Source organism: Malaclemys terrapin, chromosome 9, assembly GCF_027887155.1.
Source record: "Malaclemys terrapin pileata isolate rMalTer1 chromosome 9, rMalTer1.hap1, whole genome shotgun sequence".
Lineage (NCBI taxonomy): Eukaryota > Metazoa > Chordata > Testudines > Emydidae > Malaclemys > Malaclemys terrapin.
Window position 1 is genome coordinate 68975221 of NC_071513.1, and position 144179 is coordinate 69119399.

The following is a 144179-nucleotide window of genomic DNA, read 5'->3' on the forward strand; positions in this document are numbered from 1 at the left end:
TATTGAAGTGAAATTTAAAAGACCAGAAGTTCAAACCAGAGAGTTCATCACAACTCTGAATTCTCCCCTTTGTATTCACATCCTATCTATTGTCTTTAATTTGGCCCTTAGCGGAATGTCACTTCAGCTCCCTCCTTCTGAAGTGATTAAAAAATTTTCCTTCCTTTGAACAAGTGGGTGACTGGTTCTTCCATTTCCAGGTACACAGTTTTTTATTGTTCCTTTTTCTTAGCCCCATGAATATAGAACTCTTGACTTTTTAATCTAATATTGTGATATTACCTATATTGCTGCTATCACCTGTATTGGCCTGTGATCCTTCATGCTGCTTATAGCTCAGAAATCTTCCATATACTATTTCCATCTTGCAATATTTTCCTTCCTTTCTGAAGGAGATTCATGTAATTACAAGGACACCTCCACAAATCACATATGTCAGAAGAAGGAAACCATTGAAGCAGGCAGACCAGGCCAAGTTATGAGTCTTTCTGGTGCCTATAAGTCACAGGAGAGAACAGGAACATTCCCCTCAGATCATCTAAGATTAAAAAGAGTCCTTGTACTCTGAGAAGATAGGAGTACTAGATCAGGGTACCAGGATCATTTCAGCTGTTTGCTGTGGACTGTGTCCTGCTAAAAATTAATAGGCACAACCAAAAAAAAAAAAAAAATAAAAAAAATGGAGAAAGAGTGTCCTAAGGTGAAGCGATTATCTCTCTACCACTTCACACTCACCGCTTTTAAATAAGTATTTTGAAATAAGATGTTCATATTATAGTGTGTGTATGCCATAGAAGTTAAAAAAAAAAAATTCTGCTTCATTTTGTGTTCTTCTGATTGCAACCTTGTTGCATTGATATTTATTTTCAAATAGCACAGCATCTGTAAACACAAAATGAATCTCCCTAATTTAAAATGTTGCTCCTTCCTTAAATTAGCTAAAATGACACAGTTTAACTGCTTGTATATCTTGGAGGTTTCTACAGCAGTTAGCATATGGGTTTACAAACTGATTTGGGATTATACTCGTATGTAAGCTCATAAACTGGAAAAGTACGCTCCCCTGGCCGACACCCTGAGAGCGAAGGGCTACGAGGTGCAGATGGACACTCTGATTGTAGGAGCCCTGGGCACCTGGGACCCCTGCAATGAGCGTGTGCTGAGGACCTGTGGGATCGGTTGAAGCTATGCACGGCTCATGCGGCGCCTCATGGTCTCAGACACCATCCGATGGTCCAGGGACATCTACACTGAACACATCACCGGCCGACGACGATACCAGGAGGCGTGAGCTGGAACAACATCGTGCATCGACCACAAGAAAGGGACCAAGAGACTTTATCCATTGGACCATATGAACTGGAAATATAAACTCACTGAACGTTAAATCTCACCAAATGAGGGTCAATCCATCCTCATCATCGTATCTACTCATTATACTCCATACTTGAACATAGCCATTATATGAACAACATACCCCCATATTTCAATGTCTGTACTTTGACCTTTTAACCTTTTACCCCCAATTGGGGATATTGCAGATTATGTATTCCTTACGCCATCTGATCTTAAACCAAACTTCAGACCTCCTGATCATCTGTACGTTATTCCCTGATAACCAGAAACTTTTAGGCTTAAACTCTGAACCGTTCACTTTTTTTTTAAAACATCATCTTAATAAAATAAAACCTTTTATTTCAGAAAGTTGAAAAAGCTACTGGGGGGAAGCTGTTCTAGACTTGATTTTAACAAATAGGGAGGAACTCGTTGAGAATTTGAAAGTAGAAGGCAGCCTGGGTGAAAGTGATCATAAAACATAGAGTTTGCAATTCTAAGGAAGGGTAGAAGGGAGAACAGCAAAATAGAGACAATGGATTTCAGGAAGGCAGATTTTGGTAAGCTCAGAGAGCTGATAGGTAAGGTCCCATGGGAATCAAGACTGAGGGGAAAAATAACTGAGGAGAGTTGGCAGTTTTTCAAAGGGACACTATTAAGGGCCCAAAAGCAAGCTATTCCGCTGGTTAGGAAAGATAGAAAATGTGGCAAAAGACCACCTTGGTTTAACCATGAGATCTTGCATGATCTAAAAAATAAAAAGGAGTCATATAAAAAATGGAAACTAGGACAGATTACAAAGGATGAATATAGGCAAACAACACAGGAATGCAGGAGCAAGATCAGAAAGGCAAAGGCACAAAATGAGCTCAAACTAGCTACAGGAATAAAGGGAAAAAAGAAGACTTTTTATCAATACATTAGACGCAAGAGGAAGACCAAAGACAGGGTAGGCCCACTGCTTATTGAAGAGGGAGAAACAGTATCAGGAAACTTGGAAATGGCAGAGATGTTTAATGACTTCTTTGTTTCGGTCTTCACCGAGAAGTCTGAAGGAATGCCTAACATAGTGAATGCTAATGGGAAGGGGGTAGGTTTAGCAGATAAAATAAAAAAAGAACAAGTTAAAAATCACTTAGAAAAGTTAGATGCCTGCAAGGCACCAGGGCCTGATGAAATGCATCCTAGAATACTCAAGGAGCTAATAGAGGAGGTATCTGAGCCTCTAGCTATTATCTTTGGAAAATCATGGGAGACGGGAGAGATTCCAGAAGACTGGAAGAGAGCAAATATACTGCCCATCTATAAAAAGGGAAATAAAAACAACCCAGGAAACTACAGACCAGTTAGTTTAACTTCTGTGCCAGGGAAGATAATGGAGCAAGTAATTAAGGAAATCATCTGCAAACACTTGGAAGGTGGTAAGGTGATAGGGAACAGCCAGCATGGATTTGTGAAGAACAAATCATGTCAAACCAATCTGATAGCTTTCTTTGATAGGATAACGAGCCTTGTGGATAAGGGTGAAGCTGTGGATGTGGTATACCTAGACTTTAGTAAGGCATTTGATACGGTCTCGCATGATATTCTTATAGATAAACTAGGCAAATACAATTTAGATGGGGCTCCTATAAGGTGGGTGCCTAACTGGCTGGATAACGGTACTCAGAGAGTTGTTATTAATGGTTCCCAATCCTGCTGGAAAGGCATAACAAGTGGGGTACCGCAGGGGTCTGTTTTGGGACGGGCTCTGTTCAATATCTTCATCAATGACTTAGATATTGGCATAGAAAGTACGCTTATTAAGTTTGCGGATGATACCAAACAGGGAGGGATTGCAACTGCTTTGGAGGACAGGGTCATAATTCAAAATGATCTGGACAAATTGGAGAAATGGTCTGAGTTAAACAGGATGAAGTTTAACAAAGACAAATGCAAAGTGCTCCACTTAGGAAAAAAAAATCAGTTTCACACATACAGAATGGGAAAAGACTGTCTAGGAAGGAGTACGGCAGAAAGGGATCTAGGGGTTATAGTGGACCACAAACTAAATAAGCTAAATAAACAGGTGTGTTGTGAGCAAGACACGAGAAGTCATTCTTCCGCTCTACTCTGCTCTGGTTAGGCCTCAGCTGGAGTATTGTGTCCAGTTCTGGGCACCGCATTTCAAAAAAGACGTGGAGAAATTGGAAAGGGTACAGAGAAGAGCAACAAGAATGATTAAAGGTCTTGAGAACATGACCTATGAAGGAAGTCTGAAAGAATTGGGTTTGTTTAGTTTGGAAAAGAGAAGACTGAGAGGGGACATGATAGCAGTTTTCAAGTATTTAAAAGGGTGTCATAAGGAGGAGGGAGAAAACTTGTTCACCTTAGCCTCTAAGGATAGAACAAGAAGCATGGGTTTAAACTGCAGCAAGGGAGGTCTAGGTTAGACATTAGGAAAAAGTTCCTAACTGTCAGGGTGGTTAAACACTGGAATAAATTGCCTAGGGAGGTTGTGGAATCTCCATCTCTGGAGATATTTAAGAGTAGGTTAGATAAATGTCTATCGGGGATGGTCTAGACAGTATTTGGTCCTGCCATGCGGGCAGGGGACTGGACTCGATGACCTCTCGAGGTCCCTTCCAGTCCTAGAATCTATGAAAATGTTTAAATCTGGAAATAAATAAATAATGTTTATATAGCAGCATTAAATGAGGGGGGCTGACTGCAAGGCAATAGTTGTTTACATATTAATTATTTACACAATGTGCAGTAATATATTTGCAAAAAGAAGAACAGGAGTACTTGTGGCACCTTAGAGACTAACAAATTTATTAGAGCATAAGCTTTCGTGGACTACAGCCCACTTCTTCGGATGCATCTTGTTGCTCTAATAAATTTGTTAGTCTCTAAGGTGCCACAAGTACTCCTGTTCTTCTTTTTGCGGATACAGACTAACACGGCTGCTACTCTGAAACCTGTAATATATTTGCCTAATACATAACAAAATTAACAGCATTTGCATAATAAATTACTCCATGGACACTAGTGCATTTGAATAGCGACTGTTACTTGTAGCACGTTGCCAGTGAAAATCAGTTACTCGCACTCTCAGCCCCCCCACATCCTATTCCCCCGTCCCAGCCCCCTCGACCCTGGAACGTCTCCGCTCCTGCTGCCCTGCGCGCTACAGCGCCTGATCCCGGTAGCGAATGCCCTGCAATAACCCCTGTGCAGCTCGCGCGCTCCCCTCCTCTGCGTGGCAGCCGTTTACAACGTTACAGAGCCGGCCCCTCGCGCGCCACCCTGCTCCGGCCAATCACTGAGCGCCGCTCATGCATATGGAATGAGGATGCACCGCAACTGCGTTGGCTTGTGCGAGGTGCGTGTGGTAAAGGGGGACTGAGCGGGGCCTCGTTTGGCTCCGCGGTGCCGGCGTACGGGGCTGCGGGTGGGTGGTTACTGAAGGCAGCCGGCTGGCATTGTGGGCACAGAGCCCAGGCTGGGCCCTATGCGTTGCGGCCTGGACACCGGATCCGGCAAGGCGTGGTGAGAGCGGCCGGGAGCTGTTGTTTTGCTTGGATGCATTTTCGAGGGGCGGGAGAGAGACAGGGATGAGTTGGTGGAAGGGGACTTGGGGTGTGGGGGGCGGCGACGATGCTGGGTGTGGGTGCGTGGGGGCTCCAGGCGGTGTGGGGGGGAGACACAGGGGTGAGTTGGCCGGGGGGGGGGGGGGGTCTTGTGGTGGCGACGATGCTGTGGGGGGGGGGAGGATCTAGGAGCTGGAGAGGTCAGTGGGGTGGGGAGTTGAGTGAGGTTGGTGCAGGTGATGAGGGTGGATGGGGGGCTGGTTGAGGGTTTAGGTTAGCTGGGGCTCAAGGAAGTGGGGAATGAGGTTGGTGGGGGTAGGAGAGGGCTGGTGGGGCCGAGGGTGGGTGAGTGTGGGAGGGCTCGAGGGGGAGGAGTGAGGATGGGCCCGGAGGAGAAGCCTGTGTGGCTAGGGTGACCAGACACCAAGTGTGAAAAATTGGGACAAGAGATGGGGGGTAATAGGAGCCTATATAAGAAAAAGACCACACAAATATCGGGACTGTCCCTATAAAATCGGGATATCTGGTCACCCTATGTGTGGCCCATGTGGTGGGTAGGGTGTGGGGTTGATGGAAGGAAAGGGAAATGGCTGGATGGCGATGTTGAGGCTGGTTGAATGTGGGAAGCTGTTAAAATTGGGCTACAGCTTCAGTGAAGGGCAAGTAAATAGGAATTTGGGATTGAGTTAGGGAACTGGGATCATGAATGGCTTCCTTTTGCCTTAGGACAGTGTTTCTCAAACTGGGGTTGTTGCTTGGGTAGGGAAAGCTCCTGGCGGGCTGGGCCGGTTTGTTTTACCTGCCCCGTCCGCAGGTCCGGCTGATTGCGGCTCCCACTGGCCGCGGTTCGCTGCTGCAGGCCAATGGGAGCTGCTGGAAGCGGCGGCTAATATGTCCCTCGGCCTGCACTGCTTTTAACAGCCCCCATTGGCCTGCAGCAGCGAACTGTGGCCAGTGGGAGCCGCGATCGGCAGGACCTGCGGACGGGACAGGTAAACAAACTGGACCGGCCCACCAGGGGTTTTCCCTACACAAGCGGCAACCCCAGTTTGAGAAATACTGCCTTAGGAGCTGCTTGCTGTAAGTTCCAAGTTATCCCTTCAGTTACCTTCCCTGATCCTCCAATGAAAAATAACAGTCCCAGCAAATGAAGCTACAGATACTTCTTCCCAGGTTCAATTGGTTTAATGACATGTGTGACTCTTTAAAGGGACAATAACTTAGGCCTTGTTTACACCTAAAAATTGGTTTGACAGTTGCAGCACTCAGGGCTGTGAAAAACTTGATCCCCTGTGCAACATAGTTAAATTGACCTAACCATGGCTGTAGATGCAGCTAGGTCAACAGGGGAATTCTTCTGTTGGCCTAGTTACTGCCTCCTAGAGAGGTGGATTATATACATGGACAAAAATACCCCTTCTGTTGGTGTAGGAAGTATCTGTGCTACAGCGGCACAGGTGCAGCGCTGTAGCGTAGAAATACCCTTAGCCTCAGAGGAAGTCTCAGTCCCAGCTACATTAGGTCTCCCAACATGGTCAACACCAGTGGCGCTGAAATGGTATTGCAAGAGTGAGACTTGGGCTATGTCTACTCTTGCAGAGTTTTTCTGCTATCAGTTTCATTGATGACAGGGAATCGGTAAAAGAAAAGCGCTAGTTTGTGTTCTCACTTTTTTTTTGGTCTGATTTTTTTTTTTTTTAAGCAAGTGTTTTTTAAGTGAGGTGAAACTTGTGGGTACTCAAGACAAATCAGACTCCTGAAATGGGTACAATAGTCGGGAAAGGTTGAGAGCCACTGGTGAAGACTAAGGGCGTGTCTACACTTGCAAAAACTGAGGGAGCGTCTACACTTGCCAATGACTTTTTGCAGTGAAACTCAAAAGTTTCACTGCAAACAGAAAACTACCTACACTGTTACTGAAAAATTGCTTACTTTCTCACTTTTACCATATAATAAAATTAATTGGAATATAAATATTGTATTTATTTTGATATATAGTATATAGAGCAATATAAACAAGCCCTTGTCTGTATGAAATTTTAGTTTGTACTGATTTCGCTAGTGCTTTTTATGTAGCCTGTTGTAAAACTAGGCAAATATCTAGACGAGTTGATGTACCCCCGGAAGACCTCTGTGTACCCCCAGGGGTACACATACCTGTGGTTGAGAACTACTGGTCTAAACTGCTAGTTTCTGTAGGCATATCTGCTTCACTCAGGGATGTGGAAATCCACACCCCGAGCAACGCAGTTATACTGACCTAACCCCCAGTGTAGACAGCACTGTGTTAGTGGGAGGGCTTCTCCTGTTGACATAGCTACTGCTTCTCAGGGAGGTGGAGTACTTATGAGCTCTCCTCTCAGTGTAGGTAGTGTCTTCTGTAAGTTTTACAGCTGCACCATAAGTGTAGACAATTCCTGAGATTTTTTTTTAATACTTCTTATTACATACAGAAGCCTTGAAGTAGAAGTAGTGAGAAGGGATGGGGATGCTCAGTCATGTCTATTGTGGTGCTCTAGTTCTTTGGAAACTTGTATTTGAGGTGAGTAGACTTATTTTGTCTAGGCTGAGAGGATTTCAGGGGTGATTGTACTGGTGCTGTGTCTCCCTAAACAGTGGGAGTGGTAAATATAATGTAGCTTATTTCAAGGAAAGTGTTTGGCATTAATGACACATAAAAAGACGGACATGAAGCAGAAGGTTTTGTTCTGTCCTGAATATGCTCTGTCTGATGGTATATCTTGTTTTTTTGTGGGGTAGGAGAAGGAGAGCAATTGACTGGAGAAGAGAGATTCAGGGACTTGAAAGAGACAGGCCAAATTTGGTCCAGAATTTAGATTGTGTATTTAAAACAACAATGCTAAAAACAAAACAAACCCCAAACACCCAACTATATGATCTCGCATTCCATTGTAACTTTTTAATAAATAAATATTCTCAACCAGTGGCTAATGTAAACATTGCAGCATTGTACTAGAGCATGAGAACCAGGAAGTTTTGAAACTCACTTGACAGTGTCTAAAAAGAGAAACCAGATAGTCTATTTACATTGTCCAAATTGAAAAAATATAGAAAACAAAAAGTTTAAGTAAATTAGATGTGTAAAATTTTCAATTTTGCTAGTTCTTTAAATTTAGGTAAGGGAAAAGAAATTTGTAGATATTCTCCAGTCTTATTGTGCCTTTCTATGTACAAGTACAACTATGTGACACCCATAAAATGTACTAAAAATGATTTTTTCATCAGCACTTTAAAATTACATATTACTGTATTTCTAGTGGTCATCTGTTACTTAATTTAACACTAATTAAATTCTGTGAGGTAGCTCTTTTATAAAGTTGAAAAATGTATAGATGATGGGGAATATACCAGATAGAAATAGCTAAAATACCCTTTCAGATAATTCCATAAAGGTGGTGCTACACTTTCAGACTTAGAAAACAGGGAGCTTTTGGTTTGCTTTTGATTTATTGGTCTGTTTTTTCACTCTTCGATCATGCACTGAGAGACTTCAGTGAGAGTCAAAAGGGGCTTTGCATGAGCACAGGGTTCACTCACACAGTTATTAGTACAGGACTGGGGCCTTAAAATCAGTCTCTGCAGTTGTGGACAACACTACAAAAATCTGAAAGTTGTGACAAAGTTTGAGTTTCTGCATGCTCTGACATCTTCTTTAGCTTGACAGGCATGGTAGCTGCGGAAACTATAGATCTGTTTTAGTTTAATATAGGCTTTTCCCTCAATTAGTTTTTTTTTAATTGGCAGTGTTACATCCTCATTAAAGAGTGTTAGGTTCTAGAATGTGTGTTCTGGCCATGGTGCATAGACCCCTAAAACAGTACGGAAGCTGATAATCTAAACATCGGTTTAAAACTTTTTGGATGGTGGTTTCCACTGGAGCTACATGCACACCCTGCATTTATCCTCACATCCAGTACCTGGGGGTTTATAAGGAGCCACAGCACCAACTGCCACATAATTCCCTCTTATTGTTGCTGGTGATGTAAGCAAGTACTCACTATTGTCTGTTGCTACTCCTGTAAGTCCCTTTTCTTGGGAGGGCGGGGGTGGGTGGGTAGTAAACTGCTCTTTTATTTTCCAGTTCATTTTAGGGCAATTAGTGCAGTTTAGATGCTTGGCCCAGAGGTTACTTTTTTTTTTTTTTTTTTTTTTTGGTAGCTCCACTGAGCATTGATTGTTCTGCTATGATTTTGTGCCTGTAGGAATGATTGAAGTTAAGCTCCAGGGCCTCAAGCCTTGCCCCATACATGAAGGTACTATATGCTTAATGGATCAGTGTATGAGTACTTGCTCTGACTTAGAGGGGTAATATTTAGGATCTGTGCGGATCTCTTCTAGCCTCACACAGAGCCATAGAATGCCAACTTGAGCTTAATCTTAATGACTCCATTACTAGACTGTACTATTCACCCTATTACTTTTGGCTGTCTTTGGCTCCATCACACATGCTCAAGCTCAAGAGCGCTGAAAAATGTCTAGAGCCACAACCTGTGAAATGGATCTGCATCCTTCCTGGTTGGTTAAAAGCAAGCAAAACCACAACTGTGCGAAATGGTCAGTGCCTCCTTCAAAGATGCATACATACCAAATTCCTTGAAAAATACAAGGTCTCTTAGAGAGACTTGGCAGCTTTGAACCTGAAATTGTTGGGGTTTGAAAAATCTCACTGACTTTTCAACATCGTCCAGTTCAAGCAATTGAGAAAGGAAAAGCCACTCTCTCAACAAATATATTTTAAAACTAGCCTTCAGTCCACCTTCCAAAAGTGCTGACCATGTCTACCCAATGCTCTAAAAAAAGGATTAAAGTACTTTTATACAGATCCTGTTCCTGGTTTTTGTACTGAATCTGCAGCCCATAGTCGGTCAAGTTAGGCTGATTTCCCTTGCTTAGTCCCACAGAAGGAAGAGACAAAGTGCAAGAAATGTAGAGGACGAAGTCATGCTCCTCAGCTATCCTCCATATGAGTATAGTTAATTACCAAGCTGTAATAGTTGAGTAAAATTTCTTGTTGTGGGACAAACTCCTTTGCATGAAGAGGCACAGGAGGCCATCATAATGAATTGATGAATTCTGAATTTACAATTTATACAGCTTCAAACAGGGTCTAGCAAATGATTGTAGTTAATTGCTGCTTGTTTCACTTAAATTTGACCATGTTTTTGTGTAGTTGTATTGCAGTAGTGCTTAGAGACCACAACTGAGATCAGTGCATTGTTGGGCTAAGCACTACCAAAAAAAAAAAAGGCAAGACAATCCCTGCCCCAAAGAGCTTACCATCTAAATAGACATGGTACACAACAAGTATGGAGGGGTAAAGTTGTGGGCAGTCCTTGGTGTGGTGCTGCAGGTGTCAGGGTGGATTTGATTTAAATCAAATGGATTTAAATCATGATTTAAGTCACTAGTCAAGAAAACTCAATTTAATCATGGATTTCTACATAAACGTGCATTCTTGTTGGTTGTTATAACCTTAATACATATTCTTCACAACTCAGAGATAGATGTAGGTTTCATTTTTAGAGGGTACACACTATTCATTTTTAAAGTGATTTATTTTGAAAACTTTTCAGATTAGTTTTTCAGCTATATCAGAAAATGAATGATTGATTATTTCATTTACCGAAGGTAATTGAAGCAGATATTTATGAAGTCATTGGGAGGTGAACTATCTCCAATTCAACAGGTTAATCAGTAATATTTGGAGGATTTTCTTGCCATGCTGTATTAGGAGGAGAACATTACTAGACAGACATTTAAATTGTTTTATTTAACTAAAACAACAATGTTATGTATTCTGGATTTTTTTTCTTCAACAGCAAACATAATATTTTAACAAAACAAGCATATGAATTTTTGAATTTAGTTAAACATTCAAGTTTTTTAAAGTCAGGTTTGTTTTTGTTAAAATTGTTTTTAAGTAAAATAGTTAAATGAAATATTTTTAAAAAAACAAAACAAAAATTAAATCGACTTATGTCAGCCAGGTCAATATGAGAAACTTAAAATATTGGCTTCTGCAGCTAACTCAGTCATCTTCACCTTCATTTTCCTGTTTGTTCATAATCTGGAAAAGAAAAACAAGCTTTCCTGCTTTTTCAGGTCCCAAATGATTTCTCAATTTGGAATGAATTAGTCCAAAGGAAGAAAATATTCTTTCTACACTGGCAGAAGAAGCTACTGCTGGTAAAAGTGAGATTATCACTTCAACAGTCTCTGAATCCAAATGCTTAAGTGGCTACCACCAGTTCACTGGGGTGACTTTCTTTAAAACATCATTAGCAAATATATATTTCTTGAATGGTTCACTCTTAGCTCTGAAGTTTATTATAGTTGGCATTATGGAGGGATGATTGCTGGCTGTCCATGTCATAGCCAGCTCCTCTTCTTCAGCAGTTAAGGTTTGACCCTGGTACTGAGTATTGAGAATATTTGCAAGAAAATGAGCTGACGATAGTGCTTGTCCCATTCATTTTTTTAATGCTTGTAATTTAACTCTGTCATTGCATATTTCTCTTTTTAAGATCTCACTCAGTTCATTCCAAATTTCAACAGCGTCTGTGATAAAACAGCTATTTCCCTGCGTTTTGTTCAAGGCTACAGAAATAGGCTTCAGGGTACTCAGCATGTGTTCAACATTTCTCTTAAGCCCAATGTTGAGAACTTTGGCTGTGACCGTGCCATCTATTTTTTCACGATTTTGTTCACGAACTGTCATCAGATTAGGCTAGTTCTTGATATAGTGTTCAAAACAGTCCACTACTGAGTTCCATCACATGTCTTGTGGAAGAGTTAGCTTGGTTCCTCCCACTTTTTTTTTTGGAGCAGCTGCTGCAAAGTGGTTGTTACAAAAGTATTTTGCAATTTCAACAACATTGGCTTTTATTTCTGGAATGAGCAATGCAACTGTATGTTATTAGCTTGGGACTCTTCTAAATAATATCTTCTCATCTTGGATACATTTGCAGCATTGTCTGTGACCAAGCTGCATACTAGATCAGGAGTCGGCAACCTTTCAGAAGTGGTGTGCCAAGTCTTCATTTATTCTCTCTGATTTAAGGTTTTACGTGCCAGTAATACATTTTAACGTTTTTAAAAGGTCTCTTTCTATAAGTCTATAATATATAACTAAACTACTGTTGTATGTAAAGTAAATAAGGTTTTTAAAATGTTTAAGAAGCTTTATTTAAAATTAAATTAAAATGCAGAGCCCCCCGGACTGGTGGCCAGGACCCGGGCAGTGTGAGTGCCACTGAAAATCAGCTTGTGTGCCGCCTTTGGCACACATGCCTGTACTAGACATTTGAATTTTTTTTCAGTTTGTTTTAGCTTTTACTGCTACTTCTCGTAAGTATTCTGCAGTGTGTGCATTTCCTGATGTATCAATTGTTTCTGTAAGGAAGACATTCCCTTCTTCTGTTGTCACACAAGCATATACAACAGGATCATTGTGGACATTGCTCCACCCATCAAGACTCAGGTTAACAATTTCACCCTGTAGAGTCTAGACCTTTTGCACAGTGCTCAATTTCTCTTTCAAACACTTTATCCAGCAGTTTGCCTGTGACATCTGCTCTGTTGGGTGGACCGTATCCTGGTCTTAATGACTGAACAATGTTAATGAAGTGTGGGTTCTCAATCATACAGAAAGGAGAGTTGGTTGCATAAACAACCCGGTCAAGTTTTTCATCAATTACCTCTTTTTGTAATCTGCTGGTTCTTATCACAAACTTATCTATGGTTGTTTCTGGATGATGGAGTTTTTTTTTCTTTTTGCTACAGGTGATATACTGTGGCTATGTGACATAGATGATGTGACAGAAACACTATTGTTGGCAGATAACTCTGAAACTATAGAAAGTGATGGTGATCTTGAAGGTGGATAGTCTTCAGAATCCTTTATGTTGAGGATGGATTCTCCTAAACAAAATAAGTCAATGCAGTTACCGTATATACTCGTTCATTATCCTGTTCATTTTATAAGCCGACCCCCCCAAGATGGTTAGGTAAAAATAGCAAAAACTGTATGACCCTTTCATAAGCTGACCCTGTATTTCAGGGGTTGGCAAACTTTGGCTCCTGGCTCGTTAAGGTAAATCGCTAGCGGGCCTGGACGTTTTGTTTACCTGGAGCATTTACAGGCATGGAGCCCCTCAGCTCCCAGTGTCCGTGGTTTGCTGTTCCCAGCCAATGGAAGCCACGGGAAGTGCCTGGTTGGGAGCTCCATTCCCAGAGTCTGGTTGGCTGTTCCGTTCCCAGTGGGGAGCCAAAGTGTGTGTGGGGAGCAAGTAAGGCTCCTGGCGGGGAGCTGCGTGCGGAGCTGAAAGTCCCGGCTCTCAACACCCCACACTGCCCCTCTTAAATTGATGGAAGTGCTCCTGGTGAGGATGTGCAACACTGACAGAAAAAAGGCAGTGTGGACATGAACCACTGTAGTAAGTTGACCTAACATAGGTCCACTTAAGTTTATAGTGTAGACATACCTCGAGGGTATGTCTACACAGGGATAAAAAACCCATGACCAGTCCTCTGAGAATTGAGTCCCAGAGCTCAGGCTTCAGCCTGAGCCCAAATGGTCTACACAGCAATTTTTAGCCCTACAGCCCGAGTCCCATGAGCCCAAGTCAGCTGATCTAGGCCAGCCGCAGCTGGCCGTGGGATCGTTTATCCCTGAGTAGATATACTCTGAGTCTGTTAGGCTTGTCTAGAGATGGAGAGAATACACTGCAGCTTGCATGGCCTTTCCTTCCCTCTTCCTGTTTATGTAACCCAGCCCTAGGTTGGGACAGGGCCTCCTTGATTACACCCCAGGCTCTACTTAGCTGTAGGCTCCACCCTGTCCCTTAAAGGAGTAGTGCATATCCTCAGAAGAGGAAATAGATGAGGAGCAGCCAAGTGACTTGCCCAAGATAACACTACAGGATAGCATCAGAGCTGGATATAGAATCCATTTCTCTTGACTCCTGGATCAGTGCCCTATCCATTAGACCACACTGCCTTCTTGCTATTCTGAGGGAGAAAATATTTGGAAAATTGGGTTGGAGTATGTGTGTGTTGCAGAGAGAAGCTTTGTTTTGAAGGCAGTGCTATCTTGTGCTCAGTCTGTGTTCTGGAAGTCTGTGTTCTGGAAGTGGGCCAGCTACCTTGAAAGTTCTGTCTTCAGCCCTTACTAGTTTCACTCTTGTGAGTTAATGTTTCATTGTTCTAGTACAGTGGTTCTCAAATTGTTGTACTGGTGACCTCTTTCACATAGCGAGCCTTTGAGTGCGACCTCCCCTTATAAATTAAAAACACTTGTTTATATATTTAACACCATTATAAATGCTGGCGGCAAAGTGGGGTTTGGGGTGGAGGCTGACAGCTTGCACCCCCCATGTAATAACCTCATGACCCCCTGAGGGGTCCCGACCCCCAGTTTGAGAACCCCTGTTCTAGTAAGTGTAACTGCTGAAGCTTCCTCACCCCCTTTCCCTTCATGGAATAACAGCTTAATAGTGATTAGGGCAATCAAGTGGGATGTGGGAGACCCAGGTTCAAGTCCTTGCCCTGACTGATTCAGAGGGACTTGAATCTGGGTTTCCTATATCCAATGTAAGTGCCCTAACCACTGGGCTATTGGCTATTCTGGAGGCCAGGGTGGGGGTTTGCGCGGCTCTTGTTTTGACCAGAAATTCGATCCTGGACCTAAGAAAACTTATTGACTGAAGTTTTTTCAAAACTGATCAGTTCCTGTGAAAAGTTTTGGTTTTGGTGAATCTGCATTTTTGACAAAATGATTTGTCAAAAAATTCAAAACCAGCTTTCATTATAGATCACCATGGTCAGATCTGAGTGTGACAGGATGGAGCAGTATACTAGTGAGGAGCAGATGAGACCTTTTTTTTTTTGTTTTGCATCCGTAGCTATTCGTGTATCCAATAATACTGAGGACTCTAAGAGGGCTATGGACAGACTTGAAGTAGACATTTTATTTATAACCTTACATATTGGTCCTGAATGAAGTTAGATTGGGGTTTTCTTTCTTATGAAAGCCTTATAAAAATTAAACAATATTACATGTTGCACATTATTTAATTAATTAATTAATTTATTTATTTATTTAGTTATATATATAATATAATATAATTTGAAATTCTAGCTTAATAGATTCATAGTTGTGTGTTTTTTTTTTTTTTTTTTAAAGCCCTGACGGGGCCATTATGATGATCTAATCTAATCTCCTGCTTATTGCAGGCCAAAGAACTATGCCCAATAATGTTTGCATCTGGCCCATAACTTCTGTTTGAACAATAGCATATCTTTTAAAAAGATTTCCAGTCTTGATTTAAAGATGTCAAGGGACAGAGTATTCACAACATCAGTGGTTAATTATTCTCACTGTTAAAGATGTGTGCCATATTTCTAATCTGAATTTGTCTATTTCAGTTTCCAGACATTGGATCTCATTGTGCTTTTTTAAATGTTAACTATATTGCATAAAGTAAATAGGAAGTGTTAACACAGCCAAAGTAATGCTTCTTTAAGAACCTTACATTTTGTTTCCTGACTTTAATGTTTTACTCTTAATGTTACATTAACAGACGCTTTGTTCTAAGGTGAATATTTTTACTTTATAGAAAAACTGGGTTCCTTCATTCTGCTAGAAACCTCACCTTCCTGTTAGCTTGTTAGTGAACAACATTGTATTCTATTTATATGATCTTTTAAAAATAGTTTGAGATTTCTCATCCTTTCTTTCTCCCACCACCAGCAGTTATAGACAATAAGCATTATCCTCTTTGGTCCATTCCAGACTTGCATGTGTAGCCATTAGTCCTAAGGGGTCTACAAAGGGATAGTGGGGACAAATTGTGGTGTGTGGGTTTTTTTTTATTTTTATTTATTTTTTTGCTTTTTCATGAAGTGTAAGAAAGTCTAAAACTATTTTAAAAGGTTTGTTCCTGTTTCCCCCTGCCCCCTTCGGTCATCCGTAGAATTCCAGAGCAGACAAGAGGACGATTTTAACATTACCATGTAAACTGCCTTTCTGTGAAAGAGCCCACCAGACTAGAATCTGAGCTGCTGCTCCTTTTTGCACTGTTTCAGAATAAAGAATGAGCACAGTCGCTAGGGCTTAGTGTATTGGGGCAGCTGAAACCAGTTATTGTGACAGTCTTGAGGGGACCTTCCAGAGAGTCCAGTTTGGGAACTGGGTGGGGCCTTTTGGGCCAGCCTGATGGAAATGCTGACACTGCCAGTGTTGAGAACAGGGTTGAGAACATGGTTGTAGATCTACAATTATGCTAGAGAAGTCCCCAGCCTTGCCTTAGGAGCTCTTGCGAAATTCCTAATTAATAGTTTAGTATGTGGAGTTCGAGATGTGTTGTTTGCATGTATTCTACTTCTAGTGTGCGTGCGCCCCATGTGCTGGAGATTGGCCCTGAGTGTAGGGGGTTGTAAGTAACAGTTATGATTCCACAGTTAAGTCTGTTAGAAAATATTCTGGTCTAAACCCTACTTGTAACACTTTACTATGCACACGGTATATTAAGGTTATTATAAAAATACATATTTTAGCATACAAATTCAAATGCTTTGCATCATTCCACAAATGCATTTTTTTAAGATTTAAGCAAATCAGCCCAGTAACTTCAGAGGTATAATGGTATAAGGCTCTGAAAAATTACCAAATTTTCTATTTTCCGGGGGACAGGGAGGTCATTTTTGTAGCATTGTGATACAACTAATTTATATGTTCTTAGTGCTAAATGAGAGCTAGTATACAGGACAGATTTGAAAAATATTTTCCTAAAAATAAGTTACTCAGAAGTTAATTGTGGAGGACTGATATTGGTTACTGTAGAGGTTAGTCTTCATAAATGACTGTAGTGTAATACAGAGACTGATGTAAATTAGAGAAAACAGACTTTGTGAGCAGATTGTAATTTGTAGCACCACATAACACAGATTATCACAAGTGCACAAGAATGTTGCATTTTCATATGTCTGAGTAAGACTCAGCTGCCCAGTCTTGCTAGGGTCATGACTCCACAAATTTATTTCTGTTTACCTTCTAGGAGAAAAACTACCTGAATACTTCTCTAGTTCTTGTAAAGGGGTGAAAAGTGCCCTCTTGGCTACCTGACTCAATGGGAAGGAAGAATTTTTTCATTCCACCCAGCTGGACCACTAGGTGGGTTGAGGAGTGCCTTGTGGCAATCTTCCATGTTTCTCATGAGAGAACTCCCAGCTCACACCTTCGATTCCTTCAGATGAGATTTTCAACAAAATGGGGATGATAGTGCTATGGATGTCCTAATTCCTTTCAAAGCTGGTTGTGAAATTCCTCCTCAGTTGGTCATTCATCCTGTCATTGTTTTTCCTATATGCATCCTGGTGAGGCCGTTCTCTGCAAACCTTATGGAAAATATCCTTGATGTCTTATATGAAGCACATTAAAGCACTTTATCCATCCAGCTTGGTTTCTTTGCAGTCACTGCTGCTCATTCTTACAAGGTTCTTAGGTAAAGTATAATTAAGGCTACGTTTTAGTCACAGGTATTTTTAGTAAAAGTCATGGACAGGTCACAGGCCGTAAACAAAAATTCATGGGCCCGTGATCTGTCCATGACCTTTACTAAAAATACCTCCCCGGACTAAAACTTGGGCAGGGGGCCGTGGGTGCTCTGCAGGAGGGTGGGAGAGCAATCTGGAGGTGCTGGAGGAGGTGGCTTGGGACCACCGCTGGTATTGGGGGAGATAGGGCGGCTGGGCTGTGGCCCGGGACTCCCGCTGGCACTGGGGAAGGGGGGCCGCAGTGCATGGCCTGGGACCCCCACTGGTGCTGGGGGAGCGGAGGGCTGGGCTGCGGTGCATGGCCCGGGACCCCTGCTGTTGCTGGGGGAGACGGGGTTGGTGGGGCTGGCAGGGGCTTCCTACATGGCCCTGTGTCCCTGCAGCTCTTAGGTGGTGGAGGCAGGAGCCAGGGCAGGGGCTGCCGCAGCTCCCATTGGCCAGGAACCACAGCCAATGGGAACTGTGGGGGTGGGCAGTGCGCAGTGCGGAGACCCCCTCTGCCGCCTAGGAGCTGCTCGGGGGCCATGCCAGTGGGAGCTGGGGAGTCCCCTACTCCGAGGTAAGTGCCCCCCCTGCGCTCCCCAATCCCCTGCCCCTAGCCCTGAGCTCCCTCCCACACACCCAAACTGCTGCTGCTGGCACAGGGGCTACCTGAGCCAGCACCAGCCATTATGAAAATCACAGAATCCGTAACCTCCGTGACAGACTTGCAGCCTTATGTATGAATAAACCTGCCAGAGCAAATTTTGAAAATTAGTTGTTGTTCGTTTTTGTTTTTAAAATTTGCACAATGAAAATACCTGAAACTTCTACTTTTTGCTGTGTTAAAAAATGTTACAAAGTGAATGGCAAGATCTACAGATCTCCCAAACTCACTGGCACGCTGGGGAGTGCCAAGATTTTTGAAGTAGGTAAGTGGGCTATTTTTAAAAATACATAATTTAAAGAAGACTGTAATTAAATGGTTTTTATTCTTAAAAATGAGTCATAATTTGTCTAAAATAAGTGGAAACTCTCTTTAAATGCATTTAAAGAAAGTTTGTAACATTTAATTAAATATGTGCACTGAAAAAAGAACAGACCCTTCAAAACTTCATCCAAGATTTTAATAAAGTTGTGTACCCATCCTTTCAGATCCTTCAGGACTAATATATGTTGCTGAATTTGTTTCAATCTTCTAGTCTTTGCTTTTCAAGACTTAAAATATATCAGCAAAACATCTACTTAAATCAATTTCTGTATTGACCCATTCCTTTCACCCACATGTTTTTGTTCCCATCGCACTATCTTGACCATATGCTTTCAAATCTCCCTGAAAGACTGCTTCCTTTATCCTGGGGCTTCTAGAAAAAATGGGAGAGAAAGTTTGGAGAGCTGATCAAATAATAAGTTGTATAACAGAAAAGTTCTTTAAACAATTGTAGTTTCCCCCACCTCCGTTCATGTGAAGGCAGAGTCTGCCACCCAGTGGAAGTACTTGGAAGGAGACTCTTAGAATATGATGATAATAAAATCTCCATAATTCTTATCTTCATAGTTTTCAGAGAGGATGTATTCATTCTTTAGCTGTCTTTCCCTCCTCAGTGTGGCTCAAAGTCTTGGGGTGGTTTTTTCCCAGAACTCTTTCCTATAATAGTTTATTTTTTTTTATTTTTGGGGGGAGGGAAGTGTCTTCTAGTTTTAATTTGCTTCCATATGTTTGTTTAATTACAATGATTCATAATCTCCTAATACTTTACACATCCATATTCTGATATTATATCATAAAATAATTTCCTGCCACCTCACTTTATTTATGCACTAGTAGAGTCTTTGTGCATTGTATTATTTGTGTTACTATTTCAGTACCACAATGTACCTTGACCTTCTGTATGTCAAGGACATTAGGAGTTAGAATTCTGAGATATTACCAGAAAAAAAGAAAAGAGAAATAACATACAATGTAACTAATAATTTCTCAAATAGCGAGGTTCCCTCTGACTCAAAATGGTGTTTCATGTTGACCATGAATCTGTTTTTCAGGATTTAAATTTGTATATCAATATTGAGATGCTAAATTTGATATGCAACTTTAACTCAAGTAATAGAACATGTCCCCCATGCCTTCAAAGTATAGATCAGGGGTCGGCAATATTTGGCACACAGCTCGCCAGGGTAAGCACTCTGGCGGGCCAGGCCAGTTTATTTACCAGCTGACGCGGCAGGTTTGGCCAATCGCGGCAACCACTGGCCGTGGTTCGCTGTCCCGGGCCAATGGGGGCGGCGGGAAGCCGCGGCCAGCACATCCCTCGCCCGTGCCGCTTCCTGCCGCCCCCATTGGCCCGGGACGGGAAACCGCGGCCAGTGGGGGCCACGATCAGCCGATCCTGCCGCGTCAGCAGGTAAATAAACTGGCCCGGTCCGCCAGGGTGCTTATCCTGGCGAGTCGCGTGCCAAACGTTGCCAACCCCTGGTATAGATCATTAAACATGCTAGAATTGTGTGACTTTCATGAGTCTGTTACCCTGTTGAATTTTGTTTTACTTTTTTGTACTTTTCAGAGTTACCTGTAAATACCATTTTCTATTTTGTTCAAAGTGTTTTAATAACTATGTTTAATAGGAAGTGTGGGGGGCATGAATTAGTAAGGCTTGATAAATCCACTTACCTAATAACAGTGAATAATACGTTTTCCCTATCTAGGAGGTAGTATGGCCTACTTTGGCATAGGACTTGGGAGACCTGGGTTCTGTTCCTGGCTTTGCCATTGCCCTGCTGGGTGACCTTGGGCAGGTCACATCCCCTGTTTGTAAAATGGGGGTAATGATACTTACCTCCTTAGTAAAACACTTGGAAATCTACTGTTGAAAATCACTATATAAGAGCTTGGTATTAGGGAGCTTGTTTACCAATTTCTGCGAAATTGAACTTTTTTTTTTAATGATCAAAGGTTTCTAGTGTTTTTAGTTCAGAGGAAAACCTTCCAAATGTAGCATTGCAGTATGGTCTACACTGCAACCAGTGTATAATTTTCAGACTGTGTATACTTATCTATGGTATCTTTAATCTAGTTAGCTCAGTAAAGAAAAGCACTGAGACTGTGGTGGCATGGGTTTCAATGTGATCTAGCAATGTAAGTATGCATCTACAGGGCTGCCTCCTATGCTGTCGCGTCCTTACTGCTATTTTGAGCAAGCTAGCTAGATTGAAGCTAGTGCGGATATGTCCACGTGAGCTACATATTACATCCCAAGTTGCAGTGTAGATGTAGCCTTAGTTGACTGATAGAATCTTTGCCTACTTTAGGATATTTACCTATTGCAGTCAGTGGGTGTCAGTAACAGGTGTCGGTCTAACTATCATTTCTGAAATGTTGCTGAACACCGTTTGATCTGATCTACGCGTCCACTTGATTAGTGAGTGAGTGAGCACTGTTTAAGTGCACAGTCTAAGTAACTGTACTCTGCACTGGGGAGTTACTGTAGTGGGATGGGGACATTTTGTGCTGGTTGTTTCAGGCTTCCAGATAAAGTAACCTCCACCACTTTTGTTCCGTGTGTGTGTGTGTGAGAGAGAGAGAGAGAGAGAGAAATAAGACTTGTCTGCATGGGAAAGCTTTTGCAAAAGAAACTAGGGTGTGAATTTAAAATGCAATAATTATTCCACACTAACTCAAAGGCCATGCGTAAACTACAAAATTAAATTTCTGCTGCAGTAAATTACTGCCGTTTGTGCGTGTCTACACTTTGCTCCTTGTGTTCGCGGTGCTCGTCCTCACCAGGAGCACTTGTATGAATTGTACTGTCAATGTGGGGCATTGTTGGATGGCTCCGGAAAGCCAGTAACAGTAGATGTAAGCAATGTAGTATCTCTGCTGACTATACTATGTCAACCTAACTACGTGGACTTTGACTCTATGCTGCTCTTGGAGGTGGAGCATTAAGTCGGCATAGCGGGGCAGTTTTGTGGGCGGGAGCAAAATTTAAGTATAGATCAGGTGTCTGCAACCTTTCAGAAATGGTATGCCGAGTCTTCATTTAATCACTCTAATTTAAGGTTTCGCGTGCCAGTAATGCATTTTTATGTTTTTAGAAGGTCTCTTTCTATAAGTCTATAATATATAACTAAACTATTGTTAAAAGGCGACAGAGTCCTATGGGACCTTATAGACTAACAAACGTATTGGAGCATAAGCTTTCGTGGGTGAATACCCATAAACTATTCTTGTATGTAAAGTGAATAAGGTTTTTAAAATGTTTAAGAAGCTTCATTTAAAATTAAATTAAAATGCAGAGCCCCCTGGACTGGTGGCCAGGACCTGGGCAGTGTGAGTGCCACTGAAAATCAGCTTGTGCCCTGCCTTCGGCACGCGTGCCATAGGTTGCCTACCCCTGGTATAGACACTTCCATAGTTAGGTCGACGTAAGTTGCCTTGCTTCGACCTGTCTGTAGTGTAGACCAGATCTTACGCTGCACCAAGAGTGCTGTTGTGTGGTTGAGTTTAATCCCACTTCCCAACAAGGTGGATTGATATAAATCAAAGTGATTTAAATCACCAAGCAGGAAACTTTTTACTTTAAATCATCAAATTGAATTATGTTTTGAATTTGTACTTTTAACATAACGGCCATACTGGGTCAGACCAAAGGTCCATCTAGCCCAGTATACTGTCTTCCGACACTGGCCAATGCCAGGTGCCCCAGAAGGAATGAACAGAACAGATAATCAAGTGATCCATTCCCTGTCGCTCATTCCCAACTTCTGGCAAACAGAGGCTAGGGACACTATCCCTGTCCATCCTGGCTAATAGCCATTGATGGACCTATCCTCCATGAATTTATCTAGTTCTTTTTTGAATCCTGTTATACTCTTGGCCTTCACAACATCCGCTGGCAAAGAGTTCCACAGGTTGACTGTGTGTTGTGCGAAGAAATACTTTTTGTTTGTTTTAAACCTGCTGCCTGTTAATTTCATTTGATGACCCCTAGTTCTTATGTTATGAGAAGGAGTAATTAGCAATTCCTTATTTACTTTCTCTACACCAGTCATGAGTTTATAGACCTTGGTCATATCCCCCCCCTAGTTGTCTCTTTTCCATGCTGAAAAGTCCCAGTCTTATTAATCTCTCCTCATACGTAAGCTGTTCCATACCCCTAGTAATTTTTGTTGCCCTTTTCTGAACCCGTTCCAATTCCAATATATCATTTTTTTGAGATTGGGCAACCACATCTGCATGCAATAGTCAAGAGGTGGGTGTACCATGGATTTATATAGAGGCAACATGATATTTTCTGTCCTACTATCTATCCCTTTCTTAATGATTCCCAACATTCTGTTCGCTTTTTTGACTGCCGCTGCATATTGAGTTGATGTTTTCAGAGAACTATCCACAATGACTCCAAGATCTCTTCTTGAGTGGTAACAGCTAATTTAGACCCCATCATTTTATATGTATAATTGGGATTATGTTTTCCAATGTACATTTATAACATTAAATTTCATCTGCCATTTTGTTGCCCAGTCACCCAGTGTTGCGTGATCCTTTTGTAGCTCTTTGCAGTGTGCCTGGGACTTAACTATGTTGAGTAGTTTTGCATCATCTGCAAAATTTGCCACCTAACTGTTTACTCCTTTTCGCAGATCATTTATGAATATGTTGACTAGCACTGGTTCCAGTACAGACCCTGGGGGACCCCACTATTTACCTTTCTCCATTCTGAAAACTGACCATTTATACCTGCCTTTTTTCTTCTATCTTTTAACCAGTTACCAATCCATAAGAGGACCTTCTCTCTTATACCATCACAGCTTACTTTGCTTAAGAGCCTTTGGTGAGGGACCTTGTCAACGGCTTTCTAAAAATCGAAGTACACTACATCCACTGGATCCTCCTTGTCCACGTGCTTGTTGAGTCCCTCAAAGAATTCTAGTAGATTGGTGAGGCATGATTTGCCTTTGCAAAAACCATGTTGACTCTTTCCCAACAAATTATGTTCAACTGTATGTCTGACAGTATTGTTCTTTACTATAGTTTCAACCAGTTTGTCTGGTACTGAAGTCAGGCTTACCGTCCTGTAATTGCCGGGATCACCTCTGGAGCCCTTTTTAAAAATTGGTGTCATGTTAACTATCTTCCAGTCATTTGGTACAGAAGCTGATTTAAATGATAGGTTACAGACTACAGTTAGTAGTTCAGTACAGTTTGAGTTCCTTCAGAACTCTTGGGTGAATACCATCTAGCCCTGGTAACTTATTACTGGTTAATTTGTCAATTTGTTCCAAAACCACCTCTAATGACACCCCAATCTGGACCCACTGGTTGTTTAGCAGGCTTTCTGCTTCTGATGTACTTACTTTTTTTTGCTATTACTTTTTGAGTCTTTGGCTAGTTCTTCAAATTCTTTTTTGGCCTTCCTAATTATATTTTTACACATCATTTGCCAGAATTTATGCTCCTTTCTGTTTCCCTCACTAGGATTTAACTTCCACTTTTTAAACGATGCCTTTTTGCCTCTCACTGCTTCTTTTACTTTTGTTTAGCCATGGTGGCACTTTTTTGTTCTCTTATTATGTTTTTTAATTTGTGGTATACATTTAAGTTGAGCCTCTATTATGGTGTCTTTACAAAGTTTCCATGCATCTTGCATGAGATTTCACTTTTGGCACTTTTAATTTCTTTTTAACCACCCTCCTCATTTTTGCGTAGTTCCCCTTTCTGAAATTAAGTGCTACAGTGTTGGGCTGCTGTGGTGTTTTCCCTGCCACAGGGATGTTAACTGTAATTATATTATGGTCGCTATTACCAAGCAGTCCAGCTATATTCACTTCTTGGATCAGATCCTGTGCTCCACTTAGGACTAAATCAAGAATTGCCTCTCCTCTTGTTGGTTCCAGGACCAGCTGCTCCAAGAAGCAGTCATTTAAGGTGTCAAGAAACTTTATCTCTGCATCCCATCCTGAGGTGATATGTACCCAGTCAATATGGGGATAGTTGAAATCTCCCATTATTATTGAGGTTTTTTATTTTAGTAGCCTCTCTAATCTCCCTGCACATTTCACAGTCACTATCACCATCCTGGTCAGATGGTCAGTAATATATCCCTACTTCTATATTCTTATTATTAGAGCATGAAATTACTATCCATAGAGATTCGGTGGTACAGTTTGGTTCATTTAAGATTTTTACTTCATTTGATTCTATGCTTTTCCTTCACATATAATGCCACTCCCCCACCAGCACGACCTGTTCTGTCCTTCCGATATATTTTGTTCCCTGGTATTACTGTGCCCCATTGATTATCCTCATTCCATCAAGTTTCTGTGATGCCTATTATATCAATATACTCATTTAATATGCGGCACTCTAGTTCACCCATCTTATTATTTAGACTTCTAGCATTGGTATATAAGCACTTTAAAAACTTGTCCATTTTTAGCTGTCTGCCATTACATGATGTAATCCGATGAGACTCTTTCATTTGACTGTTTCAGATCAGATTCTACCTGTATTTTATCGTTTTCCATCCTCTCCTCCTTACTAGGACATAAAGAATCTCCATTAATAGATCCTCCCCTTAGGGATGCTTCTGTCCGAACCACGTTCTCTTCCGCACCTGTCAGCCTTCCTCCAGCCCTTAGTTTAAAAACTGCTCTATGACCTTTTTAATTTTAAGTGTCAGCAATCTGGTTTCCTTTTTAGCTATTTTCCTGAAGAAAGATTGATTCTTGTTGATTGGTAACCATTAAAACATACTGTAAAGGCTATATTTACAACTAAATTTGCTGTTTCTTTTTGGTAAGCAGGAGGATACGCTATATCTCTCTCCATTTATTTAAGTAGTTATGTAGCTTAACTTGGATTTATTTAAATTCTTAACTTCTACATTTTTTATTATGTTAGAAAATGGTGAATGATGCATTTCTTGTTTACTAGATTAATTTTTTTGCTTATTGTTTTCATGAAACTTTATCTGGGTGGAAATTCAAATTCAATTAAGAATGCACAAAACCAGGCTTTTACTTGATTTTTTTAAATTAACTAAATGTGCTGGATGCATAAGAAAAAAAACATAAAAAATTTATCAAAACATGTTTTGCATTTAAAACTAACTGAACTATTAAACAAAAGAAGTATGATTTGTAGTTAGTGAATTGAGATGATTGCTTCTGGTCATTATATCCTTCAAGGATTTAGAACTAGTACTGTACATCATATTGTCTCTCACTAGTGGAAGAGGAAAACAAGCACTCCTGCTTTTTCTGCTCCCAATTGGTTTCTTAAATTTCAATGAACCAATCATTGAACTGAGCTAGTTGAATAAACTGAAATGAAGAAAATTATATTCTCTCTGTACCTGGAGAAAACATTACTATTGTCAAAAGCTGATTTAGTGTAATGCCGACAGACCCCAGTTGGTGGGTGGGATTGAACCTGGGACCTCTGGAGCTTAGTGCATGAGCCTCTACCGTGAGCTAAAAGCCAACGGGCTGTTAGCTAAGGCTGTAGAGCAGACTCGTTAATTGCTCGTGCTCGCGCTCTCTCTCTCTCTCTCTTTAAATGGTCTCAGTGCCACTAGAAGGGACAGTACACCACACCCAGAACATGTGTGGGTTACGTACTTCCCCTAGCTGAGGAACCATGTCCCCAGCTTCAGAGACTTCCCAGTTGAAATCCCAGAAGAGCCCCCACTTGTAACGCCAACAGACTCTGGTCGTTGGCAGGCAGGATTGAACCAGGGACCTCTGGAGATTAGTGCATGAGCTTCTGCCACATGAGCTAAAAGCCAACTGCTTGTAGAGCAGACTCATTTTATCTCTCTCTTTCTCTCTAAATGGTCTCCATGCCCTTAGATGGGACAGAACCCCACACCCAGGAGGGGTGTGGGTTACATTAGCACTTCAGCAAACTCTGGTTCAAGGTGCTTAGCCAGTGACATCCACCAGTTCAGTGGTTTGATTTTCTTTAAAACTTTGGCAGCAAACGTACTGTTTAACATATTAATTTTAATAATTTTAATAATTTTAGACCTTAACATAGATTGTCAATTTTAAATTTAATTTTAAATAATTTATTTAAAAACAAACCAACCTGTGTTTAATTTAAATTTAAAAAATCCTTTTTTTTTTTTTTTTAAATCATCTATTTTTATCAACCTTGCTTCCAGAGTGGAGTAAGCTAAACACAGACTCTCTTGTGCAGAATAAGAGTATTTACAAGGGGAGCTATTCTCCAATAGCTCTTCAGGTCTCTTCCCCCCCCCCCCCCACCTCCCCCCAATAGGGATGGTAGATTTATATACCCACATTTTCTGCTACACCGCATCATGGAGGTTTACTCCGTGGAGCTGGGCTGTGCAGTGCACAGAGGATGTGATTCCCATGCATGGGCTGCCCAAATCCTTCTGTGTTTCCTATACTGTACAATTGAACTTCACTGACACGGTACAAGGGGCTGCATTACCCTAAAGGAAGGAGCAGTATTTGCCTGTAAGAAATGTGAATTGCTTCCATTTATTTCATTGATGTGCTAACTGAAATCTTTTTGTCTCTGGAGTCCTGCCTATACTGGAGAAGTTTTTTGCAATGTAGATGGGTACAAAGTGCAATTGCACTAAGAAAAAGTACCAGTATTGCAGTAATGGTATAGCTGGATTCATGTATTCCTTACAAACATGCTATAAAAATTTCTTTGGAGAAAGAAGTGCTTAAAGCACTGCTACTACCAGTCCTGACACGCTGCTGGTAATTATAGTACGAGTACAATTGGAACTGAGGCCATTGCCAGAGGTTTAGGCTCTTTGCCTCATCTCTGCCCAGACAGCTATAAAAAGTAGTGGCAGATCAACAGCATTTGATTACAAAGGTTAAGAGTCTGCTTTCTGCTGTCAGTGTTTAGGAAGTAAAGCTGTTGCGGTACTGTAACTAGAGGGGAAAGCAGTGATTCATTTTGCAGTCAGAGGGTAAGAGGTAATTGTAGGGAGGAGGAGACAGGAGAAAAAAGAAGCTGACCCAACAGAAAGAGGAGGGGGCACAAGTAGGGGAAGTGGTCAAGCAGGAAATGCACAGGGAAATGAAAACCAAAAGACCACTCCAGGATGGAGGAAAGCGATGCAGAGTGAAAATAGAAGCAAGCTGCTTACTCTTAAGTTTGTTGGCTGGTTTAACTCATCCTATTAATTAGCCAAAAAATTCAGAAATAAAACTAGCACCTTGCCCTAAAATGTTGCAGCATATGTCAAATGTTGAAAGGCCTTTTGACACAATTTGGAGGTCTACCTTGTTTTCCAGCAAGTTAACTCCTTGCTTATCCTAGGTGGCTTTCTCTCTACTTATATAGCCCCTACCTTTGTAATATCTGAATACCTTACAAATACTAATACAGTTATCCTCAAAATATCCCTTATGAAGTAGGGAAATAGCCTTATTTTAGATAAAGCCTCATTCAAAACCCATTGTGGTCAATAGGACTCCCTAAAGGATCAGGCCCTTTTGTCACTTTTGGAAGTGGAACTTAGCAGTCTTATGCAATGCTGAGCGTAGCAACACCTAAATACCTTTACAAATCCTGGACCTTAGTGACTTTCCCAGGGTTACACATGCGCAGAATGTGCAAGAGCTGGGAATTGAATCTAGATCTTCGGAGTTCCAGTCCAATACCATAACCAGAAGATCATTCTTCTTGCAGAATGTTCTAAGCCCTTGTTGATGCTTTGAAATAGCACTGTTTCAGTAGTTTTTTTTTGTCAGTAGTCAGTTTAATGAAATTTGAGCTGACCATGGATTTGTTCTTGTCTACACTTGGAGGTCAACACAGGTTCAGCTGAACAAATTGATCGAATGGTGGTGTTTGTACACATAGGAAATCTCTCACTTGTTTTTTATGGTGTAAGTTCAAGGAGACCAACCAAAGTGGAACATAATAAAAGTATATAAAATAATATAGAAAAAGTAGATCCAGGGCTTCTGTTCTCTCTGTCTCATAACACAACACCTAGGGGCCATTTAATTAAATTTAAAGATAGCAAATTTAGATCTGGTAAAAGGAAATACTTTTTCATTAGCACCATTGAACTCATTGCTACAGGAAGTTGAGGCCAAAAACTAAGGAATATTTAATAAGAGATTGGACACATATATTGATGATATAACTTTGGATACTTGGTAACATTTTGGAAGGAATATTACACCTTATGTTTCAGGGCTTAAGCCAGTCTCTAGTGATTAAAAATTAGGATAAGAGCCAATATAGAGACCATCTTATCCCACAATTACCTGCTGCATGGTTCTTATATCAGAATCCAGTGGTTAGCCCACTAGCCTACCAGTTAGGTGACCTTAGTTCAGTTCCTTACTTTGCCACAAACTTCCATTGTGACTTTGGTCAAATTACTTAGCTTCCCAGTGCGTCAGTTCCCCATCTGTAATATGGGATTAATAATACTTACATACCTTACTGGGTGTTATAAGGATTAAACCCATTAAAAATTGTGAAGCACTTGAGATCTATTGAACAAAAGTGCTATATAAGAGCTAGGTATTATTCACTGAATCATATGGAATAGATGACTGTATGGACTTGGGATCGGATCCAGTATGGGAGTTTGTATGTCCCTATGGGTGCATTTGTTTCTGTTATTGTGTCTAGTAGTTCTTCTGATAGTAAAAATTGTCTGTGCCCTTTCTACACAAGAGCGAGAAATTTTCTAGTGCAGCTGGTGTACATGAAGTTTCTAAAACCAGCTTAATCAATGGAGTGTGAGTAAAAGTCAAACTGCCAGGCTGGGTTTTCTGGTCACGTAAAACCACTTTATTTTCTTGTAATCAATACATTCATAAAAAAACAGAGAATGAAACCCTGAAGTTTAGAAATGTTGATTGAATGACTGTTTTGTTGCCGAACAAATTGTTCTATTTCCTTGGTTAGAGGATCTGCACTTTACTTTCACGCAGAAATATATTAAAAGCTCTGATAAACACTTAACAAATATAAATAAATCTGAGTATTTTCTTGACAATTGTTTGGTGCTAGCTTTTGGTATTCCCATGATGATTCTACCAGTCCCATTCTTTCATTGCCTCTCTCTGTATGAGATCTGCTGGAGTTAGAAATGGCTTCATTGGCACCTGCAGAAGTTGATTGGGCTGAATCATGAAAGTAGGGATCATGAGATAAATGCTGTTTGCAGTGGGGTTTTTTTAATTTTAATATTAAGAAAATTATAGTTGATTGCTGAAATACACATGCAGGTACAGACATTAATCTTGCATCAAAATAAGTAAATATAATTGTTCTGTAAATGTCCTCAACTAGCAGAATATCTGTGCAAGACTTGTTTTAATGTCTTTAGGAAAAACAAGTTTGAAGTGCGTAGTAACTTTGGAAAGGTACATACAAATGACAATGTAAACTAATAATTTCACACACATGCACATGGTGTTGGGGAGGGATGGAAAGTCTTCTAACCATGTATTTAGTTCAGATCTTACAATGAGAAAGTAGGGATGGAGGAGGGTGCAGAGAAATATTTCCATTGTGAGGACCAGGTAATTGAGTTGGCAGGGATTGTGAAAACCAGGTAGCTTCTTGACTGCAGATCACTTTCTCAATGGTAGCTACAACAGACTTTCCTGCCCTTCAGAGCGAACTCCCCTTACTGAAGGGTTTTTAATAAATCTTAATAACCTATGTATAGTCAGATAGAATTGTTTAAAGCATTTATTGTTGATTGGAAATGACTTTGGCAGACTTCCTACTTCCTAAGCTTGATGATAGCTTAGGGTATGTTGCAACACTGATAGAAGCATCAAGACTGTAAACAACAGAAGATTTGTCCCAAACTCACTCAATTTGGGGAATTAATTTTAAAGCGGTGTTTAATGTTTTATTGAAGCCGTGAAGAGTTTTTCTGTGTTTCAGTGAGGCATTTATTACCCTCATCGGGTTCTGAAATCACTGTCTCTATTTGTAATTTGTTAATGGAGGCACTGCGCAGAGCACAAGCCATGAGGAGGAGAGAGAGCAATCGGGGTTCCTGTAAAGAAAGGACCTGGGAACTAATGACAGCATTCTAGAAATTACAGGGAAATGATTGAGGGGATGGGGAGGGGGGCGCTAGGACTCCTCGGGAAAGTGATGGGCCTGAAGAGAATTGGATAAACGTTAGCACCAGCGCAACTTTCAGCAACGTGTAAGAAAGACCAACTGCCTTTGTCTGGGTCAGAGGTTGGGTGGGGGCCAGGCACAGGAGGGAAGCGGGCGCGTGTGAACGCGTCACAAAGCAGATTTTTCCGTTGCTATGGAGACGCTGCCCGGCTTAGATCCGCTTTTAACCCCGATCTCCGTTACATGAATGGCAGTGGTAGGAGCTGCCTGCCAGACTTCGCGGGGTGTGTGGGGGAACGCGAGTGGGCTCCTCGGGAGAGGGCCGCAGGTAAGGTCCGTGGCTGAGGCGCACAGACCTTTAAAGCGATTGCAGGGTAAAAGATCATTGGGGAGCCGGGGAACGGTGGGGAGAGGGGGGCCGGGGTTCAGTTACCCCCTCTAGCGGTGGAGAGAAGCGTGGTTTGACGCCCGCTGCCTGCTTCTAGTTCCGAGGTCTGCTCTGCTCCTTGCCTTCAATTTCCTTTCACTTCTCTAAGGCTGTGCTTGCGGCAGAATTCAGGAAACTGGACCCTGTGCCCGGGCCATCATTTAAGGACAGTGACTAAATACTTTCTCCCATTTCCTGGGGAGAAGATTTTGCTGTGTCTCTCAGTGAAATGTTTTGACTTTTAGTTTTTTTTTTTAATAAGAAAACATTTTTTAAACAAGTTCTAGTTTTCAGGTCTTTTTAAAAAATACATGTTTTAGTTCATATTTCAAGACTGGGCATCAGTCCAGACCTGGTTATTTTGAAGAAAAGATTCTTTCCATAGAACATCCATCATACTAGAGGCCCTTTTTACCTCATTGTATTTAGAGCAATTACCCTGGTAAAATGTAGCCTGATTCCTCCTTATATGTACTGACTGGAAAATAGAGAGCATATGAGAATTTTACCATAAAGACAATAAACTGTGAGCTAAGCAAGAATATATTTTAAGTCCAAAAAGAGGAATTTAAAACCAGGAATTAGGCTAACAAATTTTGAAAAATTCAGTAAAACAGTAAATTTCACTGCATATTGGTTGAAATTGGTTGGTCTAAGAATCGCATTAGCAAATGTGATGGTGGTTATACCTTAAAACACTGGAAAAGTATACCCAATGCAGTTTGCTTTCCCCCTCTTACCCCCCCCCCCAAAAAAAAAACTTAAGCTGCTGACAGGTGACAACAATCATCTCAAAATGTCAAACTCAATTTTTTCAAGTGTCTGTCCACTTAAAATAATAGTTTCCAAGTATTAAAACATGGTGCTGAAACTTTGTAATGTGGTTACTCTTAATATGTGAATTTAATAATCAGGCTTAAGTAAAACAGGTTTGAGTGAAGTATCAAAGTAATTATGAATTAAAAATGTTGTTTCTAATATAAATCGTGACTTAAATAGTATATTTTGTCTATCACCTCTTGGTAATAGTTGCTGGAAATCAGTTAAGAGATGTTTTGGCTAGCAGCTAGAATGGGGGATTTCGGCTGAAAAATAGTAGAATGAAATACTGCAATAGGTCACTACTTAAAGGGGGCAGTGAAAATGAAGGTGAAAACTAGTAGAGACAAACTTTTTTACATTTAAATTTGTGTATTACAAGTGTTATATTGACTTGAGTACCTTGGTTAATTATTTAAAAATAGATCTAGGTGAATAAATCAAAAATGTATTCAAATGCTCTTTCAAATAAAACCTATATTCTCAACCCCTTTTCTTTGTTTTCTGTGAACATTCATAAAAAGCAAATTAGCTTTTGTTCGCAAGGTTCACTGAATTTGAAAGTGTTACGAATATTCATACAAATGTATATTGGAACCAAAATTGTACTTGTGTGGCCATCTTGAAATCTTTCTGTGGGTTTGTGTTAGGTCATCTAATAAGGATACAGAAACAAAACTGTGAGTTAGGTAACCAGCGATACATCTAGAACATTGAGTACTTTCAGCAAACAGTAAGCCACCCATAAGCTGAAATTCTTATGTACAAAATAATTATTTCTACTGATATGGATAATGAACTAATCTGTAACAGTGTTTACAGTTGATTCACAAACAGGGAAAATGTCTACATTTGCTGACTAAATTAATTACAAATTTAAAGTCTAAAGCAAGGATCAATATTTACCTCGAGGCATAATAAATAAAAACTTCATGTTTACTGAAACAGTAATTATGCGTATATTATGTTACAAACTCTTACTCTGCAGTAGCTGGAAATATTTCCTTAGTGTCCATGGACTGAAATGCAACAATATAGATAATTCTAAAAGATGGGGTGAAATGAAAGATTTGAGGGGGAATATAAAAAAGCTAATTTTGATTGTCAAGGAGCCAGTGATTAAACAATCTGCATGCATATGGTTAATATTCCAAATCTCTTGACTCTCATGACTTTGTAGGTGACCATGAACTATGAGTATTTTTATTACATTACAATGGGTTTTATGAACTCAGATTTTGTGGGGCAGGTTTCTTGAAGAGTGAAGTAACATAGCATGGATGAACTGAGTACTTTACATTTGTATTCAAGTCATATTAGAAGTATACCTTTTTTACATGCACACCTGTGAAATGTACTTGATGTCCTGATTTTGAAAACCCGTTCCTTCAAGTAATTTTCTTTCTTTCAAATGCATTTTAAAAGGTTTATTCTGCTTAAAAAGAGGGGAGAACCCCTTTTGATTTTAGTCTGTCAATGTGAAATTGCATAATTTCTGACTGTTGATGTAGTGTGTAGGCAATGTCTTCAGTAATTACACCTACTTCATCATTGTTCTGTATCTCTGTATCCATTTTACCCCAGGGTAAAGGGGGGTGTAAAATGCTTCCAAGTCAGCCTGGTAGTGTTTCTCTCTCTCTCTGTCCTGTCTGAACAACTACATTAGATGCAGCACAATGGTGAAAAATCTCCATGTTTCTTGAGCCTGTTCTACACTTAAGTTTTGTCGGCAGAGCTATGTCAGTTATGGGTGAGATTCCCCTCTCTTCCCCAACGTAACTATGCTTGCAAAAACTGCAACGTAGACACTTATACTGGCAAAACTCCTTTTGCTGGTATTGTTTATTTTGTTTGGGGAACTGGTGTAAGTTGTACCAGCAAAAGAAGTCTGCTATAGGATTTTCTTAAAAAGTGCTCCGGATGAAGTACTGAAGAGGAGGGGATATAAATTTTACTGTCTAAGGCTCTCACTACTTTGCTACTTTTTGGTGACAAAAAAAGATTCAAGTAACTGGGATTTCATTGTTCTAGTTCTTTAAAACAGTTGATTGAAACTTATTATCCCACAGAAGTGTAGCATTCACTCCAAATGAATTCAGAATTCCCTCACAATTTTCTTAGTCAGTGCTCAGCTCTTTTGTTACCATTCATCCTTGATTTTCCCCCCTCCCCCAAGGTTATGCTTAAAAACAACCAACCTTCATCATTATTTCTGTGGTGATTCCACCTAAGGACCTGCATGAAGCATCAGGACCCCATTGTAATAGGCACCATGCAAACTAATGCCAAGAGACTTTGAGAGTTCATTGCCTATAATTTGCAACTCAGCTGAATCATCTTGTCCCTGTGGCATTGTCATGCCTCAATAGACTCACCAAAACTGGTGCTAGAGTAGAGAAACATTAGAATTGAGAAGAATCTGAGTTATAGTAAAAATAGAATAAACTTTCAGCATAATTGTCTTAAACTATTTTAAAAAATAAGTTCAATGACACTTGTAACTTGTTAAGCAGAGAAAAGTAGTCCTTGGTATGGAGACTGCAGTCCATGTGACTTAATTTGAAATTAAAAAAAAAAAAAGTACAGGCAGATTCTTGAGAAAAGCATCACTGTCTTCATGATTCTTCAAGTCTCTCTGTAGAATTGATTGTAATCTAGGATTTCCTTGGTCTCTTATTACACACTGCAATTGTACATTTCATTTTGTATTGCCATTGTGTTATCACATCTGGCAATTAGCATATTGAGTCAAACAAGACAATGATATGGTATTTTTAATACTTTTGTTTTTACCCAGATACTTCTACTAGTAAATCTTCTTGCTAAATTTTGAAAAAAATCTGATTACTCAATTCCTATTGTTATGTAACATATAGTGTTGCTTGGAAAATTAGAAATCTTAAGCTACAGAAGTGATTTGGGTGAAAGTACAACAGTTACAGTATATTATACTTTTATAATTGCCTTATTTAATTGGGATTTTTCTTCTGTAGATTTCACCACACTTGCCTGTGACCGCTCCTGTGGGATAAGCTGAGACTGAAGCATCCAGCAGTGGCTTTCACATCTTTACCTGCCACGATGAAAAGTTGCATAAGGTTTGTTTGTTTGTTTATTTATTTTGACACTGTGTGTGCATTTATTCTACTGTAGTTGTTGTCACAAGATTCATAGACTTTAAGGTCAGAAGGGACCATTATGATCTTCTAGTCTGACCTCCTGCACAATGCAGGCCAGAGAATCTTACCCACCCACTCCAGTAACAAACCCCTGGTCTATGACTCAGCTATTGAAGTCGTCAACTTGTGGTTTAAAGACTTCAAGGTGCAGAGAATCCTCCAGCAAGTGACACATGTCCCACTCTGCAGAGGAAGGCGAAAAACCCCCAGGGCCTCTGCCAATCTGCCCTGGAGGAAAATTCCTTCCCAACACCAAATATAGCGATCAGCTAAACCCTGAGCATGTGGGCAGGACTTACCAGCCAGACACCCAGGAAAGAATTCTCTGTAGTAACTCAGATCCCACCCTATCTAGTGTCCCATCACAGGCCATTGGGCATATTTACCGCTAATAGTCAAAGATCAATTAATTGCCAAAATTAGGCTATCCCATCATACCACCCCCTCCATAAACTTATCAAGCTTAATCTTGAAGCCAGATATGTCTTTTGCCTCCACTGCTCCCCTTGGAAGGCTATTACAGAACTTCACTCCTATGATGGTTAGAAACCTTCATCTAATTTCAAGTCTAAACTTCCTGATTTATATGCATTTGTTCTTGTGTCTACTTTAGTACTGAGCTTAAATAATTCCTCTCCCTCCCTGGTATTTATCCCTCTGATATATTTATAGAGAGCAATCATATCTCCCCTCAGCCTTCTTTAGCTTAAGCTAAACAAGCCAAGCTCTTTGTCTCCTTTCATAAGACAGGTTCTCCATTCCTCGGATCATCCTAGTAGCCCTTCTCTGTATCTCTTCCCGTTTGAATTCATCCTTCTTAAACATGGGAGACCAGAACTGCACACAATATTCCAGATGAGGTCTCACCAGTGTCTTGTATAACAGTACTAACACCTTCTTATCTCTACTGGAAATACCTCGCCTGATGCATCCCAAGACTGCATTAGCTTTTTTCACAGACATATCACATTGGCGGCTCAGTCATCCTGTGATCAACCAATACTCCGAGGTCGTCCTCCTCCCTCCTCTGTTACTTCCAAGTGATGCATCCCCAGTTTATAACAAAAATTCTTGTTATTAATGCATGACCTTGCACTTTTAAATTTCATCCTATTACTCCAGTTTACAAGGTCATCCAGATCTTCCTGTAAGATATCCCGGTCCCTCTCTGTATGAGCAATACCTCCCAGCTTTGTGTCATCTGCAAACTTTATTAGCACATTCCCACTTTTTGTGCCAAGGTCAGTAATAAAACGATTAAAGAAGATTGGTCTCAACACCGATCCCTGAGGAACTCCACTAGTAACCTCCTTCCAGCCTGACAGTTCACCTTTCAGTATGACCCGTTGTAGTCTCCCCTTTAACCAGTTCCTTATCCACCTTTCAATTTTCATATTGATCCCCATCTTTTCCAATTTAGCTAATAATTCCCCATGTGGAACAGTATCAAATGCCTTACTGAAATTGAGGTAAATTAGATCCACTGCGTTTCCTTGGTGTAAAAAAATCTGCCACCTTCTCAAAGAAGGAGATCAGGTTGGTTTGGCACGATCTACCTTTTGTAAAACCATGTTGTATTTTGTCCCAATTACCATTGACCTCAATGTCCTTATCTACTTTCTCCTTCAAATTTTTTTCCAAGACCTTGCATACTACAGATGTCAAATTAACAGGCCTGTAGTTACCTGGATCACTTTTTTTTTTCCTTTCTTAAAAATAGGAATTATGTTAGCAATTCTCTGTCATACGGTACAGCCCCCAAGTTTATAGATTCATTAAAAATTCTTGCTAATGGGCTTGCAATTTCATGTGCCACTTCCTTTAATATTCTTGGATGAAGATTATCTGGGGCCCCCGATTTAGTCCTATTAAGCTGTTCAAGTTTGGCATCTACCTCCATATCCTCATTCCCATTTGCCATCCTACCATTATCCCTAAGCTCCTCATTAACCTTATTAAAGACTGAGGCAAAGTATTTGTTTAGATATTGGGCTATGCCTAAATTATCATTAACCTCCACTCTATCCTCAGTGTTTAGCGGTCCCACTTCTTCCTTTGTTTTCTTATTTATATGGCTATAGAAACTTTTACCATTGGTTTTAATTCCATTTGCAAGGTCCAACTCTACATGGCTTTTAGCCTCTCACTTTATCCCTGCATGTTCTAATTTCAATAAGGTAGCTTTCCTTGCTGATCCCTCCCATCTTCCACTCCTTGTAGGCTTTCTGCTTTTTCTTAATCACCTCTCTCAGATGCTTGCTCATGCAGCTTGGTCTACAACACCTGTCTAAGTTTTTTCCCCTTTCTTGGGATGCAGGCTTCTATTAGTTTCTGCAACCTTGACTTGAAGTAAATCCAGGCCTCCTCCGCCTTTAGATCCACAAGCTCTTCAGTCTAATCCACTTTCCTAACTAATTTCCTTAATTTTTTAAAGTTAGCCCTTTTGAAATCAAAAACCCTAGTCACAGATCTATTTTTATTTATCCTTCCATTTAGTTTGAACTGAATTAGCTCATGACCACTCGACCCAAGATAAGCAGATCAGTTAGTAAACACATTTTTGTAAGGATTCCTTTCTTTCCTACGTCACAAAAATTTACTTTTGAAAGTAAAGGGTAGAATAGTATTAGCATGGTAAGTACATCACCAGGTCAAATCACAGATTATAGTCTAAGAAGGAAGGATCAGTGCTGGAAACTGCCAGTCCCATTTCCCCAAGATCCAGAATAAATATGCCTGACTTGGAGGACTGAAGGAGAGAACAAAGAGGATTTCTTGTTTTCTCCCTCTTTCACACTTCAGTACTACTCCAACAAAAAGTATCATGTACAACTATATAGTGATTATGTGTGCATGTGCATTTAAACAGGCTTATCTCTAACTTTTCTGCAGTGTTCTTGCATTGATTAGTAGCATATTTTCCTCAAAGATTTTAACTGATGCTGCTGAGCTATCTTGCATCTCATACTAAACAGGATCTGATTCCAGAAACAGTTCTACCACTCCAGGACCAGTATGGCTTCTTGTTGCTCCAAAGCCAAATGTTTGGAACCAGTCCTACATAAAATGGGACAGTCTGACTTGCATTTGACCTTCATATTCAGCAACTGCTGACCATTTAGTTACATTTTCCTACTTTGAATTTCTGGAATATCTCATATTAAAGGGTCACTAACATGTAGTTCATATTAAAAAAATAGTCTGTTATATAGAACAAATTAATCTACAAACATTTGTATCTTAATGAAAATATTTTATTTTTTAAAATGTCAATATGAGTATTTTGTAGAGGAGTTAAAAAAAATCTATTGGGGGGAGGGGCAATGGTTTTTCTGTAAAAACAACAATGTATGCCTCTGGTTAGCTGCATTGAGATAAGAATCATATTCATAAAAGAAGTGCTAAGTCTACACATAAAAAGATGTTTTTTTTTTTTATAATTGCTAGCCTTAGAAAGTCAACGTGGCTTCTTCACAGTGAAGCTGGATTCTTTCCTTCTCCCACATCATTATCAGTAATAAAGAACCTACAAGCGTTTGGAGTCTTCCGAAAAAAATGTCCTTACATACTTGTTTGAAGATGGGGCAGTGCTCTGTGTACTGAGCGTCTTTCAGAGTCTTGGTATCCCACAAACTGATTTTGATTCAAATGAACAGTTAAGACCATCACATTATGAATAAATTATCAGGAAGGAATAGGCCCATATCTCCTCTAGCTGATATCTATCAGTTCTGAGATTTGATTGTGTTCTGTAAGGCTTTCTTAATTGCCATTAACCTGGCAAGAAGGGGAGCTGGCTCAATAACATACCCACATGAGTGGTCCCTGGGTTGGAGAAAACAGTTCAGATATTTTTCCAGTGGGGGGGGAAAAAAAAAAATCTGTTTGCTTTACCTATAAATATGACCATCTGCTCAAGAATCACTGTCCATCAATGGCTATTAGCCCTAGCCTTTGTTTGCCAGAAGCTGGGAATGAGTGACAGGGGATGGATCACTTGATGATAACCTGTCTGTTCATTCCCTCTGGGACACCTGGCACTGGCCACTGTCAGAAGACAGGATACTGAGCCAGATGGACCTTTGATCTGACCCAGTAGGGCCATTCTTGTGTTCTTATGGTTCATACATGCTTTCTTCAGTCACAAGATGGATGTTGCAGGAGTAGTTGACGGGGCTTTCCCTTGTTCCCTCTGGTAGCTTCATTGACATTTTTTCTCAGGAAACAAAGGGCCCATAGTCTGTATGGCTAAGGCAAATGTACTGCTGTTGAGGATAGTGTTAATCCCCTTGTACTGAAAATGTTGCCATGTTTAATCATGCAGAACCAGTGCACCTACTTAATTCCCTGCCTAAAATCCCTTTTCCTGTCAGTGTGGGAGACAAACTACTGATTAAAAACAAACAAGGAGTGAAAATGTGTTGAGGGGTTGTTTTTTTTCCCCTCACTCACCTTTCAGCCATGCAAGGAAGGAGAGAGAATTTCTGTTGCCAACAAAAGTTCCTTCTGTCATAGTTTATCTTCTGCAAGAATTTCCATCTTGCAAATGAGGTCATTTTAGTATGACTACTAAAATATACTTCCCTCCTTCCTTCAGAAAGGAAATGGATTCTTTCATTCCTTCTTGGAAGTTATCAAATTGGAGTGGTAGTATCCCTTTAAACAAGCACACACACACACACACACACACACAAAATCTATACTGTACTAAAGTTGAATGCTGACTGCCAAATTACCAAAAGTGGATGCAGTACTAGTTGCCCTTGTTAAGCATTCTGTCATCCCCTAGAAGTTTGTAAAGGTAAAACACTTAAAGCTCTATTGGCCACTGCAGCAACCATCTGCTTTGCAAAAGCTATTCTACTGTTTTTTCCTCTTTTGAATTGTATCAGTGCTATAGCATTTTGTAAATGCAAAATTACTTTTACACACAGTTAATCTTCATAGCACCCTTTTGGTGTAGGCAGTTGAAAGTAGTGTTGTTCTAATTTTACTGAAGGAGAAATTGAAGTAAAGAGATTAAGTAGGGCTGTCAAGCAATTAAAATAATAATCATGCTTAATTGTGCAAATAAAATTAATTGTGATTAATCGGACTGTTACTAGAATACCATTTATTTAAATATTTAGATATTTTTTACATTTTCAAATATATTGATGTCAATTACAGCACAGAATACAAAGTGTACAATGCTCACTTTATATTTTTTATTACAAGTATTTGCACTGTAAAAAAGAAATAGTATTTCAGTTCCTCATAAAAGTACAATAGTGCAATCTCTATCATGAAAGCACAACTTACAAATGTAGATTTTTTTTTTGTTACGTAACTGCACTCAAACACAAAACAATGTCAAACTTCAGAGCCTACAAATCCACTAAGTCTGACTTCTTGTTCAGCCAATCGCTCAGACAAACAAGTTTGTTTACATTTGCAGGAGATAATGCTGCCCGCTTGTTTACAATGTCACCTGAACTAGGGTTACCATTCGTCCGGATTTACCCGGACATGTCCTCCTTTTTGTGCTAAAAATAGCGTCCGGGGGAATTTGTAAAGCACTCACAATGTCCGGGATTTCCCCCCTCCCCCGGAGCGGCTGGGAGGGCTGCAGGGAAGTCCCGGGCTGGACTCTGGAGCAGCTGGAGAGGAGCTCCGCCCTGCATTCTGAGCAAGTGTCTCAGCACAAAGTGCAGCCCTCCCCTTTTGCAACTGGGAGCGGTTACTGCCATGCAGCGTAGCAAAACGGGAGCGAGAGCACTTTGTGCTGATACAAGGGCAGCTCTCTCCTGCAACCCGGTCCGGGCCAGGGACCGGGTTTTGTTGTGCAGGGCCAGGGACCGGGTTTTGTTGTGCTGGGGAGCTCAGCCACGTGTCCGGCTCGCACAGAGCCCAACACCCTGTTCTGAGCAGCAGGGTAAGGGGGGCAGGAGAAGGGGCAGGGAGGTTCTGGAGGGGGCAGTCAAGAAACGGGGGGGGGCTTTTTGGGGGGAGTGGAGAAAGTTTTGGGCAGTCAGGGTACAGGTAGGGGGTAGGGTCCTGGTGGGCAGTTGGGGGGGGGGTCTTAGGAGGGGGCAGTTAGGGGACAAGGAGCGGGGGGGTAGGGGGCTGGGAGTTCTGGGGGGGAGCTGTCAGGGGGCAGGAGTGGGGAGAGGGATCGGAGCAGTCAGGGGACAGGGAGCAGAAGGGTTTAGATGGGTTGGGAGTTCTGGGGGGGGCTGTCAGGGGGCAGGAGTGCGGAGAGGGATCGGAGCAGTCAGGGGACAGGGAGCAGAGGGGTTTAGATGGGTTGGGAGTTCTGGGGGGGAGCTGTCAGGGGGCAGGAGTGGGGAGAGGGATCGGAGCAGTCGGGACAGGGAGCAGAGGGGTTTAGATGGGTTGGGAGTTCTGGGGGGGGGGGCTGTCAGGGGGTGGGGAGTGGTTGGATGGGGCGTGGGAGTCCCAGGGGTCTGTCTGGGGGTGGGGGTGTGGATAAAGGTTGGGGCAGTCAGGGGACAAGAGGCAGGGAGGCTTAGATAGTCCTGGGGGGCAGTTAGGGGCAGGGGTCCCAGGAGGGGGTAGTCAGGGGACAAGGAACGGGGGGAGGGTTGGGAGGTCAGGGGGGGCGGGAAGTGGGAGGGGCAGGGGCGGGGCTAGGGCGGGGCTTCTCCCGTCCTCTTTTTTGCTCGCTGAAATATGGTAACCCTACCTGAACGTGAGAACATATGTTCACATAGCATAGTTGTAGCTGGTGTTGCAAGATATTTACATGCCAGATGTGCTAAAGATTCATATGTCCCTTCATGATTCAACCACCATTCCAGAAGTCAGGCCTCAGCTCAAGTAGAGCGGTGCAGCCCATCCCATCCTTTGCCTGCGACCCTGGATAGCGGTGCAGGCCCTAGCCAGCTTCAGGTGCCGTCGACACCCAAAGCTCTTAGGCAGCTCAAGAGATCCTGACGCTCCTGGTGCTGCCAACACTGGCTCTTCCGGTATCCCAGTCTCTGGGTAAACCTGCGTTGGGACATATGCGTGTGTCCCCGCCGAAGCGGTACTGATCCCCATTGAGAGGGATGTCCCGCCAGTGTTTGTCCACCTGAAGCAGTCACGCCTCAGGACTGGAGAGGCAGGCTCAGCGGAGCCCTCTTTGGTCCCCGCAATGGGGGCACCAATCGAGGGACTGAAGGCATACCTTGCCAGTAGATTGGCGCAGACACTGAGGCACTGATTGAACACCAAGGACTGCCGATTACTGGCCTGTCATTGCCTGTCTCCAAGGACGAGGTCTCCCTACTCAGGACGATCCTTCTGGCAACCAGCCCGTAGTAGCTCCCGGTCCTGTTCGACATACCAGCCAAGTAGCGTGAGGTGTGGATCACCAGGTATCCAACACAGATCCGCCAAACGCCATCGCTCCGAGAGCCTGACCAAGACAGTCTCATTTGGACAGGTCGACCTTAGGACGCAGTGACCAGCATGAGTTGGACAAGAGCCACCAGTCAGCCCAATCCTGACTGCTCCACTGGTAGCTTTGGCTCGGAGCAAGGTTCCCTGCCTGTAGGACAAGACCCAGTACCGGCAGTGCCGTCTACATTATTGGCACCGAAACCTGTCCTGTGGCCCCAAGCATAGTGGCCAGTGCCATGGTATCTGTGGAACCCCTGGGGGTTCACCCAACCTTCCCAGGCTGCATGATCGGTGTTGGGAGCCTCAGAGAGGCCAGCAGCCTCAGTATCCTGTCCCCCTCCGGTGCTTGAGGCTTCGGGGGGGTAAGACCCCACAAGTCCAGGAGGACCCAGGTGAGCAAGCTGCTGGACCACCAATGGACATGGCGGTTCCTGTGGCACTGGCATCATCCTAGTCGTTGGACAAGGCTATCATGGGGTCCCCTCATCTAGTTCCTCAGGATGATGCCAAAGCACACCAGGAATTTTTGAAGAGGGTTGCTTTTAATCTGGGGCTTCAGGCAGAGGAATTGGAAGAGCCCTCGGACTCGGTTTGATGTCCTCTGCTCCTGCTAGGGTGGTTCTACCCCTTCATGAAGGGGTTTCCAAAATCACTAATACCTTGTGGCAGACTCCCTCTTCCCTGGCCCATATCTCTAAAAGGACCGAACGCAAGTACTTTGTGCTGACCAAAGAGCACAAGTACTTGTACTCCCACCCAGCCCCAAATTCCCTACTGAAAGGTGGCGGTTAACCACAAGGAGAGGCTAGGACAACCCGGGGCCACCCCCAAAAATAAAGACTCGAGGAGGCTGGATCTCTTTGGACGTAATGTTTATTAGTCTTCCAGCCTTCAGCTGAGAGTGGCCAACCCTCAAGCCCTCCTTGGCCGATATGACTTTAATAAGTGGCGAGCCATGGCCAAGTTCGAAGGGTTGCTCCCCCGAGGCTTCCAAGAAGGAGTTCCGAGCAATCCTCGATGAGGGCACGACTGCAGCCAGGGCGGCCCTCCAGGAGGCGTCGTATGCTGCTGCCTGCACCATGGCTTTTGCTATGTCCATACGGTAAGTCTCTTGGGTGCTCCTCTCTGGGTTGTCCACCGAGGCCCAGTAGTCATTGCAGGCCTGCTTTTTGATGGCAGAGCCCTATTTGTGGAGCAAACAAGATAGCAAGTCGCATGGCCTCAAGGACTCCTGCACCACCCGGAAAACCTTGGGTCTCTATGTCCCAGCCCTGGCGCGTAAGCGGTTCAAACTGCAGCAGCCTCAGGGCCAGGAGAGCCAGCCTCAGCAGGGCCAGCCCCATAAACAAGCCAAGGGTTAGAAGCACCACCCAAGCCATCCGCCTCCATCCTCAGCCCAGTCGGGCTCGACCCGTAATAAGCAGGTTGCCAGGCGGTCATTTTGAGGATGTACCTGAGGGCGACCTACCAGACTATTCCCTGGATCCACCTTTCCCATTTCCTCCTGGCGTGGACCGCTACAACTTCGGACCACTGGGTCCTCAGCACAGTGGAATAGGGTTATATCCTTCAGTTCCTTTCTACACCCCTTCCCACCCGCCTTTCCTGTCCCTCTTCAGTGACCCCTCTCACGAGTCACCTAGTGCAGGAGGTAAAGGTTACTACAGCTGGGTGCAGTGGAAGAAGTTCCTCTCAAGTACAGAAACAAGGGACTCTGTTCCTTGTCCTTTTTAATCCCAAAGGCCAAGGGCAGTCTACGGCCCATCTTAGACCTGTGAGACCTCAACAAGTACCTACAGAAGCTAACGGTCCGCATGGTCTCTGGCTTCTATTACCCATCCCTGGATCTGGAAGACTGGTATGCCACCCTCGACTTGAAGGACGCATACTTCCACATAGTGATCTTTTGAGGACACAGACGCTTCCCCCGGTTTACGGTGGGGCCGCACCGCTACCAGTTTACGGTCCTTCTATTTGGCCTGGCAACAGCACCGCGGGTGTTTACCAAATGCATGTTGGTTGTGGCAGCTACCTCAGGTGCTGGGGTATCCAGATCTACCCGTACCTCGATGACTGGCTCATCAAGGTCTCAAGTCCAAAGGAATGTCTCAATGCTTCAAGCCATGTGCCGCTCTCTGGGCCAATTGGTGAATGACAAAAAGTTGGTTAGTGCCAGTGCAGAGGATAGACTTAATTGGAGTGGTTCTTGACTCCATCTGCGCCAGAGCGTTCCTGCCACTAGGAAGGTTCCACCTAATGGCAAACCTCATCGCGGAAGTCTCCATGTTCCCTCTGCCTACAGCCAGGGTCTGCCTGTGCCTGCTGGTCCACATGGAAGTGTGCACTTATGTGGTCCACCATGCCAGGCTCTGGATGCGGCCCCTGCAACAATGGCTGGCGACGGTCTATTCCTAGTCCCGAGATCCCCTAGAGAAGATAGTTACCATTCCCCAGGCGATAATCATCTCACTGAGATGGTGGACCAACCGCAAGACAGTCCTGGAAGAGGTTCGACAATCCTCCTCACTCCATCGAGTTGCTGTTGGATGCCTCAGACCTCGGCTGGGGGTCCCTGGAAGAGGCACGGTTACACAAACGTTGAAGAGCTCTGAGCAGTCTGGCTGGCGTACGGAGTTGTCTTGCCTCACCTGTTGGGCAAGATGGTATGAGTTCTGACAAACAACAGTTGCGATATTCTATATCAACAGGTAAGGGGGAGCGTGCTTGCCAGCTCTCTGTTAGGAGGCGCTCAGTCTGTGGGACTTCTGAATCAGCCACAAAATCCACCTAGGAGCTTATCACTTTCCCGGCGTTCAGGAATACGCTGGCAGACCAGCTCAGCAGGGACTTCGCCTATCACCACGAGTGGTCACTCCATATCGAAGTAGCCTGCATGATCTTCCAAAGGTGGGGAACTCCTCAAGCGGACCTGTTCGCTACCAGACAGAACAGGAAATGCCACCAGTTTTGTTCTCAACAGGGTCTGAGCAAGGACTCCCTGTCAGATGCCTTCCTCCTGTGGTGGTCAGGGAGCCTGATGTATGTGTTCCCTCCGATTCCACTCATCAGCAGGGCCCTAGCAAAGGTAAAGAGAGATCAGGAGCAGGTTATCATGCTCACCCTGGCGTGACATTGCCAGCATTGGTTTGGCATATTCATGATCCGGTCAGCGGCCCCTCCTTGGGCCCTGCCCAATCGACTGGACCTGCTGTCGCAGGACCACCACCAGCTCTTACACCCCAACCTCAGTTCCCTCCACCTCTTGGCATGGATGCTGTGTGGCTGAACCCGGAGGAGCGGACCTGTTCAGGAGGAGTCCAACAGGTCCTCCTGGAAAGTAGGGAGCCCTCAACTAGACTGACTTACCTGGCCAAGTGGATGAGGTATTCCTGCTGGGCGTCCGAATGGGGCAGCTCTCTCCCTCTTGTTCCTTCCTATAGGCTGTCCTGAACTACCTGCTTCATTTGAGGAACGAGGGCCTGGCACATTCTTCCATTCGAGTGCATCTTGCGGCCATTTCCGCTTTTCACCCACCGATCCAAGGACAGACTGTGTTCTCCCATGACATGACAGTCAGATTCTTGAGAGGGCTGGAGATACTCTTCCCACAGGTGTGGGCTCCCTTCCCCCAGTGGGATCTTAATTTGGTCCTCTGTAGGCTCACTAGCCTGCACTTTGAACTGCTGGGGTCCTGTTCCCTTTCCTATCTGTCATGGAAGGTCATGCTCCTGGTGGTAGTGATGTCAGTGAGACAGGTCTTGGAAATTAAAACCTTGATCTCATAACCACCGTATACGGCCTTCTACGAAGGTAAGGTTCAGTTGCAGCCCCACCTGGCCTTCTTGTCAAAGGTGGTCTCCACCTTCCATATGAACCAGGACATCTTCCTCCCGTTGTTCTGTCCCAAACTGCACAAGACCACTGAAGAGAGGCATCTTTGCACCCTGGACATCTGGAGGGCCTTGGTTTTTTTTTTTTTTTTTTTTTAAACTTAGAATGTACCAAGCCTTTCCGTAAATTGACTCAACTCTTCATCGCTACAGCCGATAGGATGAAGGGTCATCTGATGTCCTTGCTGAGGATTTCCAATTGGATCACCTCATGCATAAGGATCTGTTACAGCCTGTTGGGGGTTCCGCATCTGCCAATTGTCAGAGCCCACTTGATGAGAGCCCACTTGACGAGAGCCCAGGCATCTTCAGCAGCCTTCCTGACGCACATCCCTATCCAGGACATCTGTAGAGCTGCAACATGGTCCTCTATCCACATGTTTACTGCTCATTATGCCATCACTCAGGAGGCCAGGGACGACGCTGGGTTCGGCAGAGCTATGTTGCAATCTACACATCTGTGAACTCCTGCATTGGCCTCCTCTAGGGGTAGTGCTTTGGTGTCACGTAACATGGAATGGACATGAGCAAGCACTCGAAGAAAAGACAGTTACCATTTCCATAACTGTGTTCGAGATGTGTTGCTTATGTCCATTCCATGACACGCCCTCCTTCCCCACCGTTGGCGTTTTTGGCAAGAAGGAACTGAGGGTGGGGAGAGCCAGCGGCACCCCTTGTACTGCACCATGCGGGCACCACTTCAGATGGCGACAGAGCTAGTCCCCTACAGATACTGCCGAGGGAAAAACTTCTGGCACTGGTGGATGTGGCAAGCACACACACCTACTATGCAATGGACATGAGCAACACATCTTGAAGAACACCAGTTATGGAAAAGGTAACTGTCTTTTCTTGGCATCAACATACAAGTTCCTCCACTTTGCTAGTGAAGGAATCTACTCCTGCATAATTTAATCTTGTTAATGCCATAAGATAATGGATAACTTGTGCTAAAAGAATAAAGTTTTTCACTAGGTTTTCAAAACATAAATGAGCATAATGAGCAACTAGCAAAGAAAGCGGACATGTCCTAACTTGGACTACCTCTTCTGTGGCGCCCTCACCACCTATTGAGTTTGAGTTAAATGTTATTTAGAGAATTATCTTATCTATGTAAAAAAACATAAATATCTATATATGCACACTTTTTTTTTTGTTTCTGAATGATTAACCAGCCCTCCAAAACAATGCTTCAGAAATTTTAGGGCTAGCTCCGCAAAGGGGATTTAAATTCAGTGTTGCAATGCCTAATGTTTAGGCACCCTGCCACCTAGTGGAATTCACAGTCCTATGTTAGGTGCCCAGGCTCTCTGTACAATACAGTGATAGAACTAGGTGCTTAAGAAGGCGATGCACAAAAAACAGCAAGCTGAACAGTCAGCTGTCTAAACTATCCAATAGGAAATGCTAAGGAGAGGAGTGGGTTCTGAGCCCTGTCCCTCAAAGGGACTGAGTGCTTGTCTATACAGGACACTACTGTGCACCACAGGGATGTAAATTTATTCCATGCTAGCATGTCACGCACTAACTGACTTGGCTGGACTCTACTGCTGAGCACTAAAAGTTCTTTGGTGTGTTAACATAATGATGTTTGAAATAGGACTATATTAACATGCACTAGTGAACTTTTAGTGCACATCAGCAGGTTGAATATGGGCTAGTTAGTGTGTGACATACTAGTGCAGACTAATATTTACATCCCTCTGGTGTGGACTAAAAAACCATGTGGACAAGCCCATAGGTGCCTATTTCCACTTGGGATTCACAGCTCTGAACCTTCTCCTGGAGTTAGGTTCCTCAGTTTTTTTGCAAGAAAAGGCTTAAGAGGTGTTGGCCTCCTTATGACCTTTAGCCCAGAAGTTGGGGCACTCACTCAGGATGTGTTCAAATCTCCTTTCTGCCTGATGTGGGGCAGGAACTTTTATCTGGGTATCCTACATTGCAGGTGAGTGCCCTAACTACAGTGCTATGGGGTGTCTCTCTTTGGGTACGTCTACACTACCTGCCGGATCGGCAGGTAGCGATCGATCTATCGGGGATCGATTAATCGTGTGTAGTGTAGACGCGATAAATCGATTCCTGATCGCTCTCCCGTCAACTGCTGAAGTCCAGCTCGGCAAGAGGTGGAAGCAAAGTCGATGGGGTAGCGGCGGCCGTCGATCCTGCGCCGCGAGGACGCGAAGTAAGTGATTCTAAGTCAGTCTAAGATAGGTCTACTTCAGCTACACTATTCTCGTAGTTGAAGTTGCTTATCTTAGATAGATTCTCCCCCCCCCCCCCCGCCCCAGTTTGAAGCTGTTCCACTTTATATGAATAATAAAATAGCCATTGGACCAGATAGTGAGAATGATCCCGGGGTAGGATGTTGACCACCCAAGCTGAAGCCCCTGCTCCACATCAGGGAGGAGGGGGGGATTTGAGCCCTGGTCTTCCACATACTGGGTGAAGGCTTTAACAACTGGGCTAAATGTAATAGACAACCATTTTTTGAAAGGCCTGATCCAGTAGGTGGCTTCCAAAAACTCCTAACACATCAGGCCTCGATATAGAGATAGCCAGGGCAACGCCTACTTTGAAGATCATGCTAGAGTTCTGGCATGAGCTAGGTGTACAAGTGTCACACACTCTTGGAACTTGTATGTGTACCGTTTGCAAAGATTTAGGCACCCTGGGGATTTTATTGATTGAAATTTAGGCACCATTGACTTCAACAAGGGCAGTATTTAACTTTTGTCCATAGTGATATGGTTAGAATCTTAATTCCTCTGTCATGCGTCCATGTCATTAAGTGTCATTACGGATGGTTATGTTATAGTAAAAATGCACGCTTTGCATACAAGTACCAAGAGTCAAATCCTTTTGGCCATATAATGCCTTCATGTAGAGGAAGCAATATAGTTCCACTGCATTCACTGTGCTATACAGAGGGATTGCATAGTTTCCTGTGTACCCTGAAATAAAGCTCTGCAATGGCCCCATTCAAGGTAAGGTGTAGGGTTGTATAGGGACTTGGCCAACATACTAATTTGATGGCTTTACTGATGACTATGTGAGGAGCAATGGGTGTTTGCTATTTTTTCCACAGGCTCTTAAGTAGGTTGATAGTTCAAGGTGAAGGAGTTGAAGATTGCAGGTTAACATCTATGCACAGAATCTTATTATATTCTCATGTGATAGGGTAACACGTCTTCCAATTTTCAAATAGATGGACCCACAAAAACTGAACTGGAAATTTGATTAAATCAAGGTATTATATTGAAAAATAAGATTGTTTAGTAAATTATTATGGGGTGTTCCTAGATTTCTGCATAATTGACAGAGTAATCAAAATAAATACTGCAAGTCGTAGATTGGAAGAGAAGAATTGTTATCCCCACTACTTTGCTGGTCCCTTGTGTGATGCTTGATCTTTGTACAAAGGAACTAGGATTTTACCCTAAACTCTTAATTGCATAAATTGACCTACTACTTTGATAACTCTTAATTAGAAAATGGGAAATACATATTTTTTTTAATAGCACTGAAAATGGACTTTTCTCTTTCAGATCTTCGCTGATCTACATGTAATCAACAAATTTGTCAAACTCCCGTGTGATCTACAACATTCACAAGTAGACAAAATGAAGCTAAAGCATACTATCAATCCTGTTCTTCTGCAGTTAATAAACTTCATAATATTGGTATACTCATTTATAACATACATTCCATGGTACATACTATCTGGCTCAAGACAGACCATAGCAAAATCAAAACAAATTAAGGCTAAACCTGTGAAAAACAAACCTGGTAGTCCATACAGGTCTGTTAACAGTTTGCATTGCTTAGCTTCGGTTTTATATCCTGGATGTGACACACTCGACAAAGTTTTCAAGTATGCTAAAACTAAATTTAAGGACAAAAAACTTTTAGGAACACGTGAAGTCTTAAAAGAGGAAGATGAAATCCAGCCCTCTGGAAAAGTTTTTAAAAAGGTAAGTAATTTCGTTGTCTAACTTATTTTTTCTTTTAAAACCATTAAAGACTACTCTCCATTGCAACAGTTCTAGAGTGATACAGACCAAAAAACTAGGTTTCTTTGTGAGATTAAGTAACGATGGCAAGGGTTATAATTCCCTCTTTCATTAATCCCTGTTTAAGACAAATCTAAAATCTCTTTTTGCATTCTTTAGATATCCTCATTTATGGTTCCAGTGAAACAGGAAAAAGTGATTGTGAAATTGAGCCAGATTGTTCTGATTTTTTGGGGAATGTACTGCTTGTTAAAAATCTAGAGATGGAGGAGGAAATAGGTTTAAGTTTTTTATTGTGACATTTTTAGTCAGTGAAAAATCTTATTCATGTTTCTCTAAACTTTCATAGACCTATCATATGAAAAAACTAGTATGTGCCTCTCTAATAAACTAAATTGTAAATGAAGGGTCCAGTTATGCACCAGACATGCAGGATTTTAATAGGAGTTTTGTTTGCACAAGGACTTCTAATCTGGCATCACAAATCATAATTGCAAAGTCTTGTTTGTTTGGTTTTTGGTGTAGTCACCTTAAAGGTGAACTACAGATTTTTTTAAAAAATGTAAATCATTCCAATAGTACATTTTGAACGACTCAAATACTATAAAGGGATTATTTCAGTACAGTAGCCTTTTCTGTAGTTTTGTAAATTCAGGCCTCCATTAATGATGATTGATTCTTGCTTTTTGTGAGCTGCTAGGAAGCATGCCACTGCTTTAGGGGATATATCAAGTAATATTTCCTCCATTATTTCACATTATTTAAACCCTATAATAGCATGATTTTGAGATGGTATTATCAGGACTTGCATACATGTACATGAAATCTGCATACTTCAATGCAGTTCATGGCAGATGTGGTATTCTCAATCAAGTGTGTGCTGATCAGGAACCAGTAGATAGCAGTATTGTGCTCTCTAGGACTTCCAGGAAGGGTAGAAAGGGCTGCCATTGTCCCAGTAAAAAGATTAATTTTGGTGACTAATCTCTTTTGGTGGGGAATCTGCTTTACTTTGAATGTTAACAGGGATTTTTTTAAACCATGCACATGTGGTGTTTTATTTATAAAAACATAAAACGTGGTTAAAATACCCTATAGTAGTGTGTGTGTATATATGTGTGTGTGTATATATAAACCAGGAGTAGGCAACCTATGGCACGTGTGCCAAAGGTGGCATGCGAGCAATTTTCAGTGGCACTCACACTGCCCGGGTCCTGGCCACCGGTGGCCAGGACGACTCTGCATTTTAATTTAATTTTAAATGAAGCTTCTTAAACATTTTAAAAACCTTGTTTACTTTATATACAACAATAGTTTAGTTATATATTATAGACTTATAGAAAGAGACCTTCTAAAAACATTAAAATGTATTACTGGCACGCGAATCCTTACATTAGAGTGAATAAATGAAGACTCGGCACACACTTCTGAAAGGTTGCCGACCCCTGATATAAACTATTGTTAGCATATATTAGTTCTGTTTTAAATAGTCTTACAGAGGAGCTCTAACTGATGGGGGAAAAGGTTCCCCCAGCTCTGGAGATAATGTCCTGGTAAAAGGGAAATACTGTACAGAAACACTTGCTTTCATAAGGTGTGTGTACATATAATCTGTCTTGATGCACAGTACCCAACTTGGTTGGGCTGTAAAGTAAGCACAAGAGCAAGTTAATGTTTTATACAAACTGGGCCTGCTTCTGAATACAAATTAACATTTTGGCCACAAGTAGTCTTTCTGGGTTTGTTTTCTAAGCATAATTAATGCCATAATGTTTAAGCATTAGGAAGTTTTAGACTATTCTGTTATGCAAGTAAGTGTCTTGGAAGTAGCAGAAAGCTGAAAAATGTGTAGAAATAGACCAATAAGTAGGTCATTCTCTCTAAATCTTCAATCAGAAAATTTTAACTAAACTTGAGACAACAGTTCTTTATGATAAATTGCCATACTTGATGCTGTGCTGTTTTGTTCCATGGGGTGGCACTGCTGCATAAGATTGCTAAGAAATTCTAAAAACATTTTCATTTTATGTTAAGAAATGCTGTCTGTTCTTTAAAGTGTGATATAAAATGTTTAGCAAACAAATCAGACTGTAAAAGTTTTACAAGGTACTTTGCACATATTTCTAGTAAGACTCCTGTTGAAATCAGTGAGAGTTTTGACAATGAGTTTCATCAGGAAGGACAGCAGGAATTGGCTCATACATTTTTTGAAATGGGACTTTGGCCTAGTTGTCTCTGAAGTCAATAGTAAAGCTTCCCATAGCTTCTACTGTAATACTCTGCAACTCTGCTGTAAAGAACAGATTCTGAAAATTGTTTGAAGACAAACATGCATCGGCCAGATATATTACAACAAATCTATATGTCTTTATAGAAGTCTTATTTTTCAACTAATTGATCTAGAGTCATAAAGCCTATCCCCTAGAACAGTGGCTCTCAAACTTTTGTACTGGTGATCCCTTTCACATACCAAGCCTCTGAGTGCAACTCCTCTTATAGATGAAAAACCACTATTAAATATATGTAACACCATTATAGATGCTGGAGGCAAAGCAGAGTTTGGGGTGGAGGCTGACAGCTTGCAAACCCCTGAGGGGTCCTGATCCCCAGTTTGAGAACCCCTGCCCTAGAACATATTACTACATTAGTTGAATAACTACTAACTCTCAGTGGTCTTTTTGCTAGTTTTCCTATTTACAATCATTGTATATCATCTAGTTCTCTTTGTAAAGGCAGCTTGTCACTGTTCAGAGTAAGCTTTTGAACATTTACATAATAATTTGTAACTTATTTATATGATGTACTCAAATCTTAAATTACTTACAAAGGGTAGTAATTATTATTGCCAGTTGGGAAGCGGAGTATGAACTGGTGAGAAATGACTTGCTTTGGGTCACTCAATAAGTCAGTGGCAGATCTAGGCACAGAATCCAGGTCTCCTAAAAGCCAGTCAAGACCCCTGTCTACTGGACCATGCTCTCTCCTTGAAGAGGCATTTCACTTGTGTGAATGTCAGTAAGTGGAGTTAAATCCTCTTTAAAAAGTAAAAAGTTACGCTTCTGATTTTCAGAAGCACTGAGTAGCCATGCTTCCATTTGAAGTCACTGGGAACAGCAAGTGCTCAACATCTCTGAAAATAGGCCTAACGTTAATTTGCTGTTTATTGTGAAGTGGACTGATGTCACTGATAGCACATGCAGTTACTGATTATTAAACTAATACTGAGTTTAAAGGGATACTAAACAGAAAATCACATTTGTTTGAAAGATTTGTATATTCTGTAGCTGAGAATAATACCCAAGACTACTATAAATGAATGCAGTTAGAAAAAATATTATTTCTCTTTTGTTGTTGCTGCATTTGACAGTACTGGATCTGTATTCAGTTTTCCAGTTCCCTTCTGTAGTGGAACAAGTGTTTTTCTTTCCTGATGAAAATACCTTTAAAAAACCAAAACAAAACAACAAAACACCTTTTTCCCTTGTCCCCCAAAGGATTTTTTCAAAAAGCCAGGATGTGCTAATCTTGAAAATAGTTGAAAATTTAGCTGGAAGCCTAATTTAATTGGAAAGATTCAGTGAATATAGGTTGTGAGGAGGACATTTAGGATTGGTTTTCTTCATCTTGTATGTTTTTGTGTTTGAAAAAATAAATTGACAAATTTGAAGTAGAACAAAATGTGAAGATTAGTTCTAAACTGTAAATTAGACCACATATTTGAGATTATAAACCATGCATAAAATTCTGGCCTCATTGAATTTAATCACAAAACTCATGTTAATTTTAATGGAGCAAGGATTTCACCCCATAAATTTATTTTCTATAGATCTTAAATGTTCCATTAGTGCAGGAAAGCATGGGGGAATATGTGATGGCATGTGTAAACGTGTGGGACTCACCCCTGCGGCACCTCCTGCTGGTCATCTCAGGGAATTAGCTCTTTTCCAGTCTGGGTGCCCTCTGCAGGCCAGTGTCCTGCTTGTAGCTGACCCCATGTCCCTCCTGGACCCCAGTGCCCCTTTACCCTGGAGCTGCCCCCTGGCAATACTCCCACCAGTCTCTATGGGTCTCACCTCTCTGGGAAACCCCCAACCCTCTAATCCTCACCTTGCCTCAGTCTGGGCTACTGCCAGTCATCACCAAGCCCCTTGCTCCCTGGGGCAGACTGCAGTGTAAAAGCCACTCATCATAGGCAAGGGGGTTCAGACCTGCTGCCTTCCAGTACCTCTTTGGGCCTTGGTCCAGACCTTGCAGCCTGGGGAGTTGCCAGCCTGGAGCTCCCCTCTTTCTGCTCCTCCCCAGCCCTGCTGCACGTCCAGTACCCTTTCTGCAGGCAGCCAGGCCCTGCTCTCTCCCAGCCTGGAGAAAGACTTCTCTTGGGCCACTGGCTCACAGCCTTTTTATACAGGCCAGCTGTGGCCGGATTGGGGCGGGGCCTAGCTGTGGCTGCTTCCCCAATCAGCCCATTTTAGCAGCTCTCAGCCTCAACCTTCTCCCAGGGCTGACTTTAACCCTTTTTCTGCTGGAGTGGGGGAGCCGCCCCACTACAGCATGTAAAAATATAAAGGTTTTATCAATATCGAATAGCCTTACTGCTTATCCGTGGTAAAGGAAACTATGCAGATCATCTAAAACAAGTGCTGACAAACTTTTATACCCCACAACACCCGTGTAATCTATTTATGCCACAGAAATACAAATGTCTTACAAATGTGTCAGAGAATTTTAAAAAGTTATATTGGGATAAATTTGTTTCCATCCACCTCCAGACACAGGCTCCCTTAGTTACCAGGAGTCTATCTTCAGAAAATAAAAAATATTAAGAAGATTAACATAGCTTTTGTAGACGTAAAAATGTTGTGATTTTAAGGCCCATTATCTCAGGGACCTTCCAGGACTAGACATAGATACAGGATCATGTTCTAAGTTTGTGAGGCCACTCCATCTGGTTGATCTAATATTGAGTAATATGCTTCAAAAGCAATAGTAATAGACTAAATCCTCTATTATTTGCCTACTGTTTTAGTCTCTCCAAATTAAAGGAAAACATGCAGAAGAGAATTTATTGCAAGATTTGGAATAAAAATGTAATGGTAGGAATCTTCAAACCCACCCAGTGTTGGCCAGGCTCTGCTGCCATTAAAATTAATGGTAAAAATCCCCTTGACTTCAGTGAGAATAGAGCTTGGCAAATTCTGAGCACTCTTTTTGAAAAATTCACTTCACACAAAAGAATAGGTAACTATGTATATACAGTTATGGGAAATACTACCTGTCAGTAGTCCTGGCTGGCAGACCTGCAATTTGTGCTCTAGGCACTCTCTAGGGGTGACTTTGGTTTGAAATGATCTCATAGTCTAGAAAGAGACTGTAGAAAAATCCTAGAGTTGTTCCATGTTCGTGGGTCACTGGCTCCCATATAAAATTTTCCCAGCTTACAAGACAACAGTGTTTTTCCAGTTTATAGTCCTGCAAACAACCTGGATTCTGAAAGTCAAACTAAGTTCTTTCCTTTTCATGCATATCAATAAAGCCATTGCAGCCCAGATTTTGCCATCAGTTACAGGTGTAACCATACTAGCCTTTAGAATGGGGTTTCACAGGTATAATTCCATAGGTTTTTATTTTAACAAGTAATTCAAGTTTTTTCATATGTTGGGGGTGTGTGTGTGTGTGTGTGTGTGTGTGTGTGTGTGTGTGTGCGCGCGCACGTGCTTTCTGAAGAAAGAACTGGCTTCAGATGAAATTGTTTTAACACTGGCAACAAATGCTTGTGAAGACAGAAGGAATTTTTTTTATAAACAATTTGAAAGCAGTGTCCAACCTTTTAAAATCAGAGAAATGTAAAATAACTTATTGTTCATAACAGGGTTCTTGCTTGCATCTTCCAGCCTCCGTACATCTAGGTGCCAGCCCTGCAACTGACTTTTTACAGGCAGACCTGTTAGCCTTAGTGGAACTCTGCACAGACGAAGGGACTCTTCTTGTGTAGAGCCATTTGCAAGATCAGGGCCATTTTTATTAAAAGTCTTAAAGTCTCTCTTTGAGAATTGCCATGAAGTTGCAGTTTTGCTCTAGCTTTCAAAAGCCACACTCGAGTGTTTTTGCAGAGTTTTTTCGTAACTTTATTGTACCACTGTCTGTCCATGTGGTTTTTCAGTAGAATTCAGTCCTTCTCAAAACTGTGAGCTAGATACATAATGACACTTTGACTGTTTACACCATCTGAGGATCTGGCCCTTGTGTATTTAAAGTTAAGAGGAAATAAGCATATGGGTTTTATATGTATACATTTGTGTTTTAATATTAGTATAAATATCATGTGGTCCTTTTTATAGTGGTTAGGTGATTTTTCAAGTTTATGAAAATCTCTTAATTCACCTTTGTTCCTCAATTTCCCCATCTTTAAAATTACTTTGAGTTCTGCAGATGAAAAGGGCTATACAATAGCTTAGTATTACTAATGAACAACTGAAAACAGCTGTTTTGTATTTATATATTTTCTAGTATCTCTGAACATGTCAATTACGTAGTAGATTAAGGAGGCCTGGTTGACAGAATTTATTTAGATTTCCAAAAGGCCTTTGACAAAGTCCTGCACAAGAGGTTACTAAAGAAGCTAAGTTGTCATGAGTAAAGGGCAAAGTATTGTCATGGATCAAAAATTGGCTAGGAGATAGAAAGCCAAGAGTATAAGTAAATGGTCAGTTTTCATCATGGCAATAGGTTAGTGAAGTGCTTCAAAGTTCTGTACTAGGTCCAGAGTTTAATATGCTAATGATTTGGGAAGCGGGATGAGTAGTGGGATAGCAGTATTTAAAGATGACACAAAGTTATTTAGATTAGACAAGTTCAGAGAGGACTTTGAGGAACTGCAGAGGAATCTAATCAGGCTAGATGACTGGGCAACACAATGGCAAATAAAGTTCAACATGCAAAGTAAGGCACACATTGGAGGGGAAAAAAATGAAACAACACATACATCTTACAAGGTGCTTAATTAACTGTATCAACCCAGGAAAGGAATCTGGGTGTTATTTTGGAGGGTTCAACTAAAACCTTAGCCAATTGTGCAGCTGCAGTCATGAAAGCAATCTACATGTTACCATTCATAGATTCCAAGGCCAGAAGGAACCATTGTGATCATTTATTCTGACCACCTGTATAAAACACAGGCCATCAAACTTCCCCAAAATAATTCCTAGAGCCTAGCTTTTAGAAAAACATCCAATCTTGATTTAAAGATTGCCAGTGATGGAGAATCCATTATGACCCTTGGTAAATTGTTCCAATGGTTAATTATTCTGACAGTTATAAATTTATTCCTTATTTCCAGTCTGAATTTATCTAGCCTCAGGTACCAGCCATTGGATCTTATTATACCTTTCTCTGCTAGATTAAAGAGCCCATTATTAAGTATTTCTTCCCCATGTAGATACTTCTATACTGTAATCAAGTTAACCCTTAACCTTCTCTTTGTTAAGCTAAATAGATTGAGGTCTTTGAGTCTGGTCTATAAAGCATGTTTTCTAATACTTCTGTTGATTTTTGTGGCTTTTCTGCGAACCCCTCCAATTTATCAACATCCTTCAGTTCTGGTGCCCACAATTCAAGGACACAATATTCCGGCAGCAGTTGTACCAGTGCCAAATTCAGAGATAAAATAACCTCTCTTCTCCTACTCGAGATTCCCCTGTTGGTGCATCCCAGAATCGCATTAGTTGTTTTGGCCACATCGTCACTCTGGGGGCTCATGTTCAACCAATTATCCATCAGAACCCCAAAATCTTTTTTAGAGTCGCTACCTCCCAGGATAGTCTCCCATCCTGTAAGTATGGCCTGCATTCTTTGTTCCTAATTGTATGCATTTAGTTAGCCGTATTAAAACTCGCGTTGTTTAGTTGCTCCCAGTTTACCAAACGATCTAGATTACTCTGAACCAGTAATGTGTCCTCTTCATTATTTACTACTACCCCAATTTTTGTGTCTTCTGCAAACATTATCAGTGATGGATTTTATGTTTTCTCCCAGATAATTGTTAAAGATGTTAAATAGCATAGGACCAAGAACTGATCCCTGTGGCACCCCACTGGATACACACCCACTCAGTGATGATTTCCATTTACAGTTGCCTTTTGAGACCCATTGGTTAGCCAGTTTTTAATCCATTTAATATATGTTAATTTTATATCATTCTAGTTTTTTAATTTTAATTTTAATAATTTAAAATGTGTGGTATCAAGTAAAATGCCTTACGGAAGTCTTATTATATTATATCAATGCAGTTACATTTATTAACCAGATTTGTAATCTCATTTTAAAAAAAGATAGTTAGTTTGACAGGATCTATTTTCCATAAACCCATATTGATTTGCATTAATTACACTACCCTCTTTTAATTATTTAATAATCAAGTCTCATATCAGCCACACTATTATCTTGCCTAGGATTGATGTCAGGCTGACAGGCCTATAATTACATGGGTCATCCTGTTTTCCCTTTTTTAAAAATTGGCACAACATTAGCTTTTGTCCAGTCTTCTGGAACTTATCCAGGGCTCCAAGACTAATTGAAAATCATCATTAATGATCCAGCGAAATCCTGGTCTTCTAAAACTCTTGGATGCAAGTTGTCTGGACATACTGATTTAAAAATGTTTACCTAAGTAGCTGCTGTTTAACATCCTCCTGAGATACCAGTCAAATGGAAAGAGTGTTATCACCATATAGTGAGACTGTCTCATCTGTTTTTCCCCCCAAACACAGAACAGAAATAATTATTGAATACTTCTGCCTTTTATGCATTATTATTGATAATTCTGCCATTTCAATGTAGTAATAGACCAATACCATTGTCAGGATTCTTTTTGTTCCTAATATATTTTTAAAACTCCTTATTGTCCTTAACTCTGCTGGTCCTAGATTTCTCCTTATGTCCCTTTGCTTCTCTAAACTATTTTCTGTAGTTCCTCATTTCTGATTTATATTCGTTACTATCATTTGTTATATATTATTTATTTTTATAGCTATTTTCATTCCCTCTAGACCAGGTTGTTTTTTAACCTGGACTTTGTTCTTTCTCAATTGTGGCTTTTGGGGCATCTGTTGAGGCATTGTTAAATGGTTCCCAATTATCATTCACATTTTTCTGATTAAATTCTTCCTCTCAGCTGATTTTGCTCAAATTTGTTTTCAGCTTGGTGATATTGGTGCTATTAAAGCAACAAGTATATGTATTACTGGTCTGAACGTTATTCTGCTTGCACATTGTAAATGTGATCGTCATGATTCGGTGTACCTAAGCCGACCATTAATTTTTAGTTCTGTGATCAGTTCCTCTTTATCAGTTAAGACAAGGTCTAAAAAAGAATTTTCCTGTGTTGGCTGTAAAACTTTTTGAGTTAGGAAATTGTCATCTATAATGATATTGTGCAGCTGTGTTCATGAAAGTAAACTAGATATTAGGATGCATAAAGAATGAGATGGAGAATAATACAGAAAATATTTTAATTCCATTATAATCAGTGGTGGTTGCTTTTATCTAAAATATTGCATGTGCTATTGGTCACCGCGTCTTAAAAAGGATATTCCAGAATTAGAAACTGTTTGGCTGTTCATAAAAAGGCGACGACACTGATTAGGGTAATGGAAAAACTCTCCTATGAAAAGAGAGTAAAAAGATTGGAATTGGAAGACTAATGAGAGGTGACATGGTAGAAGTATATAAGATAATAATATAGAAAAGGTAGCTCAGAAGCTTCTGTTCTCCCCATCTCATAACCAAACAGGGGACATGCATTGAAATTAAAAAACGGGAAATTAAAAACTACTAGTAAAAGGAAATACAATTTTCACACAGTGTGGGACTGTAGAACTCACTGTCACATGATGTTATTGAGGCCAAAACCTTAAAGATTGGAGATTTATATGAATAACAAAAATTTCTGAAGTCGTAATAGTTAATGCTAACATAAATTTAGGAATAGAGATTAAACTTCATTCTTCAGGGTTTAAACTGATCTCTAACTATCAGGAAAAGACCTAACGTGGAGGGCAGATTAGCCTGCATGTGCCTATTGTGGGGTTTCTTGCACCTTTCCTCTGAAGCATCTGGTACTGACCACTGTCAGAAACAAGACATTGGATGAGAATGAGATGGACTGTAGGCCTGATCCAGTATGGCAATTCCTATGTTTTGGCTATATGTGTGGTGCTTCTATCTGAGAGTGTATATATAAAAAACTGCATTTGGATTTATAGCAATGAATGTGGGGAAGCAAGAGTTGGTTTTGTTTACTTGGTTTTTTATTATTTATTTTTATTTTTTAAAACAAAATAATCATGTTGGAAAAAAATAACATTCTAACGTTTGTAGGGTGATATTTTCAAAAGTGCTCAGACTTGACTTAGCCCAGTTGACTTTAGTGAGAGTGGAGTTGGTCCAAGGCTGAGTACTTTTAAAAAAATTCCACTCCTAATATATTAAATGTGTGGACAAATATGTAGAGAGGCAAGGTGGGTGAGGTAATAACTTTTATTGGGCCAGCTTCTGTTGGTACCTTTTCCAGACCTGAATAATAGCTCTGTGTAGCTTGAAAGCTTGTCTCTCTCACCAACAGAAGTTGGTCCAATAAAAGATATTACCTCACCCATCTTGTCTCTCTAATATCCTGGGACCAGCCTGGCTACAACAACACTGAATAGACATATATGTGAAAGAGATTTGTCCAAGAACCACTAAATGATTATTCTCTAATGTCTTAAAACATTTCCAGATATTATTTGTATATGACATTTTTTCTGTTTAACTAAAAGTGTTAACATGTATATTAACTTTCATAGTCAGTATAATTTTAGCAATTAATTTGCTGTTCAGATAAATGAAAAAATCAGATGCACTAGAGGGCAGTATTTATTTTTTGTTTTTCACTCTTAAGGTTGACTGCTTCTTCAGGAGACCTTTAAGAACTGCCTCAGTGCCTAGTATTTCTGACAATGTTTGGATATAAATGTCTGATAAAAGAGAGATTCCTCTATTACTTTTGACCTCTTAGAGCCTAACAAAACCTGTGTGCATTCTTAACTTTACATATATGAATAGTCCCCATAGGAACTGCTGAAGTGTGTAAAGTTAAGCATGTACGTAAGTGTTTGAAGGATTGGGATCTTTATTTAGTAAACTGATTATTAAGTTTGGCACTAAGTGCTGTACACTGGAAAGTACCTCTCTAAACATTCACACTTCGTTGTTCTTGTACTCTCGGTGGATTAAGAACCAAAGTTATTGTAAATTGTTTTAAAAATCAAAAAACCCTTTTCTTAACAATGACTAAATTAAAATGCAAACTAACCCATCATAATTTTAAAAATCCATTATAGGCATTACCTTACAAAGGTTCTGAAACATGGATTTTCAATGCGTCTTATTTTTTTTTCTGAACCATCAAAGTGAATGATGAGGAAGAAAGTATCATTTTACCCTACCCCATTTAATAAAAATACTGAAGCAGTGCAAGAGAAATTTTAAAAATATTTTTTAAAATTCCAAAATACTCTTTTGATAGGTAAATATCTATAAAATATTTTTGTATCCCTTGAGAAGGAAAAAGTGCCTTAATAATCTGAGTAGTGTTAACTGGTGTGTGTGTTTGGGGGGGGGGGGGAGGAGGGATAGGAGGGTCATGGTGCTAAAAAGATATAAAGAGTTGTCTCCAAGTGTGTAAAGAACAACCTCTTATAATATAAATTGACCTTCTAACTCCAGCTGCTGAAGTGTGGCAGTTTAGGTAGGAGTGTGAACATGAGGTCAGGCGATTGGAAAGGAAATGGATTTGGAAGTAGGGTACTTGGAGGCAGGAGTGGCAGAACCAAAAGAGCAATGGAAATATTTTGTGGGCTCTGTTCCTACATAAAGACGGGGAGATGAGAGTGGGATTTGGAGGGGCTGCTGCAGCACCCAGGATTGGGTCAAGGAGCAGGTAGGAACCACTGGGATCGCCCTTCCCATCCTGGAGCAAGCGGTCTCTGTGCTGCTGAGTCTCTAATTCTCCTTGAGCCCCCTTGAACCTCTTCCTGTCACCCTCCCCCCCACCCACAGCTGTCTTCTGCCACACTGTTTGGAAGCTGGAGGGGGGAGATGAAGCTTTGGTTCACATCCTCAAAAAAATGTGTGCTTGGGAAGGCAGGAGGAAGCAGCATATAGATGGTGGCAGGACATTGGCATGTCAGGGAAAGAGTAATAAACAAGGATGCAGGGGACCGTGGGGTTTGGGATAAGGAAAATGAGCTCAACATATGTGTATGTGCAGGGAGATTAAGGATATATCTACATTGCAATCAGGTGGTGTGGTTTCAGTTCATGTATATGTACCCAAGCTAGCTTTGATCTAACTAGCTGAGGTAGGATTTGTGAAGCCACAACAGCATGTGCTGTTACCCAGTGTTCCAGGTAGGCTTGTACAACCCGTGCTGGGGTGTACACTGCTGCATCTTCACTGCTTCCTGAGATAGCTAATAGAGGTAAAATTTCCTTTGTTAATAAAAGCTCGTCCCAACTCCCCAAACACACCTGTATCATTGCTAACCTCTGGTGAAGGAAAGCACTGATTTAGTCTGTATCATAAGATCTGCTGAAGCAGGACTCCCCTTGTTCAGATGTCGTACACCAAATTAGTTTAAACTTTTAAATATAACATGTAAACAAACATCTGTGTTGAAGGGTTAAAATTGAAATTCCATTGCTTATTTAAGGGATCCCTTTCCAGTCATCTAGTAATTTGTTGTTTTGACCTTCGCATGTATTTCTGCAAGTTATATTGGCAGGTAATGTTAAGTTTGAGTGGATGGTGTAAATCACACAGGGAGATAGTGATAAATATTACATGGCAGTAGGCCCTTGCTTGGAGCCCTTAGGATAATAGGATGAGAGAAGAGTTTGGTGGTGGTGATCCTACGTGGGTCCTGCTGCTCATTGCTCCAGGTGACTTTATACCTAGAGCTAGCAATGAAACTGATTTCCAGGTCTGCAAAGAATGCTGAGTCTTTTTGAAATTTTTTCATCCCAAAACAGAATGAAAATCCAAAAATTTGAAATTTTTTACAAATCAGCTAAATGCACAATATTTTGTTTCAAAAACACAGAGCCAGCCGGAATAAGATCTATAGGCTCTTGGACTCCTGGGCTTTGTGGCAACCAGTCAGGTGATCTGCTGGGAGTTTGGGAGCCAGGGTGACAGGTTCCTGACTCCTTGGCTGCCCATTTTTTGTTGAGGGAGTTCTTTCTTTATGAGTAACCCCAGTACCTTCTTCTGCTATTGCTCACAGCTTTGTCAAAAAGCAGCAGCTAAATGAAGTTAACTAGAGTTAGATCAGTTTCACAGCTGCTATTTAATGGTGGATAGTCGTGAAACTGACAACCATCATGTCCATTTCAGTCAGCTTTTTGAGCTCCTAGGCTCTGTGGCTCTGCAGTAACCCGGGTTTCCTAGGCCAAGGCTGGGGAGCCCAGGCTTCTCAGCCAAATGGCTGCTATGGAATTGGGGAGCCTAGATTTCCCAGAAGCCTTCAAGATGGGCTGCAGAGGTGCTGGGAAGGGTGGGTTGTCAGGTGGGTGAATTAGTAGGAAACCAGTAAAGCAAAAAAGAATATTTGAGAGAGTTTTTTTTTTTTTTTTTTTACTAATAAGCTTTTATCCTTTTAACATGGAATAAACTTTTTAAAATCTTAAATACTTAAGGGTTAATTACTGTGGTGTTCAGCATGGCCTCAGAAGACCCCAAATGCGGTAGACATACCATACTTTCCAAGTGAGGGAGCAGAAACAAAAACTGTGATATCTATTAGGAGATGTCCCAGTCCTTGTGAATTGTGGAACTGAACTGTGTGCCAGGTCTCTGGGGTGGTAGTGGGGAAATGTTTTGGGAGGGACAGTAGAGTAGGAGAGGATGTCCTAGCATTTTGAACTACATCTATGTTGTGCTTCTTGTACATGGGGTTGTGGTCCACAGTATGCTGTATCCACCCTACAGCCAATTTCTATTCCCTCAACAATCACATAGTTTCCTTGTACCGAGCCATTTAACTTGGACTTTGAGGGACAAAACATGGAACTTCCACAATGCTATAATTTGTTTTAATGCAAGAATGTTATCCTTTGGCAGACTTTGATAATTATATTTTTAGGCTTACATCGTTCATATTTTCACATGGGTTAAGGCATAATAAGGATCCTTTTCTAAATTACACTTATATAAATTTATATTACTTTATTAGGTCATCCTTGGAAAATACACTTGGCTCTCATATGATGAAGTCTATGTTAAAGCTACTAATTTTGGAAATGGCTTAGCAGTATTGGGGCAGCAACCGAAGACTAACATTGCTATCTTCTGTGAGACTAGAGCAGAGTGGATGATCGTCGCACAGGCCTGCTTTATGTGCAGTTACCAACGTAAGTCCTTTTCTTTATTGACCCTATATTTTAAATACCTTTTGGTCTTGTGACATTGATTTTGAGGTCACTTCATGTATTAGAGGTTTATTATTTGTATATATTCTGTAAAATAAAATATTTTAATCTCAAATGAAAAATGTCTATGATGCTAAACTAAGTCTGTCCAATTCTGTTCGGGTGTGTTATGTTACAAACCTCTAGATGGAGAAACTTGTGTGTGTTCTATCAGGTCTGGATCCACAATTGTAGTCGAGTCTCAATAAATATATAAAAGTTAAGTAAGTATATCTTCCTCAGACCAGTTTGTGCCCTGCTTCTCTGTGAGAGATGAGCAATGAGGAGAAACAATCTTCAATTTTTTTTGCTGTCGAATCAATGCAGGTTGCTGTAGTTCCGTTATAATAAAATAAATAAATAAAAAACCCTGTAAGAATTAATTGAATTAAGTGAGTCAGATGTATACCTACACTTTATATGGTTTAGATTTCAGATTGGACACTTGCTACATTTTGAATTACAAGATGACTTTTTCATTGTTATAAATTTGATTTGAATAAGGATTTATATTCATTTTATAATATCAGACCAAAACTATATATCAGTGTATCTGAGATTACCCAATTTTCTTTCAACCTTATCTGTTATCCATCACTTCACTGTCAGGGATTGACCTGTCAAATTAAGTTTTCTGGTTTAGGTAAAGTTAACTAGATTTAAATCACTTGCACTTTCATTAGCTACATTGTTCTGGTTAGGACTAATAATGTTTGTTCAGGAACCCATTTTGGTTGGCCATGTAGGTCTTCTAAACCTCATTTATCTGTCTAAATTTTCCCCTTTCTTCCTCTTTTCTTCTCCTGCTGCATTTATATTCCCACAGGCCTCTTTCATTTCCATCCACCACTTTTCTTCAATCCGCCGAAGAAATGGCTGCTTTGCCTCAAGTGATCATATTGGTCCAGCCATTTCTTGAGATGAATTTTTCACACACTCCAGACTAATTAGTAAAAGCAGCATTTGAAAGATCTATCTAAGTGAAAACAAAGGAGAAACTAAATAAGAAGAAATAGTAAAAATGTTGATTCTGTTTGGAGAGCTGTACACACTATATTATAGCATTTGCAGAAAGTCTGTATTTGCACCAAAACTCTACATGAGAGACTAGCCATTTCAGAGTCAAGGCAATGTCAGGAGCTGTCATGAGTCATTGCAGCCTCATTGTTTACATTTTACATTTAATATAGTGATAATGTAGGCTTTATGGCACTGTATTTAAATTTTTGTTTTCTTAATTCTTTAAGGATGTCTGTTAGTCACTTATGATATCCAGCTAATAGTGGTTAGCTTCATTTGAAGGATTGTGGTAACATTTGTTAGGATGCATGCATTTTTTAAGGGCAATTGTAAGTACACTGTTTTATTTGTTGTGCAGGAGGAGACTGTCCAAGGCACTATTATGAACTGAGCACCTACATCTCCTTTTTGCCTTTTCACAATATTCCTCCATAAAGTTCTTACTGTTCTGTTGCCTATTTCATTGCAACAGTTGTTATAATGTGAGCCTGTTGAGTGAAGGTGTAATCCTGGACTCAAAATCTTTCATTCGGGAGAGCTCATCCAGAAGAGATCAGATGTTGTAAGAGCTCAAGCTTGTGAAATCTGTGTTGGTAGTTATGTATGTTTTGTTGGCCCCAGCAGGATGAAATCCAGGCTCTATTGAACACACAGCAAGGTATTGTAGATTCCCTGCCATGATGGACTTTTCTGGACAGCTCTTGTCAGGGAGCACCATTTTCTCTTTCTACCTGAGCTGCACATGTAACAGATGCATCCAGCCTTGGGGTGGCTCACCTGAGTCCAACTGTTCGTTTAGCAGGAAGAGGCCAAACTCAATTTATTGGAATAAAGGGCAGTCCAGGGCCATACACATCTCTCCATCTGCCAGGCAAAGAAAGCATCCTAGCAGATCACCTGAGCCACAAGTACTATGCTCATCAGAGACTACGGTCTCTGAAAGATGTTATAATTAAGTTCGTATTTCAGAAACAGGGTAACCCCCCAAATAGATTTATTTTGCCACTAGACACAACACTCCCTTCAGTTCTCTATATTCTTGTGTCAGAATTTTCTGTGTCATCCCTCTTATGCTTCTACTCCTCAGTGTTATCAGGAAGATAAAAGCAAGAAAGAATCCATGTGACTTTTTCACAGCTCCACAGTTGAAATAGCAAATATAGTTCACAGACTTGTTGTCTATGAAAACAAAACCCTCCATATCCTCTATAACCTTTTTCCAATATCTTGGTCTTGAAATGGGGTCAGATCTTGCATCCAGACGATTGGAACATGTTACCTCAGTAGAAATAGAAAGCAATTGTTTATTGGAGATGCAGCAGCTATTAGTGGAGAGTCAAAAGGCCTCAACCAAGCCCAGTTCTTTTGAAATGGTAGAGAATTTTCAACCTGAGTGTACAGGAGGAGAAACAACATGGTCCAGTGGATAGGTAACTGCATTGGATTGTGACTTGGGAAACATGGTTTGTTGGTGCTACCATTGACCCGCTTTGTGACCCTAGATAAATTGCTTACCCCTCTTTGTGCCATTCCATCCCCAGTCTTTAATGTTTGGATTGTAATCTCTTTGAGACACAGTCCCTTCATCCCTAAATATCTATACAGTGCCTAACACAATGGGGCCCTGATCTCAGTTGAGATCTCTAGGCACTATTATAATACAAATTATGACAATATTAGCCAAAATTGGGTAACTAAATTGACTTATCTGATATTTTTATGCAGTATTCTTTTGCTTTTAAGGTTTGAGTCTACACTGTCTAGGGAAGCAATCCTGTAATCTTTAAATATCCCTATTGTTAGATAACAATAAATATGCCTATTGTTAGATAATCCCCCAAGGATAGGGATCTGCACAGTACAGCAATTCTCAAATGAGCAGGGTTACTCACCTCTAATTGGAGACCTCAGATTGTTACCTGTGCAGATCCATTCTCCTCCACTTCTGTGGAATACATTATTTTCTGAATGAACACCCAAGGGAATAAGATGCACTGTTCATTTATTTTATCCTTGGAAATGAAATAGATTAACAAATTTTAAAAAGTCTTTAAAAAATTCTAACATAGTGAAATGTCCCAATGGATAATGTAGTGCAGGGATCGGCAACCTTTGGCATGCGATTTGTTTACCTGCCGTGTCCGCGGGTTCGGCTGATCGTGGCTCCCACTGGCCATGGTTCACCGCTCCAGTCCAATGGGGGCTGCGGGAAGCGGCAGCCCGCACATCCCTCAGCTCACGCCGCTTCCTGCAGCCCCCATTGGCCTGGAGCGGTGAACCGCGGCCAGTGGGAGCCGTGATTGGCTGAACCCACGGATGCAGCAGGTAAACAAAGCAGCCCGGCCCACCAGGGTGCTTACCCTGGCGGGCCGCGTGCCAAAGGTTGCAGATCCCTGGTGTAGAGTGGTGTGTGGAATTATTTTATTTGGCTTAATGTTTTAAATTTTCTCATTGAGACGTGCTTCAGCTCACTGTCTGACATATTATTTAGTGTCTAAGCAGTATGTGATCTTGTGTGAACTTGGCTGACTTTTTTGTTGGCAGATGATATTATCATGCACTGTTCACGTAGTCACTTAGAACAGAATGAATTATATTTTAACTAACTTTAGCAATATGGTAAATGATTCACTTATTGTGCTGCTGCTAAATTATACATACGAGCATTGGTATTTTCCCAATTTGCAGATATAGAAAGGAAAACTTATTCCTTCAATACTGTGCCATGCACTTGGAATGTAAAATGTAATCTTTTATGGTACAGTATGAACAATATATGGTAGTGAATGCTTTATATGTTTTATACTCACTGACAGTCTGGCGATGGATACAATGTTTTTATGGACGTACTCCTATATTTTGGTGTATTTTATATATTTCATGAATTGCACAAAACTAAGATAATTTGATAATTAGAAAAATCCTACATATTCAATTTTTTATACTTACTTTTATTTCAAGACCTGTAAATTGTTTAAAGTTTCAAAGAAGTTGTGTGTATGTGAGAGAGTGATTTACACGACTAGTTTAAACTGGTAATGTAGCAGTTGCATTGAACTTTTCCCTCTTTCAAAATCTATTCATTCACAAAACCTCTTACGCAACCACTGGGAACAACTGAAAGACCTGAGTCAGTGTTAAGTAAGATCACAAAAACATAAGTAAGATCACAAAAACATGTATTGCGTTTTCCCTAATAGCCTCCTAATACATTGATAATCTGAGGTTGGGTGTCTCTGGGCTTTTCTTCTAGGATGGATTTGACTCCCTCACAGAAGTCTTTTTAGTGAAAAATATACTTTTTTTTTTTAATCTGTTTGACACATACACCTCTACCCCGATATAATGCTGTCCTCGGGAGCCAAAAAATCTTACTGCGTTATAGGTGAAACCACGTTATATCAAACTTGCTTTGATCCACCGGAGCGTGCTGCCCCGCCCCCCTGGAGCACTGCTTTACCGTGTTATATCCGAATTTGTGTTATATCGGGTCGCTTTATATAGGGGTAGAGGTGTAGTAGGGAGTGAATGAGTCTAATTTTAATATGTGTGAAATCTTGGCCACATGGAAATCAATGAAAAACATTCCCATTGACCTCAATGGGGTGAGGATTTCGCCCTATATCATTAGCTGAGAAATGTAGTGCTTGGAAGTTTGTTTTTGTTTTCTAACTTGTTCTTGAATCAATACCAAAAGGAATATACAAATAGAAGTTAAATTTCAGACTTAATATTGTATATGTAATGCAGTCTCAAATGTGCCTCAAAGTGTTAGGTACCTTTGCTGAGAAGTGATGACTTTGCAGATCAACATTGGTGATAGTGGCTAGCAGCTGTCATAGCTCGCTTTTAATTTTTCTCCATGACGTCAGTGCACCATCTTGTAAACTATATAAACCTCTCAGCCTAGTCAGCTCTCTCACATAACTCATTTGTTTTTCACTTGTTTGCTTTGTAGGTGAATAATTCTATAAATTATTATTCAAGAGATTATACTTTTCTCTCCAAGTACTGTGTAGTTTCAATACGCTAGTTGGCTTGGGGAAACTTAATTTTTGCTAAGTTGTTTGTATAACAGGGGTCACCGGACTAAGTGGAGAGAGCTCGTGGGAACTAGAGGCACTCTTCTGTACTTTTCTCCCACCAAATTAAAGAAAACAATGTGCATGTGCATTTGCCCTGCAACAGTTCTAAACTATGATGGACTTTTTTAACAAGAAAAAAATAAAGGTCAACGATTAACTTTTTTGATTAAAAGAAACTGGCTGCTTTTGCATTTTTCTTAGTATACCATAGTGAATTAGTAGTTCCAAGAATTACATAGCCACTGATAGGCTGAGACTTTTTCTTTGGTGGTATTGGGAACTAACTTTACTAAAATAAAGCTAGTCCAATAATATAATTAAATTGTAGTGGGTTTTTCCTCCGGTTAAAAATTTCAGGAAACTAAATCCAGATAGAAGCCCAAGTGAAATTTAAAAATATCTGATTCTGAAAATGGTGCAAATCTTCTGTGCTTGAACTTGTCATTGTAAATAAGGGATTGTGCCAAAGGTGAAAAGAATTAGTGATCTTGCAACTTGTTCAAGAGGTGAACTGCACTAAACTCTCTTCACTCCTCAGTTAATATTCCATTTTGGAAAAGTAAAGTTAAATTTGCTTTTAGACTTATACAGTAGATTTTTTTTCCTCTTTCCCTCTGACTGGTTCTTTCTGCCCCTTTCTCCTCTTCTGTTCTCTTCCCACCCAAATTGTAAGTATGAAGTAATTACTGAGGTTTCCTAATCATGAGCTACTCAGGTTCCCGACCTAGGGACCCGCTAGCGGCAGCCACTTACTGCCCTCCTCCAACTCTCCTCTACTGCCTACTTCCCTGGGCCACTTCCCCATAGCCCCAGCATCTTTTCTGCCCCTTTGTGTCAGGGCCCCAGTCTGGCAGTCATCAGGGTAGAGCTCTCCCAGTCTCTGCTGACCCTGCCCAGCACTGCTCTGTTTTAGGTGCTTCTCTAAGAGCCAGTTCTTCTCCCTTTGCCCTCCAGGGAGAGACTGCGCTCCTCTCCGCCCTACAGCCTTCTTACAGGGCCCAGCCTGGCCCTGATGGGCTGCTTTCAAGCCTCTACTTGATTGGCTTCTAATAAGCCCTTCCAGTGTTGGCAGGGGCTCTGTGCAGCCTCTCTGGCTTGCTTGAACCCCATCCATGCCAGAGTGGGGTAGTTGCCCCACTACACAAGGACAAAAATTAGTATATTGTCTTGCTCATATACATTCAAAAATACCCATCTTCCCTTCCCTCCTTCCACCTCCAGGATTGGTGTTTCATGCATTCTTTAGTTAGCGTTCTTCCTACCATATGAAAACACAATTCTTCTCTGATCGTACTGTTGGATCTCCACAGATGAAACCAGAGAGTCCTTTTGACTTCATTGGGTCTACCACAGAGGCACAAGGATCTGCATATGCAGACCTGATTGCAGAATTGGAATCAATGTTTGAAAAGACCAGCAGTAGTCAGTTCAGATCTGGTGATTTTAATGTAATCTACTAAACACAGCAAAAATAAAAAAGATAACTGATCCTATTTTTGTCAAATAGAAGAAGGTTAGGAAATTTAAGGGAAAGTTGTAGTTGCGGTTTCGAAGAACAAACTTATCAAATAATTACTTTATAAAGTGTCACATACTATATATTCTACGGTATGCAAATCAGGAAATAAAAATATATTATTTTCACTTCATTAGCAGATAACTGAATTAGACTTTCAAGATTAAACATTTATTTGCTTATGTAACTTATAAGTAAAACAATTTATGCAAATTTTATGCAAATTTTATACTCTGTTCAGTGAGCCCTATTTGAAAGACACAAATCTGAGATGAGTTAATTTAAATATAATAATACTTGAATTTGGCATTTGGTGAATGAGAAAACTTTTACCCTTAACTATTACATATCTCTGAAAACTACAGTTATGCATCTTATAATTTAACTGAATGTTGCATATAATTGAAAATCAGTGTAGAGTCTTGTTTAATAGTAATATCAGTATATGAATTTACTATAGCATTTGTATAATTGCAACCAGTGCTGATCCTCCCGCTCAAACTCATATTTCTTCATTACAGCTGGAACTGATTTGGGGCAAACTCACACAAAGTGTGGGTTTAAAGACTGTGAATCAGGATTGTTTCCATTTAATAGTTTTCAGATGTTTAGCTATAGATAATGTACATGGATAATAGTAATGGGAATCATTAGAAGTACATCATGTGGTAGAGCTTTATATCTATCTATCTAGATAGAAAGAGAGAGAGAGAGAGAGACTGACTTGCTGTATACCTGACTAGATAAGTAGGATTTGCCATTCAGAATCAGACTCCTTGTGTATCTAATATGACAGTGCTCTCTGGTAGGAGAGAATTCCTGTTGCTTCAGAGGAATGCAAAAAAATTCCCAAAATTTTTCTATCCCATCTGTGTAAAATTGTACACAGGAGAATCAGGATTTTGAACCTCATAGACAATCAATATGCACCTTTAAAGTTAAAATGAAAAATGAGCATTGGTGTCAGTGTCATAAAGTGGTCAAGTATGCATAAGTTTTATTACCTGGTGCATGGGATTCAAAACCTACATTCAGAGCCTCCCAGGTGCAATTTTTTTTCACCTGTACCAGCCATGCACAGAGAAAGTCTGTGTATTTGACAGAAATTATAAGTGCTGTTTGTCAAAATTGTTTGAAGGGAAATTCTGAACCCATTTTTAAACTAAGAAAAGTTCAACCTTGTATTAATTACAACTTACAAATAGCTTCTGATCAGTCACCAGTTCAAAAAGTCTAGTAATGGAATGTATGATTTTTGGAACAAGAAATTGATCAATTAAAGTTAGTCCTCTTCTATGGAGGGAAGATGAAGTACAGTGTAAAATTTTACAAATTAAGAACAGATGCCTGAATTTAGAATGATAAAAGCCAGGAAGATTGAGGAGCAAGTCTAGAGACGATTACATGGGCTGGTGTGATTTTTGGAATATTCAGTTATTGCTTGCTTAACTACAAATACTCATGTAAGCAACATTTGTTCTCGATTTCTCTCATAAGCAAACTAAAACTTGCGTTCACTTCTTTTAAATGCATATAACATACTTTGCCGTAAGACTACATACCTTCTTGGCCGTTACCTTAGCTGGCAACACAGGTTCTGATTCCCTTGCCAGAGTCGGTTAATTTGAGGCCCCTTTTTTTAACTCTTTGAAGACCTTTGAAATATCTTGAATCCTTATTATAAATATTCATCAGTTTATTTTTTCCCCACAGTTGTTACACTGTATGCTACTTTAGGAGGCCCAGCAATAGTACACGGACTAAATGAAAGTGAGGTGACAACCATCATTACTAGTAAAGAACTGATGCAAACAAAATTGAAGGTAAGGAATATGCCTTTTCTTTTTGAATAAATCTGTTGTAGTGTATGTGATCTGGTGTTTTTGGAGACTAAAGGCTGATGTATATGGCCCAATTTATTGATTTACTTGCCTTTCGTAATGTATGTATTTAACATGTTACAGATTTGTTTCTTTTTTCACAATATAAGAGAACAGAATATCAAACATTTTCTAAAGCAAAATGTAGGGCGTGATTTTACACTCCGTGACTCTTGTGCAGTTATCTGTACCAGTACCAAGTAAGGCTTTAATCTTTTTAATGTACAATGCATGCTTGGAATGATGAGCCCATACACAACCCCGTTGAAACTAGAAGGGCTGCTTCTTCGAGAGAGATGTCCCTGTGGGTGCTCCACTCCAGGGGTTCGTGCATCCCTGCGCCTTCGCTCTGAGATTTTTACAGCAGTACTCCTATGAGTCACACACTTGCAGAGCCTGCCCCTCAGCTCTGAGTGTACCTTAATAGTACGCTTGCGCGGCCGGTCTCCTCAGTTCCTTCCCTACCATCCCCGGCCTGAGACGGAGCTCAGTAGACTTATTAGAGAATTTCTTCTCTCCCTTGTTCAACTTTTCCCCCCCTCTTAGTTTAGCTTACCAGTAATAGTTAGGTACCCTTTTCCCATCTCTTCTCTTCTCTTTAAAGCAAAAAAAAACAAAAACAAAAACTTTTTTTGTTCCTGTCAGTGCAGCCGCTTCTGACATTCCTGGCTCTCCAGGTTTTAAGCACTGCTCTAACTGTAATGATGCCATCCCTCTTTCAGATGGCCACTCTAAATGCATTAAATGTTTGGGGGAGTCCCACATCCCCCAAAAATGTATCCACTGTTGAAATCGGGTAACGCAAAAAAAGGGAGCTGCGGCTAAAACTGCTCCTGCTGCAAAAATCTCTCGGACCAGCCTCAGACCTGGGCTCTGACTCTACTGTACACCGCAGCCCCCTTGCTTCAAAGAGACAAAAGAAAACTTCAAAAAAACATCAGTCTCTCTCACCTGCAAAGGGTATTTGCAGGGACAAGCCTTTTCTGGGTACTGGTTCCCTCCCCGCGCTCCCCTGGCCGAGTACCTTTGATGCGCTGGGCTCCTCTGGCGCCACGCGAAACCTGCCTGCGACTGTGGTGGACGCACTAACCTCTGGTGCTGAGGGTTTAGGCTTTCAGTTGCCTGCCTCTCACAAGGCACCGTTCGGCACCACAATGGAAGCAGTGCCGATGCATACTAGCCTGCCTGATCCCCCGCAGGCTCCTCTCACTCTCTTGGCACTGTCAGCCTTTGAGCTAGCTGGCAGTAACAGAAGGCTTAGGACACCCGTGCAGAGGAATCCCTCCTCACAACAAATTCCTCTCGCTCAGCCCTCCCCTCACAGAGGCACTGCAGCACTGCAGTTCACACACTCAAGGTACCTCTAGTGTCACCTATCCTGCAGTCACCCCTACTTAACACCTACTTCTCTCCAGACCCTCAGGCAAGTCCGCAGAGTTTTCCTCCAGTGATGAGGAACCTGGGCTGCAGGGAGAATTTTCACCTTATCGGATCTCCCGTCTACAGACCCCTGTCAAGAGAGGTCATAGAAAAGCTGCCTTGTCCTACTCCGAGGGTCCTGCCTCATGGTGCGTGAACTCCTGCATGGCACCACCCATGCCCTTCCCACCACAGTGGCAATATTGGGCTCCAGGGGCTCCTTATACTCGCACCACACTCGTTATACCAATCTAGCCAGCCGTGAGACCTGCTCAGTACCACCAGCTGACAACCCTGCCACTGACTCCAGACACCAGGCAGCCCTGTCACAACCGCAAGAGCAAGCACGGCCTGCCTCTAACCTGGTAGAACCAGTTGTTCCACCTGATGAAGCATTGCTTCCTCCTCCTCCAATGTCTTTGGACAACTTCTCAAAATTTCAAAACCTGTTTAAAAGAGTTGCCAGTGAGCTACAAATTAACCTGGAGGAAGTTCCTGAACAGCAGCATGAGCTAACCGACATCCTGCAGCCCTCTTCTTCTTCTAGAATTGCATTACTTATCAACACAGCCCTTTTAGAACCTGCCAAGGCCATTTGGCAAACCCCGGCTGCAAGCCTGCTTACCTGTAAGAGAGCAGACCGAAAGTATTTTATTCCTTCCATGGGCTCATAATTACTTTCTATTCACCCAGCGCCAAACTCACTGGTAGTAGATGCAGTTAACCAGAAGAACAAACACCAGTTTCCCTGCTCCACCCCTTCCGACAAGGACAGTAAGCGATTAGATCTGCTCGGACGTAAGGTATACACTTCTCCCATGCTGCAGTTTCGCATTTCTAATTATACAGCCGTTCTAGCAAAGTATGACCACAAAAATTACAATAAATTCATGGATTTTATTGATCACATTCCAGAAGAAAAGAAACAACAATTTACAGCCATAGTTTCCGAGGGACAAATCATCTCCTGCACTGCTCTTCAGGCTGCCCTTGATGTGGCCAATACTGTGACATGGTCACTGCCACAGCAGTCGTGATGTGCCAAGGGTCATGGCTCTCGTCCTCTTCCTTTCCCCGAGAGGTCCAGAGTACCATTGAGGATCTCCCTTTCGATGGTGACAAACTATTCGCCTCCTCCACAAATGACTTACTCCACTCCATGAAGGACTCCAGGGCAACTCTCCGTTCTCTAGGAATTCAAACCTCTATGACCAGAAGGTGACAATACAGATACCAGCCTTACCAGCGACCACACTACCCCACATACACCCAGCAATTCCATAGGTCTCATGACCAACAGCAACACCAGAGAGCCAGATACCAACGCCGCTGTCGCAACTCCTTGGCAGCGTCTCAAGCCCCTCCGACCAATAAGCAGATTTGAAGCCTTGGTCAAGGGTATAGAAAACAATATTCCCACTTCAACGCTTATACCACCTGCCCCTATTTTTGGGCACTGCCTACGCCCATTCTCCCTGTGGGAGGTTGGGTTCCAGAAACCCCCTGGGGAACTGCCAACTTGCCAAGACTACTACTTCCCCTGTTTTCCCTGCCAACCTGAGACTCCAGTACCCTGTCTTGTTGAGCCAGATACGCCAGTCCGCTCCAACACAGATACAGGGTCTGAACCACGTGCCCCAAAGCTGCAGACTTAACTGAAAGTAACTTACAGACGTGTTCCAACTCCCAATGGGGTCCAAACTCCCAGTGGGGTCCAAACCCCAAATAAATCCGTTTTACCCTGTATAAAGCTTATACAGGGCAAACTCATAAATTGTTCGCCCTATATATCACTGATAGAGAGATATGCACAGCTGTTTGCCCCCCCACCCCAACTTTGGGTTAATTAATAAGTAAAAAGTGATTTTATTAAATACAGAAAGTAGGATTTAAGTGGTTCCAAGTAATGACAGACAGAACAGAGTGAATCACCAAGTAAAATTAAATAAAACACGCAAATCTAAGCCTAATACAGTAATAAAGCTGAATACAGATAAAATCTCATCCTCAGAGATGTTTCAATAAGTTTCTTTCACAGATTGGACACCTTCCTAGTCTGGATACAATCCTTTCCCCGGTACAGCCCTTGTTCCAGCTCAGGTGGTAGCTAGGGGATTTCTCATGATGGCTGCCCCCTTTTCTCTGTTCCACCCATTTATATATCTTTTGCATAAGACGGGAATCCTTTGTCCCTCTGGGTTCCCACCCCCCCTTCTCAATGGAAAAGCACCAGGGTTAAAGATGGATTCCAGTTCAGGTGACATGATCGCATGTCACTGTAAGACTTCATTACCCACTTGCCAGCACACACATATACAGGAAGACTCACAAGTAAAACAGAGCCAGTCAATTATCTTGGTTGATGGGAGCCATCAAGATTCCAAACCACCATTAATGGCCCACACTTTGCATAATTACAATAGGCCCTCAGAGTTATATTTCCTATTCCCATTACTTCTTAACAGAAAAGAAAACCCTGGGGATGGCAACCGATCCTCGACCTCAGGTGGCTAAACAAATTTATCAAAAAGCAAAAGTTCAAAATGGTTACCCTCACCACCATAATCCCAGTGCTGGAGCAGGGCAATTGGTTTTCAGCCCTCGACCTACAGGACACTTATTTTCATGTGACTTTTCACCCAGCCCACAGACGTTTTCTTCGTTTTACCCTTGGTTCAACACATTTTCAAATCAGGGTGTTGCCCTTCGGCCTATCTACCGCCCCCCGAGTTTTCTCCAAACTCCTAGTTGTGTTTACTGCCCACCTCAGGAAACGGGGGGTTATAATATTTCGTTACCTCGATGGTTGTCTCCACAAAGCTCAACGTTCAATGAAGCTCTTCGATCCACGCAGCTTATCGTCACTTGCTTCCTTTCCCTTGGCCTGCAAATAAAAACAAATCCACCTTATCTCCTACCCAACAACTGGAGTTCATAGGAACGCACCTCAGTTCCCAAACGGGAATAGCGTCTCTCCCGCTTGATCGTTTCAACACCATAAAACTCCTGGTTACAAAACTTCACAGCAGTCCCCAGGTCACTGCATGAGACTGCCGGCAACTATTAGGCCACATGTCCTCGTGTACTTTCTTGCAAAAATGCACGCCTATACATGAGGTGCTTCCAAGTTCGGTTGGCCACCGTTTACAGACCGAACGTATGCGCTCTAAACAAGTCTCTATCTATACCCTTCAGAGTCAAAGACTTCCTCTGATGGTGGACAGTTCCCTCCAACCTCTGCTCAGGAGTCCCTTTTCTCCAGGACCCCCATTGCTCATAATGACTACTGATGCATTCCTCATGGGATGGGGAGTGCACATGTCCCACCACACACCCCAAGGGCTATGGTCTTCCACCGAAGCCTCCCTACACATAAATGTCCTAGAACTGCGAGCCATACGCAATGCCTGCCGTCACTTCCTCCCATTTATTCAGAACCAACATGTTCAGATAATGACAGACAACATCGCATGCATGTTCTATGTCAGCAGGCAGGGAGGGCCTCGATCTCACTCGCTTTGCACAGAAGCCATGAAGCTCTGAAATTGATGCCTCACGAACAACATCCAGATATCAGCCACCTATCTTCCTGGGGTCCTGAATACCACTGCGGACAAACTAAGCAGACGTTTTCCCTGAGATCACGAATGGGAGATAAACGACACGATCATACGTGATATAGTCCACATTTGGGGCTATCCAACCCTGGACCTCTTCGTGACTGCGAAGAACAAGAAATTTCCAGAATTTTGCTCCAGAGCGTGATTAGGCAAACATTCCCTAGGAGATGCATTCCTGATCTCATGGGCTCAACACTTAATGTATGCTTTTCTCCCAATACCGGTTCTCCGCAGAGTTCTGACAAAGATACGAAGAGATTGTGCCACGGTAATTCTGATTACCCTGTTGTGGCCCAGACAACCATGGTTTCCATTCCTCACCAGAATGTCAATTCTCCCACCGATTTCGTTGCCCCTTACTCCAAACCTCCTATTGCAGCAACACAGCTGATTTCTTCACCCCAACCTGTCCATGCTTCACCTCAAAGCTTGATTCCTACATGGTTCTCCCAAAACGAACTAGCATGCTCTGAGCAGGTTCAAAGAGTGCTCCTACATAGCAGAACACAATCTACTCGCATCACTTATCTCCAAAAGTGGAAGCGATTCACACAGTGGTGCTCAACTAAACAACTTCCTCCTACTTCCTTAACTACAAGACCTTAAGCAATCTGGCCTTTCTTTCAGCTCCATCAAAGTCCACTTAGCTGCTATTACAAATTTTCATGACAAGATTGACGATACCTCTGTTTTTGCTCATCCAATCACGAAGCGTTTTCTCAAAGGGCTCCAATCCCTATACCTGGATATTAAACCACCTACCCCTCCGTGGGACCTTCACTTAGTATTTTCTTGATTAACTCAACAACCATTCGAGCCCCTAGCCACTTGCTCCCTCTTACGCCTCTCCATGAAAACAGCATTCTTAGGCCTTGTCTTCACTTACCGGAGGGTCCGGCGGCACACAATCGATGTTCTGGGATCGATTTATCGCGTCTGGTTAAGACGCGATAAATCGATCCCGGATCGATCCCGGAAGTGCTCGCCGTCGACGCCGGTACTCCAGCTCGCCGAGAGGAGTACGCGGCATCGACGGGGGAGCCTTCCTGCCGCGTCTGGACCGCGGTAAGTTCGGACTAAGGTACTTCGAATTCAGCTACGTTATTAACGTAGCTGAATTTGCGTACCTTAGTCCGAAGTAGGGACTTAGTGGGGACCAGGCCTAAGTGGCAATCACCTCCGCCAGATGTGCAGGAGAAATAGCAGCTCTCATGGCGGACCCACCATACACACTATTTTTTAAGGACAAGGTTACCCTCCGACTACACCCCAAATTTCTTCCAAAGGTGCATTTGTCATTCCATATCAATGAGCCAATACAACTACCAACCTTCTTTTCTAAACCACATGCAAACTCTTTTGAATCCACCACAATGCATACATTAGATGTACGCAGGGCTTTTTCCTTCTATTTGGATAAAACCAAGCCTTTTAGAAACTCTTCTAGACTCTTTGTCTCCATTGTGAAGCGCTCCAAAGAGACACCTATTTCTACCCAGAGACTTTCAAACTGGATTTCTGGGTGTATCCAACTGTGCTATCAGATAAAGAAAGTTATGCATCCAGCCGGCATCAGAACTCACTCCACTAGATCTGTGGCTACCTCCGTGGCTTTTCTGCGCAAAGGTCCTCTGGCTGACATCTGTAAAGCGGCCACTTGGACTTCTGAACACACATTTGTTAAGCATTATGCCCTTACTCAAGACCCTCTCTCTGATACATGATTAAGCAGAGCTGTATTATCTACTGCATTCCTACCAAATCTGAAGTCCCTACCTCCTTGAGATACACTGCTTTTAAGTCACCTGGAGTGGAGCACCCACAGGGATATCTCTCTCGAAGAAGAAGAAGAGAAGGTTACTCACCTGTGCAGTAACTGACGTTCTTCGAGATTGAGTGTCCCTGTGGGTGCTCCACTACCCACCCTCCTCCCCTCTACTTCAGAGTTGGGGAAGCATCCGTTGTAGAGAAGGAACTGAGGAGACCGGTTGCGCACGCCTAGTCTTAAGGTACACTCAGAGCGGGGGGACAGGCTCTGCGCATGCACAACTGGTACAAGTATTGCTGTAAAAATCTCCAAGTGAAGGCGCAGGGACGCACCAACACCTGGAGTGGAGCACCCACAGGGACACTCTCTCAAAGAACATCAATTACTGCACAGGGTGAGTAACCTCCTCTTACAGATAGCAGGAAGCTGCCCACCTGCTGGACGTTGCAGGGTTGAGGTGTAAAAAGCTACCAGTCTGATTTGTTAGGGGGTTACACATACTTTATAAGCCCATTACCCTTTTGCAAAGCAGTGCAGTGCAGAATCAGACTCATAAGTTATATAAGTAAGCAAGAAAGCATGTTAATTTATCCATCTACTAGCATCTAAAGTAGCCGAACAAGACTTCAGAAAGTGTTACCCCAGTGATTTAACTCTCTTACTAGTGTTGAGTCATTCAGATACTAAGTTGATGGTTTCAGTAGAAGAATTTGGATGGGGTAGTGCCACTACACTGGGAAAATTAATAATAATTTTATTTGCACTGGTGCAGCTATACTGGTCCTACAAATTGAGGATGCTATTATGTAGACAAGGTGCAGGCATTTTTAATATCTTATTTAACCTTACTGAGCTCGGTAGCTAAAATACCTCAATACAAAAGAGCTGGATTGGTGCGGAAAAATGCTCACATTTGGCTTGTGAAAACAATGCCAAAGAAAGTAAAAGAGTTAGTCTTGTATCTGTCACCTTTAGCAGAAAACAGGGCAGGTGAGGTTAGCCCTACTTGTGTTTTGTAGAGCATTCTAAGATCATGGTTATGTACTTTCAGTATCCTGAGTGATCAGAAATGAAGCAAATGGGCAGAGCAGAATAATGCATAAAGTACATATGCAATAATAAATGTGACAAAATTCAGCACTCCTAGTTTATTATTAATTGTTTTCCCAGCAGACAATGGATTGTGCAACGTGGCACCCTTGTGTTTATGAGTCAGTGTCATTTTTAGAAATCGGAGATCAGCTTAAGCATTTTTATTAAAGTAGCTTAAAGGTTAAACCTGTCAAGTCTAATAGCATCCTTTCTAATTACAAATAAGAATGTTAAATTTAGCATGGTACACCTCTACCCTGATATAACGCAACCCAATATAACATGAATTCGGATATAATGCGGTAAAGCAGTGCTCCAGGGGCAGGGCTGCGTACTCCAGCGGATTAAAGCAAGTTCTATATAACGCAGTTTCACCTATAACGCGGTAAGATTTTTTGGTAGAGGTGTAGTTGGAAAAATAAGTAAATTTGATGAGAAAATTTTCCCTAGCTTAAAAATGGCCACACTCAGCATGGAATCAATTTTACTTAAACAAAAGTCAGTGCTTTGTCATTAATTCATGGATTCAATTTGAAATCTTAAATAATTTAAGATCCAAAAACTGGCTAATGCATATATGCAGAAATGTAAGTACCTTTTTATAAATTCTAAAGTAGTATAACTAACTACTGTATTTTTGTAACTGTTTCCATAAAGAGGTTTGGATAAGATTAAAAAAAAAGTTTTCACTAAGCCTCTGAAAAATGCTATTTGTGAAATAGTTAATTCCTCCCACTCAGAAATTAATCGAACCCTTGATTGTATTATTAAGACTGGTTCTTCTTCGAGTGCTTGCTCATATCCATTCCATTAGGTGTGTGCGCGCCGCGTGCACGATCGTCGGAAGATTTTCTACCCTAGCAACACCGGCGGGTCGGCTGTGGAGCCCCCTAGAGTGGCGCCTTCATGGCGCTGAATATATACCCCAGCCAACCCGGCGCCCCCTCAGTTCCTTCTTACCGCCCCTGACGGTCGTTGGAACTGTGGAGCGCGGCATAGCTGTCCTCCACTCTCCCTAGCTTTGTTAGTTATTCGCAGTTGTAGTTATAGTTATAGTTCTAGTATTTGTAGTTTAATAGTTAAATAGTTTTAAAGTTGTTAGTTTTGTTATAATAGTCCAGGGGACTAAGGGGGTCGTCGCCCCCTTTCTCCCCCGGCCGCGGGCCCGGGCTCATGCCCAGAGCTCCCGGCTTCAAGCAGTGCGCCTCCTGCGCTAAACCTATGCCCACGAGCGACCCGCACGACTCCTGTCTGAAGTGCCTGGGAGAGTCCCACCAAACAGATAAGTGCAAGATCTGTAAGGCCTTCAGACCAAGGACCAAGAAAGAGCGGGACTTTCGGCTCCGGCAACTCCTGATGGAGGCGGCACTTAGTCCGGACGCTCCATCTACAAGTCAGGCCCCGGCACCTAGCACCTCGGTGCACAGTGCCCTGGCGGCACCGGCTATGACGACCACGCGAGTGGCGTCAGACAAGCCTCCCCGGCACCGGACCTCGTCGGCACCGCAAGCAGTGCCTCGGCGCCGGTCATTATCCCCGGGGCATAAAAAAGCCCATAAGACGGGGACATCCGTGCTGAAGACGCCGGCTCCCCCAGTGCCGGGGGTAGAGCCGCGTCCGCCGGTGGAGCACCGGAAACAGGTGCCTCCAGCACCGTCGACTCCGGCGCCGAGGCCGTTGAGTCCGGTGCAGATAGCGTCTCCACCGAGACCGGCGGTGATACAGTGCCTCCCGTCGACTCCAGAGACCTTCGCGGCGGCGAGAGACTTAATAGCTCTCACGGAGCCGGCACCGCCTCAACCACCGGCACCGACTGCACCGTTGACTCGCCCGGTCCAGTCGAGGGGGAAACCTGCCTTGATGCGCCCTCCATCGCAAGGGCTGGAACCTCGGCACCGATCCAGGTCCCAAAGCAGGTCCCCACGCCGCTCGCAGTCCCGGCACCGAATATCGCCTCGGCACCGGTCGTACTCGCGGCCAAGATCTTCTTCGCGGCACCGCTCTACGTCTCGGCACCGCTATGATCGTCGGCACCGATCAACGTCGAGACGTAGTTCTCGGCACCGCTACGGTCGACGCTCGACGTCGAGAGGCTGCTCCCGGCACCGGGCATACTCCAGGTCCTCGTCGAGGTCCAGATCCGACTCCCGGCACCGACGAGGTCATCGGCACCGGTCGCGGTCCCGGCACCGATCGCCGGCACCGCGTAGAGATAGATCATCTCCGGACCGGCACTGTGCGGCACCGCAGCCAATGGGAATCGTCTCGACGCTCTCGGCACCGCCGTGGCCATCGAGATCGGTGTCCCACTCCTCGGAGGACCTCTCGAGATCGGCATACCCCCCTCAAGGGCAAGCCGAGGAACAGGACTTGGGACATTGGCAGGACACGACAGGGGACCATTCTCATGGCCCATCTCACTGGTCGTTTTGGACCCCGTGGGCGTACCATCAGGCGCAAGGGGCTCCAATTGCTTCGACCTCTCGCTCCGGTCACTCCATCAGAGGGGCCCCGGAGTCCACCATTTCTCGGCCTCCGCCAGGGGGCATGGAGGCTTCTGGGTCCGCACCACCTGACGCCCTGGACCCAGGCACAGGTGATGCTCCAGCCCAGGAACAGGGAGACCAAGACCAGCCCTTGGATCCTGTTCCACCGGAGGCATCTTCCTCTTCTTCTCCGGATGAGGCAGTGGCGGGCACATCGTGCACAGGCCCACCTCCAATAGATCTTCGGGCTCACCAGGATCTTCTGCGCAGGATGGCCCGTAATATGGACCTGCAGGCGGAGGAGATAGTGGAGGTGCACGACCCGATCGTGAATATCCTTGGAGTGGATGCCCCATCGAGGGTGGCGTTACCCCTGATCCGCACGATTCAAACGAATGCGGATACGATATGGCAAACTCCTGCCTCTATCCCACCCACAGCGAGAGGGGTGGAAAGGAAATACTTTGTCCCGTCTAAGGACTACGGGTACTTGTATAACCACCCCCAACTGTGTTCACTGGTGGTGGCATCAGTGAACGCACGAGAGCGCCACGGCCAGCAGGCTGCAGCGCCTAAATCAAAAGAGGCTAAGCGGCTCGATTTGTTTGGCCGTAAGGTTTACTCAGCCGGAGGGCTGCAACTTAGAGCGGCGAACCAACAGGCGCTACTGAGCCGTTACAATTTTAACTCCTGGAACTCTATGGGGAAGTTTAAGGAGTTGATTCCCCAAGAGTCCAGGGAGGAGTTTGGAGCCATGGTAGAGGAGGGTAAGAAGGTGGCTCGGACCTCCTTGCAGGCCTCCTTGGACATAGCAGACTCAGCTGCGAGGACCCTGGCTTCGGGTATCGCTATGCGCAGGATCTCCTGGCTTCAGGTTTCGGGTTTGCCTCCGGAGCTGCAGCAAACCCTACAGGATCTGCCCTTTGAGGGACATGGATTGTTCTCGGACAAGACGGACTCTCGCCTGCAGAGCCTCAAGGACTCGAGAACAATCATGCGCTCCCTGGGGATGCATGTTGTGGGCCCTCAGCGCAGACCATTTAGGCCGCAGCCTCAGCGCTTCTACCCCCCCCCCCCCCGCCTCGTCAGAGACAGGACTCGACCCGGAGGCGAGGGCGAGGTGGTAGAAGAAGGTGGACCGGCCCTCAACCCGGCCAAAACCAAGGGCCACCTAGACCACCTTCAGGCCCCAGGCAGAACTTTTGAAGGTGCGGTCGAGGACGGCGCCCCAGTCATCCCCCAGGATCCAGCCCCCTCCTTCCGGGATCGCCTCTCCCACTTCCACCGTGCTTGGTCCCTTATAACTTCGGACCGCTGGGTCCTCCGCACGGTGGAGAAGGGATACGCTATCCAGTTTTCTTCTATCCCCCCCTCCCACCCCCCTTCCCCGTCCCTCTTCAGGGACCCTTCTCACGAGCAACTTCTTATACAGGAGGTTTCTACGCTCCTGGCCATGGGGGCCATAGAGGAGGTTCCAATAGAGTTAAGGGGCAGGGGATTTTATTCCCGTTACTTCCTGATCCCCAAGTCCAAAGGAGGTCTGCGGCCCATCTTGGACTTGCGCGGACTCAACAAATTCGTAGTAAAGTTGAAGTTCCGCATGATCTCTTTGGGGGCCATTATCCCTTCCCTCGATCCTGGAGACTGGTTCGCCGCCCTCGACATGAAAGACGCATACTTTCACATCTCAATTTACCCACCTCACAGACGCTTCCTGCGATTCGTGGTAAACACGGTGCACTACCAATTTGCAGTCCTTCCTTTCGGCCTATCCTCGGCCCCAAGAGTGTTCACGAAATGTATGGCTGTCGTGGCAGCGTACCTTCGTCGGCAGGAGATACAGGTGTTCCCGTACCTAGACGACTGGCTGGTACGCGGTCGCACCAAAGAGCAAGTTCAAGCTCACGTCCACAGAATAGTGCACACATTCAACGAGTTGGGCATCCTACTCAACAAGGACAAATCCACTCTAGAACCTACCCAGAGAATAGATTTCATCGGCGCAGTTCTAGACTCCAGACGTGCACAAGCCATCCTGCCACACAACCGCTTTGGCACCATCACGAGCCTCATTCAAGGGCTACAGGCCTTCCCAACTACCACGGTGAGGTCGTGCCTTACCCTGCTGGGTCACATGGCTTCCTGCACGTACGTAACCAGGCATGCCAGACTTCGGCTTCGCCCACTCCAGACCTGGGTGTCATCAATATACCGTCCACATCGGGACAGCCTGAACATGGTGGTCACGGTCCCGAACTCGGTCCTGACCTCCCTCACCTGGTGGCTAGATCACAATGTGGTCTGCGAAGGGATGCCATTTCACGCCCCACAACCCTCTCTGCATCTGGTCACAGACGCTTCATCTCTGGGTTGGGGCGCCCATCTCAACGAACACCATACCCAGGGCCTGTGGACTGCACCCCAGTTAGCCCTGCACATCAATGTTCGGGAGCTGATGGCGGTGCGCCTGGCGTGCCAGGCATTTCTCAATCAACTACGTGGCCGTTGTGTGTTAGTTCTCATCGACAACACCACGGCCATGTTTTACATCAACAAGCAAGGAGGAGCACGTTCGTCAGTTCTATGCCAAGAGGCCATTCGCCTGTGGGACTTCTGCATCGCCCACTCAATCCATCTCACGGCATCGTTCCTCCCTGGAGTCCAGAACACTCTAGCGGACCGACTCAGCAGGTCCTTCCAGACGCACGAGTGGTCTATCCGTCCGGACATCATACATTCCATCTTCCGGAGGTGGGGGTTTCCCCAGATAGACCTGTTTGCATCTCGAGACAACAGGAAGTGCCACGTGTTCTGCTCCCTACAAGGTCGAGCTCCGGGCTCCCTCTCGGATGCGTTTCTCCTTCCCTGGAAAGACCACCTGTTTTATGCCTTCCCTCCGTTTCCTCTGGTCCACAAGGTACTGCTCAAATTGCGCAGAGACCAGGCACAGGTAATTCTGATCGCTCCAGCGTGGCCGAGACAACATTGGTACACCACACTGTTGGAACTCTCGGTTCAAACACCGATCCCGCTTCCATTATGTCCGGATCTCATTTCTCAGGACCACGGTCGGCTGCGTCACCCCGACCTGCAATCACTCCACCTCACAGCGTGGCTGCTTCATGGTTCACCCAGGCAGAGCGGCAATGCTCGCACTCTGTCCAACAGATTCTGCTGAGCAGTAGGAAGCCCTCAACACGGACTACGTACCTGGCCAAGTGGAAACGGTTCTCATGTTGGTGCGAACAACGAGCCACGCCCCCGTTGCAGGCACCTATTCCTCTCATATTGGAATATCTCCTCTCCCTAAAACAGCAAGGGTTGGCGATATCTTCAATTAGAGTTCACCTGGCTGCTATATCAGCCTTTCACCCAGGGGAATTCGCGTCCTCGGTATTCTCTAACCCGATGGTCGTTAGATTCCTCAAGGGCTTAGACCGGACGTACCCACAACAGCGTCAGCCCGTCCCGACGTGGGACCTTAATCTGGTTCTCTCCAGACTGACATGTCCTCCATTTGAACCACTAGCCACCTGTTCACTTTTGTATCTATCCTGGAAGACAGCCTTCCTCGTAGCCATTACCTCAGCAAGGCGCGTTTCTGAACTCAGGGCGCTTACATCCGAGCCCCCTTATACAGTTTTCCATAAGGATAAAGTGCAGCTTCGTCCACATCCTGCCTTTCTCCCTAAGGTGGTTTCTCCATTTCATATCAACCAGGACATATTTCTCCCGGTCTTTTATCCCAAACCACATGCCACTCGCCAGGATCAACGTTTGCATTCCCTGGACGTACGAAGGGCCCTGGCCTTCTATATTGACCGCACAAAGCACTTTAGAAAGACGACGCAACTCTTCGTTGCAGTGGCCGACCGAATGAAAGGCTCACCGGTCTCCTCACAACGCCTATCCTCCTGGATTACGTCTTGCATCCGGACTTGCTATGACCTGGCAGGTGTCTCAGCACCGCACCTCACCGCTCACTCCACGAGGGCCCAAGCCTCCTCGACTGCTTTCCTGGCACATGTTCCGATACAGGACATTTGTAGAGCGGCGGTTTGGTCATCAGTCCACACGTTTACAGCTCACTATGCACTAGTGCAGCAGTCCAGAGACGATGCTGCATTCGGGTCAGCGGTTTTGCACACAGCAATGTCTCACTCCGACCCCACCACCTAAGTTGGGCTTGGGAGTCACCTAATGGAATGGATATGAGCAAGCACTCGAAGAAGAAAAGACGGTTACTCACCGTTGTAACTGTTGTTCTTCGAGATGTGTTGCTCATATCCATTCCAAACCCGCCCCCCGTCCCCACTGTCGGAGTAGCCGGCAAGAAGGAACTGAGGGGGCGCCGGGTCGGCTGGGGTATATATTCAGCGCCATGAAGGCGCCACTCTAGGGGGCTCCACAGCCGACCCGCCGGTGTTGCTAGGGTAGAAAATCTTCCGACGATCGTGCACGCGGCGCGCACACACCTAATGGAATGGATATGAGCAACACATCTCGAAGAACAACAGTTATAACGGTGAGTAACCGTCTTTTCTTAATATATACCTAAGAGTTTGTTAGTCATTAGGACTATTGGATTGGTCTTTAAATTACATTTTTCTCCAGAAGCTGAGTGCAGAATATTCAGAGTGCTCCAAGACCTTACTGACTCAGAAGATATGAAGAAGGGACTTCTAATTTGCATTCCACACGTAGTATCACATTGTGCAGCCATTAGACCCCTGAGCTGGTGCAACACATTTTTTTTTAAAGCCAAAAATTGTGATGTTCCATTTAGAGTCAGGAATCCCTAAACTGTATTTTTAAATTTCCTTTTGGATAGTTACAAGAATTTGTACTGAGCAAATAAAAACTAGAATGAATAGAGTGTTTATGTACGCATGTGTGTTAGAATTTTCTCTGACCAGCATTTTACATTTTGTCTTGTATCCTTAGAATTGTGGTCAGGATTCTTAATTGCACTAAAACTTAGATTTTCCTTTTAGTAATAAATACTATTTGACTATTGATTTTGCTAGACTTCTATTTGCTGCAGAGCATATTTTAAATACCATACTAAACATTGCATTACAAGAAATAGCAGAGAAGACAAACTGAGACATTCATTCTGAGCTTAGTGTTACCTATGAATCGACAGAGTGATCCTTTTCATCAGTATTCGGTGGAAGTGGCAGGTGGCCAACACATCTTCTCAACAAGAGCACACAAAAGTGGAGGCACCCAAAATTAGTGGACAGTTGTGAAAATGTTGGCCTTAATTTTATGTTTAAAGAAAAGCTTAGATTAATCCTGATGTCCCAGAAATCTGACAGTTTTTATCCAAAGACTGACTTTATTACAATTTAGTCGTTTACATCAATAATATTTTATATGTGCAGTAAAAATATTTTGTTTCTTTCCTGGCACAAACTTTTGCACCAGCTTTCTGTGCAAAATGAAACATATGTATCCATTTCCACAGGAAATTGTTTCTCAGGTTCCACTGTTGCGGCATATTATTACTGTGGATGGCAAACCAACAACATGGTCAGAATTCCCCAAGGGTATCATTGTTCACACTATGGCTTCCGTGCAAGCAATGGGGGCCAAGGCAGATATTGGTATGTACTTTTAAAATATTGGGGTTGCAGAAACTGTATTCCAGCTAACCCTAACTGAGTCAGGAGAGGAAGATTATAGCCCTTTACTGCTGAAAATTTTGTTAAATCATTTATGTATAAATTATATATCTAACAAATTGCTTTTTGATGCAACTTGTTATTGAAAAGTTTTAATTGGAAAAACACAGAAAGATACAAATTTTCCCCTTTTTTTTTTTTTTTTTTTGGCCACACGGCTTTTTCTCTTGACATGTTGGGTTTTTCAAAAAAGCAGGGTGGAAAGACTTGCATTAAAGCTGTTTTTCCCTGTCCTTAAATTTCGTATAAATTGAATAATACTTTGTAGTATGGTCATTTTTCCCACATTGATGAAGAAGCATGCATTAATTTGTAGCATTCAAGGTATTTAGAGACCACAAAATATAGTATATTTTATTTACACTTTGGTATATTGCTAAATTTGGACATAAATACACACTAGAAGTAACATGTAAAATCTATTTTAAATTTGGACTATTACAACTTTGTTTAAATTATTTTTACTGTATTTTAGAACAGGGGTGGGCAAACTTTTTGGCCTGAGGGCCACATTGGGGTTGCAAAATTGTATGGAGGGCTCCCTCCCACTTCCCGCCCCCTGACTGCCCCCCTCAAAACCCATGACCCATCCACCCCCCCCCCCCCGCTCCTTGTCCCCTAACCGCTCCATCCTGGGACCCCTGCCCCTAACTGCCCCCGGGATCCCCCCCCCAAAACCCCCTGTTCCCAGTCCCCTGACTGCCCTGACCCCTATCCACACCCCCGCCCCCTGACAGGCCCCCCGGGACTCCCACGCTTATCCAACCCCCCCCATTCCCCATCCCCTGGCCGTGCCTCCCCCTCGAACCTCCGCCCCATCCAACTGCTCCCTGTCCCGTGACTGCCCCCCAGGATCCTCCAGCCCCCTGTCCTGGTCCCCTTACCATGTTGCTCAGAGCAGCATGTCTGGCAGCCGTGCCGCCTGGCCGGAGCTAGATACGCTGCCGCGCTGCCCTGCAGGAGCACGCAGCTCCACTGCCCAGAGTGCTGCCCGCATGGCAGCATGGCTGCAGGGGAGGGGGGACAATAGGAGAGGAGCCGGGGGCTAGCCTCCCAGGCCAGGAGTTCAAGGGCCAGGCAAGATGGTCCTGCGGGCCGGATGTGGCCCGCGGGCTGTAGTTTGCCCACCTGTTTTAGAAGGTATCAAAATATATTATGCCAATTTTTTGAATTGTAATTTTAATTTCTTTAACACCTTAGAACCAGAAATCTGAATTTCCCTGACATTAAATGTTTTAATGCATCTCGCTAAGTAGCAGAAAATTCTCACTTTTATTGCTAAAAAATTGGTTCATCTGATTTCTTCAGATGTCATGCATTGAGTTCCTCTGAATCCCTCCCCACCCCCTTCTGAGTGTTGTGTGGGGTTTTTTGTTTGGGTTACAGAATCCTTTTAATCATTAGGTCATGTGAATGTTAGATGGAACTATGTTTTTGGAGAAGGGGTGTGTGATTAGTACATCTGCTGTTGATTACATGGGAATAATATTTTGTGCAGTTTTGTTCCCAATATTACAAGTGCTTAATTTCTCCATTTAAAGGAGAGATTGTGTTTTTTTATGAGCTAGCTCTATGTGCTATTAAAATTTTAAGCCCTCTACCAGCAGAACTTAATATAGCTATGCTTCATATTGAATCAGTTGAATATTGTTGTTCAAAGTACAGTAGAACCTCAGAGTTACAAACACCTCGGGAATACTCTGAAATGTTTGTAATGTTATGGTTGTTCTTTCAAAAATTTACAACTGAACATTGACTTAATACGGCTTTGAAACTTTACCCTGCAGAAGAAAAATGCTGCTTTTAACCATCTTAATTTATATGAAACAAATACAGAAGCAGTGTCCTTACCTTGTCAAATCTTTTTTTAACTTTCCCTTTATTGTTTTTTAGTAGTTTACAGTTAACACAGTATTGTACAGTATTTGCTTTTTTTATTTTGTCTCTGCTGCTGCCTGATTGTGTACTTCCGGTTCCAAATGAGGTGTGTGGTTGACTGGTCAGTTTGTAACTCTGGTGTTCATAATTCTAAGGTTCTACTTTACCAAATAAAAGGCCTTACGTTTTACCTTGCTTCAGTCTGTTTGTTTAATATTGCATACAAAAAACTTCATTAAAAGAATGATAACGTTGCAAAGTAAAGCTTTCAGAAGTTAGAAAATGCCATAATTGGGGTTCCTTGTGCAACCTTAATTCAACCCCCTTGGTCCTATGCATTATGATATGCTCTTTAATTACATGAACACCTTTTTTTTTCCATTGGACCCGGTTTCATTTATTGCCCATGATGGACAGTACTCACTGATTGGGTAGCTATGCAATACTTCTTTTTATGCTCCTCAGTGCTCCATTCCATATTTACTGCACACCATGCAAACTCTTCTCTGAATACAGAATTATAATTTTCCTCATGGGCTTTTCTGTAGAACTCATCACTGTAATAATATTTCAGCATTTAAAAACATTAATGGCCTTTCCTTAACACTACCGTGTGGTATGTAGTAGTATTATCCCCATTTTACAAACCAAGTTTTGTAGAGATTAAGACCACGATTGTCAAAGTACTTGCTAATTTTGGGTGTCTAATTGGAGATGCTTAAGGCCTGATTTTGGTTTTTTAGAGTGCTTAGCGTTTCTATAGCAGTTCATATGTTCAGTGCACAGTTGCAGTTTTGAATGTTCAGTACTCTTGCAAATCTGAAGCTATGTGTTCCAAGTGGAGCATCCATAAAATAAAGAACACACAATTAGTGGGCACTTGTGAAAAGTTTTGGTTTAAGGTCCAGATTTTTATGCTCCGCATTGCAACACTTAAACAGATTTAGGAATCTAAATTTCATTTTCAAATGGGATTTAGGCACTAAGAAACCAAAATCCGAGTATCAGAGAGGTAGCCGTGTTAGTCTGGATCTGTAAAAAGCGACAAAGAGTCCTGTGGCACTTTATAGACTAACAGACGTATTGGAGCATAGCATATGTTAGCCTATAAGGTGCCACAGGACTCTTTGTCGCTTTTTACAAAATCCCAGTGACCGTTTTAGTGAATAAATCCCTTTTGAAAATGATCTTTCGGCTCCTTAATCAGTTAGGCATTGCAATGGTGACACCTAAATATTTTTAAAAATCTGGCCTAAGTGACTTGCTAAATACAAAGGAATTGTGTGACAGGGATAGAATTCAGTTCTTCAAGGTGCTGTTCAGCTGCCTGAATCACAAGAATATCCCTTTTCTCCCTGCAGTCCTTTGCATTGTTCACTACGCACCTCGCAGCCTCTCCAGCAGATAAGTCAGGGTCCTGCAGAGGGCTGTCTCATTTGCTACAGATCCCTGATTCAGTCCCTGAGCAACATCCGTCCTGGGCACTGAATAAGGCACAAGTCCTGTAGAAAAAATATTGTGTAATTATGTAATTAAAGAGTGTGTCATAATGTATACATGCAAGGGGACTGAGATATGGTTGCGTAGGCAACCTTAATTCTGCTATTTCCTAACTTTTGAGTGTTTGACTTTGCAACTTTAACATTATTTAAATACAGGGTTTATTTTTTTAATGTAATTTTTTAGGTTTAAAAAAAAATTGGGAAAAAAACCACAGGAATTCTGTCATGTGGGACAATATTGACTCTCCATATGGGTCATCAGCAGAGTTAGTGCCTTTTGATCTACAGCATGGACCTCTACCCATTGAGCTAATGGAATAATGGATAGTGTGGAGTAATCCCTAGAGGGTGATGAGAGACATGCTTTGCCAATGTGTTTTGTAGCCATTTGCTATGCAGCAGAAGAATATAGTGACTCTGAAATCCCGGGTTCTATTCCAGGTTCTGGAAGGGAGTGATATCTACTGATTACAGACCTTTCTTTTCCAACCTACTCAGCCTCTGTTTTCCCCTTTGCTCACCCACAGATGTTTCTGTCACACCTGCTCCTGTATCCCTGCTTTGTCCCTATGCCTAACACCACAGTAGCCCTGGCTGCCAGGATGAGCAATTACAGTAATAGTCCTGTTCTGCATAGATGGGATCTTCTGAGATGTTAGTTGCCAGATTCTAACAGTAGCTTAGAAAGGGCACAAGTTTTTTCATGGTGGCAGAAAAAGGTATGCCCCTGACACCAAGAAGACTGCTCACCCATATTTCAGATTCCTGCTCCAAGATATGTAGGCACTAGAGCTGCTCTACGAAATGGTTGTAAGACTTTTTTTTTAACATGCGCAAAACAGTGTATTTTCCATTATCTCATTCTTAGAAACAGCTGAACTGTTTTTTTCGTAAACATTAAAAATATAGTCAGCCTCCAATAGACACCTGGCATGGAACATTTGATAAAGTTATAAGCAACTGAAAATAGGGTCTTATAATGGAAAGTGACTTACTGTTACCAGCTCTGCCTATAAAACAGAACTTTGTATGCAAGGGCAAAAAAATAAACAAAAGGTGAATTAGTCTGTCCAAATACTAGTAAACTTACAAATATAGCAAATATAATTTTATATACAAGTAAGGGCCCCAATTCTACAAACACTTATGCATTTGTTTAACTTAATGCATTGCAGTCAACAGACTACTCAAGCAAAAAGTTAGTTACAGGAAATAAATTGCAGGATTAGGGCTTAAATTCCTACAGTTCAGTGTGGATTACTTATTTCAAATGAATTACACCATCTTCATAGAAGTTATAGTAGGTGAACAGAACATGGTTTTAAGGATTGACATTGTCTCAATTGTGGCTTTCCTGAGCCCTATGTATGGGGCAGTGTGTTGCTATGCCCCAGGAGCACACAGAAGCAGATTGATTCAGTCACACTCCTGGTTCCTCACCCTGCTCTGGTGGGGATATATCCTACCCTATATCTGATGCAGCAGACATCTCCTCCATGCCAGTGCAGCTGTGCTGTCCAGCACATTGAGGGTGGGAACAAAAGCTTTGTTCATTCCCCATTCTTCCCACCCACTTCCATCCAGGTGTGTGGTTGAGATGTAGTAAACTCTCAAAGTCTGATTTTTACTCTAGTGTAGCTACACAGTATTCATAGATGATGCAGAGAAGTTAGGGGGCACTTTAAATTTTCTTTCTCCCTGTGAAGGTGCCTGGGATTGGCCAGTTTGTCCCACTGAATGTAAATTGTCACAAAAGTAGTAATGTCTAGTTCCTTATCAGAATAATCACTATAATATGTTTTAGTATTTAAGTTATTAAATTTTATATGCTTTCTATACATTGGGCATAATTTTTTTAATAAAAATTACAGTAAGCAAACAGCAGGCCAGGCCTATACCCTCAGATATTGCAGTAATCATGTACACAAGTGGATCTACGGGACTTCCAAAAGGAGTCATGATTTCTCATTGCAACCTTATTGCTGGCATAACTGGGATGGCTGAAAGAATTCCTCATTTGGGGTATGTACCAATAGAAATTTTCATTAAAGATGGCTTGTAATTACATGCAATCATAGATTAATTATTGTGTAACTAGTTATTCTATATAAAGTGTTATACTGCACTCATTACCACCATAGTATCTTGAGCATTTTCCAGTAATGCATTATTATTCTGACTGACGTCTGTCATGTTGGTTTTTTCCACGTACTTGTGTTAGGGATTAATTATTGTGTAACTAGTTATTCTATATAAAGTGTTATACTGCACTCATTACCACCATAGTATCTTGAGCATTTTCCAGTAATGCTTTATTATTCTGACTGACGTCTGTCATGTTGGTTTTTTCCACGTACTTGTGTTAGGGATGGCAAGGTCAAAGAAATGGGCCTTGCGCTTGGAATAGAAAGTGGTGAGGTTTGTGGTGGTCCTTAGTTCCATTGGGAGTTCATTCCACAGTCTTGGACTGACCACCGAGTAAGTTCTATGTTCCACATGGATGATCTTTCCCCTTAATGTGGAGAGTTTCATTGTATCAGTAGCGAAGTTGTTGACCACAAGCAGGCATACAACTATTTTCTCCAAGTTTTTCAAAGGAAGTGCTGTTGATTATTTGTCCATTTACTATGTGGTAGATTTTAGCTTTAAGTTAAGAGCACGACATCTCACTGAAATATAAATTAAAGCATTTACTGGGAATGTTCTGAATAGAGTGACTTATTTTTATTGATTTTTTTTTTTTAAAGATTTAAAAAAAAAAAATCCAAATGACTATCAAAAATCTAAATAGCAAGCCAGGGCAGGAGGGGCATATAAGGGTCAGAGTTGCAGCATGGAGTGCTGCAGAGATTCTGGGCAGCACTATGGCTCAGAGGGCAGTCTGTGGAAGCTGATGTAAGTTAGCCCCTTAGAGCTATCTAAATTATGTTTCGGGACCGCTGAAGCCCTGAGCACCCCGGAATCAGGAGAGCACAAAGGCAGGGTAAAGCCCCCTTCTCCTCTTTTCCCCTCTAGCATAAATTCTATGCTGCACCTCTAGTTGGTATAGCATAGACTCTTCCCTCTGGAGAAGTCTTTGTGGTCTTAATTATAAGTGATCACTTTTTGAATCTTTTGTTCCCTGATAAGTAAATAACATTCTTTCCTCAGTGCCCCTAAAATTAAAATGAACATTTCACAACTTTTGAAACCACACATATATGCTCAAGAATACTGAGATTGGTTCTCAGGCACACACACATTCTTTAACCTTTTCTGGTTCTTTGGAGGCTGTAAATACAGTTTGGCTTTAAATGATTGTCCTGAAGACACTAAATAGTACAATATGAATGTATCTTTTTAAAACTTTTCAGGGAAAAAGACATTTATATTGGATATTTGCCTCTTGCTCATGTTCTGGAATTAAGTGCTGAACTTGTTTGTCTGTCCCATGGATGCCGTATTGGCTACTCATCACCCCAGACATTAGCTGATCAGGTACGTAACTTGCATGTCATACCATAACAATAGAAGATCAACTTTTGATGGCTATCTTAATAGCTGTTTTAAAAATTTTAATAGGAAAGCAATAAGAAAATCTTTGTATACCAAAATATAAATGGGTATATTTTTTGTTGTATATCAGTACATCAGACTAGTTTCTAAGATATTTTAAGGCGAAGGATCTATAAACTGACATCACTTATTTTCTAATTAAGTAAACTGTCACCTTTCTGTTTACATATTAAAACCTTGCACAAATCCTCCATTTAACTTTATTTTCCTCCCTATTTAGTCCTCTAAAATAAAGAAAGGAAGCAAAGGAGATGTTACTATGCTTAGACCTACGCTAATGGCATCTGTACCAGTAAGTTTAATGCTATCTTTTAAAGATATTTCATCATTCAAATGTTACACGGCAAAGAGGAATAATATCTTGATAGTTACTGTAAATTACAAGGATCAGAAGACCTTTAGCCTTGATAGTTTACATAATGTACTCTGTATTAAAAAAAAATATATAAATATTTACATGGTGGTGTGAACATTCTTACATACTAGATGACTAACACTATTTGAAAATGTGAAACCAGCTGCGGAAATTACATATCTTGGCATTTCAACTTTTATCACACTATTGCTAATAGTAGGTAGTATAAATATGATCTGTAGAAGACATTTTATTCTATTTGTCATCAATGTGCTATACTATTGTCTCATAATAAGAAATGTTCCTTATAGAGCAATGAGTCTGCCAGCATCATGTAAAAAGAATGTGGAAAATTGGCTTTGGCATAAACTTTTGTTCACTTTTTAGTTTAAAGGGAAAAAATATACAAGCTAGTTAGGCCTTTTGTGGGCAAAGAATGTAGTGGGTATGCTTTGCACCTTGAGGTATATTACTTATGAAACATTTGAAAGGTGGTATTTAGCAGTAATTAGGTTACTGTTTTATATTTCTAAATTCAGATAGTGTTTAGCGCAAGCCATTAAAATCTCAAAATATTTGGGTAATACTGTACTTTGTACATTAAGATTTTATAATTATTTTTGTTAGCTCATCCACGTTTTACCATTTAACTATAAATTGAGGACAGTGTCCTTCTGTAGGCTTTGATAAAGCTGAAGGGATAGGAAAGGGATCTAGGGGTCCACATCCTTGGATAAGCAGGAGAAGTAAACTCCATAGCATTTAAGAACCCTGAGAGTTAACGAACATGCCAGCTTGCACACCATATCCAGTGCAGCATAAGATGCTGGTTAGGAGATATCTAGACCCCCAGCTATGTAGTACTTTATGCTGCAGGCAGCAGGTAAATTAGAATTGCACGTGCACCCGCTAAGACTGGGAGTTCATTTTACTGCTGCTCTTTCACCTTGGTCCGTCCTAGAGATCCTTTCCCAGTTACAGGTATCCTGTAGAAGTGGGAGCAATAGGCAAGGATTTGTGCCTTGAAATGTATGTGTGTCTCATATTTAACTTTTAGTGCACTAAATTTAGTATTGCTATTAACTTGCTTATCTGTATTTAATCCTTTAATGTAACTAGGAAATCATGGATCGGATCTACAAAAATGTCATGAATAAAGTGAACGAAATGACCAGTTTCCAAAGGAATCTGTTTATATTGGCCTACAATTACAAAATGGAACAGATTTCAAAAGGCTATACTACGCCACTTTGTGACAGGTAGATTTTCAATTCTATTTTTATTGGGATCTTTTTAAATGCTCATCAAAATGTTGCTATACATGCAATATCTGATCTTCAGTGAAGTCATACTTTTGTTTAGTTTTAAAGCTTACTGTTTGATTGGGGCACAAGTAAGTCCATTGACTTGCCTAAAGTCACACAATGAGTCAGTAGTTCAGTTGGGATTACTTCAGCATTTATTAATATAAATATAATATAAGTGTTAAGATAATTATTTTTCTTTCAGTAATTTGCAAGCTTAGATATATTTTCCTATTCAAGGTATTGTGTTACTCCTGTTAGCTTTTAATCAGGGGTTTTATACATACCTGGAGGGAAAAATCTATTTCTATAAACTAGCAAGGTTTATCATATTTCGTTTTTAACATAATGTGAACCTTATCATCATAAAACTGGTCTCTAAGTGTAACCCACACACCTGAGTGTGGTGTTCTGTCCCATTTAGTGGCACCGAGGCCACTGGTTGAAAGACCATACTCAAAGAGTAGTTATAAATGGTTCATCGTCAAACTGGGGGGACATATTTAGTGGGGTCTTGCAGAGGTCAATCCTGGATTCAGTACTGTTCAATATTTTCATTAATGACTTAGATAATGGAGTGAAGAGTATGTTTATAAAATGTTCAGATGACACCAAGCTGGAAGGGTTTACTAGCACTTGGAGGACAGCAATAGAATTCAAAATGGCCTTGACAAATTGGAGAATTGGTCTGAATTCAAGATGAAATTCAATAAAGACAAATGCAAAGTATTTCACTTAGGAAAGAAAAATCAAATGCGCAACTACAAAATGGGGAATAATTGGCTTCGGTCATAGTACTTCTGGAAAGGATCAGGGGATTATAGTGGTTCACAAATTGAATGAGTCAACAATGTGATGCAGGTGCAAAAAAGGCTGTTATCATTCTGGGATGTAGTAACAGGAATGATGTAAGAAAGGCCTTAGCTGAAGTACTATGTCCAGTTCTGGGCGCCACTCTTTAGGAAAGAGGTGGTTAATTTGGAGAGTCCAGAGGAAATCAACAAAAACAGTAAAAGGTTTAGAAAACTTCACTTACTGGGAAAGGTTAAAAAAAATGGGCATGTTTAGTCTTGAGAAAAGAAGACTGAGGGGCAACCTGATAACAGTTTTCAGTTATGTTAAGAACTGTTGTAAAGAGGACTGTGATCAATTGTTCTCTCTTTCCACTGAAGGTAGGGCAATGGGTTTAACCTGCGACAAGGGAGACATAGGTTAGAACAGTGTTTCCCAAACTTGGGACGCTGCTTGTGTAGGGAAAGCCCCTGGCGGGCCGGGCCGTTTTGTTTACCTGCCCCGTCTGCAGGTTCGGCCGAGGGACGTACTGGCCGCCACTTCCAGCGGCTCCCATTGGCCTGGAGCAGCGAACTGCGGCCAGTGGGAGCCGCGATTGGCTGGACCTGCAGACGCGGCAGGTAAACAAACCGGCCTGGCCCGCCAGGGGCTTTCCCTACACAAGCGGCATCCCAAGCTTGGGAAACACTGGGTTAGATATTAGGAAAAACTTTCCAACTTCAAGGGTAGTTAAGCTCTGAAATAGGTTTCCAAGGGAGGTTGTGGAATGCTCATAATAGGTGTTTCTCAGTATGTTTTTTAAAACATCGTATCAGGTATGGTCTGGGTTTACTTGGTCCTGCCACAGTGCAGGGTGCTGGGTACATATCTGTGTCCTACATATCTGTGGTAAGTTCTGATAGAATCAGGGCCATAAAGATGCGGGGGGGGGGGGGGGGGGGAAGGTAGTCACTCACAAATGCAGACAAAAAGGTAGAGTCACATCAAGCTAATTCAAATCCTCTTGTAAACCTCAATTAAAACGAACAGCACATGAATATTTACAGACTACTGCTAATGTTTTCTGAGCCTTTTACATATACAAGATACATGGATAATTCAGATTTAACTCTGCAAGAGTGCTTAAATCATACAACTTATCTCCAAGCTCAAGTCACTTGTAGGATTTAAATGATTTCAGACCTTGCTGAGACTAAAAGATACAGTATAGTTAAACAGTTTTCTGCAATTTGTTTTCCTTTTCAATAATGTAGGCAAATAGACATTAGAACTTTGCTGTCTCAGTAAAGAATATTCAAAAGACTTTGACTTATCCTGCAGAATAAAATGCAAAAGTAAAACCTGAAAATTTTCTATCTAAACATTGTTTTGAAAAACTTTAAATTTCAAGTGTACTGTTTGTGGATCTAATCCTGCATTTCCTGCACATGTAAAAATCTCTGAAGTTAGAGGAAGTTTTTGATGCCCATGCAAAACAACATAATTCTCTTGGTCTTCTATTTTTAAGCAACAAAAACATCCTCTTTTCTTAACTTTGCATTTTTAGCCTTATTTTCCGGAAAGTACGAATGCTGCTCGGTGGTAAAATTCGCACCCTACTATGTGGAGGAGCCCCACTTTCTGCTGCAACTCAGAGATTTATGAACATCTGTTTCTGTTGCCCTGTGGGACAGGGATATGGACTAACTGAGTCAGCTGGGGCTGGAACAATCACTGAAGGTTAGTGTTGGCATGTCCAAATGCATGCGGTGATCTGTGTTTGTATAATCTTCAACAGAGTATTCATTTGGGTTTATGTCCACAAACTGGCAAGTGAGAAAACACTGAGAGGTGACTCGGGCTTTTTGAAGAGTAATTTAATTTTAGAAGGCATAATCTGGGGATTTTGTGCTAAAACATAGGAATATATAAATTGATGTTCTCATTGTAGCAGATAAAGGTGAAATGGTCTGAACTGAATTTTGGAATTTTGTGTATACTAGCTGAACTGAATTTGTTCCAAGAAGCCTACAGAGTAGGGAGGCCAGCATTATGGTGGGAATAATGCACTCACCAATGACCTGCAGTTTTTCTTGGGTGTGCACAGGCTCCAGAATTTGATATTCTACTTTTGGATCGAGAACATATAGTAATTAAGTTAAATATATAAGTCAAACATGTGAATGCACATTGCTGTGAATATGCAATCACATTTTTTTCAAAATATGCAGTAACTCATCCAGTGTTTCTGAGATTTGAATCAAGCCAATAGTATTGCCTCGGATAGGCAAGAAACAGATCTACCTAAAACTTAAAAATATATATTACATACAGTAGATAACTCAGTTGAACCATCAGTATATACTGTACTTGACAACAGGATTCTTGAAATACCTTGAGTTACAGTGAGTGCTGGTTAAAAAAGCTGTGACATATCATTCATGAAGAATATAGAAAGTGTGCACTGCGAAGTCTAGTTTTTTTCAAAAAAGCTAAAACTTTTAAAATTTGTTACTATGAATGAACTGACATTCACGCTACAGTTGTGTGAAAGGCTTATTTAATAGGTTGTGCTGCTTTATGTATAGCATGCGTGTACTTAATAAACAGGGAACACACAATGATGTGGTGTAAAGACTTCATTGGCATACTATTGGAATGTCTACATTACTCATGAGTGGCAAAGCTGTTTTTGAGTTGTGCTGGTCATTCCAAAAAAGTGTTTCATAAAATTTAAGGCCAGAAGGGACCATCATATCCTCTAGTCTGACCTGTATATCATAGACCATTACATTTTACCCAGTTACCCATATACTGAGGCCCCTGCAGTAAATTGTTCTTTGAGTGATGGTCCCTATGTGTACTCTACTTGATGTGCACCTGTGTGACACACAGCTGAGACTGGAAGCTTCTTGCTAGCAGTATCCATTTGTCCACACATGTGCCTCTATCCTCCTTATAGTCCAAACTGGAGGGAGAAGGGGTGGCATAGACTGACCGTCTTGGCAATTCCTTTCTACTGCCCGTGTTCTGAGACCGAACCTCTTCAGTATCTGCAGTGTTAGCTAGCATTCTTCAGAATTTTTAGTTAGTTGTACATAGTTTTAAAACATGTTTTTAGATAGTTTTGAGTTGGTGGCAGTAGTTTAGTAGTCTTTAGGGCTTTGCCTCCCTACCCCACTGGACACCCCCTCTACGGCTGCCCAGGATGCCAGGATTCAAGATCTGTATGTCATGTCTGTGAGCTTTCCCAGCTAACGACACCCATGACTTATGCTGTTGCCTCGGAGAAGCTCATATCCCCTCTATGTGCAACATCTGCTGGTCCTTTCCCAGACGAACTTGTCAAGTCTGTATGTACAGGCCTAAAAGATTACAAAGGGTTCATGTGATGAGGCCCTGGTCTGATTCTGGCCTGTCAACCGCCCCCGTACATCCGGCAGCAGCACCAAGAAGTGTCCTTCTGAGCATGGTGGTCTCTGAATCCAAGGATAATCTGAGGTGGGCTAACTATCCTGCCAAGCAGAGACACGAGGAGGGTAAGGGAGAGAACTTTCTCACAAGAAATGTGAGAAATCTCACTCAAACTCACCTTCCAAATAGATGACTTTCTCCACAAAATCTAAACAGTCCCTCCCTATAAATGCCACAGGATATCTTTAAGAGCAACAAAAGTATTCCTTTTGGCCTTCATCTTCGCAGAAATGAAGAGACAGCAGATTCTCCAGAGGAAAGCTGTGGAACTGTGGCTCGGGAGGAAAGCCCAGAGGGAACCCTGCTGCTCCCAAAGCCTCTGTCCGTGACGAAGACCATCTAGGTCTCTGCCTGGAACAGAAGCATGGGAGCAGGATTTCCCATTTCCTGGAGGAATGGGTTATTTAAACTAGGGATCAGTGGTCAGGGAGATAGTGAGTTAGAGATACTCCTTCGAGTTATGGGCTCCACCCCTCCCATTCTTCATTCAGTCTTCCATCTCAAATGATCCCATAAAGCATGATCTAATCCATAATCCATTTTCTTACCTCCTGGATATGGAAGTAATAGAAAGTGTTCCCTCATAAGAGAGATTCTTTATTGTTCAGAAGCCTACGGGGGAAGCTGTGCCCTTCTAGATCCCAAGAGGCTCAACAAGTAGATGAAAAAAACAAAGTTTGGAATGGAGACCCTAACTTTTAAGGTGTCATCCCTATCCGAAAGGAATTTTCTGACTTTGGTGGATCTGATGGATACATATGTTCATCTAATGATCAGACTATGCTATCTAAGGTTCCTAAGGCTTTCGTAGGGCAGGAAGCATTATCAATATCGGACACTCCTATTTGGCTTGTCTGCAGCCCCCTTTGTCTTTACAATGATGGTGGTGGTAATCATATTCAGACTCAGGTCACAAGGAATCCACCTATATTCCTTCTTGGATGACATTAATCAGAGCTCTTATCCCCAACAATAGCCCATAGACATCCCTGACCTTGAATCTCCTTCGGTGCATGGCTTTATTATCAATATCAAGAAAAGCTTGATTCCGTTCCCCCAAATAACTCACTTGGGAAGGGACATAGATATATTTTTGCTATCGAGGTGTCTATCTTTAAGAGGTTCCAGAAAATTCAAAACCTCCTTGTGTTGTTTTGGAACTTCAAAAGGCATGCTATTGCACTGAGCCTTCAGCTGCTAGGCCTCCTAGTATTGTGCATAGGGATCACTCCATGGATGCAGTCACACATCACATGCATTCTAGGCTTCATTTAAAAAGTATGGGTCCACTCCCTGGAACTTATGGGTTCCAGCGCAGGTGATCAACTCCTTAAAATGGTGGCCAGCACAGAGCAGTGTCAACAGGTTGTTCATGGGAACACCATATAAGTTATGGATGACAACTCTGATCCTACTCAGATTCCTACACTCCTCAGGATTCTAAGTAAACATTAAAAAGTCCATTTTAGCTTCCACACAAACTATAGACTTTATTGGAGCAATCCTAGATTCAGTCAGAGCCAAAGCATACCTACCCCAGGACAAATTCCAAGATATAAAGGACATCATCACTCAGCTTTGACTGAGCCCTCAGACAACAGTTTGAACCTGTCCCAACTGCCTTGTGTATGTATGTAACACCCTTTGTGAGACTTTGACTTCGATGTCTACAGGCTTGATTATGGACAGTGTCAAACAAACACAGTCCAGACAAACTGATCTTGCTCCCCTGCCCCCCCCCCAAGAGTTCAGTATTCTCTCTGTTGGTGTGAAAAAAGAGAAACTGTACATGGGGCTTCCCTTTGTCCCTCCCCACCCTCAGAAAGATTGACTACAGATCCCTCCCATCTGTGCAAACACGTTGGACAGGGTACCTGGACCCAACAAAAATCCCAGCTGCACATAAACCTTTTGGAGCTGTGTGCAGTGCACAAAGCCTGCAAGTGATTCCTACTTTTTATTCAGAACTTGCATGTTCAAGTCCTGTTGGATAACATGACAAGAGTTTACTACACCTCTACCCCGATATAACGCAATCCGATATAACATGAATTCGGATATAACGCGATAAAGCAGCGCTCCGGGGGGGCGGGGCTGAGCACTCTGGCGGATCAAAGCAGGTTCAGTATAATGCGGTTTCACCTATAACACAGTAAGATTTTTTTGGCTCCCGAGGACAGCGTTGTATCGGGGTAGAGATGTACATCAACAAACAAGAGGGAGCAAGGCTCACTCCTCTTTGCATAGAAGCAGTCAATCTCTGGAACTCCTGCATTTGCAACCAGATCACCCTCTCAAGTAGTGCACCTTCCTGGAGTGCACAATGCTTTGGCAGACAGCCAGAGCAGACATTTTCTCTGGAGATCACAAGTGGGAGAGCATCATTTGACAGTGGGGATTCCCATCTTGGGATCTCGTTGTGTCTGTTCAAAGGTAGTTCAGAAAAGAAATTCAATATTGATAAATTATTGTGAAATTTTATTATTTATTGTTGACTTAATCAGCAGGCACACAAGCATCCATTTACAGCTGTCCTGTAATGTGATTCATGAGGGTGGACTGCTGTGACTACCCAGAGCCATATTGACTTAATTTGAGCTCTTCACCTTGCTCCCCCATTGTAGGACCAAGGGACCAACATACATATGCTTGTATGTTAATTGCACATTTTGAAAGTTGTGTTGTTCAGTTTTAATAAATAGAAATACATTTTAATGACTACTTGCACATTTTTAATTGAAAATTAATTTATTTTTAATTTTAGTTTGGGACTACACTACAGGGAGAGTAGGAGCACCTTTGGTTTGCTGTGAAATCAAATTAATGAACTGGGAAGAAGGTAAGAAAACTCTTATGTAATGAAACTCAAATGCATGTAAGAACCTTATGTCAGTATTTATTTATTTGGCTACACTATGCCCAATCCTCCACCGTGTAAGTTAAAGCTATTCCCTGGGTGGCACAGGATCAGTGAGCTGCAACCAAGCTCCCTTACAGAGCTTGCTCAAACAGGATTGAGAAAAATCTGCGTCAAGAAGTACAGTGCATGTGTTATTTACTGAAGAGGAAATAAATAGAATGTTTAAATAGTTTAAATGTAGACAATAGAAAATTATTGATATTTGCTTAAATAGGTGATGGTTAGTATAATAAAGCCATGGAATTGGTCTATTTTTTGTTGTTTCAGGATGAAAGGAAACCTATTGTGTTTCAATAATAATTTGGTAGATGAATGTTTGTTTGTTTGTTTGTTTTCTACCTTGTTGCACACAAGTTTGAGTTAAAAAAAATCAGCTCCTAAGCCGCTGTAAAGTTTTATGAATATTATAGATTTGGTTATTAGCACACACACAATATTTTTAAACAGTTATGATTTACAGCTTGTGTTTGTGCAGTGCCAGCACAATGGGATGCTGGTCCATGACTGGAACTCCTAGGCACTAGGATGATACAAATAATAATAATCTACTATACTATTTCTTTCTTTTTGTTAGTCACATGATATATGAACATACATCTTGTGTGTTTGTGCGTGTGCATACATGTACCCTCCTATCTCGAGAATTATTTAATGTCAACACACTGGAATGGGAGACAAAGCTCTCTATGTGCCAAACCAGGGGTATTGGATTCACTACAGTTCAAGCTAAACTACAAGTGCACATTTTCTCTTCTCGTTAGATGTTAGAAAATTTCACAATAGGGCGTAGTGCAGTTTACTAGCATTAATGTAACAAGTAAAAAAGAGGAAAAAAAGAAAGCAAGCAAGCAATGGCCAGTGAAATGGAAGCCTATTAAGTTAGATGCCCAATCTAATGGATCTAATTAGATGTTTAAAGTACCTCTTCAGTCCTTTGCCTCCCTTCACAGTCTCTTCTAATTTGGATGGTGGAGCTGCTTGAGCTTTTTTCTCACAACATTGAATGAAATTCACCCTTTGTTTTGGGCCAGTGTAAGGCTTACGTCTAACTTAAGTCCCCTGAATAGGACTGAGATGATGCATATGCCTTGAGTTGGCCCTCTGCACACATAGGAATTCACCATTAATGAACAGTGCCTACCCACCTCTCTAACTAGATGCTAAAAGTGGTTTGGATACAGTTATACTCTAGTTAAATTATTCAGAAATGTATTGTAAAAAAGATACTTCCAAAAGTAATTATTCTAATCTAAACTAATGACCTGCTCTATAAAACCTAATTTGAATAAAAAACTAAACACATTAATCCATTGAAAACTGTATAGATTTGCTTGGAATAGTTTCTATTTTGTAGGTTTTTTTGTTTAACTTCAGTTTTTTTAAATCAACATCATGTTTAGAAAATAATTATCTCTGTTTTCAGGTGGATATTATAATACTGATAAACCATATCCGAGAGGTGAGATTCTTATTGGAGGCCAAAATGTGACCATGGGCTACTACAAAAACGAAGAACGAACCAAAAAAGATTTCACTGTGGATGAGAATGGACAGAGGTGGCTCCATACTGGAGACATTGGGGAGTTCCATGCAGATGGATGTCTAAAAATAATTGGTGAGTTACCTAAGGAATTTGATTAATTTACTTCTATCAATTGACACAGTTCAGGTAAACAACATACTTGAGCTGCTTTACAGTGTTGTTGTTACCTACAATTCTCAAGTGCTGGACTACTTGACATTTGGGCTCATACTGTTCCATGTATCCAAGGAATATGTTTATCCCTCAACCCTAAGCTCCAGTTCATATTTTAAACTACAACTGTTCTCCCTCTTTGAGAATATTAATGTAGATTTAGCTGTGATATTGGGTGCATCAACAGAGAACTCTACTTTCCTAAATATGAGATATCCAAGATATATGAGCTATTTAAACTCTTGTATTAAGTTTTAGAGATTTTTGTTTGTGTTTTGTTGTTTTTTGTTGAGGGGTGTGGGTGGGGGAGGTTGTATTGGTATTATGCTGTCAGTAATTCTACAGTGTGTTTCTTTGTCTTGGTATTAATTGGAGTCCTCTACAGACAATGGAAGAGGAATACTTGCAGGCAACACTTTTTTTAAACAAGTGCCTAAAGTTAGGCTCCTAAGGGCATATTTAGGCACCCAAATAGTGGCATGACTTTCATGATTGTGAAGCACACCCAATGAAGTTAGTGGGAGCTTCTGGTTGCTCAGTAATCTTGAAAATCAGAGCACTGGTTTAAGAGTAAAATGAGGAGTGTTGCTATTGACTTCATTTGTTTTGTGGTTTGGGCCAAGTCCTAGGTCCCTTTGCAGTGGTCTTTCGGGACAGTATAGCTGCAAAACTAGCTTACTGGGCTGCCCCAGAGAGCATGTTATGGTATGACCAGGGAAAGGGGGTTTGGCCAAAGTGCCATTGCACTTGGCAATTCCTGTCTGCTCCAGCAGCCCCTTAGAAGCCATTACAGCTGGTGCAAGATAGAACACCCTTCAAGTTGTTCTCACTTGTACCGATCACTTGTACTGAATCAACCCCTTACCACACCCAGGATTGGGGGGCACTTTACTGTCCTCCCCACTTGGGTCCTGTATTAATGAGACCTCAGGCAGACCCGAGAAATGTATCTCTAATTGTAATTGTGCCTTGAGCAATAGATGAACTGTTAAAATATAAATTACAAGAATAAATAATAAAATACCACAAAATGTTGCTTTCCCTGCATATGTTTCTGGGCATATGTATAGAAGCCAAGCAGCTTGAAACATACAGTTCTTTGAAGAGTATCCTTGTGGGTGCTCCACTTTAGGTAAATCTACACCCCTGCGCTTGTAATCAGAGATTTTTAGTAGCAGTGCCTGGTTGGATGCACATGCATTGTCCCTGTCCTGTTCTGCTTCTGGCGGTTACATAGAGCTATGTGACCAATCCCCCCTCAGTTCCTTCTCCACCTCCCTCGCCTTGAGATGGAGCATTTGGCAGCACCTCTGAGATTTATCTTTAGCCTAGCTTAACTTTAGAATTCTAGTTAATTAGGGTAGTAAACTAAACTAACTACTATCTCTTCCCCGTTTATTCTTAAAAAAATTCTCTTAACTAAAACTTAAATTCCTAAGTTATTAGGATACCCCTTAGTATAGTACAGTTACCCTTCCTCACGGGAGAAACGCTATTCTAAGGGGCATGCCCAGCTCCCCAGGTTTTAAATGTTGCCTCACTTGCCGGTCCTCAATATCGGTGTCATGAGGAGAAGTCTCTGCATGCAATCAGGGATCATGGACCCCCCGGACACCGGTCCCCAACCCTGCTACCCTCTCAGAGAAAGGAGCACTTCGCCAAAAATGTGACAAAGAAACTGGCTCTGACCTCCCCTCCTCGGGAATTTGTCAAAAAGAGACGCTCCCCGACCCATCAGACCCCATCAGTACCAACCGCACTGAGACCGTCCACCTCTGAGGTACCAGGACTCCACTACCCTTCCTCTCTTCCCTATACTTTGAAGTTTTCATGCTAGAGAATCTGTGGTAGAGAGGGAACCAAGGAGGGGGTTGGTCGCACAGCACTATGTAACTGCCAGAAATGGTGCGGGACGGGGACAGCGCATGTGTGACCCAACCAGGCACTGCTACTAAAAATCTCCGATTACAAGCGCAGGGGCACAGATTCACCTGAAGTGGAGCACCCACAGGGACAATCATCTCAAAGACCTCAGTTACTGCACAGGTTAAGTAACCTCTTTCAGCCAAACACTGTTTTTCACTTAATTCTAATTATGGTCTAGTTATATTCACTTACACTGCTGATAGATATTGTTATATCTGATAAGTTTACCATATAACTAGAAGGTCTAATTGGAATAAAACATATAGTAAACATAAACATATTTCATTGGGGAAAGGATTTTGTGCAGTTTAAAATATGGATCCCAGTTGGTAGAAGGAATCTGATAATCTGGGCAGATTGCTTTTTGTAAATCTGTGCAGTACCAAAAACTGGAACTTGGCCATAAATGTATCTAATTTAAAACACACAGAAATATGTCTGTTGCACTTATACACTTAGATCTCAGCAATAGGTATAAGCAAGCCCTTAGTGTTTTCATTTTGCAAATAACATTTATTTAATTTTTCCCTTTATCCATAGATCGTAAGAAAGATCTTGTAAAACTCCAGGCAGGAGAATACGTCTCTCTTGGCAAAATTGAGGCAGCTTTGAAGAATATGCCACTGATAGATAATATTTGTGCATATGCAAGCAGGTAAGAGGGCTGATGTTTCCAAGACTTTGGGGTCAGTGTTTTCTAATATTTAAACTACAGTAGTTGCACATAAAACATTTTTGCTGACTTGCAAGTTTTTTGCCCATTTGAAAGAGATTTTATATGAAATATAAACCAGCACAAATTTTTAACAGTAGAAGTTTTTCAAGGACACCCTCTTTTTTTGTTGGGTTGTTTTGTTTTGTTTTTTTGAAGTTTTGCAGTCCGCTCCAGGTATAATCATATCTGAAACTTGAAAAGATTAAGCGTTAGCTGTCTCTTATAAGTACTTGTGCATGACCAAATTAATACATTTGTAGCCAAATCTAGTTTCATATATCTGCTGCAAGTAACTGAATATATTGAGGATCTCTGCAAGAGTGAAGGGAGAACCCACCTGACCCATCCACCATTAGACATTGGGGCAGCAGTGGAAAACCGTTCTTCAACTACTAATGTTGTTGCAACTCGCTGAGGGCTCGTCTACATTGGGTTTTTAAACTGGATCAAATCCAGTTAATCTGGTTTGAAAATTCCTGTGTATGCATGATGCAACTCGTCACTGCATTCTTAACTCCACATTTCCTGGGAACTCTGGACTCCTCCTGCAAGTAGATTAGGTTTGCTCCTAATTGAATTAGTTTGATCTTTTATTTGTGCACTTACAGTTGCTGTCCACCTTTTTGTGTGCATCCAATGGCTATCCCACAGTGCTTTTCAGGTCAACCGTTACTGACCTGTTCATTTACTCGTGTGCCCTCCCTGCCCTGGTGTTGATCCTTCCCCTCTTTAAAGTGTGGAGCAGAGCCAGATTTTGGCCATTTGCTCCTATATTCCAGAGTATCGTTATTCTGGTGATACAAACTGCTAGCACATGAGAAGCCCCACAACATGCCTCGTACAGCTGTTTGGAGCTATGTTGAGACCCTGGATGTCATCACCACTGGGGGAGAAGTGTCAGTTCAGAAACTCTTGTGGCCAGCCACAGGCATAAGGACCTTTTTGTGGACATTGCAAAGCAGATGTCTGTGGGGGTTGTGACCAGAACGCCGCTAAGTGCCAGATAAGAAGCCAAAAGCTCAGGAGAAACATTGAAATGAGAGATAAAAGGAGACAGTCTGTCAGGGGGCATATGACCTCTCCATTTTTGATGAACTAAACAGGATTCTACCCAATTTATAGTACAACCCATCCCAGGCACTATTCTGAGAATGTTGCCTGCACTCCCCCCTGCACTGAGGACGACTGACTAGACCTATCAGCGGATGAGCAAGAGACTGCCGAAGGGGAGCTGCCCCCTGAGATCCTGTGACTCAGGATCCTGACTATAGCCAGCTGGGAAGCCAGCCCCAGTCATGCCCTGCTAGAACAGACCCTTGTTCGTGCCCTGCATTGACTGAGCCAGAATCCCAGACAGAAACCCAGGCCAGGCTTGAAGAGTCATATCACATACAGGGAACTTCAGCATGTAAGTATCTATGTTTATAATTTATTATTTATTATTACTGTTGGCAGATATGAGCTAGAAACCCCCATCCCCCTTCCTGTTTGTTACAGCTTCAAAATCCAGCCAGCATAGTGCAATTGCAATCAGTCCCTCTTTCTCCTCTGGTGCACACCCTTCCATAGCAGATTTCAATAACAAAAGGAGTCATGTGTGCAAAATTCTCAGTTGATTGAGACCATACTTGCAGAAAAAGAAATGTGGTTAGTTTTCATAGTTTATGTGAAGTATAAGTGCACATTGCCTGCCCAGTCAAGGCATAAACAATACTGCACCCTTCTAAGGTACAAATGCCCTGTAAAACACATTGTAGCTGATGATCATTGAAGGACCCTGTTCTTCTCTGCACTTTCTTCATGTCTGCAGGGGAGATATAGCAAACCTTAAGACTGAGAAATAGCTTGATTTTTGTTTTGCATATTACAGGGAATAGCCACATGCCCAGTATAGCTTGTCAGCTTCTTCCACTCCTGCAGTGCTTTTGGGGGGGACCATCCTGGTGAATAACTGACCAGCAAGATACTGCCCTTTGCCTTTTTGAATAAGACCATTCTCTGCCTCCTAGTCAGCCACATCAGCATAATGTAATGGAGAGTGAGGACAGCTTAAAGGGGATGTAGAGGGAATTACTATCCAGTTTGCCCTCCATAGTCCCTCCTTTACACCTCAAATACCATAGAAGCACCTCCAGGGCACAAACAAAACTGCAAAACCAAACCTGGATCATAGCTCTAACCACATCACCCCTAGCAGCATGAAAGCAGATACAGTAGATTGAAATCCACATGCACCAGATTCCTCTGTACATGCAGACCACTTACCATCTCTGAGGTTCCCCCGAATGGCAAGAGTCTCAGGGAGGTAAAGTCACATATACATACCAAGAAAACCTGTCATGATTTGTCTGAGATATGAACAATAAGCAACTGTTCTTCCCCCTCTGCCCCTTACTCCTACAGCCCCTGCAATAGCCAGATCATCAAGGACCAGCTATGTACTGCTGACAGACTGGTCAACCTAAAGGGGAGAAAAAAGAACACTCAAGACAAGGTGTTTACAGAACTCATGGCAGAGACACAGAGGACAACCAGGCTGGCTGAGAGGTGGAGACTGTATATGAGGGAGGGAGAAAGAAGTGCAGCTGCCCCAGAGATTGTGGCAGTGGGCAAGGACAGCGTCGCAGTGACCAGTGAAAGTATGGCTGTGGCCAAGGACGGCATCACCATGGTGAAGGAGAGCGTGGAAAAAGGCAGAGAGATTCAGAGGCAACTCATGGATGCTATCCTGAGACAGAATGTCCTCTTGGAAAAACACACTTCTGCTAGGCCAGCAGGCCCTGCAGTCCCATAATTTGGGACCCAGCCATGTTCTTCAGACCCTGGACAGCACTAACTCCTAATCTCTGCATCCCCACAGCAATGCTTCTAGCAGTTCTTATTCACCTCTCAAATCCAACCTCTGGGCACTGAGACACTTGCACTTGGGAGTCCAGAAGAGCCAGGGGCAAGGTGTATACTTGCCTTTAACTTTCTGCATCCCTCCTCCAAATTGTTGCATTTGAAATGTTCTTAACTGTTGCACTTGTTAAAGGTTTGTCTGCAGCTGGTTAGTTAAATGGTGTTCCAAATACAATTTTGTCCCATTTGTTCCATTAAAAGGTTTGTATTTGGTGTTTTTATTGTTTTTTCATAATAAAACTATTTATACATAATACATCCATTTTGAGTCATCAATGCATTTAATACAGAAAATCCTTTAAATAAACCTGAAATAATTCATCGGCTTTTACAAAAACATATAGGAACCATTCAACATCAACCACCCACCAGCGCTCATAATGTTTGCATCGGAACACACACTCCATTGGCTAACGTGTTCAGGCATGTGACTCATAATGCAAACAGTAGGCATCCTTGACAGCACTCCCCTGGTGTTTGTGTTCTGTGTAGGATGCCTTGCTGGTTGCTTGAACCTCTGAGCAAATCTCCTCAGCTCAGTCTCCCACCCACCTATAAGGCTTTCCCTCTTGTTCTTACAAATATTGTGTAAAACACAAGCAATTATAATGGGCCTTTTCCCCCCTGCTGCTTCCAATCTGTTACATAAACTGTGCCACCTGCCTGTCAGATGACCAAATGCACAATCAACTACCGTAGTACAACTACTCGGGCAATAATTAAAATGTTCCTTCCTTCTGTCCAAGCAGCCTGTATATGGCTTCATTAGCCAGGGCACCTAGAGATAAGTTTGGTCTCCCAGAATAACTAGACAAAACTCCACACCATGCATGTCCATAGTGCTCCTGGGGGCAAACAGTCATTTCCCCATTAATTTTAAATAATACTGAGTTCCAAAAGATCTTGGTGTAAAGGACACTTGTAGACCAGCCTGCATTTATGTCTGTAAACCTGCTACAATGGTCCACCAATCCTTGGAGCATCAAGGAGAAATACCCCTGTCAATTACCTCTTTGCTCTCATACTCTACCTCCCCATGGGACAGTGGGTAGCGGATCTATCCAGGGAGGGATTCAGCCCCCACGTACTCCAGTGTGACAGGTGCAGGCGAGACCTACCAGAATTGGTATTCTCCTTATGCATGAGGTGTGCACATCCTGCAAATGCTGAGCCCTGCCTCCCCTCACCTTAGTATAGCAGAAGTGCACTGATTCCTTTGCAGGAGGACTTTCCATATCTGTAAAGGACAGGTTAAGATTTGCCCCTCAATGAATTATTTGAACCCGACATGCCTTATTTTTATTCATTATGTAAATAGGCAATCCAAATTATCTCATAATAAGGAAATTACAGTTAAAAATGGCTAATCTGACATTATAGTTAGGTATTAAATACATAGTTAGTAAACTGTAAATTGTGTATTTTCTGCCAGTATCATATTTCTCCTTAATACTTACATGGGTCTGTTATGGCATAAGTAACCATATTCAGTAATACAAACTTCTGCTTATTTAGAAAAGGGCAGAGGTACAATTCCATGTACTTATTCTGTGAGATTCTAGATGAACAAAAGTTAAAAATCAATATATATTAAATAGAAAAAAATTGATCTTTATAATAGTTTTTAAATGAAGTAATTGTTAACTCTACAAAATTCATACTAAAGTACATTTTATACTTCTCAGTTTCCAGTCTTATGTCATTGCATTTGTTGTGCCAAATCAAAAGGAGCTTACAGAACTAGCTCGGAAGAAAGGATTTAAAGGAACCTGGGAAGAGATCTGTACCAGTGCTGAAATGGAAAAAGAGGTACTGAAGGTAGTAGCTGAAGCTGCTAGCTCAGGTGAGCAGTCGGGAAATTTGTATTTGCTTTGTGGAGCTTAATGTATTGTAAAAGTGTAAAATATAAAACAGTAGAAACAAAATATGCATATCAATATATAAAAGATGTTTTATTATGTGTAATTTGTGTCCAAAATAGAATCTGTCTGTAATGAAGTGTTTGTGTTTTCTGCAAAACTTGACTTTAACTGGAGGATACTTTTTGTGTGTGGGATGGGTGGGGGACATAATCTACATAAAACAGAGTGCTGGTCTCTGTGTGATTTCCACACGTGGGTACATATGTGCTTCATGTGTCTGAGACTGGATATTTCTAGTAAGTAATGTCTCTTGGTCTGCTCCTGCACAGTTGCTCCCCTTATACCCCATAATGACTGTATAAAGAGTGGTGAGGACAGATGCTTTTCTAGTTCCCTCTTACTACAATGTGGCCTCAGTCAGAATCTTCTGTGTCTGAAGCTTTATCTTTCATAACCTGTATATATAACTGTATATAGTTGTAACGTTTTTTAGTATTTTATAGTCTAGTTAGTGTAGTTTAGTTTGTCCCCACCTCAGGAACCATGACTATTCCCAGAGTTTCAGGATTTAAGAATTGTATCTCCTGCCCCCTTGCCACATCTCGGTTAGCAATGACCACCAGTACTGCCTTTACTGTCTTGTGGCGTCTGATATCTCCACTAAGTGCAGCATCTGCTGCTCCTTCCCTCTCGGACCTGTGAGAGACAAGAGCTCCAACTGAGGAAGGACCTCATGGAGAAGGCCATGAGACACAAGTCTGATCCAGATCAGAGGGAACCCCATATACCTTGGCCTCAGTCTGTGAGTAGCACCCCTCTAACAGCCATGATCAGAGGCCATTCTATTCTCAATCACAGCAGAAAAGACTCCACCAGAAAATGGTATTTAGCAAAAATTGAGGTGTTTCGCTACGTGGATGCAACAGGGCCAGTTATCCTCAGAAAAAGCAGGTATTCCTGCTATTTTAGACTACCTTCTTACCCTCAAGATATCAGGACTTTTCATTAGCTCACTGGAGGTCCACCTATCTGCAATGAATGTCTTCTATTCTCCAGTAGAGAGCTAATCCATTTTTAGTCACCTGACAATAGTCAGATTTCTGAAGGGTCTCACTAGGACCTTCCCTCCAGTAGCAATGCCAACATTGCATTGGGACCTCAGGTTTGTATCCATAGGCACCGATTTTATGGGTGCTGCGAGGCTGGAGGACCCACGGAAAAAACAATAGCCGGTTCTCAGCACCAATCAGCTGTTTGGCGACGCTCCCAATGAGCTAGTTGGGAGTGCTGTCAAACAGCTGTTCAGTGACCCTGCCAAACAGCTGTTTGGCAGCTCACGGAGGGGGTTGGGGGAGCGCAGTGAGCGGCAGGCAGGCACGGGCCTTGGAGAGGGGTGGAGTGGGGGTGGGAAGATGTGGAATGAAGGCGGTGCCTTGGGGGAGGGGGCAGAGTGGGGGCAGGAAGAGGTGGAGCGAGGGCAGGGCATTGGGGAAAGGAGCAGAGTGCAGGCGGGGCCTCAGAGTGGGGCGGGGGTGAACCCCGCTTGGAGAAAACTAGAAGTCTGTGCCTATGCTTGTACTGCCAGTATTTACTGGGCCACCCTTTGAACCATTGCCATATGCTTGATGTCCCATCTTTCTGTGAAGGTCATCTTTCTTGCCACCATCACAGCAGCCAGCAGAGTGAGTGAACTGGGAGCACTCATGGGCGACCCACCATACACCTCGTTTCCCCTCACCTTCACCCAAAAATCACTCCCAAGATAATTTCTGAATTTTTCATTCCCTTGATGTCAGATGGGCTTTAGTATTCTGTGTGCAAAGAATGAAACCAGTTAGGAAAATTCCTAGACTATTTTGTCACTATAGCAAAGCATTCACGGAGACCAGCATTTCTGCTCAGGGACTCTCTAAATCGATATCTGTATTGCTCTGTATTGTTATCTGTAATCAGTTGGCTCATCTCCCTTCCGCAAACAGGGTGAGGACACGCTCTACTAGAGCACAGGCAACATCCATAGCATGTCTTCGAGAAGTACCTATACTGGACATTTGTAAGGCAGCAATCTGGAGTTCCATCCATATCTCTCAAAGATTACATCTTAGTCCAGGCATCTTCTGCAGATGCATCAGATGAGACAGCAGTATTACAGACATCTCTATTGACTGCATCCTTGCACCACCCTCCTCTTCTAATACAGCTACCAGTCACCCACATGTGGGATACACATAGGGACCAGCACTCGGTTACTCTACCCGTAACTGGAAGTTCTTCAAGATGTGTGGTCCCTATTTGTATTCCACTTCCTGCCCTCCTCCTCCTCTGCTTTTGATCCTCTCGGATTCGCAGTAAGAGGATTAATTGGAGAGGCGTCCGTCTGCACTACCATATATGCCCTGGATATGAAGCATGAGACAAGAAACTGCCCACATGTGGAGCGACAGACTCTACTTGCTTTTGAAGTCTCTGGTCTCAGACACATGGAGTGTGTATACCCATGTATGGAATATAGATAGGACTACAAATCTTGAAGAACTTCCAGTTACAGGTAAGTAACCCCCATTTTTCTCCTTGCCCATCTCAAAAACTTTAATACACAATATTTAACTTGCTATATTTTCTAAGCTAATGAGCATACAGTATGCAATACACTGATATTTGTTTTCATTCGCGCAGTGTTCCATTGACTTTACTTTTACATTACTTCATAACCTTAGCCTCCATGCTAAAGAGTAATAGTTAAACACTCCTCTCCATTGTGTTCCATAGAGAACAAAAAGGGTGAGAAAACAATGAAAGGAGGAAAGTAAAATGTAAATTACATTCTTCCTCCCTCTCTCTTCTTCAGTTTCCCTCGCCGGTGAGTTCACTGAAGATCAACTGCACAAGCAGCATATAATTGGGGCTGTGCAGCTTTGGGGAGTATATTGTAGCAAAGGAATAAGCTACTGTACTTAACATGTTCTCCCAGCAACATTCTAGAAATATCTTCAGAAATAAACAACAGAAAGTAGCACTATTTTGAGCCTAAATAAATTCAATTCCATGCCTCCTTCTACGTTCAGAGGGTCGGGGTCAGGAAACAGGCCTGGCAGCATAGATCTCGAGTGAGCCATTCTGCTATGTGTATGTGCATGCATTTGCAAAGCCAGAAAGCAGCACAAAAGCCCAAGCACATTGGGCATATTCCATGGTAATGGAATATAATTGTCCAGAGATCCTGTGACTCCACATGCTTTAAAGATCTCTCTGTGTGGCTGCAAACTAATGTTTGAGGAGTACTTTTATCCCCTTAGCATTGCCTTTTCTGTGTGAGAGCATGATTTAGCCCCTCAATCTATGTTTAAAATCTTTCTCTTGTATTTTTTTATTATTGCAGCTCATCTGGAGAAATTTGAAATACCAATAAAAATTCATTTGAGCCCTGATCCTTGGACTCCTGAGACTGGGCTGGTGACAGATGCCTTCAAATTAAGACGCAGAGAGCTTACATCACACTACCAGGTGGACATTGATCGAATGTATGGAAAAACAAAATAATTCTTTTCCTGCGCTTCTTTGCTACAGTGAGCTCAGATCAAATAGGAAATACTTGAATCTCGTGTCTCAGTACTTGAGACCAACACACAAAAACACCATTCCTCATTTTCAGCTTAAACTGTTACTTCTGATAACATCAGCATCTTTACCTGTCAGGATTAGTAAAATGTTAAGGCAGCAAACTTGTGTCTGTCTCCTTTTTTCCAGTATTCTCTGCTACCTTGTCAATATGTGGATTTTCCTGAGTTCTTTTGAGAAACTGTGATTTTGAAGCCTCAAGTTTTTAAATATGATTTATAAATCCTGTATAATGTTCTGTTTGCAACTTTTTAAAGTTTGGATGTATAGGCAGATAACTTGGCTATGTAAGAAATGGTTATTCTGGGGGCCTTTTTTATATAAGTATTTAAATATAAAAAGTGATTGATGTGAAATTATGTAATCTGAAAATGCTTATAACTCAAATCACTGTTGGACGGAAGACCAGATTATTTGTTGCTGTGCAATTGTTCTTTGTAAATTTAAGAAAGAAAAAGTCTGACATTCTGACTTGTGAAATACACCTGAAATATGTGCCTGATGGTTGATCCCTAAATATTTTATTTTTTACCTAAAAAACAAAGGTGGGCATGGCACAGCACTGTATATAAGCAGACAGCCCTGGAGAATATGTTGTTTGAGGCTTTATTAATGCAAAAGATGCTATTTAACACACCAAAAGCTACATCTGTGAATAATCTGTCTAATATTGAAATTCACTTTTAAAATATCTTCATGCCATTTTGTACAGCAGTTATATTGTTTAAACCTTGTGAGAACTTTTAAGTGTTAAGTAAAATGAATTCAGAAAGTTTGCTGGGACTTCAACAAAATCATCTCTTTTCTCATCAGCCTTACATACACAATTCAGGTTTTCTGTTTTGTTGCTTGTAAATCATTGATAATAGTCAAGTTCAAACCTAGCTGCAGCCCAAATCTTTTGGAGGGAAATTTCTTAAAGGCCTAACTGTCCAGTTACGTACCAGTTGGAATTGGGTAACTAACTGCCATTTGTGCCTTTGAAAATCTCCCCCTAAATTAATAATTTCATGTTCTTTTGTTTATAAACTTTTTTTCTTTGAAGGCAAATGTCTGAAGTATTGTCAGTTAAGAGTCATATTTATTTTACCTGCTTGGTTGTTTAATTGTTGCAACCAAATTCTTGAGTTAGTTGATTATAAATAGTCCTGTGAAGCTTTCATTTTGAGAGTTCTGGGTGCTAGCTAGGTCTAAAGTGGGAGCCTCTAGATTGGTTTCAGATATGTATTTTATTATTAGTTTTTTAATATATTAATTTAGAGAAAATATTCTGATCAGGGTCACATGAGAACATGGAAAGCCATACATCAGTAAATTTTGTGATGGACCAGATATTAAAGGGGCTTTAATTTGCTGAAATGTCTTTCCTCATATGGTATATGTAATTACAATGTAAAAAGTCAGGTCTTTATGCTCGCTTGATGCAATAGTTTGATAACAGAGCATTGGCGTACAAAAGACGTGCAGTACCTAAAACCACCCTTTTCTGCTGTTAGCATTGGTAAAACTTTAACTTGGGAGTTTTAGGAGAAGGTTTCACACAAACTCTGATGAAAAAAATTAATTCTGAAGTATATGAAAATTAACACTCTGTGCAGTTGTATAGGAGACCAAAGTCAAGTAGGTTCCCTGTGCTGGTGAAAGCTGAATGTATCATACCTAGTTTCAGTCACTTAAATAATGGAAGAGTGAGCTGTATTTTTAATAGCTCTTACTGGATTGCAATGGATTTGCACTGTGAGGTTTAGTGTATTTAGTCAAATGGAATTGTCAGAATTAAAAGGGGTTCAGAATCACATTTGTATCAGAAATGAGGTAATGAGGCTGTTGTAATCCAGGCTATACATCATATGAATCTTAAGGAAGTTATAAATACATGATAGATATATACAGATAAGACTAAACTAGGAAAGTGATTGATTGAAGAATGGGAGCGCATGAACTGCCAAATTCAAAGGAAAAGTATCATCCTGTTTTAGGTATAGAAAAATGTTTAATAAAATATAGATTTGCACTCTGTCAAATGGCATCAAGAAGCAATAAGGTTCATAAATAGAGCCTGCATTTGAAGCAAACGATATACTTTGCTCAAGGTTATAAATGTTTTTTTTTGTGATCCTAGAAAAACAAAAGTAATCCAAAATATGGCTAACAAAATATGTCCAGCATCTCAAGACCACTGGTTGTACTCTGTAGTATATTAATAAAATTCTAAATTTGATTCTTTCAGAATTCTTCTTCTGGATTAAATAGTATTTTAAAGTATACTGTTAAGTTCTTAAATGCACTTTGGATAAATCACAGAAATGAACAGATGTTTTAGCATTAATTTGGAAATAAGTCTTCACTTTCCTTCCAGCTCTGCCAGAAGGTTGGGCTCTAATCTAACTCTGCATCTGTTTTTCAATCCAATTTTCTTTTCTGATGTGCTTTTAAGTTGATGTAGATGAATAGTTCCAGTTTTTGTTGAGATCAGATTGGTTTTGTAAAAGATAAAGCTTTTGTTTCCTTTAAGTGAAAATAAACCATTAGAACAATTTTAAAGAGAAAAAGGCCTTTGAATTTTTGGGTGGGCCTAAAAAACATTTTTTGTTAAATATTATTATCCTGTTTCAAAGATGGGGGAACAAATGGCCTGATCCTATGAGGTTCTGAATATTTGCAACTCCTGTTGAAGTCACTTGTGGGTACTCAGATCTTCTCAGGAGCAGACTCTAAGGCAGAAAAGTTATGTTAAATGACCAGGGCCACAAAAGGTGCCCGTGTCATAACTGAAATTAAAATGCACGTGTCCCTTGTGATTGTAGATCATCGAGCAATGATACCTCTTGGGTGCTTGAGCTGCCACCATCTTTTCATCTTGTGATCATGGGCCATGCTAGCTGCTTAGCAGAGGAACGATTCAATTGGGAGGCAGTTCACGGGAACCCTAATGGTAGCAGCCTACATGACACCAGACTCCAATTATGAACTGGTCTTGGGGCCTTTTTTCTCAGCCCCCAAAAGTGGAAAAAAATCTAGCAACTTGATGGAATGGATTTAGTCTCCACATTTTCAAGGTTCTCATAATAAGAATATGGGATGGAAACTGCAGCTGAGAGTCTATTCTGGCCCTAAAAGTTGGCTCTTGAAAAGAAGCATCTTGACAAGAGGCAATTTAAAATTCTGAATCAGTGGGCTAGTAGTGATCATTAGCTACTTATCCCTATGTGAAAATGTACACAGCAATGAATTTTGAATTGCATTATAAAAGAGGACTAAGGACTGGAAGATGAATAGTTGGCACACATCTTCTGGTGTTACGTTTTGAAATGCTTCATGACTTTAGATTGACACTTCAATCCAGATGTCACAAGTGTTTTTTACAGGGAATAAACTAAGCTTTTCTGGGTGTGGTTAGGCAATTAAAAATTAGAGGTCAGAAAAGACCTGGCAAGTTTACTGATGCTGTTACTATTGCAGTTTACAGAAAAATTTGACTGTACCTCAGGGGGAAGCAGTGTCTTCTCAGCAGTAAAACATTTTGCTGAAGTTGAAGTTAAAAGCTGTGTGCAATTGAAACTAAAAATATAGCACATAGATACGTGCTATCAATTTTATAAATAGGATGAAGATAAATGTATGGAATTGAAACCCTACATAAAAACATCCTACAAAGCTTGTAAATTTAGGCAGAAACTGCCACAGGGGATAAGCATCCATGGCAGTTAAACTTTTATATCTATGCTGCTGGAATTTGCAAGCTTTTATTCTGTATTAGAACTCCACTTAGACCTTGTGTTGCAGCATTTTTTTTTAAATAAATGTGGTGTATTCATTCGTTTGAGCTTCTAAGAAAATTGTATACATCTGTGTCTTCCATAGTAGTAAGAGGAGAGGTCTCTTTAAGTTTGTACACATTAGACCAGTCTGAAAATGTAATTGAATCACCAGTTGTATATTACGATGATTGGTTATTTAATGCAAACTCATTTTCAATGTCATCTTGGTTTGGTTGTTAATATGAACGTCCTGAAAAAGTGTATATCATAACTGATTTATATTGTATGAATTATTTATTTGTAATTGGACATTAAGTTTCAAAAATAAAGAGAGGTAAAATTGAGTTTCACAAATTAAGCTTTACACTTCCTGTTCTTCACCTTTTCAGGGTGTTGGGTTTTCCCCCCACAAAAAATCACTCTGACCACATCCGTAGCTGGTGTAAATTAGGGTCACTCCATTGACTTGGTGGAACAGTATACTTGTCCATCAGCTGAGAACCTATCTAACACTTCACATTTAAACTACGTTCTTGCCACTTTTAAAAATTGGTAATGAATTAAGACCATTCAGAATGTTGCTATTTTCAAAGGGGACATATTCTGAATTTTTCTCCTTTGTTGGAAACCTTTTTGCGCAAGTGTGTGACAGACTATAACATTCCTGTCTTCCTCTAATAATTCTTCCCTTTCCCTCTTACCATTTTTAATGTCTATTACATTCAGACCATACAAGCTTATTTCTATAACAATGCTTGTGGTGGTGTTGTGTGATGCTGATATTTAGTATTATAACACTGTGCTCGGCAATTTTTAAATGAGACGTAAATATTTTTTATTTCCTGTATTCCAACCTTGGTTGCAATGATTAGTTTTACCTCTTTTAGACCATGTTATGGTACCCATTGTGTTGGAGGGCTGGAGTGTCATAAATGAATGCTAGTAATCTGGAAATCACAGTTTCAAAGATTTGAGTCAATCTCAGATACTGTCCCATTTATATTGATTACATGGCAAAGGTTCAGGCTGAGAGCCAGAGTGTCAACCATGTGATCTGTCTACTTTTAAACTTGGGGATGAGTCTACTAGCCCTATATTTCTGCATTAATCACAATAGTATCTTCTTGCTGTAAAGCAGTAGTTCATATTGAAATGCACCCACTCTCACAGTAGGTTTTTAGTCTCCATGGACTTAGTGGGACAGAATTATCGCTGGCTGAATGCTAAGTCCTTCCTGCTGAACAGACAGCCCATTTATTTTGCCTCCATCCATGTGTGAGAGGACACCAGACTCCTCCTGGTACACACTTGTATTCAAAACCTTCAAAGATATTATTTCTAAAGCTGGAAACTTTTTTAGTTTAAACTAATTCTAGATAATTTGACTTTAATTGTTTTTCCTAAGGCCCTGCAGCAGCTAAACTCTCTGCAGGATGTTATTTGTATGATAAATTCAATAAATGAAGTGAAGGACTGTAAAATATTCTAGAAGCTAATCTAACTCTGGGTACTAAAAAAGGATAAAATATTAAGTAACCTTATGGAAAGCTTAATTTTCATATGGGTGTTATATTAAGGAAACTGCCAGGAGGCAGTGACAAATGTGTTTAGAAAAATGGATACAAGACTAATGGATGAGTCATTGAGCACATAAAACTGGAAGTCCACATTCCAGTGATCTACGGTAACAAAAGGTAAGGGGCAAAACCCAAATGGCTTAAAATAATGAACCAGAAATGAAAAAAATGGGGAAAATGTTGCAGATTTATTAGGAATTAAAGGAATTTTGACAACCTGTGGTAGGGGGATATCTATGTGTGTGTATATAGAGAGAGAAAATGCAATTACTAGAACTATATAGGTTGCTTTTTATAGAAATACATAGTAATAGACTGCGAACAATACCAGGGTACAGTTATGCAACTGTGAAGCATCTCAGCTATGTCTACACTGCATTTAAAAACCCGCAGCAGTGAGTCTCAGGGACCAGCTCTACAGTCTTGGGCTTGTGCAGCAGTGCTAAATATAGCTATGTAGCCATTTGGTCTCAATCTGGCTCTGGGATTCTGAAGCCCAGGGAGGGGGATGGGCTTCAGAGCCTGAGCTCCAGCCCAAACTGCAATGTCCACAGAGCTGTTTTTAGCACTGTAGCACAAGCCCAAATCTGTAGACCTGGGGTCAGAGACTTGCTGCTGCAAGCTTTAAAACTCTGTAAACATATCCTTAGGGTACATCTACTTAGCAGCTGGAGTCGTGTTTTCCAACATGGGCAGGGAGCTGTGCTGGCTCTGCTCAATTACATAGTAAAAATCACTGTGTAGCTGGAGGTAGTACTGGTGGCAGCTTGGGCTAGCCGTGTGAGTACAAACCCACCAAGACCCCTTAAGTACATACTCAGGTGGCTAAGGCCAAGCCGCCACCTGTGCTCCCCCTGGCTTCACTGCTGTTTTAGTGTCTGTCTACCGGAGCTGGCAAGCACATTCCCAGATGCAGTGTGAACATAGCTTTCCTATGCTTACGTGAATCCAGACTTAACACAGTTCACTAGCTGTTTTGAAAGCATTGGACATGTTCAGTGTATAACTGGTTGAAATGCAATGTACTGGCCCTTTCAGGCCAGAGAATCTTAGGGTATGTCTACATTGCAATTAAAAACCGGTGGCTGGCCTGTGTCAGCTGGCTTGTGCTAAGGGACTATTTAATTGCAATGCAGATGCTTGGGCTGGAGCCAGGGCTCTAGGACCCTGCATGGTTGGAAAAGGAAGTGGTCTCAGCCACCGTGGCAAGTTCTGGGAAGGGGAGGACAGTGAACCCAAGAAGGTGATGGGACTGAGTGGAAAGGAGCCCAGGGAATGCAGTAGCAGCAACTATAAAGTGAAGCAATACATATCTGCTTTTTATAGGGTCCCTGGGTTGGGACCTGGAGTAGTGGGTGGGCCTGGATTTCCCCAATGGCCACTGGGGAAGTGGCCAAAGCCCAAAGAAGGGGATAAAACTCAGTACGAAGAACCCAAGAAAGGGTCTAGAATTTAAACAGGCCCACAGATGGCACTGAAGATCCTGGAGAGCATCAACCATTTGTTGGACTTTGTTATCCATGGTTCCTTCATACATTTGTCTGCGTGTGACTTGGCTGGAGGGCTGGGCCACCAAAGATCCACCTGATGAGGGCAACAGTCAACAGGGGGCACCAGAAGCAGAGAAAGGAAAGAGTGCAGGCTCACACCCAGCTGACAGGAGGCACTCACGAGAAGTGAGAGCACTACATCACAAAGGAGAAGAAGGAACTGCCCAGGAGACAACGGGATTTTGGATAGGGAAAGGGAGGGGAAAAGATGAGCAGAGCTGACGTTGAGCTGCTGGTCTCTTTTTGCTGGGTCTGGGGGAAGTGCTTCCCCTTACATCCAGCAGACACAATCTTCCTGACCTCCTTTGGCTTTTCAGACTGGGACTTCCCAGCAGAAGAGCTAAAAATAAGCTACCTGAAGGGAGGAACGTTTGGAGCAGTAGGGCTGGTAGCTTGGTTTATAAAACAGCTTCATGTACAAGTCCACCCATTTGTGCTGCTTCCAACTATGACAAAAGAAAGAGACTTGCTCTTGAAATAAATATGATAAGCAATCCCAGTGCTGGATACTAGAAGGTATCTCAGATCCCTCTCTGCAGAGCGATATAGTTAATCGGCTGGGATAATCCTGTCTGACAAACCAAAGGCTATTTGGCAGAACAAGAGTGGTAGTGCGGGGAAGCATGTTCCCCAGAGCTAAGGAGCAGGATTGTACATAGCCCTCCCCACAACCAGACCTACCTTATATCTGTTCTTATCTGTTCCCACAATTTTGGCATTCCAACTCTATGGTCCTATTACTGCTGATTTACCCTCTGCCCTCAAGACAGCCCATTGTCCCTTTCTGCTAAGTCCTCCTCCTAAGCTCACTGGGGTTCTGCACTGAATCTTGCTGGTGAGTTGGGGAGAGCGGGTCAGAAACAAGAAGTGGATGACTGAGTTGAACTCCATTGGTAGCTCTTGGCAGGGAGCTACTTAATGTTGTGATGAATGAGGGGAATAGCGTTGACGATGTTTCATTTAGATAATTCACACCAGCATTTCATTGCATAAGTGTACTGTGTACGCATGCAACCAGTGGTTTCTAGGTGCTACGGTTCTTTAACTAGAAGGATCTGAAAAAATGGTGAGACGCCATGATCCAGACTTCCAAAAGAGCATTTTCAAATGCTTCCTCTAGCAAAACTGCAAATTTTTATCTATCTACAAACAGAGAATAATATATAAAAATTCAACAAGGCTGGGAGCAGCTTCTGTGTAAAATATGAAGTTTAAATTCACTCATCTGTTGATTTTTAAAAGCGCTTTTATTCCTGCTTTAAGTGGGATGCTCAGCTCAGCTTTAACTACAGAAGCTCTAGTATGTAATATAAAGTTAGTTTTAAAATGACCACATGTTATGGAAATAACATGGGATCAGTCTTCACGGGGAAGCAACATGGTCAAGGGAAATGAGCTTAGGGATGTGAGTCTGGAAGATCCTGAGTGATCATCCTTGTTCTTTCAGGGACTTGCTTTAAGACCCTGGGCAAGTCACTTCAATGCCTTGGTTTCCTCTGCTATAAAATGAGGATGCTACCTACATACTTCGCAGAGCATCATGAGGGTTTGTCAGTTTCATTAGTTTCTTCAGCATTTTGAAGATGCAAAATGTGCTATAAATGCTAAATATTAGGCAGGACGATTTTATACTTAAGACATTACACTGGGATTCAGGAGATCTGAGTTCAGTTCCAGCTCTGCTCAGGCTCCCTGTGGGACATTGGACAAGTCACCTGATCGCGCTGTAAAATGCAGATAATCCTTCCTTTGTCTGTCTAATCTATTTAGATGGTCAGCTCTTTGGGGCAGGGGCACACCTTGCACAACAGGCTTCTGATCTCATTTGGGGTGTCTAAGCACTACTGTGATACAAAGTAATGGTACAGTAGAACCTCCGAGTTATGAACACCTCGGGAATGGAGGTTGTCCATAACTGTGCAATGTTCGTAATTCTGAACAAAACATTCTGGTTGTTCTTTCAAAAGTTTACAACTGAACATTGACTTAATACAGCTTTGATACTTTACTGTGCTGAAGAAACATGCTGCTTTTAACCATCTTAATTTAAATGAAACGAGCACGGACACAGTTTCCTTACCTTGTCACATCTTTTTTAAAACATTCCCTTTATTTTTTAGTAGTTGACGTTTAACACAGTACTGTACTGTATTTACATTGTGGGTTGGTATTTTTATTTTTTTATTTTTTTGTCTCTGCTGCTGCCCGATTGTGTACTTCTGGCTCCAAAGGAGGTGTGTGGTTGACTGGTCAGTTCATAACTCTGGTGTTCGTAACGCTGAGTTTCTACTGTAATAATTTGAGCATGCCCTTGCACTAATCAGCCTATTATAGTCAAGTTCAGAAGGTGGGTATGATGATGTAGAGCAGAAAAGAAAGCATCACAGTTTCCTCAGAAAAACTGATTAAGTGCGTTCACCATGAACATACACCTACCCACCAACAACACAACTACAGCCTCTGGCTGAGCGGGGGAAAATAGTCTATTCCAGCCTGCTAGGCCATAAAGTGCTGCCAAGAACAACAGCAAGAAAAAAGCCATATGCCCCCACTTTACTCTCTAGTCCCTAAAAATAATCCTCAAATATAAATTCAAGCCAAGTGAATGAATCAAGATAAAATGATTAATAATGTATCCTGCTATGAGAAATGCAGAAGGTAAAAAGCAGATATCAAAAAGAGTGGGTAGCAATTAGGGGGAGAGTGAGGACAGCAGCAGTGAATAGAAATTATTAAACTGACCAAACATTATTTTTTTCCTATGGGAAAATGTTGGATTAAATTTTTTTATTTATGTCCAAATTTTTCTTTGGAACCCTTTTCACCATAATTCTTACATTTTTGATGAAAACAGATCGTTTTTAGGCTGAAATTTTCATTTAATCAAAAGGCCATTTTCCATCTTTAAGCATTTTGATGAAAAATTTTTGAGCAGCTCCAATTCCATATAATAGCTACTATGATTTTATAAATATAGCTTATCTTTGGAAGAGGCCTATTAGATAGTCATGTCCATCCCTCTGAAAGTAAAGGGTATGTAAAAACTTCTCTTAGATTTCTTTAGGCTTTCACACAGTTCCTGTCATTTGACTCCTGAAGATACATAGGTTGAGGAGAAAGTAACATAATTCTGAAATATAAAAATTGGGTATAATATTAAGTGCCTGCAGAGGAGAATATCTCTGCCTATTACAATAATTGCACATAAAATCCAGCTATATCCCAAAGGCACCCAAGAGTCTTAGATGAAAGCACTTCAAAGAATATACTGTATGTTAATTAATATGGATTTTGTTGCAAAACTGGACCTGAACTACAGATGCAAGCTCCTGGGGGAATTCTGCACCACTGCACGTGCACATATAATTAATGAGCCACACCTATTATTTTTTTTTTTTGGTGCAGAAAAAAACTTCAGAAAGTTGCTGCAGTTCCACCTTTTGCCCACCAGAGGGGGCTGTGGTGATAGAACACAGCAGCAGCTCCCAGCCAGCTAGGGAAGAGAAAGAGCCTGCCTTCTTTACGGTGCCTGTCGGGACAGGTCAGGAGACAGGGCGACAGACAATGTGGGGCTGCTAGGGGGGTCAGACAGGGACACAAAGGCTAGTGTGGGAAGACAGACTCGGGCAGGGGTTGAATAGGAGGGGAGGGAGATGCAGGGCCACAGAGATGGGGGGTGAATAGCTAATGTGGTTCCTATTTTCAAGAGAGGGAAAAAAAGTGACCCGGGTAACTACAGGCCTGTCAGTTTAACATCTGTAGTGTGCAAGGTCCTGGAGAAAATTCTGAAGGAGAAAGTAGTTGAGGACCTTGAGGTCAATGGCAATTGCGACAAATTACAACATGGTTTTACCAAAGGCAGATCGTGCCAAACCAATCTGATCTCCTTCTTTGAGAAAGCAACGGACTTATTAGATAAGGGAAATGCGGTGGACCTAATATACCTTGATTTCAGTAAAGCGTTTGATACTGTACCGCACGAGGAATTATTGGTTAAACTGGAAAAGATGGGGATCGATATGAAAATCCAGAGGTGGATAAGGAACTGGTTAATGGGGAGACTGCAGCGGGTCGTATTGAAGGGTGAACTGTCAGGTTGGAGGGAGGTCACCAGTGGAGTTCCTCAAGGTTCGGTTTAGGGACCTATTTTATTTAATCTATTTATTACTGACCTCGGAACCAACTGTAGGAGTGGGCTGATAAAGTTTGCGGATGACACAAAGCTGGGAGGTATTGCCAATTCGGAGGAGGATCGGGATATTCTGCAGGGAGACTTGAATGACCTTGTGAATTGGAGTATCAGAAATAGGATGAAATTTAATAGTGAAAAGTGTAAGGTGATGCATTTAGGGATGACTAATAACAATTTTAGATACAAGCTGGGGACGCATCGGTTAGAAGTAAAGAAGGAGGAGAAAGACCTCGGGGTCCTTGTAGACCGCAGGATGACTGAGTCGACAATGTGACGTGGCGGTGAAAAAAGCCAATGCGGTCTTGGGATGCATTAGGCGAGGTATATCTAGTAGGGATAAGGAGGTGCTGCTTCCGTTGTACAAGGCACTGGTGAGACCTCATTTGGAGTACTGTGTGCAGTTCTGTTCTCCCATGTTTAAAAAAGATGAACTCAAATTGGAACGGGTACAGAGAAGGGCCACTGGGATGATCAGAGGAATGGAAAACCTGTCGTATGAAAGGAGACTCGAGGAGCTCGGGTTGTTTAGCCTGACCAAACGAAGGCTGAGGGGGGATATGATTGCTCTCTTTAAATATATCAGAGGGATAAATACCAGGGAGGGAGAGGAATTATTCCAGCTCAGTACTAATGTGGACACGAGAACGAATGGATATAAACTGGCCGTGGGGAAGTTTAGGCTTGAAATTAGACGAAGGTTTCTGACCGTCAGAGGGGTGAAATATTGGAACAGCCTTCCGAGGGAAACGGTGGGGGTGAAGGACCTGTCTGGTTTTAAGATTAAGCTAGATAAGTTTATGGAGGGAATGGTTTAATGGGATAACATGATTTTAGTCAAAGGAACAGCGTGCCATGGCAGGTAAATAGTATAATGGCTAATGAGGGTCAGGCTGGAGAATCTTGCCTACGTGCTCAGGGTTTTACTGATCGCCATATTTGGGGTCGGGAAGAAATTTTCCTCCAGGGTAGATTGGCAGAGGCCCTGGAGGTTTTTCGCCTTCCTCCGCAGCATGGGGCAGGGATCGCTAGCTGGAGGATTCTCTGCTAATTGAAGTCTCTAAACCACAGGATTTGGGGACTTCAACAGCAGAGTCAAGGGAAAGGTAGGGACGGCTTTGTGGCCTGCATCATGCGGGAGGTCAGACCAGATCATAATGGTCCCTTCTGACCTTAAAGTCTATGAGTCTGAGTCTATTTCCTGAATTTTTGTTGTCTGTGTTGTTACAGACATACCTGCTGCTAGGTATTTTGAAATAAATGACCAAAAATAATTTAAACTGGGGTGATTATATTGTGTTGTTTTGACAAATAAAAGATGCAGAATTTTAAAATATTGTGCACATCATTTTTAATTTTTTTGGCACAGAATTCCCCCAGGAGTAAAACTTTTCCAAAGATCAGGGGAGTTGAGATCAATAGCATTGGTTCAGGCTCATCTTATTTTTGACAGATACTATGTACAGTATAATTCCAGTTATCCAAATTCCCTTTATTTGAAAATTCTAGTTACCTGACTCTGTGTAGCCCGGTTAGTTAAATGCTTCTTTTTATCCAAACACCTGGTTATCCAAAGCTTTTTGGATAGACCCCTAGTCATTTGGGTCAATGGAAGTGTACTCTTTGCAAATGTTCAGCTCTATCTAGCTGCATAAGTGTATAAACTATAAGACTTAAGTATAACTAGTAGAAAGTTATGGAGGGAGCACAGTTTTTATTAGCTGATGTAGGCTGAATACACACTGTATATTGTGGGATTTTCAAAGGGGCCTAAGTGCCCAGCACCTATTGAAAGTCGATGGGAATTGGATGCCTAATTCCTTTGGGCCCTTCTGAAATCCCACTCATGTTATATGGAGATATACCAACTCGTAGAACTGGAAGGGACCCCGAAAAGTCATCAAGTCCAGCCCCCTGCCTTTGCTAGCAGGACTAAGTACTGATTTTTGCACCAGATCCCTAAGTAGCCCCCTCAAGGATTGAATTCATAACCCTGGGTTTAGCAGGCCAATGCTCAAACCACTGAGCTATCCCCCCCCCCAAAGTTCACCACTATTAGAGTGAATAAAACTTGGTGCTTCATGCTGTTGCCATTCACTTCCCTTTTCAGTTCTGTAGTGGTCAGATGAGTGAGAGTTCATGTACAACAAAAGCATCAGGAAGGTCAGTGTGCCTAGATGTGAGTGTATTCACATCCACAGAGCTCTTTTGGCCAATTGGGAAAGCCACCTCCTCAATTTTCCTACAAGGTTCATCTAGCAATTACAGTTATTGAACAAATTATTACAAATCCCAACCTGTTCTTGGATCATTCATGAACTGAAAAAAAAGGGCCAGAACAGGCCAATAAATTATTTGCAACTAATAATTAAACCAGCTGAGCACATGCACATATACACTCTCTCTCTCACTCATGTTCACATGCCTCTCTTCCATCCCCCCCACTCCCAACCCCCAGGTCCTGCACAGCCAGAATTTAGGAAGTGAGGATTGGGGCAGCACATTATTTCAAGAGATTTGGGTAAAGTCCTCAGCTGCTGTAAACCAATGTGGATCTATTCACTTTGATGTAAAGATGCCAATTTACACCCGCTGAGGATCTGGCCTGTGGTTGGTACATTTTAATAAATGTATTTTCTGGTCTTCTGCCCAATGTCTCATGCAGATTATTCCTGCCCATGGCAGACATGATTTGTGTGTGGGACAGGCATGTGACTATAGCTAGTCTGAATGTTGGCGGCACTGATTTCAGAGAGATCTAGGTGCAAAGAGACAGACAGATCTGGAGGTGAATGCATGGCGGCATGGTTGGTGTCACAAGGTGGGCCTAGTTTTCTTGACCATAAGATGTTGTTCAAGAAGAAGGACTGCTGAGCAGAGATGGGGTCCACCTATCCAGGAAGGGAAAGAGTTTCTTTGAATACAGACTGGCTAACCTCATGGACTTTAAACTAGGTTTGACGTGGGCAGGAGACAGAAATCTGCAAGTAAGTTCAAACATGGAGAAGGGTGAAGAGTTGGAATCTGGGTGCAACATGGGCAATCAAAGCAGAGACAAAGGAGAGATAAGAGGGAAGATACAGGGGAAATCTAATGAACATTTCATATGTCTGTATACTAATGCAAGAAGTATGGGGAATCAACGTGAAGAGGAAGATATATTTATTAGTGAATAATCACAATTATGACATAATTGGCATTGCCGAAACTTGGTGGGATAATTCACATGGCTGGAATATTGGTATAGAAGGGTACAGCTTGTTCAGGGAATACAGGCAAGGAAACGGGGAGGAGGTGTTGCCTTGTATATCAAAAATATATATAGTTGAACTGAGATGGAGCTAGAAGGGGGAGGCAGACCTGTCGAAAGTCTCTGGGTAAGGATAAACGGGGTAAAAAACAAGTGTGATGTCATGGTAGGGATTTACTATAGACCACCTAATCAGGAAGAAAAGGTGAATGAGGTTTTTTTAAAACAATTAACAAAATCGTCCAAAGCACAGGACTTGGTGGTGATTGGGGATTTCAATTACCCAGATATCTGTTGAGGGAAAATAATATAGCAGAGCACAGATTACCCAACAAGTTCTTTGAATGCATTGGAGACATTTTTTGCAGAGATGGAGAAAGCAACTAGGGGAGAGGCTATTCTACACTTAATACTGACAAACAAGCAGAACTGGTTGAGTATTTGAAGGTGGAAAGCAGGTTGGGTGATAATTATCATAAAATAAGGTTCATGATTCGAAGGTATGATCGGAGGGAAAACAGCAAAATAAAAACGTACTTCAAGAAGACAGACTTTAGCAAGCTCCAAGAATCGATAGGTAAGATCCTGTGGGAAGTAAGTTTAAGTGAAAAAAGAATTCAGGAGAGTTGGCTTTTTTTAAAGAAATGTTATTAAGGGAACAAGAGCAAATTATCCCAATGCGTAGGGAAGACAGGAAGTATAGTAAGACAGCACCTTGGCTTACCTAGGAGATTTTCAATGACCTAAAATTCAAGAAAGAGTCCTACAAAAAGTGGAAACTAGGTCAAATTATGAAGGATAAATCTAAACAACCAACACAAGCAGGTAGAGACAAAATTAGAAAGGCCAAGGTACAAAATGAGATTAAACTAGCTAGGGACATAAAGGGTAACAAGAAAACTATTTACAAATACATTAGAAGCAAGAGGAAGACCAATGACAGGGTAGGGCCATTACTCAATGAGGGGGAAAAGACAATAACAGAAAATGTGAAGATGGCAGAAGGATTAAATGTCTTTTTTGTTTCAGTTTTCACCAGAGAAGTTAGCAATTGGACAACTAACATAGTGAACATCAGTGTAACTGCGGTAGGGTCTGAGGCTAAAATAGGAAAGGAACAAGTTAAGAATTACTTAGACAAGCTGGATGTCTTCAGGTCAGCAGGGCCTGATGAAATACATCCTAAATTCCTTAAGGAACTGGCTGAAGTATCTCGGATCCATTAGTGATTATCTTTGAGAACTCGTGGAGGACGGGAGAAATCCCAGAGGACTGGAAAAGGGCAAATGTAGTAACTATCTATAAAAAGGGGAATAAAGACAACTCAGGGAATTATAGACCAGTCAGTTTAACTTCGGTACTCAGAGAGATAATGGAGCAAATAATCAATCAGTTTGTAAGCACCTAGAAGAAAATAAGCAACAGTCAACATGGATTTGTGAAGAACAAATCACGACAAACCAACCTAATAACCTCTTTGACAGGGTAACAAGCCTTGTGGATGGGGGAGTGTAGTAGGTCCTAGCCGGGGCTCGACCCTTCCGGACAGGAGGGGAGCCACACCGACTCACTACTGTGGGAACAAGTAGTCAGTTAGTCCCGAAACTCCGGCTCTTTAGTGCAGAGTCGGAGCAACCACAGTTAAAGCTCAGGCCCTTGACTGCAGGGGCTGAGCGAGCAAATAGATCAGAGCCCAGGCCCTGGATCAGGGCGGGGCAAACACAGTTAGCTCAGGCCCTTGGTTGCAGGGGCTGAGCGAGCCGACAGTTCAGAGCCCAGGCCCTGGATCAGGGCGGGGCAAACACAGTTAGCTCAGGCCCTTGGTTGCAGGGAGCTGAGCGAGTGAATAGTTCAAGCCCAGGCCCTGGATCAGGGCGGGGCAAACACAGTTAGGCTCAGGCCCTTGTTTGCAGGGAGCTGAGCGAGTGAATAGTTCAAAGCCCAGGCCCTGGATCAGGGCGGGGCAAACACAGTTAGGCTCAGGCCCTTGTTGCAGGGGCTGAGCGAGCAGATAGTTCAAAGGTACGCCTAGGCTTGCTGTAGCCGAGCGTTGGGTGAGGGGGAAGCCTGCCACCCGTGCAGGGGGTGGCAGGGGGGAACGCAGGCCCACCCACTCCACTGCGTTCCAGCCCGGGGCCCTAACAGCGGTTGCTGCCGCTGCTGGTCAGTGGGGTATCCAGACCGCAACACACTGACATAGGCTCACACTCAGTTGCAGCCGGACCGGGGTCGGCTACCCCCGGGCTACTTCCGTGATCCCCCTCAAAGCCTACCTCGTTCGTTACGCCGGGATCGGGCCAGTCCATCTCCATGGGCTCCTCTCTGCCCGGGCTCGGCGGCAAGTCTGGTAGCTCTGCCGGGAAGTCCGGCCAATGGTCCTCAGGCGGCTCCTCTGGATAGCAGCAAGGGCGAAGAGGTTCGGGTCCAGTCTCACCCTCAGAGGACAGGCGGTGGTGGTCCCACCCACTCTGGTGCCGGCACGTGGGCTCCCTCTTCTGGACAGGAGGGGAGCCACACCGACTCACTACACACACCCCCCCTTAAGACTGGCTCCCGCCTGTCGGGGCCAGGTCCTGCCATCTCCCCCATGCGGGATAGGAAGTCCGCATTCGTATGGTCCTTACCAGCTCGATGCTGGACCGTAAATGCGTAGGGTTGTAAGGCGAGGTACCACCGCATAATGCGGGCATTATTATCTTTCATCCGCATTAGCCACCGGAGGGGGGCGTGGTCTGTGACGAGGGTGAACGGGGCCCCGAGGAGATAGAAGCGCAGGGCATCGCAGGCCCACTTCACCGCGAGGGCCTCTTTTTCCACCACTGCGTAATTCCTCTCACGGGGGAACAGCTTCCGGCTGAGATATACTACGGGGTGGTCCTTTCCCTCCACTTCTTGGGACAGGACTGCCCCTAATCCTACGCCGGAGGCGTCGGTCTGCAAGATGAATGGGCGTTTAAAGTCCGGGCTATAGAGAACCGGCTCCTGGCAGAGGCACTTCTGCAGTGTCCGGAAGGCCGCCTCACATTCGGGGGACCATCGTACCTGCCGGGGGCTGTCCTTCGTCAGAAGCCCAGTTAAGGGTGCTGCGATGGTCGCGAACTGGGGGATGAACCGTCTGTAATACCCAACGAGGCCCAGGAACTGCCGAACGTGCCGTTTGGTCGATGGGGTGGGACAGTCCAGGAGGGCCTGGACTTTCCCGACGAGGGGCTTGACCCGCCCGCCCCCGACGGTATAGCCAAGATAGTTGGTCTCTTGCCAGGCAATCCGGCACTTTTTGGGGTTGGCGGTCAGGTCCGCCTGTCGTAGGGACCTTAGGACCGCCGCAACCCGGGGCAGATGATCCTCCCAGCCGCCGCTATAGATGACCACGTCGTCTAGGTACGCCGCCGCATAGTCCTGATGGGGCTGCAGAAGTTGGTCCATCAGCCGCTGGAAGGTGGCCGGGGCTCCATGGAGACCGAATGGCATCCGTGTGAATTGGTACAGCCCCGTTGGAGTGGCAAAGGCGGTCTTCTCTTTTGAGGTCTCCTTGAGGGGGATCTGCCAGTAGCCTTTGCTCAGATCCAAGGTGGTGATATACTGGGCCTCCCCCAAGCGGCCCAGTAACTCGTCTACACGGGGCATCGGGTAGGCATCGAAGCGCGAGATGGCGTTTACCCTCCGAAAGTCGATGCAGAAGCGGCGGGTACCGTCCGGCTTGGGCACCAGGACCACCGGACTACGCCACTCGCTCTGGGATGGTTCGATGACGCCCAGAGCCAGCATGGCTCTTACTTCCTCCTCGACCGCACCCTGCATCCGATAGGGCAGGGGCCGGGTCGTCTCTCGAACCACCTTTCCCGGCTCGGTCTGGATGGAGTGTTTGACCAGGGACGTGTGGCCCGGTACGGCCGTGAAGGTTCGCTTGAAGGTTTGCAGCAGGCAGTTAGTCTGTTTACATTGCTCTTCTGTGAGCGATTGTCCTAATTGGGGTGCCGGGGGGTCATCCGTCGAGGGTACCTGGGGTCCCAATTCCGGCTCGGGCGGGCATGGGTTGATTAAGAGGCCCTCCCGGTCCTGCCACCGTTTCAGCAGGTTGACGTGATACCGCTGGGTTCCCTTCCGCTTGTCCGGTTGCCGCACCTCGTAGGTGACGGGACCGACCTTACGCACGACTTCGTAAGGTCCCTGCCACCGGGCTAACAATTTTGACTCACTAGACGGGAGGAGGAGTAGGACACGGTCTCCTGGTTGGAACTCCCGGACTTGGGCTCCCTGATCGTAGGTCCGTTTCTGCCGTTCCTGCGCCGTCTTCAAATTTTCGCGGGCCAGGGCTCCGGCCTGGGCAAGGTACTCCTGTAACTGGATGACATATTTCAGGAGGCCCTGGGCTGGGGACGCTGACTGTTCCCAGGTCTCTCTCATCAGGTCTAAGAGGCCCCGCGGTCTGCGTCCATACAGCAGCTCGAAAGGGGAAAATTTTGTTGAGGTCTGCGGGACTTCTCGGATGGCTAGCAGCAAGGGTGGAAGGAATTGGTCCCAGTGGCGGAGGTCCTCTGCGGGGAATTTCCGCAACATGCTTTTCAAAGTGCGGTTAAACCGCTCCACCAACCCGTCCGTCTGCGGGTGGTACACGGACGTCCGGAGTTGTTTGATGCCTAAGAGGGCACAGACCTGTCGCAACAATTGGGACGTGAAGTTCGTTCCTTGGTCGGTCAGTATCTCTCTAGGCAGTCCTACTCGGGCGAAGATTTTCAGCAATTCCCCCGCGATAGACCGGGCGGTAATACTTCGCAGGGGGATGGCTTCGGGGAACCGAGAGGCATAGTCCACCAAGACCAGGATGTATTGAAACCCCGCGGCACTTTTCGGGAGGGGGCCCACGAGGTCCATGGCGACCCGTTCAAAGGGCGTCTCCATCACTGGCATGGGGACCAGGGGTGCCTTGGGGATCCCGGGCGGGGCGACCCTCTGACACTCTGGGCAGGAGGCGCAATATTCTTTCACCTCCTGAGAGATTCCTGGCCAAAAGAAGTGCGCCAGGATTCGAGCGAGGGTCTTCTCTCGCCCCAGGTGCCCGGCGGCTGGCACATCGTGGGCCAACTTCATTACCGCCCTCCGGTGACACAGGGGCACTAACAGTTGGGTTTGTGGTTCCTGGGTGCGGGGGTCACGGTCCAGGCGGTAGAGCCGGTCCCGGCGCAGCTCAAAATGGGGCCACAGGGTGGCCCGCTGGGGGTCCACAACACTCCCATCTACTGCCGCGAGCTGCTCGTAGAAGCGGCTAAGGGTGGGATCCTCTCGCTGGTCCCGACAGAAATCAGTATCGAAGCGGGGCTGAGGGGCCGGCTCCAGTGGCGGTCCCGCTGCGTCCGTGTCGTCTATCTCGGTCGCCGGACCCTGCTCGGGGGTCTCGGAGGAGGACCCCAACCGATCAGCCCCTAGGGCCGGCGTGGACCGTAGGACTTCCTCAAAGGCCGGCCAGTCCCGACCGAGGATCACAGGGTATGCAAGATGGGGAGCTACCCCAACCACCAGGTGTCGGGTGATCCCCGCGATGGTTAGGGGGACCCGGGCGCTGGGGTATGGTCGGACGTCCCCATGGATGCATTGCAGATGAATACATCCGAGGCGGGTATCACCCGGCGGTACCAGGTCCTTACGGACCAACGTCTGACCACAACCCGAGTCGATCAAGGCCCGCGTAGTCCGCCCTCCGACGGCCGCTGGGACGGTCAGCTTGGGGTTCATGGCTGGCCTGGCTCGAGTGTGGCCCGCCCACACTTGCCCATAGCTGCAATCCATCTCCGGACAGTCTCGCCGGAGGTGCCCCATCTTCCCACAACTGAAGCAGGGTCCGAGTTCAGGTCGTCTGCTCCGGGGGCCTTCTCGGCTTGGGCTCCGGGGGGGGCTTCGCCGAGCCCTTGGGGGCCCCTGGCCCGGGGCCACTGGTCCGGTCCGAGGAGTCGGGTCCGCGTGCCGGGTCCGGATCTCGCGGCGGGGGTCGGGCCTCGGTGCGGGGTGTCGTGGTCCGCTCGGGGTTTCCCCTTTCTTTTCGCCGCGGGCTGGTTCGGGCCCGGGGCGGCGGAAGGTGGGCCCTACTGCATCTTCGGCGGCCAGGAAGTCCTCCATTAGCGACACTGCCCGGGCCAGCGTCGTCGGCCGGTGGCGAAGCACCCAGGCGCGCCCTCGGGAGGGTAGGGTGTGCACGAACTGTTCCAACACCACCTGCTCGGTTACCTCCTCCGCCGTCCGGGTGCCGGGCTGTAGCCACCTTCGGCAAGCTTCTTTTAAGGTTTGGGCCACTACCCGCGGTCGGGCCCCGATGGGGTAAGTCTGGCCCCGAAACCTTTGTCGGAAAGTCTCGGGACTGACGTCGAGGGCGTCCAATATCGCGGCCTTCACCAGGTCGTAGTCCCGTGCTTCCTCAGCCGCCAATCCACGATAGGCCACCTGGGCCGCCCCCGTCAGGTAGGGGGCTAAGAGGGTAGCCCACTGGTCCCTGGGCCACCCGGCGACGAGGGCTACCCGCTCGAACGTGACCAGGAATGCCTCCGGGTCGTCGTCTGGGCTCATCTTAGTCAAGCGAAGGGGGGCAGCTAACCGCGGCATCTCCGCAGCCTCCCCTGCCGGCCCCGGTGCGGGGCGAGGGAGCGTGACCAGCAGCTGCTGCAGCTGGACTCCCAACTGCCGCACCAGCTGTTGCTGTTGCTCGAGCTGGGCTGTGTGCTGCTCCTGCTGCAACTGGAGTTGGGCGGCATCTCGCTGCTGTTGCTGTGCGAGCTGAGCGGCCTGCTGTTGCTGTTGCTGCTGCAGCTGGGCCGTCTGCTGCCGCTCCTGGCTCTCCGTGAGCAGCTGAAACAGCCGCTCCATATCCATTCCTTAGAACGGGGGGGGGCAACTGCCACTCCCCCTCTAGCCCCTTCTCACAGGGGCAGGGGCTCGTGCCCCACGTTGGGCGCCAAATGTAGTAGGTCCTAGCCGGGGCTCGACCCTTCCGGACAGGAGGGGAGCCACACCGACTCACTACTGTGGGAACAAGTAGTCAGTTAGTCCCAAAACTCCGGCTCTTTAGTGCAGAGTCGGAGCAACCACAGTTAAAGCTCAGGCCCTTGACTGCAGGGGCTGAGCGAGCAAATAGATCAGAGCCCAGGCCCTGGATCAGGGCGGGGCAAACACAGTTAGCTCAGGCCCTTGGTTGCAGGGGCTGAGCGAGCCGACAGTTCAGAGCCCAGGCCCTGGATCAGGGCGGGGCAAACACAGTTAGCTCAGGCCCTTGGTTGCAGGGGCTGAGCGAGCAGACAGTTCAGAGCCCAGGCCCTGGATCAGGGCGGGGCAAACACAGTTAGCTCAGGCCCTTGGTTGCAGGGAGCTGAGCGAGTGAATAGTTCAAGCCCAGGCCCTGGATCAGGGCGGGGCAAACACAGTTAGGCTCAGGCCCTTGTTTGCAGGGAGCTGAGCGAGTGAATAGTTCAAAGCCCAGGCCCTGGATCAGGGCGGGGCAAACACAGTTAGGCTCAGGCCCTTGTTGCAGGGGCTGAGCGAGTGAATAGTTCTGGTAAGGTACGCCTAGGCTTGCTGTAGCCGAGCGTTGGGTGAGGGGGAAGCCTGCCACCCGTGCAGGGGGTGGCAGGGGGGAACGCAGGCCCACCCACTCCACTGCGTTCCAGCCCGGGGCCCTAACAGCGGTTGCTGCCGCTGCTGGTCAGTGGGGTATCCAGACCGCAACACACTGACATAGGCTCACACTCAGTTGCAGCCGGACCGGGGTCGGCTACCCCCGGGCTACTTCCGTGATCCCCCTCAAAGCCTACCTCGTTCGTTACGCCGGGATCGGGCCAGTCCATCTCCATGGGCTCCTCTCTGCCCGGGCTCGGCGGCAAGTCTGGTAGCTCTGCCGGGAAGTCCGGCCAATGGTCCTCAGGCGGCTCCTCTGGATAGCAGCAAGGGCGAAGGGGTTCGGGTCCAGTCTCACCCTCAGGGTTAGTGGGGTCCGGTTCCCAGGGGTTCTCCCAGTGGCGGGCGTGAACGGGCTCCGGCGGCTCCTCCTCGTAGCGGGCCCGGGGTAGCTCAGGCCAGCCAGGGTCCAAGCCCCGGTCTTCGACGGTCTCCTGGCCAGGAGCTACCGGCCGCACGTCTGCTCCCTGTGGTGGCTGAGACCCAACTGAGCTCTGGCGGCCGGCCTTTATACTTCCTGTCCCGCCCCTTGACTTCCGGGGGGCGGGGACAGGCGGTGGTGGTCCCACCCACTCTGGTGCCGGCACGTGGGCTCCCTCTTCTGGACAGGAGGGGAGCCACACCGACTCACTACAGGGAGGAAGTAGATATGATATATCTCAACTTTAGTAAGACTTTTGATAGTCTCACATGACCTTCTCATAAACAAACTAGGGAAATACAGCCTAGATGAATTTATTATAAGGTGAGTGCACAATTGGTTGGAAAAGCATATTCAGAGAGTAGTTATCCATGGTTTACAATCAAGCTGCAAGGCATATCGAGTGGGGTTACGCAGAGATCTGTCTTGGGTCCAATATTTTCATAAATTATTTGGATAATGGCATAGAGAATATACTTATAAAGTTTGTGGATAATACCAAGCTGGGAGGGGTTGCAAGTGCTGTGGGGAACAGGATTAGAATTTAAAATGATCTAGAGAAATGGTCTGAAATAAATAGGATGAAACTTAGTAGGGACAAATGCATTGAACTCTGGCTATGGGACTGAAGCAGTCAAAAGCTCAGTGGTTTGAGCATTGGCCTGCTAAACCCAGGGTTGTGAGTTCAATCCTTGAGGGGGCCACTTAGGGATCTGGGGCAAAATCAGTACTTGGTCCTGCTAGTGAAGGCAGGGGGCTGGACTTGATGACCTTTCAAGGTCCCTTCCAGTTCTAGGAGATAGGATATCTCCATTAATTTAAAATCCCATAGACTACACTATAATCAATTGCACAAATACAAAATGGGAAATGACTGCTTAGGAAGGAGTATTTCAGAAAAGGATCTGGGGGTAATAGTGGACCACAAATGAAATATGAGTTAACAATATAATACTGTAGCAAAACAAAAAGCACACATCATTCTGGGATATATTAGCGGGAATGTTGTAAGCTAGACACTAGAGAAGTAATTCTTCCACTCTACTGAGTGCCGATAAGACCTCAACTGGAGTATTGCATCCAGTTCTGGGCACCACACTTCTGGAAAGATGTGGACAGATTGGATATAGCCCAGAGGATAGCAAGAAAAATCATTGAGGTTCTAGGAAACATGACCTGCAAGGAAAGATTGAAAAAATTGGGTTTGTTTAGTCTGGAGAAGAAAAGACTAAGGGAAGACATAACAGTTTTCAAATACGTAAAAGGTTGTTATAAAGAGAAGGGTGATAAATTGTTCTCCTTACTCACTGAGAACAGAACAAGAAGTAATGGACTTAAATTACAGCAAGGGAGATTTAGGTTAGACATTAGGAAAAACTTCCTAATTGTAAGGGTATTTAAGCACTGGAAAAAACTACCTAGGGAGGTTGTGGAATCTCCGTCACTGGAGGTTTTTAAGAACAGGTACCATTAGACAATCACCTGTCAGGGATGATTTAGATCAGGGGTTGGCAATGTTTGGCACGTTGCTCGCCAGGGTAAGCATCCTGGCGGGCCGGGACAGTTTATTTACCTACTGATACGGCAGGTTCGGCCGATCACGGCCCCCACTGGCCGCGGTTCGCTGTCCCGGGCCAATGGGGGCGGCGAGAAGCCGCGGCCAGCACATCGCTCGCCCGCGACTTTTTCCACGACACATTTGATATGGTATTTTGCAATAAGTCAGACAGCTAAATGTCCAGCAACTAGAGGGCAGTCTACCTGTATCACTCTAACTTGATCTATTGAACTCTGGCATTCAGCAGTTACTCTAGTAGTATTCGTTGTACTGAGTCTAAGAAAGAAAAGCACCTTTTTTAATATATTAAAGATCTGTGCAGTGCATCTCCTTCATAAACCAGTTTTATAATTTGCAATATCAATTTAATGATCTTCATTAGCTGGCTTCCCATTATGCATTGCTGCCCTAATGAAGATAGCATTGATTACAATGTAAAAAACCTCAGAAAGCAAGAACAATACTAGTCAAGAATCTAGTTGCAGACTAACCTTCAAATGTACTACAGGAGAACTCTGATGATCTATAGTAAGCAAATACCTCAGTGCCCAGTCTATCTTTGTCTGTCTTCTGTGAATTCTTTATCTACATACATTCGTAGGTTCATCTTTCTATGATGTACAATGTGTACGTAGGATCATTTTACTTCCAGTCAAATTCCCACGCAAACCTCCCTCTTTCTCTTATATAATTTTTTGTTCCTTTATCCATCAGTTGCACTTTCAGTAAGTAGCGTAAGTAGGTCAGAGAAAATGTGGTTATCTGATGTGAGACAAACAACCGCACAGACTCTTACATGAATCACGTGTCTTGAGTAGCTTGCAGAAACAGACCCTGATGTATACCAGATGATTTAGCAGCATGGTTCCTTCGTAGTGCTTTTTCCCAAAAATGGAACAGGCTGCAAACTCCTCTGCCCTGATTATGCCATTCTGATGGAGCTGAGTGTATTCCATAGATGTAAACTCCTGATTAGTGTGGAGTTTTATAGCTAGACAGGCTTCTACTGAGGAATCCAGTCAACAGATATTGTATGAACTACACTGCACTAACTAATCAGCTGTAGATGTCACAAGGACTCGTTGTATTCAGGAGGTCCAGCCCTCTCTTTCAAGAGTTCTCAACTTTTTCCCATCCAGGACCCCAAACCCAGCCATGGTTTCTTATTTTTAACCTCAGATTCTGTGTAATAGAAAGAAATGACAGCTAGCTTTGGGTGCTAGGTGGGAGTTACTATGTGCTGAATGGGAGGCGGGAAGAAGGACAGGAGAGATGCCAAATAGGGGGGCTGATGAAGAAGGTGGTGGGCATAGGGCTTCCTCCCTCCTGCCCCACCTGCACAGTGTTCATCTGTGGGGTAAGTGGTGCTTGAAGATGCTATGGAGCGTGTGCCTTCTGCTGTGTAAGTGGGGATGAGGAGAGGAAGGGAGGAATGAAGAGCTGTATAGGGCCAGATTGCAGATTGAGTAGAGGTAGTGCATTGGCAGCAGGAGAAGAAAAGGAGAAAGAGGAGCATCTTCACTCATTCTCATCTGGGTCTTAGTGCCCATGTGATTTTGCTGCCATTTTGTGGAAGAGGTGGTGTGACTGGTTCCCCCCAGGGTGCCACCTGGAACTGGGGTGCCACTGAGCCCTCTGACCTAGCAGCATGGGCTCCCTCTCACACTGTGCTGCTGTGACGAGTTACAAAGCCCCCCAAGTTCACACTTTGACCAGCATTCACACAGGTAGGGACACACCCAGCTTCCCAGCCTAGGACCCCAGAGCAGTACCATCCTGCCCTGGTCAAATCTGGCCAGTATATACGTTTAACACCCAGTCCGCCTCTCCTTCAATGTGAAGAGGACCATGCATACTTGTGGTAACCAGCTGAGATTTTCCCCAGACATCTTAGTCAAATGCACACTGGTTTGGATTAAAACATAAAATAAGTTTATTAACTACAAAAGGATAGATTTTAAGTGATTATAAGTGACTGCAAACAGATCAAAGCAGATTACTTTAGTAAATAAGCTCAGTTTGAAGTTTTGTTTAACACCAGATAGGTAGGATATAAATTAGCAAATTCTCACCCTGAGTGATAAACAGGCTGGCAGATTCTTAAGGCACAAGCTGCCTTGGTTTTGCAGCTTGGGTTTCCCAGTTTTCATACACAGGCTAGCAATCCCTTAGCCTGGGATCATCACTTCCCACCTGTTCAGTCTTTATTTCAAAGGTGTTCCAGGTGTGTTGTTGTAGGGAGAAGGAGGTACCATCATGATGTCATTGTCCCGCTTTTTTATATCTTCTTCCCACTTGTTGGAAAGCTCTTTTGAGCTTAGGTCAAACAGTTCCCATTGTGCAGTGCTATGTCTGAGAGGTTTCTATTGTAGACAGTTCCTGGGATA

At 42.9% G+C, this 144179-nt stretch overlaps 1 protein-coding gene across 6 annotated transcripts; it reads left to right on the top strand.

Annotated features, from left to right (window-relative positions):
- The first annotated feature begins 4619 nt into the window (after nt 1–4619).
- On the top strand, nt 4620–120053 carry ACSL3 (acyl-CoA synthetase long chain family member 3). 6 transcript variants are annotated; one of them, XM_054039110.1, is made up of 17 exons: nt 4645–4699; nt 16985–17100; nt 34804–34908; nt 49808–50233; nt 64543–64720; nt 73112–73221; nt 89134–89272; nt 94602–94752; nt 96084–96207; nt 96506–96577; nt 97760–97899; nt 100283–100455; nt 104954–105028; nt 106533–106724; nt 109272–109386; nt 114033–114190; nt 117589–120053. In XM_054039110.1, the coding sequence occupies exons 4-17, from the start codon at nt 49883–49885 to the stop codon at nt 117747–117749; spliced, it is 2139 nt and encodes a 712-aa protein (XP_053895085.1). In that variant the 5' UTR covers nt 4645–4699; nt 16985–17100; nt 34804–34908; nt 49808–49882; the 3' UTR covers nt 117750–120053. The 6 variants fall into 6 exon arrangements, with proteins under 6 accessions (XP_053895083.1, XP_053895085.1, XP_053895084.1 ...); XM_054039109.1 differs by lacking the exon at nt 4645–4699 and adding an exon at nt 4712–4866; XM_054039108.1 differs by lacking the exon at nt 16985–17100 and having other exon boundaries at nt 4620–4699.
- Nucleotides 120054–144179: the final 24126 nt, after the last annotated feature.

What these genes read in the sequence shown, in the direction of transcription:
- ACSL3 (XM_054039108.1), top strand. Translation starts at nt 49,883, where the DNA reads ATGAAGCTAAAGCATACTATCAATCCTGTTCTTCTGCAGTTAATAAAC. An exon ending in ACTACGCCACTTTGTGACAG is followed by an intron (nt 97,900 to 100,282) that starts GTAGATTTTCAA and finishes TTGCATTTTTAG; the next exon opens with CCTTATTTTCCGGAAAGTAC. An exon ending in GGCTGGAACAATCACTGAAG is followed by an intron (nt 100,456 to 104,953) that starts GTTAGTGTTGGC and finishes TTTTAATTTTAG; the next exon opens with TTTGGGACTACACTACAGGG.